At 48.3% G+C, this 144,179-nt stretch overlaps 1 protein-coding gene across 2 annotated transcripts; it reads right to left on the minus strand.

The window, feature by feature from the left end:
• Nucleotides 1-8,183: 8,183 nt before the first annotated feature.
• On the minus strand, nt 8,184-79,569 carry LOC119174753 (plexin-B). 2 transcript variants are annotated; one of them, XM_075895160.1, is made up of 31 exons: nt 79,339-79,569; nt 78,472-78,741; nt 77,121-77,966; nt 65,460-65,636; nt 59,011-59,139; nt 48,128-48,228; nt 43,789-43,933; nt 43,148-43,307; nt 42,482-42,578; nt 40,731-40,839; nt 39,242-39,370; nt 38,998-39,090; nt 38,158-38,242; nt 37,387-37,559; nt 23,583-23,728; nt 22,858-23,097; nt 22,562-22,738; nt 21,699-21,795; nt 21,102-21,461; nt 20,458-20,634; nt 19,015-19,258; nt 18,108-18,250; nt 16,762-16,955; nt 15,717-16,005; nt 15,373-15,526; nt 14,105-14,269; nt 13,060-13,196; nt 12,341-12,501; nt 10,549-10,837; nt 9,342-9,416; nt 8,184-8,375 (listed from the first exon to the last, which is right to left on the minus strand). In XM_075895160.1, the coding sequence occupies exons 1-31, from the start codon at nt 79,444-79,446 to the stop codon at nt 8,268-8,270; spliced, it is 5,778 nt and encodes a 1,925-aa protein (XP_075751275.1). In that variant the 5' UTR covers nt 79,447-79,569; the 3' UTR covers nt 8,184-8,267. The 2 variants fall into 2 exon arrangements, with proteins under 2 accessions (XP_075751275.1, XP_075751274.1); XM_075895159.1 differs by having other exon boundaries at nt 13,060-13,229.
• Between the last annotated feature and the right edge of the window lie 64,610 nt (nt 79,570-144,179).

The raw sequence follows: 144,179 nt of genomic DNA on the forward strand, positions 1-144,179 counted from the left end.
TTTGAGAAGCGATTGAGAGAAATGGGGGAAGAGCGTTGGGCTAGGAAGGTTTTCAGCTACTTGTACATGAAGAATGTCGATACAAAATGAAGGAAGCGAACAAGAAAGTTGACTGGTAAATACTTAGAAAACAGCAGGTGGCCAAACCAAAAAGAACTATCGGTTAAGAAGAAAGTGAAGGAAACGGAGACAGACATGTGGAGAATGGGCATGATTAAGAAGTCCGCACTAGAGATCTATCGAACTTTTAAGCAGGAAATTGCCAAGGAAAGAATCTATGATAATACTCGGGGTAGTTCTATACTGTTTGAGGCCAGGACGGGAGTACTGCGAACCAAGACATATCGGGCCAAATACGAAGGGGTAGACACAGTATGCAGTGCGTGTGGAGAGGAAGAAGAAACTGCCGAACACTTGATAATGTTCTGTAAAGGGCTTCACCCTATAGTTCAGGATGATGGCGCAGAGTTTTTCAAAGCACTGGGGTTTAGGGACCGGGAGGGCAAAATAAACATTAAGCGGGTAGACTTAACTAGAAGGAGGTTATCTGATTGGTGGCTAAAGTCAAGGCACGAGTGAAAATTAAACTCTTCACTGCAAACTACGAATCCTCAAACTCACTTTTTAAGGAAAAAAATAAACATAGTTTTTGGTTCATTAGGTATTACGGCTTGGTGGCGCTAGCCACCGCCCGATCTAAAGTGTACAGCCATATCCATCCGTCCATCCATCCATCCATCCATCCATGTCCTGTATATATGTAAGTGTCTTGAGTAATAAAACTGGCTTCGAGTCCATGTTTCAGACTGTTCGTGGTCGCTCTGCAGATACTAGAGGTCTTCTCCACCCCCTTCAAAAAACAAACAAACAAAAACCAACAAAACTGGCATGCGCCTCTGCCTGCCGACGCAAATGTTGCGTGATCGCATCCCGGCCGCGGTGGCCAGAATACTAAATGCCGGTGTGCTTAGGTTTACGCGCGATAAATAGGACCCTGCGGCACTTTTCCAGGTAACCATCGAATTTGCGGATTCACTAAAGGAGTAATTCATTGCCGCACGAACTGACCACCGCGCAAAAAATTTCAGAATCCGTCATAAGATTTGTCGCACGCGCGCTGTGATTACTTTCTCTCTACTCTCATAACGATGGATGCGCTGAAAGCTAAGCAGGGAGGGATGGCAGGTGGGGAAATGAGGTACGTCTCGAATGTCATGACCTTGAGCTCTTTTTTTTTCTTCGAACGTGGGGCTTACTTTCAGCTGTACTTTCAGAGTGTGATCGCAAGTGCGCTTGCGGACATATGTGGTAGCCGCAGTAACAACGTCACCCACGATGCCCAAATCATACAATAGACGTGATTATGGTTATATGCCACTTTCATCTGGGTATATATTATATGGCATCCCTTTCAGAGACTGGAGAAATCGATTTATAGCTGATGCAAAGAATTATTTCCGAGCCGTTTACCGCGCTCGCGTTTGGCTCGTGAGTTCTCAAGAGCCTGCAGCGTTTTCTCGCTATGCAGCAAAAAGTGTGGCAGGGCCCATTTAAAGAACCGTCTGGAGGTCGAACTTTTTGGAGCTCTCCACCACGGCGTTTCTCATAACAATATTGTGGTTTTGGGGCCTAAAACCCTAATTGTTACCGCGGGTACGTGGGTACGCCGTCAGCAGGAACCTGACCGCATCCCCACAATCTGATTGGACCTGAATACTCGGATGAGCAGACACCCTTACCTTAAAACCATATTAAGATATCATCTAGGCAACGCTCGTCACTTGGCCAGAAGTGGCCCCGCATGCAGGATTAGCGAACAACACAAGCATCTCGGTCTTTCACATTTGGTGTCAGGGGCCATTTAAAGAACACCAAATTGTCAAAATTTTCGGAGCCCTCCACTACGGCGTCTATGACAATCGTATTGCGGTTTTGGGACGTAAAATTTCATATATTCTATATATATTATATTTAATAAGGCCCGGGGAGAGCTGCGATGAAGCTTCGCCTCCCCCCCCCCCCTCAAGGGGAATGTTAAGCACGCCCATGCCCCCTGCATTCTAGTTCACTATCGGTCCGGCTGAGTAAAGGTTTAGAAAAACTTGGCGCTTCCCGTGGTCAGCCCCCCACGGGAAGCACCGTTGAAAACATCCCCAAGTGAGTTTGTGGGACTATTTAGTCGCGGATGCGATAGGCGTAACACTTCGGTGGGACTTCTGTGCACTTCCGGCCGGTCTGATGTCCAGACCGGCCGTGGCCAAGCACACACTTTTCCTTGCATTAAAGTTTTACGATGGTGAATGGCTTCAAACGTACGTGAATGCATGTGAAACTTGAAAGCGACAAGAGGTTCCGGCTATCGCACTATCTGTGATACCGAAGCAGCCTGCTTTTGAAGTGCCTAGAAACTTTTCATTGTTTCTTGCATCGCCAGTATAATTCTCAAAGCACGAGGGGGCAGAAGGGAGGGGGGTCGCCCCCATTATCACGTAAGAGGGGGGGACGTAAAGTCAGCCCCACACATTGACTTACTAAAGTATGGGGGGGGGGGCTGCGACCTGGGAAAGGGGGCGCAATGTCAGCCCCATATATTGCCCTTATGGAGAGGGGGACGAAGAAATTAACGTAAGCCTCTCTCCTCCCCCACCCCCCTTGAAGGCGAACCCTGCGCACGCCTATCCTCACACCTAACTAATTTTATCGTTGCACAATGAACGGCGTACTGACGCCTGGATCGGGGCGCGCGGTGGCAGTGGTTCAGAACAAACATATTGTGGTCACCACCCACTATCGCGACGGCTCCAGTGCTGCAGCAGTCGGATGGAGCAACTGTGGGAGTCCGCAACGTTTTCTTCTCAAAGGCGGACGGTACACAAACGGGCACGCACTCCAGACTGACGTCATGAGCCGGATGGCCACTCACCTTGCCCTAGGAAAACATTCTCGAGTGCGTGAGTGGGACTATTTCTTTAAGAGAAACCCTCATAAGCGCGAAAATGCACGCGACAGCGACGAGCGATGCTATGAGCGACGAAACAGGGCGTTCGCGCGACGTGTGGCGTGCTCGTTTTCGCGCGATCGCTCGGTTCTCCAGATTTGGAAACCGTCGCTCATCGCCCGGAAGTGCTGGGCTCAAGCAGCCAATAGCGAAAAACCGGAAAAGAGAAAGACTACATAGGTGCAAGTGACCCTGCCCGAGTCACGTATGCGCAACAAGAAATAACGCAATGTTTACGCATGTGCATATAAAAAAGTGCTGCAAGGCACTCATAAACACTTTCCGTTCCATTACACAACAATATATCTTATTTTTAAATTGCATACCGCTCACTACGCGGTTTCTTTGGTGCAAGCAGACGGCCTCATGCCAGCAACAGTGGAGTTCGCTCGCCGAAGCCGTCGCGTGAATGAGGTTTGCCTGCACTAGCGGCCGATCGCGCGAAGACGATGTACGTCGCATCGCTCGTCGCTGTCGCGTGCATTTTCACGCTTATAAGGTTTGGCCCTTAGTCGCGAACCCACTTCAGTCGTCTGGGCAAGAGTACCCAAAGGTAGCATATACAGTAACTCTAGTCTGGACGAGACCTCTGCGGACTTCCGGAGTTTACTGCACCCGACTATAGTTTCGTTTTCACTCGTGCACATGCGTTGACAGTGACTGCAGTGATGTTACGTGCAGGGAATTATTCCTTTTCCGGGAAATTTCTGCCTGTCATTTCGAACCAAAGAAGAAAGAAATCTTTGTTATATTGCAGGGAATTTCAGGTATGGACAAATTCTCCTACGACGAGCGATAATTATCGGTCACAGCCAGCGCCTCCTAGAACCTGTTCTAAGTGGCTTTGTCACAGTGCGCTTTCATCTGCTGTAATCGGTTCTGACGCATGCACCGCGTAAGCATGGCCTTTAAGATTTGTTTCTGATACTTACGCGGAGCGATTTCTAGTTCACTAGTGGTGCTAGACATAAGGCCCACAATGTGTAGTGTACATTATGTGAATTAATAAAGTCATGCTTTTGATGGCGGCAGTCAAGGGGCTAGCCATGATTTCAAAAGTTGCCAGTAAGTGATACAAGCGTAATTATAGTTTGCGTGTGCGTGGATGGGGGCGGTACTGCTGCGCAGGGAGTTTTGCCGGAAATTTCGTCAACGTTATCAGGCAAAAAATCCCCAAAATAGGGAATTTTCATGTCTCCGAAAGGGAATTCTTCGGCGTAGTACCAGAGAACACCATGGCGGCGGCTTCGTTGAGATTAACAAGTAGTAGGTGTTCTGTGAAGTAGTGTCGTTTTTTTGCACATGCTAAGGGAGCTGCGTAGTCGCCATCCACGACTGTGCATCTGCGATCGAGCTCTACATTTATTGTTGTTTTCGGCTATCTTCCTTCCACAGCGGCTGCGTACGGCAAACAGCAGCGACAACACGCGTGTGCACCTCTCTCGGTTCGGTGCGATACTATAATCCGTTCAAAGGTGCCTTCAACTGCCCATGATGATCGCGTAGTCAGAGTGAGTGGGTGAACAAATTTATTAAGATCAGCGGATTGAGGCCGCCCCCTGTCGTCTACGCCGCATTGGTGCGCGGTGTAGAGACTGGCCGCGGTTTCTTTCGCAGCTGGTGCCGCACTCCACCATGTGCAGTGCACACACAGAGTCGAGAACTAAACAACCGAGTGCGGCACCAGCCGCTGAAGAAACCGTTGTCGCTAACGACGCGGTCATCATGCGCAGCGTCCGCACAGTTTTGAAAGCAGGTACGCGCGCGGCAGTATCACTAACGGGAGCTGCTTAAGACGTAGAGTCCGCACACTAGCATAAAACTCGTCTGCTGCATCGCAATGGAAGAACTATCTGTTGCTGGCCATATTGCCGGTGGAAAAATTATACGTCCTCGTCGTGCTGTTGGTGGTCCATGATCGTTTTAAGACAAGCGGGTCTTGCGCCGCGCGGTCGCTGTGAAGCAAGTCGCGCTATGATGTGAACTGCAACTTTCGCATTGTTCTGCATAAGTGAACAACTGAATAGGTGTATTCATGAAGAAGATAAAAGTGAATTTATGCTGTATGCATTTATCATTTCCCTGATGCTCTAGCATTAATTCAACATTAGATATATGATTTGGATATTTTTTTATGGTTTTCATGAAAACCGAATCAACGTGGTTTTACTGTAGCACAAAAGACGCTATATGTTGATGGCGCGAGTACTACAGACTACAATCGTGAATTACGAGCGGCAGCAGTGTTTTTCCTTGGTTGCTGCATATGTAGAAACTATGCAGTAAATTTTGATGTAGATTAAATGTCTACACATGCAAGCTCAATCCCAAGCTTCACATGTAATTGTACCTTTTTGACTAGAAGGGCACTGTGCAATCAAGGTGCAGTGTATGTTCCTGCATGGCAGTATCACAGAGTGAAAAAAATGGAGAAAGAACAAGTTATGAACCTGCATTTTTTCTTTATTGGCAGAGCACAGAAACATGCTACACGACAAAGCGCTTCAGCTGCACAGCACTTTTGCATCGTGTCTCTCATTAGCTTCACGGCGAGGGGAGGGCCAGTATCAAAAATATGACCGTAGGTAGTTGGACCAGCTGTGGATTCCTCAATCAAATTGGCGAACAGTGCAGAAGCCTGTTTTGCTTGACAGCTATGACAGAAACAATGCCACGGCGGCTCCCAGTGCCATATGCTGTAACGGTTGAACACACATCTGTAAGATATAGCCTGCAGAGTTTCTTTCTTGTCTCACGCAAGTAACTACCTTCTCACCATTCAACCAAGTTGATCTTTCGACAATCTGCATTGAAACCTCGGCAAAGCACTCAAAAGCAAAAATGCGGATGTACAAAAACTGAAATTGCTATCGCAGAATAAGTCATGGGTGCATAGACCATAAACTGTGTGCCACAGGCAGCTCTTCTTAAATGTACTGCATGCTTGTAGACAGATTTCTGGGTGTTATGTCATGCTCACTCTAGCGCTATCTAAATACACGCAGTTGTATTGTGCTATCACCGAGCATACTCTAAAAAACTAATATGTAATGGTAATAACATGCAGCATTTTACATCCCAAAACAATGAGTGGAGTGCTCCGGAAATTTCTACCGTCTGGTGTTCCAATGTGTTCTGACACAATATGGCGCATGGACCTCTAGGGTATCGCTTCAATTGAAATCCGACCGCCTTGGTCGGAATCGAACGCTCAACTTCTGGGTCAGCCGCTGAGCACTGCAACCAGTGTAGCACCGTGGTAGACATTTCTGAAAACTTGTGCTGTTAAGTTACACGTATGCTGCGGGAAACTTGACCAGTGTTCTTCAACAAGAAGAACAGCTATAGAAAAAAAGCAGCCTGTGGCACTGTAATCATACAATCTAATGCTTTACTATACGACTCTCATATAATAATCTTATTTTGTCATTATTTCAATATATTTGACCAGCCGCCCCTGTTCTTATTGGTCATGCCAGAAAGTCCCAGTGTTACTGACTTCACAGAAAAATGGTACGTACTTATTTGTATGCCACGACTGTGAAACGAAATGTACATTAAAAGTATGCATTATAAGCTAAATCGGCCCTTTCTACATGAGCATCATAAATAATTAAGTCAAAGCAGCAGCAGTTTTTATTTTCAAGAGTTTAATGGAGATGAAACCAAAGAGAAGTCAAAACACGAGCAGATAAAAGCAATAGCATATTTAGGAAACCGACGAGGTTCCAATGCAGATTTTCTTTTTTGCTCCGGGTATGTTACGCGAGATCGGTGTATCACAGGCAAAACATGTACTCACACAAAACAACTATTCCACAAGTTGTCGCAGAATTCTTTTTTTTTCCACGAAAACGTAGGTGTTACTTTTTCACCGCAGTGATGCTTCACAAACAGCTTCAGCACCTTTCATATATTCAACCACTGCAGCACATTTATTTACACGGAGAACTCCCAGCAAAGAAAAAGTATAAAAAAAGCTAACTGTAGTGTTGATGCTACTGTAAATAACACTTAAGTAGGCAGCACATATCTCGTTTTACTATTTTCGATTCAATGAATGATTTCTGTACTGCAAGACCCAATCATAGGGGTAGTCTGCAGTCTGCTCACAGACATTAATTATGTAACGAAATGCTAATGAACGGAATTTCATAGTTACAAGAATGGCCTCTAATATGTAATGCCGTTAACAGGTACAGTGTATATATATTAAAACACATTTGCAACTGTTTCTTTTTTAAAGAAGTGCTATGTAAATATGAGTCTGCCAGTTGTGTGACACTTGGAAACGGAGCAGACTGTCCTCGATACATTAGCACGCCAACGACTGAGAGCATTGATGCAAAGTTATTAAAACACACATTTATACTTACAAAAAAAAAAAAGGCAGAAGGTAAGAAAAAAAAAAAAGCTGAAGTGTGACTTAGAATGGGCAATGCTGGCAGTCTCAAACAATGATCGAGCATGCTCTCCTCGTGGCTGGCGCTTGTCACCACGCGAACAAACTATTCAAAAAATGGCGCTACTATACAAAATGTACAAAAAACGGGTGTGATGAACAACAACTGCGGCAGCCCGCACCGCCCTCAATTGCGACGAGTACAATGGGGGAGGAGTATCGCACATTTAAAAATAGCTTAGACAAGTACGACGCGTGCAAGGCGTGCACCTCGCCTCGGTTATTTCACGCTCCCCGACATGGTCGTCGCTCCCCACACCGATTGGCCGGCTCCCATCGGTCAAACGACAACACGAGATGGCAGCACACGTTCAGTGGTCCGTAGTGTCTTTCTTCTCTTTACAGAGGCACAAGTAGTTATAAATAGAAGGGCGCTTGCAGACGACGTGGCGTGCTGCACAGCACCAAAGAACACCCTGCTTCCGAAAACTGAAATTTTTTTTGTGTGTGTACGTTTCTAAGTGTGATTTCTGTCCCTGTGCGTTTGGTCGGTCAGTCCACTCATCTTTCTTGTGACTCGAAAGATGATGACGAGGAGTGGTGGGAAGTCCTCTCGTGTGCTCTAGGAAAAATCAGTCTCTCTCTCTATCTTCTTCTTTCAGCTCATAAATAAATGTGAAGAAGTCTTGGGCACACACACACACACACGAAAACGACGACACGGATGCACATATCCACACACACACGTGCGCGCACTGCTGATGCGTCCCGATACACGCAAAGTTCTGTAGTCGTAGCTGGCTCCCTGTCAAGCTGCTTCGTGGTGTTCCACATGCGTTCGTTGCATAGAGCAGGCATCGGTCGCTATCAACACACTGAAGTCTGTTCACCTTCGAGAGTGCATGCCACATTTAGCAGCTTGTGCGACAGATGTAGTTTCCGGCAGTGTAAGTCGCCTTCAAGCCCCATGAGAACCTGTGCATGGTGAAGCAAAAGACAACGTGCTGAAGGGTCGAAATATGCAATTTTTGTGTATTATGTAACACTGCAAATGAAAATGAAAGGAAACGTTCCCTGCAGCTTATCCCAATATGAGAAGGCAAGTAAAGTATATCATAGTGCAGTAATCAGAACCTTGCGTGTTATGCTTTAAATCAGCGATGACTTAATGATCTTTATAGTATTTCGAAACATTCTGACAGCAGCGCAAAGTTGAACCACAATAGTTGAATGCTTTCAGTTATGGCCATTGCCCCTACAACATTGCGTGGCCCATCTTGCAATGGTTGAACAAGCATGGTATCTGTATAGAATACTCAATGTAAATTGTTCTTTGCATTGATCGCTCTTAGGAATGTGATTTTGACTCGCACATTTGTACGACTGATTTAGACTGTCAAAAATAAACTTGGAGTGATTGATTGATTGATATGTGGGGTTTAACGTCCCAAAACCACCTTATAAGTATGAGAGACGTCGTAGTGAAGGACTCCGGAAATTTCGACCACCTGGGGTTCTTTAACGTGCACCCAAATCTGAGCACACGGGCCTACAACAAAAAATAAACTTGGATGTAATGAATATGGATATAACATATTGTCAATTATGATTGAGTAACTTAATGTTATCCTTGCCATTAATGGTGCTGCAAGGATATCGTTGTGACTATTTCTTGTATTATAACATTTTAAGTTACACTAGGTACAACTTCTTTATAACAGGCTTTGACTATACAGAGTGCGTGCTGTTTTACAGTGTTAAATAATTGATTATCTTGTTAATGTTACATGTCAATTGCTGTTTGTGTTGAAGGTGGTAAGAGCTTTGTTGTATTTGATATTTCTTGCATTTTACATATGCGATGAAACAACTGTATTTGCAGACATGTTTTTTGTCTGATATTATAATAGCCTTCAGACTTTAGTTGAGAATATGGCTTACCTGCTCTCTGTACTTTGCAGCATACACGTAGAGCTCTTTGACAGCACCTGAAGGCTCAAATTCGGAGGAATGTGCCTGAAGAGAGAGAGAGAGAGAAAAAAGAAACAGATTATGAGACATTGCTAAAGTGACAATATGCACTTTATTTTCAATAAAGTTAATTAAGCACAACAATATTATTGTGCTTTCTTATCAGAAACAGAGCACCAACTAGCCCACCCATCCATCTTGGCTCACTTTATTGTAATATGGCTATGACAGTCTCCTTTAAAGGGGCCCTGCAACACTTCTTGAGCATGGTGAGAAAACGCTGCTGATCCGTAGTAGAGGCTCTCGACAACACGCGAGCCAAATATTATAGCTCAGCACGTGGCCTGGAATACACAATAAATTATCACAGTCAGCTAAAATTGCTCTCTCTTCTCTCGACAAATCACGTTATATGCCCAGAAATCACACGACAACTATCTATCAACACGTATCTATCAGCCATTGGCTGATTTGAACACGGCGCGCTCGATCGCAGAGATAATTTGAACACGGCAGAGATCGCTGCAGGAGGCGGCTAGTTGTCCACGGGTGCGCGCGCGATCACACTGAAAAAGTTGCACATTTGAAGAAGAAAAAAGAAAAAAAAAGTGCTCAAGGTAGCGAAGCACGCGTGACGTTTTTTGTGACTCTGCTTTCCCTCTCTGCTTAGCTTCCAGCGCTGGAAGTGTTTCAGGGCCCCTTTAACCCTGGTCGGCTCCTGCCCAACAACGCAACATGGCTGCAGTGGTCCACAGTTGGACAGTGCCGAACAATTTCTTTCGTGGTTGATTCGTGCATTCATTTTCTCATTACGTTATGTGCCATCTGTGCAAGGAAAACTAAACTTCTTTAACTTGAACTTCCAGTTTTTAGTTTCGGGCAAGAATGGATGGATGGCGGGTAAAGCTTTCAGACAGCAAAGGGTTAAAATATTTAGAAAATTCGATCCTGACCAGGCTTGGCCATCACTGAAAGTGTCGCATATAGAGCAAGATTCGTTCACTCAGTCAGATAGAAGAGCACATATCACTCAGAGCGGAGCAAAAAAGTAGTATGAATTGTGAAACATTACCTATGTTCATTCATATTGCCATAAGTTCATATACTGTCATCACCACTGCCAAAAAGTGCATGCTAGAGGGCCTTCCAGTTTAGCACAACCAAGATGTGAACTCACTAGGGAGAGTGCTTGCATGACGGCGCACATCTCTTGATCTGTGACCTTGGGCTGGAGAGCGACACCCTGGTAGAACTCCAGCACTTTGCGCCGGTACTTGGGGATGTCGCGTGCAAACAGCAACTTGTTGGACGGCGAGTCCTTGCCGAGACGATGCTCTGAGGTAGAGCAGGCGTCCATCAGTGTCTGGGCGATCACCGACAGGCAGGAGTCAACGATGGGACTCTTTTGGACGTCCAGGATGAAGTCGGGATTCTTGATGAAGTTGACCCAGAAACGCAGAGGCAAGCTGCGTGTTTCAGGAGAAGCGAGAAATCAGCACAAGAACTGAAGAAGGCAAGATCTCCAGAGCTGACTCTCGGACAGCAATGGAGTCCGAATATTTCACCTAACCTTTGTAATAAAATTTCACTCAGCCTAACCTTTGTCAGGCTGGCTGAATGGACAGCTTCAATCTGCTCATGTGTTGTAGCAAAGGTTTGAAATTTTAGGTACTGTTGGTTTCCTGCCGATCTTTTTTATATCGAGTTGAAGATGTGCCAACTTCACTAGTTGGTCACTGCTTGTCCAGCGTGTTCCATGGTTTGTTTCGTCTATTGTGTTGTTTTTCCTATTTACAAAGTTGAAATAAGCTGGCTTTACGGACTCCAAATGCTAAAGAACTCTGTTCCCCATATACTAAATAAGTTCAAGCTCACAGAACAGCAATCGCGTCTCCTTTCAAGTAATGATATATTGAACCTGTTTGTATAAGGAGCTATAAACCCAGAAAAATTGCACCCAGTACTTGTAAATGCATGAAATTTTAAGTGTACCCCTTTCTGTTATATCGTCTTATTTTGGTTGCCTTTTTTCCCAATAATTGTTTGTTTGTAAACACCCAAGTGTGCATCTATTCTGTACTTCATAAACAACCACTAGAATGTTTTTTTTTCTTTTCTTTTTTCTTTCAATCATACGTGAGCACCGTATGGAGTTTGGTGTGCCATTGTTTCTGTTGCCTTATACAAATGGAAGGTGGGGCTAGTCAAGCTGCTATAGCGCAGCTTTTTTCCTACTTTCCATGCCACAATTGTTTCTTATTTGTGTAAATCACGGTGTATCGTTGTGGTGAAATAAATTTCAACTTTCTTTCAACTCTTAAAACTAAAGTGCAACCCTAAATCAAATCATATTAATAAGCTCCTCACTAAAACAACCATTGTCTTTATTTTAACATCCATAAGCTTATCATTTAAGGAGAGACTAAGGGTCAAAGTTCCACTTTTTAATGTTACGCTAACACACTGAGCACCTGGATAATAATTTTAAACATCGTGGATTTCACTATTCTTTTTAATGTTTTAGCCACGATGGCTATGTGCTATTTCCTCGTATTTGCTGTGCTAAGTCACCCAGAACACAAAGCAATTCATTTTTACTGATAAAAAGATCATGAAAGCTTCAATAGACAGCACCAAAACTTATGTTATGCTAAATCGTTGCAAAACCTTGAGACTGCACACTTGCATGAATTTTCTTTTTGAAAACACTCCTCACTTATCAGTCTAGGCATTTTCAGGAAGAGTGCTATTTTTGATATTGTGAAAAGTTTATCTTCATGACCAAGAGCTTACATTTTTCGCTGTGGTGTCCTTTTCAATTTTCTTATTTCATGCAAACTATCCTAAGCAAATTTTGCATAAGTTCACGAATTGCATTGCATAAGAACAAGCTTGCATGTATTAAATGTATATTCTTGCCCCAAAATTGCTCTTGCTCATAAACCAAGAAGTCCAAATAGGCAACTGACCAATTGCTCTTCCAGGCATGGGGAACCTCTGGATCAACAATGCCGTGTCTGTGTGCGGCTTCATCGAGAAGGTCAAATAGCCATTTGATGGCTGGTGGCAAGGCTTCATTGACAGTCAGAATGGTCTTGAAGAAGTCTTCCACAAACTTCTCCACAGTGCCCTGTGGTAAAACATATCACACATTACGAACAATCTGCGATGTGGAAAGTTGTAATCAAAGAACGATTCCTCAGAAGACTGACATTTTTTTTGCACACGTTCTGGCTTTGCATAATAAAAAAAGAACACTATTCCAGATCTTATAGTTTCAACTTAAATGCTCTGTATATGGTTTAAAAATAAACCTGCACGTCTCCCAATTAGTATTAGGCAATTAAATTACATTCCGGACATGTGATGCATCAGAAGCCAAGTAAACTGAAACAAAACAATTGCTCTCTACAATAATGGTACTGCAATTTTATCTGTGAACTTTCATAACTATGCACAGCCAACTGCTTCAAACAAAATGGAACAAGAAGGTAAGTATACAAATTTGAGAACTCTGCAGCTTTATTTTGTAAGTATACAGCGTTATTGCCCCCATTTTCTTTCTGTTGCAATTGTTATCATCATTCATCAGTGATTCCTACACTTCAGCAGCACCATCAGTGCGGCCACCTGCCCATTAGCACGACAAATGGCAGAAGTTGCCTTAGTAGGGCTGCCAAGTCCTTACCTTAGTGGAAAGCAGCCTGGTGAGGAAGATCTCTGGAATGGCCTTGTGGTAGATGTCCTTTGGCTGGCCAATTGTCTCGTCCTCTGGCTTGACTAGATGCCAGTACTTGATGCCTTGTTCAAGCTCGCAGTGAGACACTATGGGAGACATGGAGTTCAGCGAGACATTGCCTGCAATGAGTGTTGACGTATGCTTGCTTAGGTGAGCAACTGATTACGACATTCATGTTCAAAGGGTATTTGCGTCGGCCATTAAAATATACGTTTTATATAGCTCAGTTCACTAGTGTCACATAACAATAATAGTAAGGATATGATTTGTCAGACATGGATAAGTAGTATGCCAACACTCAATGTCTTTTCGAGTATAAAATGGTACTGCAGTCAAGAACAAACAATGCTTGCTTTTCACAGAAAATTAGAGACAGTGAAAATAATGCATATATATAAAATAAAAACGACTTTAGGGCATATTGAGTGTGACACCAACTGTTTAAATCAAACAACCTGAGCACCTGAAATGTGCAATTCTTCACATTTCACATGATTTCTAGTTTAAACAGTTGTGGAAAAATTTGTCTACTGATGTCATGTGCAGCTAATCAATGCTTATTGAGAAAAATTTCCTGTATTAAGCGAAAAAGCAGATCAAGCAAGTGCACTTCAACAACCAGCATAAGTTCAGCCACCCAAACTTGCTATCTTATGAGCAATGCCTTCAAGTACAAGTGGTAAAATTCAAGTGTCAAAAATGTACATGTAGTTTGCAGATACGTAGCACAACCTTGGCAGCAATGCGAATCTTTGTCTGCATTACAGTAAAAACATTTGAGAAAGAACTGCCCTACTGCATATTGCTAGCTTCAGTAATACTGAGCTAGAATTATCTCGTCAACTTTATTACATGTAACTTTATCTTTGATCAACAGTCTGAGCACTAAGTACAGATATCAGACCAATCTTTGTTGGAGCATGTCAACAAAAATGTGTCACACCATCAAAAGAAAAAAAAAACTGCTTGCATACATTCTCTAAGGTACACTTACAGTTGGAGCTGAAGCTGTCATTCTGCTTGATGACTAGGCTCATGACAGCAGAATCTTTAACGTTGTAGTGCCGCAGAGTGTTGATCTGTCGCCATCCGTTGACAGTATTTGTAGTCATGTCCTCATCAGCCAAAATGAGATGGCCACTCCTGCCGTTTCGCCATTCTGTAAAAAAAATTCAGGGCCGCAATTGTATCATTTCTGCATTTAAATGAGTACAAGAGATGAAAAAAGAAACAGTGACTTGAGATTACTACACTGAACATGCGGTCAGCTACGCGAAAAAGGTAATGTGCACTTGCGCAGCGTCAGACCGCATTAGTGCAACAACAAAACAAGCCTATCAAATGCCTGAAAAAGGTCATTGTATTTTTCTCAGACATAGCTTTGAAAGTACTATAATGTTACAGGGAGAAAACACATAGTAAAATATCTAAATATTCTTGTATTTACAGCACACTCAGAGGCCTATAGAATGAAGGACGGTACAGGTGCAAGTCTGCTAACATATTTCACTTTCAAAATGCCATTCTTCAAGATAAGATTTGCACATTTGCAAGTGTGTTAGTTTAGACAGAAAGCATCAGCAGCAACTTGAAAGACTGAAACACATTGCCTGTTGTTTCTATGAAAGTTGATTTACAATTATTTTGTGGCTACAGTCAAAATAAATGACTGAAACATTTGAAAATAATGTATTGAATTAACACAAACTATAGTTACACACCTTTATAAAAAAACACTGGTATAAGAGACAAATGGGTATAAAAGACACCAATGTGCCCACAGTAAGATATAGGTTGAAAAGAAAACTCATATGAAGTACCCTGCTTATAAGAAACATCTTAAATAAAAGACAAGAATTGCTGCCCGTAGCGTGCCTCTAATAAAGGGGTTTCACTGTAGTTTGGGTTAATTCAATACATTGTTTTGAAATGTTATAGTCATTGATGTTTTTCATCTTTATGCTTCAAATGCTTTTAGCAACAAGCGAGTTTGCCTACGAGCTCTTATTATTATTATTGATGAATCATTAGCTGCAACAAGCTGTTTCAGGTGGAAACCGGGCAAGCACAGAGCTGGCAGTGCAATGCTTTGGTACATTTTTTATTATTTACATGAACAAAAGAAAGGGATAGGCCAAGTGCTTGTTTTTTTTTTGTTAGACACAATCAAATGAAAACATACAATGTTGGTTTAATTAGGGGTTCATCTTTTACATGCTACATATAATGAAAATTCACATATTTTTAATGCAAATGACTTACCAAGATCAACATCGTGGATGGACGGCCTCAGAGAGAAGGGAGTATTTTTGTACAGCGTGTCGAGTATTTTGCTTTTCACTTGACTAATACTGTCGCAGTCATTGACCTTGCAGTGAATCTTCTCATCCTGGTCCTCTTGTATCACCTGTATGGTCTGTGGAGAAAACAGAATGACACTTGTTAGAAATTTCGTTCAATGCACAATGCTCATCAGGTGACTACAGGAGTCATCACTTGATGGCACCCAAGAGGTCACCAACACAACATCGCCAGATACCCGGTTCATTTCTGAGATTATCAAAGCTGGCAGGAATGTCCATTCACTTTGCAATGCGATCACTCACCACAACTTCGTAGTCGATCTGCTCTCTCAGCAGCCGTGCTTCGAAGAGGGAATAACGTGCGTCGTACGTGATGGCGTCCACCGGGCCCTTCTCGACCTGATGCTTGATGGCACTGAAGAGGAGGAACAGCGAGCTGCCTGCATAGTCCCTCAGGTAGTCGTACATGCTCAGTGCCAGCCAGTTGGTCAGCATCTTCTCGACAACCGACTCGGTCCTCCGGAGCATCAGCTGCGGGTGCTTGCTGCTCACGGATCTCTCGATCAGCTGGAGTAGCAATGTCCTCAGCACACTGCAATGTAGGTGGCAGAAAAGAAAAAGCACATTAGTACAAGTAATGTGCAAGTAAAAAACAGAGTCATGGAAATGCGTTGTAGGGCTGACTTTACCCAGTCATGCAATAAAGGGGCTAGTTGGTTCATGTTGGCTTTGGTCGTGCGCTTACGGTGGGGACAGATTCTGTAAGCTCGGTCCTGTGTTCTTGGTAATCTGTCCCTACCGTTGCTGACCTAACCTAACCTAGCCATCACCTAATTCAATCGTGTCCTATCTGATTCAGTTTTTGAGAAGAATAGCCCCCACAATATCTATTTACCGCTTCATGGGTACTCTTTCACAATGCCAACCTTGTTGCCATAACACACCAAAGTAGAGTAACTTGAACACCCGTGAGCACAATTGAGGCATAACACATGCCAGCCTATGCACTTATCTAGGGTTACGCAGCTCAGGAAGCTAGATATAATGCCGGATTTATTGTGATCATTTGGATTTCCCAAAATGTTCCGTGCGTGCCGATTTTTCGAATGCTCAATTTGCATTTTTTAATGCAAATATTATCAGTATACTAGGATGCAATCATTATCAGTAGAGATGGCTTATTGAAATAAAATATGCATTTCAATAACTGTTCAATATCTGGTTTACTTACAGCACTGTTCGATTCTCAAAAATGACTATTTGCACAGTCTTAATGATTAGAGAAACTTAGCTGTGTGTATGTTGTAGCACCCTGTAGGACAAAACGAACAGCTGTCAATTTACTCACTCAGTTCCGTACTCCAGCCTCCCCATGAAGACAATCATCAGCAGAGAGGCCACGTTCACTCGGTCACGAATGGTGAACGACTTCTGGCTCTCCAAAGTGTTGATGAAGGTCACAAGAAAGCTCTTGTTCAGAATCAACTGCTCGAACTGGCACATTGCCACTTCATAGTTGCTGTAGATGCCATTGTTCTTGACCTGAAACAAGACGTGCCGAGGACAATGTGTATAAGTCACGGTCACGAAGAGTACAGTATTGTATGTGTTGAAGCGAGTACAGAAATCATCTAGAGAGCAACTCAGGTTATTGTTACACAGAGCAGGCTCTCATTGAACAGATCCTGAAAAAAAATCAGAAAAATTATGATCCGTTTGACAGAAGTTCCAATTATTGAGAGGTGAATCAAGGTGCAGAAGTTGTGTGAAACGAATCATGCTACAGGCATCTGTCCCAATTAAACAGTTCCATTTAATATATTCATTTTTACTGAGACTATCGCGCTGTCAATAAAATAAACTAAAATCTCAATATAATGAACATGAATATAACAAAATATTGACTATAATGAAGTTAATTTAGAATAGTCTTGCAATACATAGTTTTAGTAATAACATTTATAACGAATTTTCGGATATAACAAAGTTATTTTCCTGTCAGATGCAACTTTGTTATAATGAGGTTTGAGTATAGCGCAGGCTTACAGGCACTAATACACTGTGCTCCTGTCTTTATGTTTGTGCTAATCTATGTACACGAGTCTCACCAAAAGTTTAAAGGAGCCCTGAAACACTTTATCAGGTAACCATGGAATGAATTCACGAGAAGAGTTTATTGCCTCGCAAACTCAATGCCGCAAAAATTCTAAGAATTTGTTCAGTGCTAATAGAGTTGCAAAGATTTGTCGCATGCTGAAATTGCATTCTCTCTTCTCTCATCCCGACGAAAGCGCATAAAGCTAAGCAGGAAGGGATGGCAGGGGCAAAATAAAATGAGTCACCCGCTCCTCATAACCTTGAGCACTTTTTTTTTCGAATGCACAACTTTTTCAGTGTTATCGCGCGCGCACGCGTGGACAAGTTGAAGGAAGCATGTTAAAATCACCAGTCAATAAAACAAGGAACCACAGAAAGCCTTGATTCAGGAATACCCCCTTCTAATACACTATGAGGACCGAAGCACTTCCATACATAAAGCATTGCTAAACTGACTTCGATAAAATTTGCTATCCTAAGTAACGTGGCCATGTTTGATGATGTTTCCTGCAACACTACTTATATTGGCTCACACAATCCAATTATTCATACACCACAAACATACAACAGGTTGCAAGTGTGGCATCCAGCACAAACCTTGTTGTCTTGAAGTAGAGGGTGCTCGTAGACGCCTGGGAAGAACACCTTCATGATGTACGACCGATGATCTAAGGTAGGAATGCCAGCTGACTGAAGATCATTGGTTAGGTCAGTGACAACTGTCTGTAGCTCCGCAAAGGCTGAAATAAAAACAAATGAATTACATGATTATCTCCCACTCCTTCATGCTTAGCACTTAGCCTGGTGTAGATTGCAGAACAATCATGGCAAAGATGCCTTGTAGATGCGATTATTAATCAAAGAAAGCGAACTATTCGACGAGCTTGTTTCCTTCTTAGACACAACCAAGCGAATCAAACAGGCAACTAGGCCAATGAAAAGATAGGGAACACTATTCGTAGCTTTGAACTGTAGTGTAGTAATTATTACATATTTAAATGAGGTAAAGTGGATGAGAAAACAGCGTCAGTAGCACCCAAACACACAGCCTTTGAGCATACGAATTGCACAATATATGTGCAAACAAAGCACAGATAACACATAGACTAGACACCTGCATACAGGCATGTTTCTTGCATTTTGTGATGTTCTACGTGCCGATTCCCACACAAACACCATGATGACAGGGCAGCAAACCAGGTCAATTCTGGCTAACCTAACTGCCATTTCTTTTCTCTCTCTCTTATTATATCCAACTGAATAAGTGATGTTGACCACACCACTCAAAGCAGGATGGCATTGAAACCACCAATTTGAACTACTGCTCATTTAGCTGAACTTGCCACCCTAACTGGAAAAAGGGGCTGCTCGTGTGTCGGTCTATGACAGAGCAGCATTATGCTTTTCACCCTATAAACGGAGTCGTAATTAACAGCTAACAGTAGTAACAGCTCTGTGTAGCGCAGCGGGCTGTCACACTTCCTTCCAGTCAGTAGTATAGTACCTTGCTTGCACTCAATCCGGACGCTCTTTTCGAGGTCGTCCATTTGGAGTTGAATCCGCTTGTATTCCCGCTCCGCCTGGGAGCTCTTGTGTCGCAGCACGAGCAAAATCACAGCGCTCAGAAGGACCACGGCCAATGCTCCCGCGGCAAGGCCAGCGACGGCCTCCGGTGGGAAGCTGTAGGTCTTGGCCACTTCGTAGCGCATGAAGCCCACTTCGTAGCGAAGGTTGCTGCCAATACGAACCTACAATGCACAGACAGAAATGGAAGCATCTTTTTACGTAACAGTTTCGCAACCTCTCCGTATTTCACATTAGATTTATTGCATGTAAAGAAGATGAGGCACTTAAAAAATGTTTATTATCCTAGTTTAACAAAAATTGGCATGCACATGCACCATTAAATGAAAATTACAAATCCACAAATTGATTCCAAATATCGCATTTTGAAAGCAAGTTGTGGTGAAATTCCACATTGTAGTATGGGATTCAAAGGTTAGGGTTCAGAAAGTCATGATAAGGCACCCACACAACTATATTCATGAAGAAAACGACAGTCCTCAAAAGAGGAGTTTCTCAAGTTATAACTAACAATGCCATCAGTCGACATTTTTTATAATGATGGTAACACCTGAAACAAGGAATGCTGTAGCATGTTCTCCTTTAACTAATTAAATGTAACATACCCTACTGTTGATATTACGTCAGCTGGAATAAATCAGAGCATTGTCAATCTGACGAAGCAAGCTGGTACAGATAGCACTGCAAGGGTTGATGATTGATAGATATGTGGGGTTTAACGTCCCAAAACCACGATATGATTATAAGAGACGCCGTAGTGGAGGGCTCCGGAAATTTAGACCACCTGGGGTTCTTTAACGTGCACCCAAATCTGAGTACACGGGCCTACAACATTTCCGCCTCCATCGGAAATGCAGCCGCCGCAGCCGGGATTCGAACCCGCGCCCTGCGGGTCAGCAGCCGAGTACCTTAGCCACTAGACCACCGCGGCAAGGCGCATTGCAAGGGTCATTACAACACAAAAAACATGTTCGGTAATCGCAGGTTATATGGCATCATAGAGTTTCTGTGAGTGTTTATTAACTACAGTTGAACCTCTCTATAAGAGACACTGACCTAACAGAAATTGGTATAAGAGACACCATTGTGCCTATATTAAAATACGGGTTGGTAAGGAAATGCAGACACTTCATATCAAAGACAAGAACTGCTCCCCAGTGCATGTCTCTTATAAAGGGGTTCAACTGCATCCTGATAAAGTAAAAAGCGTTACTTTCTTCAGCTAGGAAATGTGGCGGGTAGGCAGGTTCAATGAATTGACAAAAAAAAAGCAGAGTGTACGTAGAAATTTTTTTCCCAATACTTTTTTTTTTAATCGCTGCAGTAGCTTGATATTGGTGATTAAATAAACACAAATACTAACCACAACCATTGGAAGTCCATTGTCGGTCCAACGGCCCAACTCATCTGTGCCGGAAGGCTGAACTTCAGGTGGCCAGCAGAGAAGTTGGTTCATAGTCAGTGAAGTGATGTTGCATGGTTGCGTCCCGATAGTAACGTTTACTTCCGACTCGGTACTAGCCAAGCGAAGGTTGCTGCCCTGGAAGGTGAGAGAAGATTTCAGAACTTCGGATATCATCGAAATCTTGTTTGCAATTTAGAAAAGTGAACTTCGATACAACAAATGTGGATACAACATATAACAGGTAATGTTAAAGTACACAAACAGTAGCCTTGCTATTAATTACATGAATGCATGTTCATGACAAATTTTTGTATTTAATGAAGACAAGAAAAATCTCAAGCCAATGTGTTGACAAGTGGTTTTGTCTCCTTAAAGGCAGCAACAAGACGAGTTGAATAATAGGCTCAAGCTACATCCCGTGTTCAGTTATTTTTCATATATTCAAGCTACCATTTTGCCTTGGACCTCTGCCTTGTATGCAACAAAACTACTATCGAATTCGATGAAACTTCCTTTAACGAGGTTCGAATCGAGTATTTCACGGTGAAAGCGCTCGACTTATGAATGGGAACATCACGTTTTTGTGGACATTGCTCCCTTACCTCAATGACAAGCAGTTCACCCTTGTAGAGCTTCACGCCGTCTCCTTCGAAGCGATGCAGCAGAGGATTTGGTACGTACACCAGGTCCGAGTGAAGCAGTGGGAAAGTGCGGGGCAGTTCGAGCACACTGCTAACGTCGTCCATGGCAAAGCCAATGCGGAAGCGCCACTCGTCCCGATGACTACCAGCATCTTGGTCATTGTTGTAGCTCGTGCCGAGACCAGTGTGACTGCCACCTGCAATGCGGTTGTCCTTGCCCAGGCTTTTCTGCCTGTCACTGCTGGGAAGCTGTCGGTATGCTTCCGCATTGATGGGTGGCGACGGACAGGACATCAGGGATGGTGACAGCACTTCGCACACCTGGGTGAATAAACAAGGGACGTTGAAGATAATTCGGCAACTAGAGGCTACGACCTAAAAAAAATCCTACCTTCTACTATTCTACAATACCTTCCATTTCATTACTCCGTATTGTTCAGCAAGCAGGCTCATTCTAGTGAACTGCATTCGTTTGTGTCCAGTTGTCTAAAAACTTGACTGTCCTAACACGCTCAGATTATGATAGATAAAAAAGGGGGGTTGGGGGGGGGGGCTTACCGTTTCATTAAGGATCTGGTTTTCATAAAAGACGGCCATTCGTGGCTGCTGGACAGCGTGAAGGTTGCTACCTGTGACCATCACATTCCGACCACCACTGGAAAAAAAAAATTGCACGTGAGTACAGCTGCAAAATAGAATGAATGTATTAACTTTTTTAATATCGTGACGGTAAACTTCTGACACAATTTTTCAAGCACCTTTAGAGTCTGTTAAAACAAACTTTTAGTGTATCACAGTTTTGCATGAGGCCGAGCAATTTATTATATTTTGACAAGCTATACGCTAGTTGCAATCATACAAGTTCATGCAAGCGTTGCTTTTCTTGGAACTAAGATCTGATAGCAGAGGGTAGAAGTGCAATGAATAAGCAGTGGTGCTGCTAAAGATATTATTTTGCCAGACATTGGTGAAGCTTACTTGTAATGTTAAAATCTGAATGTTATAATTCCTCTCAGTAAACATTCACTACATGAGTGTATAAATTTATTCCATTGTCTCTTTCAGGTTAGTGATTCGTAATTATATTGTGGTTCTGGCATGTAAAGTCCCAAATATTACGTAGATAAAGATAAGTTTTGTTGCGTGCACCACTGGTACACTAATACTAATACAATTAGAGCTCTGAGAATGTGAAAGCAGTATACTCTTATCAAACGAAACCCGAAAGGACCAAGAAAATGAGTTTAATGTAACAGGTGTTCCATTTACAGAGGGATGAACACAAGTGCAGAATTTGGATGTGAAACCAGTTATACTGAAGGCAGTTAATCCGTTTAAGATAATTTATTTTACCAAGAGTCTACTGCACCAATGATTGTGAATGTAAAACCAGTGATACAGTTGAGAGATAATGCACTAACCTGACAAAGCTTTTGAGCGGTGATATCTTGAGTATGGTTGGGTCTTCAGAATAACTGAAAGGGCTTGCTATACTCAGGGTGGCATTGTCAATCTTTAGGATCAGGTAAGAAACATTGTACTTTGGCATAGTGGCCTTGCTGGTTTTGCAGGATATCTGGCTGTTGCTGGCTAATGTTCTGCAACAGAAACAATGGCACGAAAAAACTTGTGAAGCACTGACTTATTTCCCTCCTCCTCGTTTTGAGGGTGTGCGTGAAAACAAAATACGGAAGATGCAGAAAGAAGGGCAACGCACTTGTCCACAGTGCAGGGAAGGTTGTCGAGGTACACAGTGAGGTTGCTGCCGACGTTGAGGTTCGATCCGCTGATGTAGAGACGAGTGCCCCCCGACTGGGGTCCAGTGCGAGGTTGAAGGTCGCGCACCGTGACCTGTCGGTACTGGAACTTCTCCTTCGCTTGTGTGATGCCAGCACGATTCCCAACGACCACGTCTGCCGTGAGTGGCGACCCACTTGCTCCGGTCCTGCAGACAACCCTGCGGACGCAAAGGCAGAGCTCGCTTAGCACAGAGTCGAAGAAAACATCAATAAAATACGTTGAACCCCTCAGTGCAGTGACAGTGGCATCATCCATATGTGCAACTTTTCTGACCAGCTTTCATTTAGAAGAATTCGAAACTAAATTTTGCTCATTATAGCTTAACTGATAGGAAATTGTATGAAAGTTTGCGGTAGTTCACTGCTGCTTTAGTTTTGTGTTACTGCCTCTCTCAAGGAGGGAGGAATACTACTAAATGCAATCAGAAGAATAGACAAAATATTAATGCCTGGAACATAAGCATGAAATATTAATAAAGGCAGCCGGCCATCAAGGCTGACCTAGGAAGCTATAATGAGGTGGTATTGCAGCACATGCATTCTTTCTGTTGAAGAACTTCGGGAAAAGCACCGATACGACATAAAAGTGCCGAGGTTAAATGAATTGTTTCTTACTTCGGAATGAAACAACATAAATGCTCACCTCACTGACACGTTGTATTCAGTGGGAATGCAAGGAATTCCACCAATCTTGATCTTATCGTAGATCTCCTCTCGACTCGTTCCCAGGTTGCTCCCTTCAATTGTAACCTGCGTTCCTCCTTCGATGGGCCCACTCAAAGGATGAATCTGCAATGAGCATAAAACACATGAATCTAACCAGCCTCCTTTTACAAATTCTATTCAATGCTAAAGCTCTTAGGCGGTTAACACTTAATGAGCACAACATGTAGTGCCTATAGATCCCTGCACATCAGGTGCTACTACAACCACTGATCCACCAATCACAAGGGAGGATGGATAGCACAGACAGATGCGCAACTCCTACTGCCTATTGCTCTTTTATTCTTAAAGCAAACCTTGCAAAACTTCGCAAGTCATTTCAATGGGGGTTTTAACATATGTTTTGTGATTTTAAGACAATACAAAGTCACTATAAAAATAATGAACTAATTATTCATATGTTGATATTTTTGAAAAAAAAAAACATTTGTGAAAAAGGTTTTTCATGTAAGATGGTAAAATCTCTTCTGGTTATTACATGTGCCCAGGGTATGCTTTTGAACCAATATAACATGTGTAGGCATGACCAATTTTCAGTTAAAAATATAAATACGATATGACTAGAATTTGAGGGCTGTTTTTTTGATGAAAAACTTCAGTAAAAAATACAATCCTGGTGGCAACAACATTCTTTTGCTTCAGAAAGGGTGCACGGATTTAAGAAACAGCAAAAGTTTCTATTTGGTAGCTTCAATGGTTAGAGAGAAATTTTCCTTTTTCTGATGAAAAGCAGTGTTCAGAGAAAACGCCATTTAAAGTTCTAGTTGCTGCAGTGCGAGCATGAGATCAGGGGGTGATTGGGGCTGTTTTTAAATGCTTTCCTCTGCACACAAAGACTCGCCACTTCGTGGAAGCACTTGTCAATTATGCATATTGTGCCTTGAAGATTGAAAAATCCTATATTAAGTTGTACTTTACCTCCATCCTCGCTCAATTTTTATATGGAGAGAGGTGACTTACAGGTTAAATCGGAGGCTGTGTTTAATTAGTCCATATCACTGTTGATACACGCTTGTCACTTGTAATCGCAATAATGATGGCTTCATCTTTTGCTGTGATGACTGCCACACAACTTTATTGGTATGTGGGGTTTAACGTCCCAAAACCACCACGTGATTATGAGAGACGCCGTAGTGGAGGGCTCCGGAAATTTTGACCACCTAAGGCGAGGACCACATATTACTGTGAACTATGTGACAACAGAACAATAGATGTTTGTTAATCTACACAATTCATTTTACAAGATATTTGTTATTATTTTATATAATTTTCCCCTTTTAGTGTTACTATAGCTGTTTTTCATTTGTATACTTTTCACCCACCTCTGCAACCCCGAGTGTACTACAAACAAACAAACAAACAAACGAATAAATGTGACCCGAAAAGGGATATGCCAGTGTGTGTGACTGCACACCAAGTGGGCAACAGAATATGTGGGGATCACTGATTTAACTAACCACATATAATGTACACAAACCGCCCAAGAAGCTTGCCTCGCATGGACACGGTAAGCCCGAAGAGTGCAAAACAGCACGGCCTCTGTCAGCGACGCGCCTTTCCGCACCGACGCGAGCTCACACTCGAATGCTGACACGCAGCGCGCGCGTCAAGAGATCCGCAAGTAAATAAGCAGGAAAATTTAACGCCGTCGCGCAGGACCGCAATTTGATTACGAGCGCACTTCGTAAGAAACAAGCGAAGGAGAACGACACCGCGTCGCCGCAGCGACAACGGCAAAACTTTCAAGCGGCGCGCTCTCCCCTGGCCTGATCGCGGGCGTGATTAGATTTACGGCGGCGCGGTTGATTGGGCGCCCGACGCGTTGCAACGGCGCGCACGAAGGCTCCCCAGCTTATACGCATGACTCAATTAGACGCACATCTCTCGCTCTTCTTCATCATGTTTCCTTACATCCGTTCGCGTTACAGTTAAGTCTAGACTCTCTTTTTATCCGAGACATATCCAGGGAGGTTAGTAGTTTAGTTGGATGGATGGATGGATGGATGGATATGGCTGTACCCTTTAGATCGGGCGGTGGCTAGCGCCACCAAGCCGTTACACCTGACGCCGCGAGCACGACTCTCTCAAAAAAAAAAAAAAAAAAAAAAACGCCTAACTATTTCAGAAGCACTCGGTTTGGCTAAGTTCAAAAGTGAAAGAGCAAGCAAGCGCTCTGTAAGCGGCCGTGGCTCTGTTTTACTTGCAGCAAGCGATGTCTAACAACTGCGCTCTCCTTCGTTTCGGTTTCGGCGGCCTATATGGTCAGGTTGGTATATTCCGTTAAAATAAACAGGGGCCGATTTTCTTACATCTCGAAGCGGCGACGGGCACTTCACCGAAACGGCTTGAATCCTATCATTTCACCCGACCACCTGAATCCACTAATTAAAAAGGTTCATTCATTTCATTAATTATATCTGTATTAGATGTGTCTATAGCCATCTCTCGATGTTAGCCGCTACGAAAAAAAAAGTAATGGATAAGGCAGCGGCCAAATATTCCATTCCCCCCTTATTTTTGAGGATTTTTTGCGCCAGCATGCGGAGGCGGCACGCACTCGAAGAAGCACTCAATTCCCCCCCCCCCCCCCCCACGCGCTTTCGCGGTGAAGTTCATACTGAGCGCGATCGGACCTGAGATCCTTGTACATAAACAGGCGTCTTTTCACTTCATCTCCGTCGAAATGCGGTTACCGTGGCGTTATCGAACTTCGGAGCACAACACCTGGAGCGTTACTGGACTTCTCACAAGCTGCAGGGCTGCATACATGTTTAGAATATCATTTCTTTATTCATGACATATATATTTGTTTCATTCGAAAAAGAAACAAACAAAATGTTGAGTCCATTCCACTGTGTGTAAAGCGGATCACCACTCCCGCCTGAGCCAGCACTCGTAAGCGTTTTGCATAAGCGCGCTGCTTTTCGGGCGTTCTCACGATGAGCCATCGACCCGTATTACTTGCCGCGCCTAAAAACAGCGCCAACGCAGCGCCTAGGCTCGACTGACGCGGCGAGACACGCACGAAAGCCATATCTCTCCACCAAGTCTCCTCCACAGCCTTCGGGATCGGCTCCCCCCCCCCCCCCCCCCCCACAAAGGTGTTAACATACTCAGGACCCTAACATACTCCTTGTCTGTCCGTCTGCTATCATACTCGTGCGTACGCTTTAAAGCACAGACGTATAGAGAAAACGACTGAGCAAAACCCCATCACTCCACGAAAAGAATTCATTTTAGAATGTAGCTAATAAATAATATCGGGCCGTGGTGCAGAGCTCCGGAAATTTCAGCCGTCTGGTACTGACATCGCAGGAAGACACGAGCAACGCGGGCCTCTGACATATCGCTTCAGAATGCAACGACGCCTTCTCGAGTGAGTAAACACTTAGCGGCATAAGCTAGTTGCTAACGCGCAGTTCATTGGTCTAACCGCACAAACGCGAAACAAGAGGTCAGTGAGATGCAGGACACAGTAGTACTGATAGGTGAGTATTGAATCGACGCAGCGAGTCGGTAAATGTCTCAGCACACCGTCCTGTGCCTTCCTAGTTTCATGTTACGTCTTTGCGGCTATACCTATGATTACTTCGAAGACAACCGACCGTACACTATCCTACCTTCATGTACAAACCTTTTATTGAGCCAATCAAGCCGCGAATTTCAAATGAAACACACCAAACTCTCGTGTGTTACGTTTCGTTTGTTAGTCATCGTCCGTTACGTTTCGAGTTCAAATGTCACGGCCCCCTTGTCGGTCTATATTATTTGTGTCAGCATGTGCTGTTTCATAATAATCGATTCGACACTGCATTAGCAAGGCGGGCAATTAACCAGGCGAACATCCAGGTAGTTAGCATAAAAAGAAATGCTATCAAACTATAAGCGCAGCGAGAATTTCAAATCGGGTCAGGGCCGAACGGGCGCATCATCAGGATAAACGTCCCCAAAAGTAGATAAGAATTCCCTAGATAAAAGGGTTTTTTCCATGAAATGAAAGGCAAGAGACGCAATCGACCTAGGGAGAATGACCGTTTCGCCTGCCGTCTCTAGGTGCCAGAACGTCAGTTGTCCGTGATCAAGCGAGCGGAACGGACGTGTTTTAGTTAGCTCCCCATTATTTATTTTTTTGCCGGACCCTAATTACCGTATTTAGCATGTCAGTTGTCATAAACGCGAACTGCGCTGTGTCATATTGAGGAGGCGCGCTCGCTGGTGTGGTCGAGGGAAGTTTCATAAGATAGTTTGTCGGGGTATCGTGAAGCAGTGTTTCCCGCCTTTTTTGATAGCCGTTGCAGTCGCGAGCGTTAATCTCCGTGCGCGTTAGCATCATCGTTCCCAACATGACGACACTGAGGGAACAGCTTCGTTGCGCTGCGACACAAGACCAAGGTGATCTAACTGAGTGTGTTTTTTGTCGTTCGCTTTCGTCCGTCGGCGAAGTCGTCTGTCGGCCCCCGGTCTTTCGTCTGCTCGGATTATGACGCCGCCATCTTTCCATCGGTGAGTGACGCTTCACACCTTATATTCTAATTTTATGCAACAACTTGTGAATACGTGATTCGAAACGCGCAGTCGTGTAACTTTTCTCAGTAATTTCTCGTCAATGCTTTCGTACTGCTTGCGCAATTTCGACGAGAACTTTTAGCCGTGAAAGGAAGAAGGGACCCATGCAAGCGGGACGGAGTGCCGCCGTGTCTTCCCGCCTTTTCTTCCCGCCCATTTGCAGCGCACTGTTCTCGCCCCCCCCCCCTCCCTTTTTTTTCTCGGGCAGCTATTCTCCGGAATTTGTTTTATACTTGACCAGCTCACTCGACCAAGCTATATTTATGCTGCGTCTCCGGAGCTTTGTTGTGAGGAAATGAGTTTGACTTATTGATGCCGATCCTTCCACACAGTGTCCGCTTTTTGAATCTATTTAAAGCCGCTTAGTAAATTTTCAGTTATCGATGTCGTTTTCTTTCTTTTCTATTTTTCACTTAGATTCTCGTGTAAATTCACGGAAAATTTGAGAAGTTGGATTTAGGTTGCCGCAGCCAATGATTATCTGTGAGGCAGCTTTGGATAGGTAAGCCGCTTTGATTTTGCACCATCAGCTGCAGATGACTATGAGCACGTAGCAGCATGCGTAAACCGGACTTCGTTTAATGTGGCATGTGCGGGAACACTAGTAGGGAAAAAAAGAGAGAGAAAGGGGGGCAACCGCGCCAGCATGACGATGCAGCCCCCGTCTTTTGCCGGATTCGCTCGCAGGATTTCAAGCTGGACGGTTGTGCCCTCGCGATCTCCGACGCCAGCGTAGCTCCCGCCGACTGGTTCGCCCTCCGCGGTCTTCTGACGCCGTGCAGCTCTCGCATTGTGGCGCCCCGCCCTTGGACTGCTTCGACCGGATCCCCACTTTCCTATCTCCTTTTTTCCGTCGCTTGCCTGTCTATTTCTTCATCTATTTTCCTTCTATTCTTTTTATCCCTCCTTCCCCCCACTCCTATAAGGCACTGCGCCGTGTCGCCTGAAGGCAGACAGAAATTAGGTGCCTTTTTCCTCTTCCTTCTAACCACTACCACCCTTGCCGCCTTTTTTTTGCGCGCCCATTTTTTCCCGCCAAATCGTCGCACACTTTTTCACGCCATCTCGTGTCTGCATTTTGATGCGCGAGAGCACAAGCGTTAAATAAAAGAGAAGTAGTAGTGTTAACCTACATGTTTACATCTATTGCAGCTAGAACGAAAAATCTTATAGCAAAAAAAAAAAATAGAAAGAGAGAAGGAGGGGGGGTGGGGGGCACCCGCGTTAGCGTGACAATGCGGCCCCCGTCCCTTGCCGCCTTTTTTTCCCGCCAATTTTCCCGCCAAGTCGTCGCGCACTTTTCCACGTCATCTCGCCTTAGCATTTCGAAATGCGAGAGCACAAGCGTTAAATAAAAGAAGAGAAGTAGTGTTAACCTGCATGTTTACATCAGTTGCAGCTAGAACGAGAAATATTATAGCAAAAAAAAATAAAAAGAGAGAAGGAGGGGGGCACCCGCGTTAGCGTGACGATGCGGCCCCCGTCCCTTGCCGCCTTTTTTTCGCGACAATTTTCCCGCCAAATTTCCGCGCACTCTTTTCGCGCCATCTCTTTTTCATGCAGGGCTTTGCCGGCATTTATTTAAATATATGTACTCATTTAGGACAATGCCACTCGATCAAGCTAGATTTCTGCAGCGCCATCGGATGATTTTGTGAGGAAGTTAACACACCTACTTTTTGTCGGCCGAATTGTGTGTTGGCGTTTTGGAACAGCCGTACAGCTGTCGTCGTACTGACGAATGACCCTACGTACTTAAACTCAAAAGCACTGAGTAAATAAATTGTTCGTGGTGCATGTCGCATTCTTTTTCTTTTCCTTTCCACTGAGAATCTCCAGATGGTTCTCTTTGTTAAAACATTTGTGAGATATTGGATTCATACTCGTTTGTTAAAGGTAATGATTATCTGCACGATAGTATAGGTCAGGTGGGCAACGTTGTTTTTGCAGCTGTTAAGTACGAGACCGCTTGAGGGCGCGTGAACAGGTGTGGGTATCAGGGTGGGGAGAGGGGGGGGGGGGGGGCTGATACACCTTTTGTGTGTGTGCTATGTACTGTTATGCCTGCGAGTCCACAGCGAACGTCCGTGCCTCTGAAAAAACTCCCAAGCATTTCCCCGAGGGTGAACATGGTCAAGTGCGAATACACGGGGTGATGCTATGAGGGGTATTTATTAATTCGCACCATTATATTTATTAATCACACTATGGTGCCTTTATGGTGTTGTGGTTCCTGGGAATCGCAATTTGATCACACGGGGGAGTTTACGTTAACTCACTGGCGAATGCCAACGGATTTTAACTTTACTCCCCCTCACGACCCGCTCTCAACCGGAGACTGAGAGAGAAGGCGGGCGCGCGAGAGAGAGGGGTGCGCGCGCAGCTGCAGCGAGCGAGGAGAGCGGAGGAGCGAGCGAAGGGGGATATCAGCGTCGCGTGCGGGGCTTATTCGGTAGAGCGTCGCGCTGCGGCCCGCCAAGTCCTCTTTCTTTTAAAGATAGAGAGAAGACTGCGGACGCCGGCGACGGCGGTGGATGGTTTGGGGTCGCTTATAAAGTGTATTCACACTTAAAAGGCAATCTGTGTCAAGGCCAGCAGCCCGCCTGACGCGAACAACTCAACGGCGTCATCACGCGGCGGCGGCGCCTGTCCATCCCGCAACGCACAGCGAGCCCGATCAGCCCACGAGCCCTTCGAAGCAATCGGCGCCTTCCTGTCTGACGCAATGCGTGGCGACGTCACTAGTCCTTGGGTGCAGCGGCTCCGGATTTGATGAGATTGACGCGGCCCAGCGGCGACCCCATAGGAGGATTCTGACCTCACGACCAGCGGCGCTTCTGGTTGGACATTTGGTTACTCAAAGAATCCACCCGGTGCAAATAAAAAAAGCCCTGAGGCGCGTCGCGAGTAGTAGACCTATGTGTCAGAGGAGAGAGCTCAGCTGTCCGAGTCTGTAAGCTGTCGGCCCCAGTGCCGAATTTGTAACGCCTCTGTATATATGCTGTACATAAACCTTGTTTAACTCACCGTCGTCTCGTCCGCTCGTCTATCAGCTCTGCGCAGAAGCAGTCGCGAGCTGAGAAACCTACGCTACCAAACGGCTGGTGACCGCGTCGGCGGAGATGGGGGAAGTGGCGCCTTCGGGACCGTGTTGGCGTCGCCGTCTTTCGTAACAGTACCTGAGCTTCAATGTACGAGTTCGAGTTCGAAGGTGTTACATTGGGGGTGGCGTTGGCGTAAATACTGCGTTCACCCCCGTTCCTTCATACACCCGGGGGGAGGGGGGGTGCAATCGATCTATTAGGAGTCGGTGACAGAGCTACAGGCTAAATTTTGTTCTAGTGTGTAGCGATATTACCGAGAGATAGCCTTACGTAGAACTGTTTGAAATATTGTTCAGAATCACGACATATCTTCTTGGAGTAATGTGCAGTTATTAATCTCCCCATCTACAGAGGTTACGGTTGTTGACCCATGTGTAATTGAATTGTTGCAGCATGAATTTTAAGATGTTTCTCAAAATGTTTTCTTTCTGTTTACTTTTTACTGTGCTTCCTATGGCATTTCTCGTTTTCGTGTCATTCTGCATCGTGATGTAAGGCTGGGTGAATAGTGATTTGGTCTGATAATTTCGAATCAAATCAATCAAATAGTATTTGTATCGCATATCATGAAAAATTAAGCATTTGTATAATTACCTGGTTAACTAGCAATATATATTTTTAAGCATTAAAACTGGGCTTGTGCATTCACAAATTATTCTCCCAAATTATTTCACATATTTTATTCCTTAAAATAAAAATTGTAATGATGAAACTTGCCATACATGAACTGTTATTTTCTTTCTATTGAGGTATAAAGCTGATTTCAACTGGACAACCGCATGGTGCAAATTGTGTCTTAATTAGGACAAGAATGACAATTTTGTGAAATTCATGATTTTTTTCTCGTAATGTTTATTTACCTGAGAGGTGTAAAATTTTTTTCGCACAAAATATACCTTCTATAAAATAAGTATGCACTGTTTAAATATTCATACAGAGTGCAGTATTGCCATAGAAAATATGCAATCATAAAATGTTTTGGCTAGACAAATATTTTTTATTGAGAACATTGTCCTGAGACTTGGTGCTCCCACGGTCATCATAACACACAAAAGAACTGCATTCATAGCTGAGCTTCTGCACATGATGCTTACACTCAGTGGCATAGTATATAGAAAGATGACAGCTTATCACCCACAAACGAATGGGCTCACTGAATGCTTCAACAAGACTACTGCAGACATGCTTTGTATGTTTGTCGACGTGGAGCACAAAAATTATGACGAAATTTCGCCTTACGTCACTTGCGCGTATAATACAGCCCACCAGGATACAAAGAGAAGTGACTACAATGATCGATGCTATGCTGCTCCATGATTTCAATGATTTATTGACAAATGCCACAGACTTCACTGAGCATGTCGAGGAAGCGAGGCAAGTTGCCCGGGTCAGAATAACGAGTCAACGCCCATCTGTACAATCTCCATAGATTTTTTGCTTACACACTAAGGGAAAGAGTCTAGGTTTGGTTACCTGTACAATGGCGAGGCCTGTTGGAGAACCTTCTACGCTAATAAATCGGACTGTATCGTCTCAGCTACGTCACCTATGAGGTCGTTGCTGATGGTTCATTATGCTCAAGACGCCTTCAGCGTCTGCCTGAGACTGTGCCTGTGGTGCGCATGAAGCCGCATCTTTTGAACTGATGTGGATATCGACCAGCTGATTGCACATCGACTGCTACTTGGTGAGCATCGAGACAATGCTCTCTCGGAGGGGAGGGTAATGGCGCGTGCCTATTTGTGCCCAGCTATGCGCTGGCGTCGGTGAAGACGACGACCGATCCGCACGAGAGGCACATCACAAAAAACAAAGAAGCAGTTTGTTTGGCCAAGTCCACCTTTGGTGCCTCTGAGAGAACAACGTCCTTCTGTTTGTTACAATAAAGCCCCTATATTTTGCGAACTACGACAATATAAAATACCATATGAAATCAAAACTATCAACTTTCGGACCCATGACGATCTTTTGTGGAATCACTCAGCTGTTCTTTCAGTTCACGTGCACAGGCAATGGCACAATGCCATTGACTGTCTGAAAATATTTATTGAAAGTATTTATTAAAAGATGGCCGTCTTAGCAATGTGCACCCCCCCTCAAAATTTTTCTGGATTTACGCCACTGCTTCATTGTAGGAAACTGGCAAATTGGACCACTTGGATTACGTTCATGTTTAAAAATTTGGTTGAAGCGCACCGAAAAGACACAGAGAAGCTGATAGCCTGTTCTTGTCAGTGGGGTCCTTGTCAGCCCCTTCTGTCAGTGTCTTTCCAGTGCGCTACAACCAAATTTTCAAACATGCTCTCTTGTTTTTAGTTTTAAGCACAGTCTCGACAGCCAATGGACATTTCTCTGAGGCATTTTTCTTAAAAGTAACTTGAACACCCAGGAAGGGTGTTTTTGCTGAAGCTTCTGGCGAGTATTGCTCCTTTTGTTTTCAGCTATCATTGTTTTGGGAAGCGCCTGTTTTGTTGTGGTTTGAACATGCTAGCAAGATGAAGCACGCATAACTAGCATTGTTTATCGTGCAACTGGAACATAATGAGATAACGTTCAGAAGTGCGTCCGCTGGGGATAGTTGCTGTGGCAGACAAGAGTAATGATGTGCTGTGGAGCTACGACAAAAGGCCAGGAATCCGTTCATTCAATCACCTGACAAGCACATGAAAACATGGTATACGTGGTTTTGTGCAAAGAAAAAAAAAACTGCCTGTCTCAGCTTAACTGGCCCCTTCACCCAAAAAAAAAGCTGAATTATAAACTTACAAAAAAATTGTATTTCAAAATTTTATTTGTATTTTTAAGGTATTTCGTTTAATGTGCATGTCTGCAGCACATGACTACCCCCAGAATGTTTGCTATGTTGTATGGCCATCACTATATTACTGGAACTCTCTGCAATAGTCAAATATTGCAGAAATTTAAAAGGGAGCCGCCATAAGTGCAAAATCAGTCTTGCACAGAAAACACCCTAGCTTACATGTGCCCTTTGTAACAAGGGCACATGTAAGCTAGGGCCCTTTGTACAAACATGTGCCCTTTGTAACAAACGATCCAATGGACCTTATGCAAAATTGCTGCCTCGGTGTTCGCAGAAAGGTGGTGAATAAGGAAGTGCATAGTGGAACGAAACGAGCATGCTAAATGATGAATTGATGATGCACATGAACTCGTTGTGCCAATCACACACACTTGCTCGCTAACAGCTTCGCTGTTTGTAGGCCTTTACAGTGTATACCTGAATGAATTATTTTTATTTCATACTGATGTCCTGCTGCAGCAGGACAGCACCTATCCTGTCTTGATGTTGCCCTTTGTATTCGTTAGCGCTTCCACTTTATATCAATAGAAACCCAAACGAACTTGCCGGCCTATTATTCTGTAGTGTTTTTTTTTTTAATATGTGTGTCATAGACATTGCTAGGGTGCTGCAATAGACAATTACGTGCTAAAATGTCTTGATTCTTGAAGCTGTATTCACACGACTGACGTGATCTCAAACAGATCAGTAACGTCACATGTGACATAATTCCAATCCCTCCACAGCCAGCATTCACACGAAAGGGGAGAATTCACGCTACAACCGAGGATTTCGGCATTGGTGCGCGACGATCCCAACAGCGATTTGGGCTTCCGTCGTTTCCGTAGACCAAAGCGGGGTATGGTGGTGCAGTAAGCAATCCTCAGGCTGGAATCACGATTTGGTCCGTCGTGCGAATACAGCTTTAGCGAGCTTGCCGCCGCCGAAACGGAATGAACAAAGCCTTCCCTGACGGTCAGTTCAATAAAGACGTGCATATGAGTCAGGGTTGTATGCAGAAATTTTTTTGGGGGGAGGAGGGGCACCTCGAGCTAAAGCGGGAGCCGAGTAGGCAAATGGTCATGTTGCACTATGTATTCATGGGTAAAAAAAAAATGAGAACTGGGCGGGGGGGGGGGGGGCACGGGCTTGGAGTGCCACCACCTGGCTTCGCCATTGGTGAGTTGAAACACTGCTCGCCTGTAATGACCCGACAAATTGACGAAGGTGACAGAGTCAGTGTCGATAACGTAACCTTGTTGGGCTCTTCCAGCACAAACTTGGGAATGGGGAGGAGTGGGGCGGGCAGCGAAGGGAACGACGCCGGACAGCTGACGCCGCCATCTCGAGCCCTCTTCCACAGTACTGAGGGGGAATGGAAGAGAAGGAGCTGAAATTAAGGCTCCGAGCGCCCACACAAATAGGAAGTGTGTGTGTGGGTACGGCTTGCCAATGAGGTTATAGGCCAGAAAAGAGGGGAAAAAAGGAGAGAGGGGGTCGAAATTGGACCATACTGTACAAAAAGTAAGTGATGAGAAGAAAGGCCGGGCATCAACAAATTGAGCAAGGCGAAATGAAATAAAATAAACGAGCGAGTGCACGTGTGTGCAAGGGATGGGGGGAAAAAATGACAGGCAAGTGCCCTCAGCGACAGGCGCAAACTGAAAAAAGAAAGAAAAAATGAAGGAGGGAAAAAAGGAAGAAAAAAAACATGCTCGAAGAAGCCACAAGCGCTACACTGATGTCGCGGAAGATGGGCAGATGGTCTGCAAGCGGGGAAAAGGCGAGGCTGGCCGGTCGTTGAGCGGAGGAGGAAGCGAGGGAACCCGCGATAAGGACGGAAAGCGAAGGGAATGAAGGAGGGCGCCTAATCTGGCGCCCTATAAAATTAGGGAAAAGAACATTAGGGGGTCCGTCGGGAAACTGCGTTAAACAAACGCCCGCTCGCTCCGTCGAGGAGGTTCGCCACTCGAGTGACGAGCACCGAGGCCTCCGTTCCCTTCTGGTGTTTTTTTTTTTTCTTTTTTTGTCCTCGAATTGATTTTCTGGCTCGCGCGGCGGCGGCCCGTTTTCCACGCGCTCTTTTCCCTCTACCACCTTTCTGCGGGCGGCGGTTAATTTTGCTCCGTCTCGCCCACGGCCGGCTCTTCACTCGTGCGCACGCTTCCATTAATCCCGCGAAACGACGGGGAATGCGGCTCCGAGGGCTCTGATCGCGGAAGACGCCGCGTTCTGTCGGCGCGGTCTGCGGGGAAAAAGAACGCGAGCAGAGCAAGAGGGTATGTACGGTCGCAATAAAGCGAGAGCCTCGGATGCCCCGTGAAACGCGCATCGGCGTCAACGCTAGCGATGCAGAAAGGATAACGTGAAGGGCGTCGTCGTGACCTAATAGGTCGCTGAAATTTGTGACGTCATTGTGAGGGCACATAACTTGAAGTCAGATGGGGATGACGTCATCACTAGTTCAGAGGTGGGTATTAAAGGGATACGATAGAATGATTGAAGGTGAAGCTAGTTGGTGACGTTACTTGAACATTTTTGACACAGCGCACAACGATGGCGCGAACGAAAAGCGCTGTGGTGTCCCTTCGCCCGCGTTGTCATTGCGCGGCGGGAGGTGCTCGAACAACCTTTGGCGCGGAACGGACATGAGTAAGCGAACTAGGCAACGTTTCAGGTTTTCTTTTTTCAAGCGTACGCATTGAAATAAATTTATGCAAGTTAATTACCACTATTTTTTTTCCTGTTTTTTTTTTGTCTGTTGCGTGTCCCGCCTCTGGCGTTTAATCTTTACGCTTATGTTGAAACCCTGCACTGTGTGTGTGGTGTGCAATGTGTAGCGCTCTCTCTCTCTCTTACACACCCCTATTACTTATCTATCTCCTTCTCTCTCTACACACCCTTCACTCTCATCAGCAAGGTCCTATTGTTAGCCGCAAATGCTTTTGTTTGCGGATTACACCGAATTGCGCAAGCGCTAGTTCATATATTTTCCTCAAACGCTCAAGTTTGCGGACAAAGTGAATTCATCCCGGTCGCGGTAGTCACATTTCGATGAAGACGAAGTCCCAGAGCCCCGTGTACTGAGCGAAGTCCGTGCACGTTCACGAACACCAGATGATCGAAATTTCCGGAGCCCGCGACTACGGCGTCCCTCGTAAATCATATCGTGGTTTTGGGACGTAAAAAACCCCGGATAATATTTTATTACATCTTTATCAGTCGGAGGGTGAGGGGATGAGGAAGGCACTCACCCAGTCGACGCGCGGCGGCGGGCAGGTGGTGGAGACGGGCTGGTCGCACGAGTCGGCCGTGGCGCACACGCCGCCGCACCACGAACACCGGTACTTCGGGTCACGTGTCAGGCACAGCGAGCAGTCGGCGCGCCCTCCGTGGCTGCCCAGGAGCTGGCACTTGTACAGCGTCACTGCAGGAAGAAAGCAGGAAGAAAAGGCTTCACGTCTCGCGTCGGGGTGCGCATCACGAGCGGGCTCGTAGAAAGCTTCAACTACGGAGGCATCGGAATTGCGCGCGCTATCCGCGAATAGGAGGCAAGGGCAAAACTGCGCTCTTTCAGTAAAAGAATCTCACATGCGCCCTCCAAGAAGGAAAAAAAAAAAAAAAAGAAGGGTCCTCAATTGCCACGTACATAACGATCTCTGAAAAAGATTCAGCATGTCTCTTTAAGAGAGTCATATACGGTGCAAGTCAGGAGTAAAAAAAATAGTCAATGACTTTTTTTCTCTTGTGCGTGTAGATCTCTCCATGCGTGGATAATGAAGATGTCGATCACAAAGAGCTTTTAAGATTACATAACATGAGGTCATGAGAGGAGCGTTAACGAAGTCGAACATTTCTTTTTTTTTTTTTTTTTTTTTTGAGAGAGACATTTCGGAAGCCAAAAAGACTAGCTCAGTAATGGTCACTCGTAAGCATTCGTAAGCGCATAGAGAAAGACAAGTCCTCTCTCTCTTTCTCTCTCTCTCGATATATATATATAACGTCCGCCAGGCTCATTCACTCACCATTCGTCTTGCCGATGAAGGTGTTACCGTTCCAGAGGACCGTCAGCGTTCCTTGCTGTTCGGGAATCTCGCTCTGGTACGTGTACTGCGAAGAAAAAAAAAAAGAAGCAAAAGTTTCCGTGTTTAAAGCCCCGATCTCAGGTTCAAACACCGGCTGAAATGTAACCACGTTCTGAAGGCATTCAATGCCCGCTCGGGCGAATCTATGGGTGCGACGTCACCTGTCAATAATGTGCCAGTTTGCAGAACAGGTTTCTTGTTAAAGCAGTGCGCAACATTCGCTCCGATTTGCTTGCGTAGACACTAGTCTCGAAATTTCTTTTGCCGACGGTTGTTAAAAAAAAAAAACAACTGCATGGCCCCTTATGCACCCGCCTAATATGACTCGAAGGCGAAATTTTCATTTGTTAAAGCAACTGCCGTGGTTTTTGCAGTGTCTGAGGATCGCTGGCATTGGAAGCGTTCTACACCTCACGCGTCTCCAGGATCGGTATGAACCGCGCAACGATATGACGTGATGATGACATCACTATGTGAAGTCATGACACTACAAGTTTCAGTGTCATGTGACGTCACGATTGCGCCATCGGTTGATGCCATCATATGGCAATCTTTTTCGATCACTCATGTTGACGTCGGTGAAGGCCATTTTTCGCGTTTGATGTTGCATCTAAGGCTTTCACTTTAACAAAGCTTTTCGCAACGTCAAAGTACAACGAGCCAGTCACTGGCACCCACTGCAATTGTTTTACCTTCGTGCCCTGGTACCCGGCCACACATTTGTTAACGTGTAACTGCAACTACTTTTCTGAACGCCATAAAACTGAATCCCGTACTTACCATAGCCTGCGAGCAGATGATCTTGTTGTTGAGAAACCTCGCCTGCACTCGTTCCCGCCTGCCTTCGATGTCCAGCACGCAGTGGAAGTTGTCCTGCGGAAGGGACAGCCAGAATTGAAGGCGTTACAACCTTTCACCACGGGCGTCACGCCTACTTCGCCGTGCCGCATATACACGTACAGAGGGGCCACATAGCGGCAGAGAGAGGTGCCACGCGGGGCTGTAGAGAGAAACGTGCACTCACCGCTGGGCTGGGGAGATTTCGCGCCTCGACGGCCACCTCGGTGCGCACCCCGTTGGCCAGCAGCAGGGACGAGTCGGCGCCGAAGCTCGGACAGTGCTGGCGTCCTTTCACCAGCGAGTTCTGCGGACTCTGTCGGGTAGGGACATGCGGACAGAGAGTTGGCGGAATCGTTTCGTTCCCCGGAATTGCGTATCGCACGAAAAGCAACGGTACATGACGAGACCCGACATTCCTGTGTCATATATGCGACAATGGGCAGCTTTAGTGAAGGCTCAGGTCTAAGAACTGGCTAACCTCCCTGTCCTTCCGCTTTTGTCTTCCTTCCTCCTGATTTAGTCGAGGTAACGAGGCCAGAGGCGGGTCACTTACGAGTTTACCAGGGAGGGAGTTTTGGGATATACACCCACCACAACCACCTCCTCACCATTGCACCAAGGGTTTACCTAGAGTAGTGATTTTTAAAAATTTTTTTTCTCGGGGGGGGGGGGGGGGAGGGGAGGAAACCAGAAACGGCGCGAACTACAGTACAGAGACGTACTCTAGCAATATATGTCCAGTTCGCGCTATATCTCGCTTTCTATGGACATATAAGAGAGAGAGAGTAGGGAGAGGTTTGAGCGCCTGTCCGTAAGAGGGCGAGGGGGGGAGTTGGATGCTGCTGAAGGGAGGGAGGGTGGTAAATTCCTGAAGTGCTGACCACCCCACTACCCTCGGGCCCCCATGTCTTAGCAGCGCCAGGGTTTGCTGCACTGCAAACGGATGAGCTTGCCGACCAGGATGCGCAAAATAAACAACAGGCTTCGGCACTTTTCTGGCATAGCGCTCGGGCGCCTTAATCTATACGTGCTATCGGACCGCCTGAGCCTCGCAAACGCGTTACCCTTTCGTCCCCTGTTGTGAGTGTAAATGAGCGCATGTCGAAAGGCAAGGGGCAAGTGGCTGTGCGTGGCCACGAAAGACGCAATTCAATAACGTTGACGAGAGGAGCTGCGTCACCCGTCTTTGTCAGTTGATCAGCGCCCACTGTCGGGCCTAACTGAAAGTGGCAGCAGCGACAGCTTCAATCAGTGCCGTACGCGGCAGATACAGCAAGGACGTATCGCATGCGATCCAAGGCTACACGTATAGTCGGCGGCGCAACTTTTATCATCAATACAGGGGCGCTATAAATATTGCGCAAGCAAGAAATCCATCCTCGTGTGGCTTTACAACGCAACCACGCGTGGTCGCGATGGTTAATTGAAGACCATACACAGCTCGGACAACCACGGTAATCCCTTTTTTTTTCTTTTTACCTAACCACCGGCAATCAATCTAGAGCAGCATCCATCGCCCGGAGCAACCAAGCGACCACCTCTGGCGCGGCGGAAGCGCATCCGGACTCCTCCGTGCGAGCTTGTCACGCAACAGAGCCACGAGCGAGAGAGTGCGCGTGCACCACCACGACGACAGCGTTGACGAATAAGGAGTGTTGTGTGCGTGCACTCACGTTCTCTCCGCTGATGACGTTCCTGGAGCACGAGGTGGCGTTGTGCGTGCAGGTGTTCTCGCTGAAGCACCAGTTGCAGGCGAAGGCGCTCGTCACGCACGCCGAGCATCTGCGGAGCAAAGAGAGAGACACGCACGCAGTCGTATTGAGTAGGCGGGCAGGCGCACTGAGGCGATCCATCAGCGTTTACGACGATTAAGCGGTCCCGCTAACGAGCGAGCGATTACTGGAGGAAAGAGTCGTGCAACTAACTGCGGGCACGACCGGGAGTGGGGGATTAGGACTGGCCTTTTATATACCTCCGCGGATTCGAGACAAGAAACGAATAGCCTGGCGGACGATGCGTGTATGTGTGTGGCTTATGAAAACACTCAATGCCACGACAACAATGCCCGTCTACTGTAACTGCCTGCATCGCGGCGATATATCTTGCAGCCTACTCGACTTATCATCCCCTGCCTCGGGTATGAGCCATCAGAGAAGGAACAGAAGAAGACTGGCGTCCCCCCCCCCCCCCCCCCCCCCACCATTCATGCGCCAGCTGCTTCTCTCCATCGTCTGCTGTTTACACTCTGATGCCTATCAGCTTGACAATGGAATTCCGCGGCTCGGTCATGAAGCTAATTGGTTCCGTTTTCCCATGAAGCACTAACCCTTTCGGTCAGAGTCTCCAAGACAATGTATGGGACTAGGAATTGAAATGAACGCTACTATATATGTTACTAGCAGCGCATTTTCTAGCGAAGCTGTCGAAGTCTACTCCGTGCCGTCGAAGTAGTAGTAGTAGTAGTAGTAGTAGTCGTGGTAGTCCTAACGCAGATCATGTGGTGACCAGAGGGCTGAGTGAATTAATAAATAAAACGAAATGATAATGGTGACGCTCGATTACATAACACGCGCGAGCGTACAGCTTGTACAGCTTCGATGTCCTATGGTTTTCCCTGCGTGAAACTGGCTGCATTTTTTTTTCCCATAGCCCCCTCCCCTTTCTTATTCGTAACAGTGTGGAGATAGAGAGAGAGATAAAGGAAAACCGGGAGGTTCACCAGATATTCACATCCGGTTTGCTACCCAGCACTCGGGGTGGGGAAATAGGGGCATGAAAGAGAGGGTAGATAAAGAGAAAAAAAAAACAAAAAAACGCACACAGGAAGGGCGTTCTGGCTACAACCGTTCAGAAAGGCCGGTCAATTGCAAAAGGTGCAGTAGCGCTTTCAGGGCCTTGCGTGAAGTTGCATCTTGTCGATATAGTAAAATTCTTTCCTCCAACAGAGGTTGATTATCTAATTTGCTGAGTTCCTTGCGAAGGCATAGTCGTTGTCTACTATACTCTAGGCAGTCACAAAGGATATGTCGTATGATTTCTTTGCCACAGTGGCCACAGGCTGCGGTGTCGGCCATGCCAATGCGGAAAGCATAGGCGTTGGTAACCGCAACGCTCAACCACAGCCTACATAAAAGGGTCTGGTCTGCTCGGCAAAGCCTCGACATGACTTAACGTAGGGTCAAGCGAGTACAGTCGGGTATGCTTGAAGTGTGGCTGATTTCACTGTGACGTGGTTTGCTGGCGAGCAAGCCAGCGGAGCTTTCGTGTAGAATCTGACCTAGAAAGTGGAAGTAGCAGTTCATGGTCTTCTGCGTGGGCTGAGCGGGCAGATTTATCGACCCGTTCATTACCGATCGCGCAGTGACTCCAATATACAACCTGGCTCGAGAACCCCCACACACATTAAAAAAAAAAAAAAACTTACGTTTTGTGGACGGAGCAGTCGTAGAAGGTGAACGGTCTGTGCAGGAAGTCTGTGTTCGTTTCGCTTGACCGGATGTACAGCGTCACGTCCACGTGATCTGTTGTGTACGAGGAACAATCCAGGCGGCGATCACTACACACGAGCGCAAATAACGAGCTTACAAATAGGACGAAATGCAATTCTGTAGCTCGTAGCCTTTGCGTGCCGTTCACTTGGCGAACGGGACGCGCCAGCCGTTTTAAAAACCTCGAATGCAGTTGGGTGCGAGTTCTAAACATTTGCAGGGTCGACCCCACCTATGGTGAACACCTGATTAGTATTCAAGCCAGGTAAAACTAGAGCGTTCGTTTCAATTCACGAGTAAGATGTTCGTTATATGATGTACAGTCGTAGTCTGCGTTAACAGAATAGAGTATTATTAAACATCACCTACTACGAGGCGTTGAATACTATGAGGTACACCCACTGTACACCCAACACAAATTTTGCGTCACACGAAATTGTCGCCGATTGCTAGCGTCTTGTCTTGCCCATACTAATATGGCGGCCGTGGCCGCCATTTTATGGGGCGGAGAGGGCGATGGGGCAAGTCTCTTGAAACACAACTTCCGGTCCAGCATTTCTTTTTAGACCTGCTCGGTCGAGCTCGCGCATTATAGTGCTTACCCGATCCGGCGGGTATGGGCGGCCTGTCGGGCACGGCAGGCGTGGAACAGGCGAGTCCGTGCTGGGTGGCCCTCGCCTGGATCGGGGCGCTGTGTCCGAACACGCACTCGTAGTGGGCGCCGCGGGGCAGCTGGGGCAACTGGTTGATGGCGATCTCCACCTGGGAAGAAGGCACAGTGTTTCTCATCCTGTGACACAAAGTCGGGCAGCAGCAGCAGAATGGGGAAGGTTTAGTATGAGTGGTAGACATACATCAACGCCCCCGTGTTCATTATTGAGCCCTCCAGATGAAACCATAGCCACTCATACTGAACTGTACTGATACGTTTGACTGATTGATTGATTGTCCAGTTTGCTATCCAAAACCTGTGGAAGAGAACGAGAGAGAGCGCGTGCATTTGATTTTGACACAGTGTCTGTACAGTCGGACCACTTGGATCACTCAGTCACCAGACCATATCCCATGTACCTTGTTCATAAATCATGATCGGCCTTTTACAGAAGAAAAAACATTTTAGCAGCCTGGCCTTTTGGCTCCCTCCCAGAAGTACGCCTGAGAGCACGTCGTTGGTAATGAGCTAAAGTGAGCTTTGGCTTCATACCGATTGACAAAGGATAAAAAAAGAAAGAAAAAGACGTACGGTGGTCGTGGCCGAGCGTGGCAGCTTCTCAGGCGCGATGGACTGGAAGTCGATGCACTGCTGCGTGTCCAGCGACAGCCACCGCGACGAGCTCCGCTGGTCGGCGCCAGCGGACGCGTTCAGACACTCCGACTGCACCGTGCACCTGCGAGGAGGGAGTTTTTTTTGCGAACACGCGCGAGGGGTTTGTTTGTCCATGCGGCTTAATGTGTACGTTACACCGCATACTGGCAAGGACTGGCTCCAAGAAAAATTCACAATTCGCAATGCGCATTGGCCCGATAAAGTTGTCATTCTGTCTTATTAAGATCTCGTATTTTATACATTAAGACCATAGCAAAGAAGTCGGTCTCAAATATGTCTTGGTTGCGACTGTGGGTGTGTGCGGTTAACGCTGGTATTTGTAGCCGCATATCACTTGTTTTCTCTTTCCTCCTTGCTTTCTCTGCTCCTTTGTGCCGCCGTGCTATATATATGTATAAAATTTCGGACTCTTTGCATATGGAAACTTTCGACCCGCATTTTCACAGAGCTTTCCTTTTTATATAACGCCCGAAAAAAAGGAAAGACAGGAAAAGAAAGTTGAGCTGGGAGTGGCCCGCCCAATGTTCTTTGTAGCACTTAGCGACCCTCCCGTCACTGTATGTCTACTCTCGGCAGGAAATAAGCCTGCACATAGTGATTCACCCCCGACTGCCCATTTGAAACCCCGGTCACCGAGCTCACCCGAGAGACAACAGGCGGTAACAAAAGAATAGACCTTCCCCCGCGTATGCAACAACACCGAAGTCTGGGTTCCCCTGTCGGCGCGAAACGGCGTCAAGCTTTGTACGGACCCCACACCCCAGCTGCCGCCCTTGGCGCGTGCATAATTGATGGGCACCGCGGTGGCACCGAGTGTAGCACGCGGTCCTGACCGCAGGTCCCCCGTCTATACCTAACTGCTACTACACCACGCCGCTAAAGCGAGCGCGGTCGTCCGTCGCAGCAGAGACACACACGCCGACGCCGCCAAAAACCGCGGCCCGGCCCATCTTCGTCCATTATGCAGCGGCCGATGCGGGCACCCGATAGACGTGGCGCAGCCGGCGGTGTGCGCTTTTACACCGAGCACTGCTGCTGCGAGTGTGTGAGAGGGGGGGCACGCTTTGTACCGTCCCCGGTGGACAAACAGAGAGGCACGCGAGTCTTCGCGGTGCTTCGCCGACCCGTTAAAGCAACAGGAGATTTACAGTGTGCGATAGACTGGGGGGGAAAGATTCAAAGAAAGCAAGAATAAAAGGAAGTTAATGCGGTCGAGCAATATAGACCCGGCGAGAAGATGGGTACCGTGCCCGGAAGATTGAGGAGGAGGAGGGTAGAGAGATGGCACATTAAGCTGGTCAGCGGCCCCGCGACTTCTAAAAATCCCGTCCCGCGTTCCGTTCCCACGGATGGACGATCTCGCATCCACATCGGCAGTGGCGAGCCGTGGTCTCCGAGCCACTTAGCTTGGCTAAAAAAGCCAGGGAGTCCGTCGGTGCGGTCCGTCTGTTACTTGCGTGTCAGCGTGGGTTGATCGAGGGGAAAGAACGGCTAGGTGAAACGTGTCGTCAGTGAATCATTGTTATTACCGTCTGTGCAATTCGACGTCATTTGTATATGTGTGTATATGTCGATGAAACGGAAAAACCTCTGGCGGCAAAAAAAAAAAAAAAAGATCGCCGTTTGTAATATCGGTAATACCATCGGGTGCGTCTGAGTGTCCCGTCGTCCGAACAGATGATCCACTCCTTTCTCCTATGTATACTTAGCGAGTCGATTGAAATTGGAATTCGCGAAAAATGTCAGTGATTAGGTGGCTACGTCTTCTCGCACAACCAGAAACAATGGCACTTAAGTGGTGCTGGACAAGCCATGATTAACCACTTACGCTCTGTAGCAATATGTCACTATACACGGCGATTTTAGGGGTCATGTTCACGGTTGTAAGCTGAAATTTGTTTCGGGAAGCGGCGGGCGGGGCACCTTTTTATTATAAAGTGTGGGCCATGCAGGAAAATGGTCATTTTGCGCTATGTATTCATGGCAAAAAAAAAAGTCGGGGGGGGGGGGGGGGGTAGGCCCAGAGATCCACACTCTTTGCTACGCTACTGGTCGGGTGTCGTCATCTTCCGGTGAGCTCTGCGACGCGACTCTAGCATATTACGAATGGAAGTGGTGCTATCTCACGTCGAACACGGCTGCAGCGACTGCTCAAGACAACAACCAAGACCCTACATGAAAGACAGTACGATCGCTAGACATAGCATAGCACCAGCAAATACACCGTGGGCTTTCAGCGTACTTCCACCAGGACCGGCAGATATGTATTGGTCTACAGCAGGAACGAAGGTCATGCGAAAGGAGTCCGGTCCACGCGACTGACTGCTGCAAAGGTCGTCCCGCTGCCGGTACAGGCCGACATGCATTGCCATCAAGCTTCTTCTGCCACCGTCTTTTTCAGCAAGCGGATCCCAGGCAGAAACACACGCCGAGCGAAGGCTCCCGCGGGTGTGTTTGCATGCGCGAGCTCCCGCAGCTGACAAGCGCAAGAAACGAGCCTCCGCGGAAAAAAGAAAGCAAAGGCGGAAAAAGGGAGTCAAAAGTGGGAGGAAGAAGCGAGGGGAAATCCCTCGTAAACTTTCGCCCACGCAGGCAGCGAACAGCAATGGCACGGTCCATAATACGAGACGCGCCACCACCGGGAGCCGCCGCCGCTGCTACCGCGACAGCGAGCCGGCAAAGTAAAGCGAAGCAAGCAGCAGCAGTGTCGGAGGACGAAAATGTTTCGGAGGAGAAACCCATAACCGCGCGCCTCTTTCTCTCCGGTCGTCGCGCTGCTGCGGTCCATAAATCCTGCAACGGCGGCAGCCCCTTCCCGCATCCACCCTCCTCTCCGCCTGTGTGACAGAGGACAATGACGGTGGCTGGATTTGTTGCGCCTTGCCCCCGCCTTCATCTCTGCATCCCACCGCCCTCTCTCCACTGCAACACACACAACACTCGCAGTCTTGCATCCACAGCTCCTATGTCACATATACCGCCCCACCGCGTCAGGGGGGGGGGGGGGTAAGGGGGAGGGGGGCGACTTCCGAGGAAGAGGAGAGTAGTCCCCGATCGTGGGGGCCCCACCGAGACCATCCCTCGTAATAACCGTTGCGCGCGCTCATAAAGGCCGGACGCGGCGTAATGCCGCCAGTGCGCGCTGCGTTCGAGCTCGCGATAGAATAAAGCATTCATATGGAAATGGATCGACGCCCCCGAAAGAGCGCGCGCCATGCGCTCTCACTCTCTGTGTATATGCTTCCCAAAGAGTGACTCCAGCCGTGCAGGCGTGCACACCGCCCCGCCCGAAACGCCATCACCCTACGCTCGGCGCGTCGCATTCGATGCGATAGCCTGTATACAGCTGCGGGCCTATAGCAGGGGACAAATCCCGGAGTCGTGATAACTATGCCGACACGCGAGCCAAGTCAAAGACGGGTCGCCTTCCCCGGGATTATCGTTAAAAGCCAGCTACAAAGCCAGTGCGCCCTCCGAATTGGCCAGAGGAGATAAAACGCGAATTTACGGCCGTTTTCTGCGGATGTCAGCTTCGCAGAGATGTCTTACTGTGCGAAACCGGCTGTTTATTTCGTCGCTGATCACTGACAGTAGAGCCATTGTCACGAGAAAAAAAAAAAAAAACCTATGAACTTCGCCCCACGTTTACCTCTTTTTCCTATTAGGGTCGTGCGCAGTGTGAAATGCTGTGTAATCGATAGCCATTCTGGAACGTGAACCCACTGCGTCGTCGACCACGAAGAAACTTGCAGTGTGTGTTGAGCATCATCGTACTGACTACGCCCACTACAGGGTAAAGGGCTCTCCTATATGTTTCGCCAATCAACCCCGTTCTGTAACTGCTGCGACCCGCTTTCCCGCAAACTTTCCAATCTCATCCGACTACCTAACCTTCCTGTGTCTTCCTCGCGCACTTGCCTTCTCTTGGAATTCAGCCTGTTACTATTAATGACCACTTGTTATCTCTTTTAATAAATTCTAATCGTGCGAACAAACGAGGACCAAGAAACACGCATAACACACAGCGGATGTGTGTCATGCGTGTTTTCTGGTTATCGTATGTTTGTACGCTTAGATGATTGATCTAGTAAAATATATACCAACACGCTCAAACCGCAACTACTTCGGTTATCTCGCCTTCACGCGACGTGCCCTGCCCATGTCCATTTCTTCTCGATTGTTCCCCGACCCACTCCGTTCTTTTCTTGTCCTTTCAGGTTACGCCGATAATCTATTTCCATCGAGATGGACTTACCTTTTTTCGAGCGAACACCACCCGCAGTAGGGATTCCTGGCCTGGAGGCATTGGTCGCACGTGTTGTACTGCTGGCAGCGGTCCACGCGGACTTTGCTGACCTGTAGGGGCCACGCATAAAGTCACCGTCGAAACAACATTCGGAACAGCTCGAGAAAGAAAGCAAAATAAGCTGCGGTAGTGTACGACACAATGAGAGTTCTATTATAATTTTACATGGGGCGAAGACAGAACGGGTGCTGAAAACCGGCAACGAACCAGGCAGGTGGATGGGCGAATGTCGCGTCTAATGTTTCGAGCAGAACTACATCGGATCGATAATGACTCGCACACGTGAGTGAAACATTTTGCAAAGCGTGTAGAGAGAAACGTACAGCCCTAGTGGGAAATTTTCGTATTGGTAGGTGAAGGCCTCTTCATCTGCAGTTAGAACCGCAGTTGGCTACGCTGTCGGGTTTACAGGGATCTTGCTTCTCGTCATTCAAGACAGGAAGTCACAGTGCGGTATTATGTTGCAGTATGTTTTGTACGTTTCCTGCCTTTTGATAACCGAGAAAAAATATAAGAAGGGAGGGGGCCGGCAGATATTCAATATATTTACATCCTAATTTTCGGGACTCATAAGATTAGCATGTGCGCAGCCACTGAGGCTAAACATACAACGTTGTACTGCGAATGCTTGTAATATCTCCAAATGAATAGAGCTCTCATATAGCATTGCCAACAGGGGCGCACTGTGCAAACAAGCGTTGTCACAGCATGTCAACGAATCGCGTGTCAGCCTTTCTTTTCTCCTTGACGTTGTGTGTGCGAGCGCGCCCGAACAAGAGGCGCGCATGCAACTAAAAGCGGCGGGGAAGGGGACCGGGGGGCCCTGCACTAGCTCGGTTGTTTTGGGCGGACACAAAGGATTTCTCGGCGCTGCCGTAAAAGCCAAGCGGTCTCCACGGGGTCTTTGGACAGGGAAAATAATAAAAGATGGCGTCCAGATCTGGATCAGCCGCGAGGCGGCTCGTACAAAGGGAGGCGGCCAGCGTGCAGCAGCTATAGGCGATATGACGCCGCGGCGGCGCTAGTGGTGGCGCCAAGGGACAGCGCGTGCAGTCGCGGCCAGCGGCGGAATGCGCGGCGTCCCGACGTCGGGGCGTTGCTCCCGCAACTGCCTTTGATTTCCAGCACTCGCCGTCGGGATGTCCGTGTACGCTCGAAAGGGCGCGTGTGGGCTGAAGCGAAGGTTGACAGGCGCGGACATAGTATGTAGGAGCGGTAACCCTCGATTGGCCTCGATCCCGAATACCAACAGCCGGGCATGTTTTTTTGTTTTGTTTTTTTTTAAGTTGGTGACACTTGCGATGCCAAGGGCGCGCGCGCGGTCATTTCGTGTTCGCATAATAATGCAACGAATGTGCTGTTTGTTGCAGTTTACCTGTTTACTTAGAGAAAGGCAAGTGCGCAATATACACGCGCAAAACAAAAAAAAAATAAATGTGAGGAACCGGATTATTATAGTATGTCCAATACGGAATTGAGTATATTTGTTTCATGGGAGGGAATAAACCATTTTAACTTTGGTTGTATCAGCACAAAAGTGTTCGCACTGCGGAAGGCAGGGCCAGTAGCCAGAGTGGAGTGCACTCCCTCCCGAATTTCGTATGGAGGGGGTATTTCATCGAGGACTAATAAAAAGAAAGGGTGTTTTTCAATCCCTTCAACAAGTGCCCCCTGTTATGCCAGCGAGTCCTCGTCATACGTCCGTGCCTCGGAAACAGGCAATCTGGGTCAAGGCCAGCCCGCAGTCAGCCTGACGCGAACATCTCAACGGCGTGAACACGCGCGGCGCATCTGTGGCCCACGTGCATTGAGTCAGCGGCGCACGTGACAGCGAGCCGGCGTCCTCGTGTCGGGTGGTCTGACGCATGGCGCGGCAACCCCATTGGAAGAATCTGCGCTGACGACCAGCGGCGCTTCTGATTGGACATTTTGGTTGGACCCGGTGTAAATAAAAGAAGCCCTGCGGCGCGTCGCGATCGGCAGTCCTAGAGGGAGGAGTCCCCATGTCGGAGAGCCGACATGTGTGTGAGTCAGCGGTCTTAGGCGAAAGACTGACCTATGTGTTAGAGAGAAGAGCTCGGCTCTTCGAGTCTCTGTCGGCCCCAGTGCCGAAATTGTAACGCCTCTGTAAATATGCTGTACATAAACCTTGTTTAACTCACCGTCGTCTCGCCCGCTCGTCTTATCAGCTCTGCGCAGAAGCAGTCGCGAGCTGATAAACATACGCTACCAAACGGCTGGTGACCTTCCCGGCGGAGTTGAAAGCAGTGGCGCCTCCGGGGCCGTGTTGGCGTCGCCGTCTTACGCAACAGTGGTGACTTCGGTGGGATCGGTCCGGCTTTCGCCACAGTGGAGGTCAGCGGCGGGATTTCGGAGGTGGCTTCGCAACACCCCCCACCCCCACCCCCCCCCCAGCCGAGAAAAACTCCTGGTCACGGGCATGGCAGGAGGCTATCTTGAGGTTGGCTCAGATGGCCTATCGCCAGTGGGATAGCACCCATACCACTCGTCTATCAGCCCCTTCCTCCTTATGACGGTATAAGATTCTCTCTCTCTCTCTCTCTCCACGCACACACGTACTCAAGGAGGGAGGCAGAGAGAGAGAGAAGATATATAGCGAGTGAGTAACTTATCCTCTCCCTTCCGTCGGAATCACCGCAAATCACTCGGGAGAAAATTGGCGAAAGGACTGCTGCGAATCGCTCGATTCCGTTCACGCAAACTGACGCGCGAGCAGCCTGTAAGGAGACGCGGACGGACAGTCGTGGGGCTCGGCTCCGTCCTTTCGCTGGGATTAAGACTTCTCCGAGGATTACCGGATCGCCCCGCCGATAAAGAACAGTTCTGTCGACAGGAACGCGGCCGTATCCGACGCTCCACGTCTCTCGTTGGCCGCCGAAACCGAATGCGGGAAGAAGAAGAAATAGACGCCGCGATCACGTGGGCTGCATCCGGCGCTGGGTAAAAAAAAAATGAAGTGGCGTCTTCGTACGTATCGCTGCGATCGACGAAAGGCTGTGCGTGCCATCTCTTTTTTTTTGTGCGCGATGAAAGTAGTAATAGGCTCTGCTTAGTTTACCCTTATATCTATAGTCTCATGCAGCGTAAGTTTGGCACATGTCTTGACCTTGCCGTGAAGCGTCCCGACGTTTTCGCATGAGTGCGGAATACGAAAACGTTAAATTTATGCCTCACTGATAGGCGTTCGACTCCTTAACAACCACACCCACTCGGGCTGATAATTGTTACGGTGCTCCTAAAGTAGCGATGTGTTTGTGATGGCAGTGTTGAGATGTGCCGTTTTCAATAAACGTAGAACTACGACAACTTAAATGGCATTACTTCGGCCACGTACCCCCCCCCCCCTCCCGCCACATCCAGATCAGGGTGTGAGGGTGTGTTGGTGTGGAAAATCATTTGACACCAGCACACCCTCATGTTCCTAACAGACATTCATGACCGACCACTCCGCCCCCTCCCCCGGTCTTGCGGGTCTCGTAAAATCCCCCAAGCTTACATTCTGCACAAACCCCCGATTTGTCCTCTTTTCAAGTCCGCTGCGCGCGAGGGAAAGTTCGGAGTTGTATCACTCGACTCTGTAATGGAGATGCACTATGACTCGGGTATTCATGAATCGTGCGACGTGCGTACGTAAAGTACCACTGCACCCCAAGCATCGACATCGGCGCGTTTCGAGCGGAATTCGAAAAGCGCCATTTCCAAGTCTCCCCGGCACCGGGAAAAGGTGGCTGGGAAGAAGCGCGATCGAACCAACACGGAAGAGTTTAGACATACGCCGCTCGTGCTGCGCGATACTCGAACTATCATGCCCACCGACGTTCAAAGCCTTACCACCGACCATCAAGAGCGCCAGGCGCAACTGTACAGGCACAGCAGCTAAGCTAATCGGCGACCAGTGCTTGATCACGAAGCCACAGAAGGCGACGGTAAGCGTTATCTAACGCGTCACTTCGCGCGGCTTGGCGTTTTCAACGCTGCACGCAACTAAAGTCAGGCGGGAAGAAGAAGAAGAGCGCAAGGCCGGGGAGCAGCAAAGTCGTGTGGCGGGGCCCTAACATGGATCAAGCGAAGACCGGACACGCGCAAGTTGATAACTCCAAAAAGTAAAACTGTACAAGAAGGGGGGGGGGGGGAGGGTGGCCAACATGCACGAATAAAAGAGAAACAGTTGTCTCAGCACACCGCCCAGCGACCCGCTAAGCCCCGAATGGATGACCGTCAGCGCACGCACGCCAAGGCCACGGTCGTATTTCGAGATGAGCCGACCGTATCTTTCCGGTCTCCTTTCCCTGGAGTCCGGCTTGAAGATCGCTGCTCATTATGCTCACTAGGCTGTCCGAATAAGAGGGCCGGGGGGGGGGGGGGGGGGGGGGAGTAGGTCCTTGTACGCACGGTCGACCCGAGGAGATGTTAGATGCACTCGGTGCGCCGTCTTCTCGGTGACGTCTTCTGCTCGCTCCAACGTAACTGGCGTCCGACGTGCGAGCGCGCGGTGGTTCACGGCGTATTACGTGGGCGCGCTCGAAATTACAGGCCTTGTCCCCCCGCAAGCCCGCGCTTGACGTTGACGGTCCTTTTGTTCGAACGCCGAGCGACGCTGCCGCTGCTGTGTACAGCCAGAATAATAACGGCCGTCAGACGTCGCCGTGGAGTTGTACGGCCACTGCCCGCCGCGCAGTCAGCGAGCGTATATACAGATGGTGTTTCCCCCCCACCCTGCACCCCCCAACTCTCGCGTTCGTTCTCCCGACTTCCTGTTTATTCTGTACACGGTTCGGGATCGGTAAGTATAGTGACACGCCTCTCGGCGAAAACACGGCGACTGCTTCTTTAGGAGGCGGCGAATTAAGCTCACGACAGCTAGACGCTTTAGTGGCGACTGCGCCGCGGACTACTGTGTACATACGTCGAGTATTGCAAATTTAAGGGGGGCGGTGTGGGACAGGCTAGTAGGTTCGGCGGCAAATTCAAGGGTTATGAACGAACGAGTCTGTGACGCTGAAACCGACAAGCGTTTTTTTTTTCTTTTTTTTCAAAGCTCATAAGTATTTGGCCTTCACTTATTGTTTGCATACAAAACAATGTCCTACGCGAAATGAGGTGTAAAAGCTCGCAGTATTGCTTAACCACTGATCATCCCTGCCAGGTCAATGCGAGCCTCACTTCCTTGTTCGCTGCAACAAATTTAGTACGCCACGGTTTCCTCTCACTCGAACGAGGCTCGTTAAAAAAGTAATGAAAATGTACTAATTAGCGTCTCTAACTACTTCGCACAAGTGAGTATATATGCACGCCGCCAGTGAGCTAATTGTGTAACGAATGAAGCTGAGTTAACGACAACGAAAACTCCAATATCGGAGAGTGAGTTCCGAGCGTCCAAAAGTGGTTTACGTACGAAAATTCTTGCATTCGTTTGTATTGTTCTTTGGTGCGGCAGGAAGTACAGAGGGACGTGGGAGTGTGCATATAGTGCACGCAAGCGGCTCGGAGCGCCCGGCACTAAAAATCCCTATTCGCGTTTTATCGAGCTCTATGTGATACAACGCACAGAACGTCTCCTTCTCATCCAGCTCTGTCCTCGTACTCCGATTGGATGCATATCGTTACAAAACCGCTACACTTGCTTGACGAGCCTGCCTTGAAAGACGAGCCGGGCGAGCACCGAGGAAAATCTTGTTTGCCCTTGCTGGAAAGGGTGATAAAGAAGATAAAAAAAGGGCGGGATGAAAGAAAGGAAGACGAGGCGGAAGTGAAAAACACTTGGAAACGGTCTCATCGAGTGTGTTTGCGAAGAGAAACGGGCGGGTATATACGGGAGACGAGGTGGACACCGGGGCCTCAGGTGCCAGCTCGCAGCTCCGGAAATGAGCGAAGCCGAGCAAGCAGCGGGGCATTCCGCGGGCGAATGCCGCCGCGGTGCCGTTGGTGTTCGGCCCACATTGGTGTTGCAGTGTGGGTTCGTTGGTGAATCACTTGAACAGCTTTGACGTATAACGATAGTTATAGCGCGAGACCAAAACGACGACACAGAGACAAGAAGGACACGAAATATACTGTCCTTCTTGTCTCTGTGTCGTCGTTCTGTTCTCGCGCTATAACTATCGTCATGCCATACCAACTAGCCCAAGCTGCCACACTTCTAAATATGACGTATAGCGCGCAAAGAAACACGGAAAGACACGCAAGGACATCGCACAGCGATACTAGTCTGATAAATCGACTGCCGCGCGACGGGTTTCTCGCACTCCACGTTCATGCGTGCGGTTGCAGAGCTCTGTTTCACAACACAGTCACTGATGCTTGAAATGAAGAATACACCCGTCTGACTGTTGGAAGCTGAACTAATCGATGCTCCGGGTGGTTTGCGTATTGGCAAGCCATCGATACCACTGTCGCCTAAGTAGTTGGTTTCCTTGCGTAACCGGCGACGTATTCGGTGTTTTTCTTTGTCAGGAGCTCGCTTTCGCAGTGGTGTCTTTTCGTGCTGTCTGAGCGCTTCGGCGTGCTCAATTGTCTGTCTGGCAATTATGTTTTATAGGCCTGGTCCTGAAAAAAAAAAAGGAAAGGAAGCTCACGGTGTTTCTAGCCGTCATTCAGAACTAATGGTAAATGCATATACACGCGATGTGCTATGTTTGATTCGCGCGTTCTCAAGAGCATACCGATGGGCAGCGTTAACCGACCACGCTGAAAAAAAAAAAAGTGTTGGGTACTTTAAATAAACACGTTGCCGAACAGCTCTGTGCTGTGTCCGCAGGCGCGTTCTCGTGTCCGTGCTTCGTTTCGCGCTCCGTCAAAATGCTGAAGACGGCAAGCAAACGAGTCGGGCTTGGTGGTGCTCGGAATCGAGACGAGCTGCGTAGCGGCGAGGCAACGCACGCCAAAACGGGGCCGCGCCGCGGCGGCATCGACCCAACCAGGCCGGGTTTACCAAGACGAGGCACGTCCGTCGTCCCTCGACCAGCGCCGGCGGCGAACGACGCGACACGCACACACGATTGTAAGCGCGAGGCGAGATGCGCCGCCGTGGTCCAATCTATCACGCACCACCTTCGACTAATTAACATTAGTTAGCTATAATCTATTGGCGTTGTTTGGCGTAAGTTACTACTTGTGTTGTGGAACGTAGTGTTGTAGAACCGGGTGTGTTGTTGCTTTGCATATTGAAGTTTATTGTAGTGTATAGAGCGAAGCGTGATGATGTTACATAACGAAGTGTATTGTAGCGTGTAAAACAAAGTGTGTTTTTCGTATGATGTACATCATTACGTCTGTGGTATGCGTGATGTGCCTTTCCTGCTTGGACCACTTAGTGTCCGCAGTATGTATTAAATAAATAAATAAATAAATAAATAAATAAATAAATAAATAAATAAATAAATAAATAAATAAATAAATAAATAATCTATAGTTAGCTATAAATTCAATTTACAGACGCGATAGCGTTTGGAGAGCTCGTTCCACCGTAATTCCGGTCTCGGCGTCGTTAACTGTGAGCGAAAAGATAAGCCGTTGTTCGTGTGCGAAGAAAACTCGAGGTGGTTGCAAATAAAGAAAAAAAAATTCTGCGGTTCGGGTGCCCCGCGGCGCGCGATCGCAACCGCGCATACGTTTATAGCACGTCAACGGTGAGCTATTTCGCGAAACATCAAGAGATGAAGAAACTAATAGAGCAAAGCGTGACAAAAGTCTCTCTCCGTCATGTTCGCAGCTCCTAGGCATGTATGAAAAATGGTTATACGAACTCTTACAACGAAAGCAAGGGTACGCCAAAATTACACAAAACAAGACAACAAAGTATTGAATTGGTTCTGACCGGTTAAGAATATTCATCAATTAAGTGCTTAAACAGAGGGAAACGTAAGAGCAATACACTCGCCACGGGGAAATGTAAACGAGAAAGGGGAGGCTGTAATACTTAGATAACCACCTGTGCGTTTGAACGTGCTCTCATCTCCGATTCCTGTTCAGTAATAGCACTATGCGTACTTCTCAAAACGGGTTTATGTTTTTGCACGGAAAATGCAGAATGGTTTCACGAGGAGATTCGTGAACATTTTCACGAACAACTGAAGAGGTTGCTGAAAAACGCAAAACCCCTCGGCGGTGCGCCTTTCTGGCCCATGGCAGTTGCACGCAGTGAAAAACGCGCGCGACCGTCTGAACCTTTCTGGTGACATATACGCGTGGCTTCTCGCTTTCGCGAGTAATTTATTTATATAGCCTAGACTAAGTATACTCTATACGGTTGTGGAGATTCCCGGAAGTCCGTGACGTAACATAGAGGGAGCCGTTGCTTTCGTTCAGACCGACAGTGCGCTGCGCAAGTCGAGATGGGGCACGACTGCCCTTACTGACTATAGCTATCAGCATCTAAACCTCCCGGGGACCGGGCCTCCCCTGTTTTCCTTCCTTGACGCTGTTCCATCTCTCCGATGCGACACCCTGGGCATGGATGCGACGACTGTTGCATCCAAACCAAAGTCAATCAAGGTCCCGAGGGAGGCACAAGGGTCCACTCCCCTGTGCCCTAAAGGGCGCTAACCCGTCATGAGTCCGAAAAAAAAAATCTCGAAAAAAAAAATCGCGCTTCGTGTCATTCCGGCGTCTTCTTGCACGCGAAAGTTGCAGCGTGTAACGAAATATCCAGCGCTGTTGTCGTCTGCTTCTCGGAAACAGACGATACGTTTTCCGGTCCCGTACAAGCGAGAGACAATGAGAGTCTCGTGTTCGCTCGACACTCGAGCGCGCGTGAGTCACTCGGCACACGCACGCGACAGCAGCGTGTGACACGCGACGCTATAGCCACTATATAGCGGCGGCAACAACCCCGCGTCGGCGGCCGCGACTTGAAACCGACCGAATGCCTATGTATTGCTCAGCCAAGCGCGAGCGCTGGAAAAGAAGGATACGGGGTGTCGGGACGCTCGGTCGATCGCAAACGGAAACGCTCGCGGTTCGCGCGTCCGCCGTGTTCTCTGGGACGGATCGGCGGTGTCAATGAGAGGAACACTAAGCTCTCGCCGGAGTCTATAGGAAAGTTCCATACAGCGCAGTGTATGAACCTCGTCCGCTGTTGGATGTTGAAAACCCCCTCGCGGGAACGACGAGGCCGAGTTGTTTGATCTTATAGGACCACGGCGTTATTCGTGCGACATTACGTCGGTGCGGTGCCTACACGTTATAGGAACATCCTGCAGCCAACGAAAGGTGATGCAAGCAAGAAGAGTTGGTGAAATTTGGGCGCACCAAAGGTGCGGCGCTTCTGAAGCTACGCTATGCAGTGAAGTTATAGTTCACTGTAGTCACGAAGGAGTTTCTCTTGGGCAACAAACGTGAGTTGCCGTTCACACACAAAGTACGATGATGTTTGCAGACATTGTGAAATTTCTTCCGGCCTCGGCTTCAAGCTCATGTCGGGTCAGAAACGTGACCATTAGTCCTCACTGTTGGTCACATTGCGCAAAAAAAAAAAAAAAAGTTTGACATGGGACATTTTTTTTTTTTTGCGCTACGTGATTAGTTATGCATTGCCAACATGCCCAACTTCATACTCTCCCCACTGTTGGCAGTTCGTCACAAGTGAGGCGAACACTACGTATACAGGCGACAGTGAGTGTGTGAGCGAGACAAACGTTACTGGCTCCAGCAAAACTCGATAAAACACGATAAAACTTGATAGACCCTGTGCATGCCCACTTGTGCAGTATCGCTTTCCAGGAGCTGCACCGGAGGACCTGACGTTCACAGTCTATTTCCGCCACTCCATTCTGCAAGTCTACGAGAGTCTATTTCTGTCAAGGAACGTGCCTCAGGTGCACGCAACTATCTGCTTCCAGGCGCTCGCAACCCCGGGGCCAAGAAAGCTCCTCCTGTCGGCGGCTTTTGTGCGTTCGTGTCGACGAGAGAGCGTGGCGGGAGGAGGAGAAGGAGGAGGAGGAGGGGGGCACTTTTCCCCGCATCGCTCAACTCACGCCAAACTCGAATCAGCGAGCGCGAACCCCGCGCGATGTCAAACGCAGGGCAACGGCGTCGAAGACGGAGAGGAAGGAACCGCCGAGATGTGGCGCGCCTGCAGTATGGCCCGCTCTTTTACGCGTTCTTCGCGGCTGTTCGTGAATTTTACTTCTCGGAACTCGACGTGCGATCACTGCCGTCAACTCGACGTCTTATACGTTCAGATTTGCTCCGGCGAATGCGACGCCGGCTCTCGCTAGCGGCGCAGATATACGCCCACTTATACCGACACGCGATTCATAAACAGGAAGGGAGAACAAATGGTGAAGCGAAAGCAGCGTATTCAAATAACTCGTCGCAATGGAGAGTTCACGGAAGTATAAGACCGCAAGCGTCACAAAATCAAGGATTTCATCGCAATGTAATAAATAAATAGGTAAAATAAAAAGAAATGTGCGGTTTTCAGTAGTATTGATTATCCTCATGGGTGTTCGCTTCCCAAAGGCGTACGCAGTCAATATATGAAGAATGCCATAGTGGAAGATTTCAGGCAAATTTTGGCAAGGTTTATTCAACGTGTACCGATGTCGAACGTTCGTTCATTATTCATTAACTCTGTTCTATTATACTCTGCATCGATATGAATTCAGTCACATAGCGGTAGCGTCACGCTCAGCAGCAGATAAGAAAAGGACAAATAAAAGAACAACTATGTAGCCGTTTTGTTAAACTTACGTGCTGAAAATCAGTCTGTGGAATTTTGCATTTATATGATAGCAAGCCTCATGTATACAGAACGTCGTTGCGACACTTTAAACCCCACAACTGTTGGGGGATGGCAGGTATCGGCTGACCTTGTAAGGCGAGGCCACGTAGAGGAAGTGTCCCGTCTTGTCGACTTCCATGTCGGGCAAGATGGGGTTTCCGTCGTCGATGGTCACCTCCTCGAACTGTTCGGCACGGCCCTGACTCGTCAGGAACATCTGGAAAGTCCGCAAAAAAAAAAAAAAAGCAACATCGTCTTCAGTAATTTGCGTACACCGCCACAGAGTTGTTAGTGCAGGTGGGGAAAAAGTCAAGTCACAGAACGTATACTGAGTAAATATACAGCGTTGAAGACAACCTTGGCAGGCTTACACGGTGTTCAACGCGAGAAGATCTGAGGGCGTTGCTGCGGTTCCTGCAAATTGTAACTGTTAGCCGACGATGTTGGTGCGGCGTAGTTGAACGGTGCTACAGTAATGACGTTTCAGCTGTCAGTGTCACCACTTAATTCTTTTTTTTTTAATTTGTTTATTCGGGCGTTGGTACGGTATGACTTCGGTTACTATTCTCTTAGATTATAACTTCTATCATGAAGTTGTCAATAATCATACAGAAATACAGTTTATATATGAAAATGGCTATTTACAATTATAACGTTCTCTCTTTTTTCATCATCTGACACCACCTTTCCCCTTTCCAAGTAAAGGGTATCATACCGAAAACTACACCAGGTTAAACCTTTTTGTCTTTCTGTTATCGCTGTCTGGCTGGAAAGCTGTAAGCGTGCAACGTTGACAAGCCATTGAACCCTGTACCATGGCAACAACCGCTCGTGCACAGCGCATTAAGCACAGTGAATTTATATAGTCTAATACGTCAGATATCATGGTGCATGCGTACTTTCTTGCATATAAATATACCACATACGTGTGCGTACTATATACGAGCGCACTGGGAGGACCCATGGTTGTTTAGATTCCGGCTGCGAGCTCTTGCAGGTTCTATTTCGTTCACTCTAACATTTCATTCATTGCTTATGACTCCCTATGTGCGCTGGGGAGAGTCTAAAAGCTGGCACATCACTTCCAAGCTTTCATATTTTGATGAGTAGCGTAGTTTATCTAAGTATCGTTCTGTTGCGTTCCCCAGTTGATGTCTAGTCGGCCTTCTCATATCTAGACATTCAGATCAAGCGTAGTGATTCCTCGACCGTGCATATACACACTATTTGCACACGTCTTTAAATGCCGACAAGCTTTATGAACGAGACTGTACTTTAACGCCTACGTGTCGTGCGCACTTGTTACGGTGTGTCTCGGAGCTAAGTGCGTGTATGCATACTCAAAGCTTTACTCAGTGCCACACGATTCAGCATTGTACACGTCGAAGGCACTGAATACTGGAGATATTGTGCTACAAAGTAGGACATCTCGTGTCAGTTCTTGGCAAACACAGACTACGGACCAACGAGTCGCCATCTCGGTTCTGCCGAACGTCCGAGCAGAGAACGTTTCAGCGCCGTCGCTGCGATCGCATGAAAGCTTAACGACATTCAGTCTGCCTCTCGATTTGGTTCTCATCTAAGGAGGGCGAGCGTTTTCTTTTCTCTAAATAAAGCCGAGATGCGAGACATTCGCGACCTCGCAGACGGCTCGCTTCGGGAGCTAAAAGGTTTGCACGACTGTGTGCGTAGAAGTCGTTCGTAGAACTGTGGCAGCTTGGGCTAGTTGGTATGGCCTGACGATAGTTATAGCGCGAGAACAAAGCGACGACACAGAGACAATTGAGTGTCTTTCGTGTCCTTCTTGTCTCTGTGATCGTCGTTTTGTTCTCGCGCTATAACTGTCGTCGTTCCTAGAGGCGAAAAACGGGGGAAACTTGGCCGGACGCGCCAGGAGGACGACACCCTGCAGGGGGCGCCTCGTAGCGGGTCGCGGTTCTAGAAGGAGCCGCCCGCTCGCTGACGATGACCAGAAACAGGAAAAAAAAAGGGGAGGAAACGCCCACTTAGACGCAATCTGGCCAGCCGCGTCACGCAGCTGTACCGCAAGGCCAAAGACAGGAACGTAAAAGGAGGAAGGGGGTGGGATGGGGGGGGGGGGGGGCTGCCTTACAGATCGGGAAGGAGCGCTTATCGGCACCCCTACGAGTGCGCCCCCAAATGGCCTGCTGCGTCTCGGGAGCTATGCTACGCGTATGAACATGTGGATTGATAGCCGCCGCCTGTGACATATACAGAGATGGGGGAGACACCATGCGTAGAGTGCAGTAGCGCGGGGCTGTTGGTGTTGCTATGTCAGCGAGAGGGCATTACGCATGAAGACCATTTCGAAGCGGTCGTCAGGCATTTGCAGCGTAAACGCGCGAAGTTTAGGAAATAAAGCGTCAAATTATTGAAGCATTCTTATAAATACTGCGTGGAATTGAATTTGATGAGAAAGAAAAAAAAATAATGATATAAAGCGGCGAGAGGTCACTCTGCAAGGCAAACCTGTCTCTATAATCAGCTGGTAGAGACAGAATTCAGGCGACTGAATTGTTTCTCCCATTGAAGATCGATATGTGGGGTTTAACGTTTCAAAACCACCATATGATTATGAGAGACGCCGTATAGTGGAGGGCTCCGGAAATTTCGACCACCTGGGGTTCTTTAACGCGCACCCGGGCCTACGCACACGGGCCTAAAACATTTCCGCCTCCAACAGAAATTCAGGCGCCGCAGCCGGGATTCGAGCCCGCGACTCCTGCGGGTCAGCAGCCGAGTACCTTAGCCACTAGACCACCGCGGTGGGGCAATTGCTTCTCCCAGCAGCCAGTGCAAAGTACTCGGTGCGCACACCGTGCGCCTTTCCCATTCGTGCGTGCCACGCGCTGCTTCCATCTTAATTCACATTAATTAGTTCTTCGATTTCGCACGTTCACTTGCGAACGTGTCCTGCAAAGGGTACACAACGCGCATGGATACGTTATATGCGTGTGCTTCACTCAAGAAGGCAAGCTGATTCACAAGCTTGCTACATGTACTCCTTCCAAAGAGGCAAAACAACCCGACAGAGTCTGAAGGAAATCACGTTGAAATCGGTCATCTTTGCGTTCGTGACCCCCCCCCCCCCCCGCCTTTTTGTCTTCCGTAACTGCGTACTTCCCTATATTTCCTCCGCATTCGGGAGGAGTCGATACCTCAAGTGGACGGAACACGTCCCTCCGTTCGCCGGTTAGTCCACATCGATCCTAATCGAACAGCTATCCACGTCGTTATCCCCGCGTCGTATATATATATATATATATATATATATATATATATATATATATATATATATATATATATATATATATATATATATATATATATATCCTGCTCACAGCTGGTAATTTTTTCATCCACTTTTCTTTCTTCTTTGTTCTTATTTACATTACATTGGTTCTAATAACTTCCCCTGTACATTCCTTGGCATTACTGTCTGTTATATCTCATTAATATCGTGTTAAAACACGGAAATACGAGCCCTTAGGTATACACTTCTCTCCCTTATATATATATATATATATATATATATATATATATATATATATATATATATATATATATATATATATATATATCGCGATGCCTCTTTCGTCCAGCGGTAGCAAATGGCCGCGAATGCGTTCTGTGCCACGCTCGTGTTGCACAAACTGCAAACGACGGGCGGAGAGAGTGTTACAGGCTTCGTTTAATCGTCGACATTCGGCCCCGCCGTCACGGGACAAATCGTTAAAGCGACCGCCTGGAAGTCCAACATGCTGCGGCCGTCTCTTTCTCTCTCCCTCCCCATATTCCTTCTAATCAACCCAAGCTACCCTTCCCCCGCATCGTCGTTCCCGTTTTCCCGTCGCGTGTTCCACGCTTCTTCCCCTCTCCCTCCCACGCCGCTTTGTTTCTCTCCTCGCCAGGCCATTTCGCGCCCATTCTCACCTCGGCCGAAAATCGCTATCGTCCTTCGGACAAGGAAAGGACGAAGCGGCGTGGTGGCACCGGCCGATTAAGGGAAGCGAGGGGACATCCGGAAACAAATAGAGACAGATAGCGCGGAAGGCGACGGACCGGGAACAAGTACGGCGAGGGAAAAGAAAGAAGGAGGAAGAAATGGGGGATCGAAACAGAGACAGGTCTACGACAAGACGACCTGTGCCGTTAGCGACGGGGCCCATTGCTAGGGAAGAAAAGAAAAAAAATGAGACAAAAAAGGTAAACGTGTCGGCCTTGCGTGAGCGATCAAAACAATGCGGCGCACTGGGCGATTGAAAAAGAGCGGCCGAGACAAAGCGCCGAGGGAGACGAGAGTGGGGAGGTGAGGAAAAAATGTTGTGCCACATTTGGCGGGAACTGGCTGAAACGTGTTTGGGAAAAGGAAAAAGAGGAGCGGGTCGTGCGTTTGGGGAGTGAAGGGAAGGTAGAGGCTGCGCGCGCCGGACGCAGCAGGGTAGAGAGGGACGAAGGAGGTTCGTCGCGAAAGAAAAGAAATGGCTCGTTTCTTTTGCCGTTGTTGTTCACCGACGCCAGGAGGAGGACCGATCCTCACGGGCCATTTCACGGAGGGCAACACGCGAGACGCCGCCTGGCCGGGACGCGTGGCCCGGGCCTGCCGCCGGCTGGGTCCAGTACACACATTCCGAGAGCGGCTATAGGGACATCGAACGCGCTTGTACGTACAGAAGACGCGGCAAGATGCAAAAAAAAAAGATGAACAAAATGACCAATACAAGGTGTTTCGGAAGGAAAGAAATAAAAAGTGTTGAAAAAAGGAATGAAGAAGGAAGAAAAAGAAAGAAAGGTTCGGCGAGGTGTACGAAAGCGCGTCTCTGGGAATGGGACGACATCCAATTTACCGCGCCAGGCGAGTGCGCTTATCGGGAAAGCGCGGGCAGAGAGGGCCCCAGCTGCCCAACCACGATCTGGACGCTTCCCGATCCGAATCAGCACGTGGGGACCCTCCCTCACTTACCTTCCCTCAAAGCCTTCTCCCATTCCATATTTCTTTCTTTTGAAGAGCCGAGCGCGAAATAGAACGAAGAGGAGGATGGCGACACTCTTCCTTCGCTGCCGCGGTACGGACGGTACGTGTGCGCAACGAATTGGCGGCCACAGGTGACGGATTACTACGGGCGAAGTCGACCTCTCCGTCTCTGTGCCTCCATACTAGCGCCGCCATATTGGATTCCGGGAAGAAATCGGTGGAGCGCGACGGGAAATTGGGAGGTCGTGAAGCGCACCTCCTCGCGCAGCGGATGAAGAGGTTCGGAATTTCGGTCGTCGCGGCGCTAACGACCGACGTTCATACGACGGCGTGCGAAATGATTCCCGCCGACGACGCTCAATTAGTCGATGTCGAAGAAGCGAGAAAGCGGGAGCGAGAAACGCTCGGGCGTACCAAATCGATGACTTATACGCTGGCTTCCCGTTTTCTAATTGCCGCTGGCATCATCGACCGACGAGCGAGTGCGTCGGCGCACATTGCCGTGAAATGTCAAAAAGATTCATCAGTGGGAGATGGAGAGATCGCAGTAAATGGGGCACATAAAGTTAAAAAGGCAGGCGAGTGGAATCGCATGTAGCTGTTGCTCTCGCAGTCCACGGATGTTTCGTTTCTGAAGAGCAGCGCTAATTACTGACACCGCGTCAAAGCTATGGAAACTGTGGCGCCAGGTGATGGTGCCGTCTTAGCCGAACACAAACTTGTGTTTTGCCGTTTTCTTCTCTTTCCTCAAATGCGAATGGTTTTTATTTTTACGAAACACCCACGAGTGTTTAGGTGAATAATTTTTTTCAGGTGAATTATGAAGGGTGTAAACTTGGCCACGTTGGTATGACATGTGTGTTAGAACAAAGCGACAGACAAGTACTGGGGAACAGGCACGATGCTTCTTCCGGAGGGCATCAGCTGGATCACTCAGCACAGTGTCAATTCTTGAGCTTTGCGTTATATCCACGCTAGTTTCGATAAGCTGAACATACTATACTGTCCTCGTCATGAATTTCAAACAACACATCTTCGGTCACGCAGTTCGAGATATTTGTAGAACATATAAAGGAGGGATTGACACACAAGCGAAAATATCCGTACTTCATTAATGGACTATTGAAGTTTAGACCAAGACCGGTGCTTAAACGTCAGCAGTTCATGAAGCGAGATTTCTTTGCATGATTCCAAGATCCGACGAAACGTTTCTTCCAAATGCATCCATAAATCAACAGTTCTCTTAGTGCGCCCTTACCGTTCATCTCTGGAACTATATACGAAGCGACATTCATGCAATACGGTGGTTTTTCAACTGCAGGAATTCATGCACGGGGAAAGGTATACTACATACACTCAAACCTCGATATAACGAACCCGTATATAACGAAATGCTGGTTATAACGAGGTAAATAGATAATAGTTTATAATACTGTTAAGAATGCCTTTATAACCAATTTTTGAATATAACGAACTTGTGTAAGATACAAGTTCGTTATAGTGAGGCTTGACTGTATGCATATTACAGATTGCGTTCTCACCTTCTTGAGGCGCCCTCTGTCGGAGCCGAGGAAAGCCACGCTGTGCTGCGGCGTGGCGGCAGCCGCGACCGACGTCAGCGTCAGGTTCTCGAACACGGCGCTGGCGGCACGCGAGATGGGAGAGCTGCCGTTCAGCTTGAGCGTCTCGTTGCAGAAGCTCAGCACGTTGCCGCTCTGCTGCAAGTGGCCGAGACAGGACAGAAACCCAGTCAGAAAACTATACACACACACACACACACACACACACACACACACACACACACACACACACACACACACACACACACACACACACTCCTCTTGTGATTGTGCGCTAAATTTATGTATACAAGTTCATTTGGTATATAAACCTTCAAAACTATTCAGACACCGCGTATTTTAATGTTTGACAGGGTGTGCTGTACCTAGGTCCGTTTACGAGCTTTTTACGCCCGTAAGAAGTGAAACACGACCAATTAATGGCTAGGCGGCGTCTATATGTACTTGATATGCCTCACTCTAAAGAGGAAAAAAAAAAACAACGTCAAATCCCCTTCAGAAATAATTTCCCATGTATAACGTATTGGAAAAGGGTTCCTCCAAATGGCTTCGTTAGGTGACATTTTGTTCCAACTCTCCCCATTACCCCCATCCGCGGCCAATATCTCTGCTGTCCGGGCACTGGCGGGACTACATTTTGCGATTGCGGCCCACTCTTTGAAGTTAGTTTTTGACACCTGCTCTATAGCTTGTGCACGAGTCGAGATATCTAGAAGTGTTCCCTTCCTTCTCTACATCAGGCCTGTAACAGGGGGGAGGGGACAACTAGGTCCTCCCACTCTTCCCCCGAAATTCGGATGGAGGTGGGGGGGGGGGAGTTACTAAGGAGAAAAAAATATGACAAATAGGTGTTTTTTCAAGGTCTCCAACAAGTCCCCCCACTCCACCCCTCCCCTGAGCCCTGGGGGCACACGCACACATATATATTAGCGATCGTCTCACTTCAATGGCGCTGTCATCTCGATGTGCGAACCTGCCTCATACCAGCTTCGCAGTTGCAGAAGGTATATAGCTACATAGGCGTTAATATTCGCTAGGTTGTGGCGTCGCATCGCTAAAGAAAAAGCGAAACAGCCGTTAAGGTAATGGTTACCGCATGCCACTAGTGAGCGGAGCCTGACTCGACAGCGCTTGCTTGCACGTGCGCGGTAAACAAAACAGTCGCATCGCCCGAGGAAAGACAGCCCGTAATTGTAGGCGTGTCCCGACCGCGCTCAGTAATACGCAGGTCCGTGAACGCGTTATTAAAATAGAATAACGCGACGAAATAGACACATTTCAGGCACGCACGCTTCAATAGCCGCGGCCCAGCACGACAGGTTATGGTTTCTCCCAGGAGGCGAGGCTAACTTATAATACATCCCGAAAACGTCGATTGAAAAAGAAAAAAAAAAAACCAAGTTAGAGATCGCGCCTAACTAGAACGCCGATTCCACACCCTTGTCGTCATTCGTTATACGCGATTATGACTCTCTTCGTGATTCACGAAGCGGCCGGCGTCCACAAAGGGCACGAGGGACTGCTAAAGATGACAAAGCACTTCGATAAAACTTTGGTGCTGCAGGAGTTCGTGTTGAATCCCAAATGTCGAAGGGAGTCAAAGTAATGACTACGAACTACACCGTCATAGCGCGATCGTATTACACTACAAATGACCAAGGTTAAAAAGCGGCACATTATGCGCCGACAGCGCGCAGACGTCGGTTTTGGAAGCGAAATAAATCTAGCCCGTGCCATTCGTATAGTTGCGCAACGAGTCAGCGGTGTATACTGCAGCAGGCTGCCAAAGAGGAGGGGGGGGGGGGGGAGGGGGGCATCATGAATGAAAATTGCCCGCGGTGCCTGTCGTCTTCGCGACCAGCAATTAATTCGCCACTGCTTCGGGACAAGAGAAGAAGAAAAAGAATATATGGCAAATGAAGGAGGAAGGAGAGGATTTCGATAAATCATCGAAGAGGCACGATACTTAGGAGGGCACGCAAAGGTGGTCGCAACCATCTTACTACCCTCCGCGTGTCTTGGAGAGGTCGTGGGGAAGGGGGATAGCGGGCTCAGAAGGGAAAGGGCAGTGCAAGGTAAGAAGAGACTTTCGAAAGGGGGCCGCGTGGCAGAGCTGGTGAGGTCGGCCTGAAGGGCATGTACTCTGTCACGAACTCGATGTCAGAAAAGAAAAGAGAAGGGAGCCGCGGGGCATGCAGGCGGGATATATGTGAAGGGCAATGAAGGTGTTACAGCTTTATGCTGTTCCCGATAAACGACACTAAGCGGGAAAACGGGGAGGTTTCTCCCCACAGAGGGACAATTCGTGTTCACACGAGTCTACTTATATAAATATACGCCTCTATCGTGACGGTGAGGCGGTGAAAATGCGAAGCGCAAATATGTTACGACGCAGCTACAATGAGCGCGTAACAGCGAGCGTCCTCTGCAACGAAGTAACATTTACATCGCAGTATCCGGAATACGTTATGAAAAATAACCATTTTCTGTTTACACGTATGATGGGATATTTTTCGCGCGATGTACCTGCGTTGCACTGTTCCTAACGGTTTAATTTTACCCCATTTCGTTGGCATGATGAATTTCCTGCATGTACACACGTCCGAACAAACAGAAATTCAAAATTTCGAATCTCGTTATAAAAGCGCTTGACTAAACAAAATGGGGACATGTGCGAATCAAAAGAAACGAATGATGCCGCCTTATTCGCAACACCCAAAACCCCAAAAAGCTTGTCTATACGAGGCGAACGTGCGTTTCTCTTTCGTTTCGTTTTCTCCTCGCGGTTTGTAAACAGTGCACGCAGAGCCGACACGCTTTTCCTGCCGTCAGCGAGTACTGAAACACGGTTTACAGAAGCAAACTTGCTGTGGTGCACAATTACCGGCCGCGTGGAAACGACGCAGTGTTGAAGTAAAGGAAAAGTGCGCTTCCTGGGGAGATTGATTGTGAGGTTAGGAATGCTCTCTATTCCCGCGACCCGTATGAGAGAACCGCGCAGCGTCATGGGGAAGATGAAACGATAAGGAGCATGATTGGGAATGAGGGCGTTAACGCAGATAAAGTGAGAATGCAATGTATGTCACGTGGCATTCGCAGAGCGCGATGGCGGCCGCGGCGTAAACAAAAGCCCTTACCCTATCTAGGGAGTTGTGTGGGTCTACATCACCAAAAACGACGCTGTGTTGCTGGGTTATATAGAGAGATGAGCGAGAAAGCATATGCGCATCTCGCTCGTCTATCCACGCACACATCGAGGGGTGGTTGCGTTTGTTGTTGCCGTTGTAATTGTTGCCAGAGGTGTAGCTCGCACGGTCGCCGCTCTTTAAGGCTGCGCCGCGCTAATCACACGTTAGCAAAACTGGCTCGCACGACAGCCCGCCACATCAAAACAAAACAAAGAAAGAAAGCTCCGAGTGAGAAGAGCTGGCGGCGGGAACATTAAAAACGCTTAGCTCCCTGAAGCCTAGGGTGTTTGTGTGTGTGTCTATATAGGCACGTATGGGCGCGCACGCTAGTGCGGCGAAGAGCCTCATTAATAAGCGCGGGAGCATCGTCATACTCGGCCGCGGAGCAAAAACAACGAACTGGTTATTAATTCCTGCAGTTCGCTGTTGTTACTTGCTACCTTTTTTTTTTCGGTATACCTATATTGCCAGAAACACCCACACGTGCTCTCTTTTGAGAGCATGCTCGCCCGAGTTCACGTTCGCGCACGTTTATCCTCAGCCGCGTCGCGGTCTGTAATGGTGGGGTTGTGTTGGCGATGGGCGCCACAGCGACCATCACTGAAATTTTTTCCCATTTTTTTCTTTCTTCTGTTAAAAAGAGCTAGCACGTACACCTCCTGATGAAGGCGCAAGCCTCGTTATTTCCGCAATGCGACGGATGCGGCATTGTATAGAGCGGACGTCAGAGGTCGCAACACGCATCACACGCGTGGCCGAGGAGCTAACCGGAAGGAAGATTGTTTTCGCGGGATCGGATATCGACGTGACCCTTAACGAAGTGAGGGCCCAAGATGCCCGGACTGACACCTTCTGTCTGAACATCTCTGTCTTGTTCTCGTTTGTCTTTTTTTTTTCGCAGGCTTGAAAGGCGCAGGCTTTGAGACAAGGCGCGGCGAGAGAGATATCGGGGATGCGGAAGGCGAATTAATCCTCAGTGTTCTTCGCGGCCACTGGCGAGGATGTTGACTGAAAAATGAGTAGTTCAAATTAAGCCCGCATGAATGCTGCGCACGCTCAACACAGCAGCCACACAGTTAGGTATAGCCTGCCGTTTCTTTCCAAGACCGGCATCTCTATAATTTCCATTGAAGCTTTTACCGATAGGAAGGGGCACTGCAGCTGTATGCCGATTGGACAGTCTGTTGTAAGTTTTGCATTGCTTAGGAATGGCGTACCAAGCAGAATTATGGGTCCTGCAGAAATGCTTTGTTTTATTATGCGCGTGCGCTGTGCCAAGGACTAACATTTCGCTAACTACAGTGCGCAGAGCTGTAAAGCTAGGAGAGCACAAATTTTCGAGGCAGTGTTCGTCACGTGACTGTGGCCGTGGCAGGATTCACGCCGGCATCACACGTACAACACAGTGTCAAGACGAAAGGCGCGTTCTAGCTCCTTACATCGCGTTTGCGTTTCACTTTGGCGTGACGTCAGAGAAGCATAACCAATCCAAATAAACAATCGAGCAAATCAGCCAGCAAAGCCAGCAGGCAACGGCGCTACACGGCCTGCTCTTCGATGTTCGCCAGTTCTGCAGCAAAGCCGAACGTTCGTTAAAATAAAAAGTCGACCCCCCCCCCCCCCTCCCTCCCACTCTTTAGTATGATTTTATTTAAACTTCCGAAACTGGCGAAGGTTTCTTGCAAAGTTTTTTTTTCTTTTTTGCGAGAAACCGAAAACCAGCGCTGCACGCCGACAGACGCCAACGACAAATGTGAAAGCGATGAAGGGGGAGTTGAGGGAAAGGAAAAGACAGTTCTCAGAAAGAACACGTCTTGTGTTTCCCATTACGGAGAGAACGGCGCGCCAGCCATCGCTGTGCGCAAGGAAGGCAAGCGCTCCGATTTCACTCCATCTACTAGTAAAAGGGGCCTGAGAGAGGGGGGGGGGGGTGCAGCAGAAGGAATTCTCAGCGTCTTAGCTCCATCCACGGAGATGGCTGAACAAGCTTTCCTTAGTTCCTGCGTGGATGACAAAAGGAGAGGGCCTGGGGGAAAAAAAAAGTCCCAAGTAGCTAAGTTGGTGGTGCGAGAAACAAAAAGGGAATAAACGCGACTGTTCCCAACGACTGAAACCGTGCTTTCAGAGTCTAGCGTTTTTCCCTCAGTGCTTACGTCTCGAAACAGCGTCAGAACCCGGGGTCGGGGTGGGGGAGCTTGAGGGAGGGCAGTCAAAAAGTCAGGGGCAGCTGGCGGCGAATTTCGCTCGAAGCGACCGGAGTTGGGTGGGGGTGGTATGCAATGAACTCTCTCGGCAGCGCGCTCTCCTCCCGCTGTCGAAAACAATAAGCGACAACACCTCCGGCAAAGGGAGAAAGAAAAAAAAGATCGCAAGAAAACGACGGAACTTGACTGCCACGGGGGTCTTTCGAAGGAAAACTGAAGAACGAATACGTTCGAAAATTTCTTCTCGAACGCCCGCGAAGGCTACGGCGCTCCTTTTCGTTTCTTCACAGAATGAGACAAGCGTGTCACTTTCATACCCGGCTGCTCTAAAACGTACTTCCGCCTCCTCTCAACGAAGCAAAAAAAAAAAAAAAAACCTGCGTGGGATTGCCTTGTGTGCGTGTGGGCATGACAAGTACGAAAGTCGGAACGTCTTTCGAATGAAAACTGAGTCCACTTTCGTTTAATTCGTGGGGACCTCGCGTTGATGGCTGGCGAACAAGGAGCCGTGCGCCGCAGCTGGGTTCATTCAATTTCATGCACTCTTTAAACGCGTGCCTAATTTTTTTTTTGTTCCCATCTTTCACTTAAATTCGACTTCGTCGGAGAGACGGAGGTAGCACGCTTCCCGAGCCCGCGTTGCTAATTTGGCGCGAGGCCTCCGCCAAGCACGCTTCGCCGCACAACTCCGCGATGCTGAGGAGAAGAGTGTCGTCCGAGCGCCTCCTACAGTATTGTACTACTATATACAGTAATGCATCCGAGACTTGTAATTACATATATATATATATATAGAGAAAGAAGATGTTACTTGCTCTGGTCTGTACTTCAAGCTTTGCCGTTCCTAAGACTATTACGCACGGTGGGTTTATGATTTGAATTTGATTAAAGAAACCTCGCCTGTGCCCGAAACTGTGGTATGCCCGCGGCGGTTACACTTAAACGCATATTTGGAAACTTTTGCTTTCTTTCACGTCTATGTGCTGGCACACGTGTACTTTGCTACACAGGACTCTAATGCAGCCCGTGTGCTTTTCTTTGTCGAGCTATTGCTATTTTAAACTGCACTGTATGCATTCAAGTAACTGGAATGATTTTCGTCACTTAAGAAAAGAATGTTTTCAAACATCGCAAACAGTTTGCCTGTACAAAATGCACAGAGGAAATAGTTTATCGCTCACTCTCAGGCAACTCGTAAGATATCGCAGGCCAAGGCTCCGACACGCGAAAAAAAATTAAAACCAATAAAAAAACAAGAAATTGCGTCTACAGTTTCTGAACAATGTGCCGCTGTTCTGCGATTTCAGATTTTTTTTTTTCCGATACGAAACTGCTACGTCGCTCACTCGACTGTCTTAATAAGCAAACCGCAAAGGCGGGTCAATATTAACGACTCCTTACATCGATCGAAGTGCGAAGCGTAGCCGAAAGCATGAAATCAAAACGTGTACACACATAAGTGTATGTGTATCTACATACAGTGCCCGGAACGCGGCTTCACACAGACCCGTTCTCGCATTACTTACAGAGTCATACGATCGAAGACGCGGTGATACGAAGAGAAAAAACCGAGACTCCGGCGGTTTTCGCGCACGCAGCACATATCCGACGCTCGTACGTGGAGAAAGCAATGCTGGCGCCCGCATATCTCGAAACGCGTAACGCGGAGCAAAACCCGCACAGAGCCGCATCCAAAGAAAGCCGCGGGGCAAGCCGCTGCGCAAACATTTCAATCTGCTCCGCGCGGCCAGAGGCAAGCATCACCGCCACCAGCAACGCTTCACGAGCAGCAGCAGCAGAGGCCGAAACGCTGAGGAGCTGCTAAGCGGATTAAAGGCGCTTGGCCTATACAAGACACAAACGCACCCCCGATACATGCAGCTTGCGAGGCTGTTGCACCAGTCAGCCTGAGCGGCGGCGGGTTTCAAACCCCCCCCCCCCCCCCCTCCAGCAGAGACGCTAGCTCTGGGACGCCAAACCCTCCTTTTTCGCCCCCACTCTCATTCTCCGTTTTCAACATTGGCCCATTGGCGGGAGTCGGGGGGGATTTCACAGTCGGCTCGCCCTGAAAAGCTCCTCTTCATAGTTTGCCTTTTCTTTCGCTTTAAAATTTCATCGCCGAATCGACGTTGAAGTACTCCTATCTTTCTTTCTCTTTTCGAGACGTAGATGCGCGCTCTGTTATGAAACAGAAAACATGCTGCTCTCCGTGCCGCGAAGCTCCGGAAAGAAGACTTTTCTCTCTCGCTGCATTGAGGGAGATCGCGCGCCAGTGGGCCTCGCTCAGAGAAAACTGTCACTTGCGGACACACGCGCCTCGCTTACGCGCCGCGCACTACAATGGCTCTATTTAGATATCTTTCTTTTTTTTTTACCTTCCGTCCTGTCATCCACGTCACATCTGTGACGTCGTGAGAGGAATCGACTTGCCTTCCGTCGATCGATACGCAAGGACGAGCTCTCCTCAATGGCTTCAGTGGGCAACGCACGCCCGTAAAAAGACTAGATACAAACAGGAAAGAAGTGACGATTGCGCGTGCGATGAGTGGTTTGTGTGAATATATATATATATATATATATATATATATATATATATATATATATATATATATATATATATATATATATATATATCTTCTTTTTTAGAGCTTTGTTTAGTTGATCAGAGCGTATACTTGAAATCGTAGTAATGGTTTGCTCTTGGAGGAAAACTAATTGATTGATTGATTGATTTGTGGGGTTTAACGTCCCAAAACCACGATATGATTATGAGAGACGCCGTAGTGGAGGGCTCCGGAAATTTTGACCACCTGGGGTTCTTTAACGTCCACCCAAATCTGAGCACACGGGCCTACAACATTTCCGCCTCCATCGGAAATGCAGCCGCCTCAGCCGGGATTCGAACCCGCACCCTGCGGGTCAGCAGCCGAGTACTGGAGGAAAACTAAGAGTCGTAATTTATGCTCCATTAATGTTTTGTTTTTGTTTTTTGTAGAGGAGCGGTTAGACTTTTCCTCCTCCAAAAGTTTTAGGGGCGAAGCTACTTAAGGCGTGCGTCGTGCGTCTCCCGTATGTAGTAGCTACCTCTCGTTTTATTCCTTGGAATTTCCGTTGGATGGCGATACTTGTATATGATGAATATATGATGAAAAGATGCGAGATGGCGGTACTTGGAGTGTTCACTTAGATGAACGGACGGACGCGGCCAGCGGAAGATTCACGGTTCACCGATAAAACCCTTCGAAGCTTTGCCCCACTCATAATCATTCACTCCGTGGATATGCTGTGATTTCTTTTTTAAATTTTGCATGTGTTTATACACATGCACAGATACAAACGCACGCACGAACATACATTACATGTAGTTGAACAACAGTTCGTACTGACGTACATATAAACGTATTCGAAAAAGCGGTAAACAACGTAATTAAGTGCTATGTATACAATTAGTGGGCATAACATTGACCATAAGAGATATGGACACAAAACAAACGATGAAACACACGCCCCGCAAACTTTCAACAACAAAATAGCTGGCATTGCTGAAAGTTCGCACCTTTGTTTGACGTCATACGGTCATTTCACACAACGGTATATCGTTGCGGGTTAGTGGGCATATGAGCCATTTTTTTCCCCCTAAAAGAGCCAAATGCAGAAACCCCAACTAGGATAAATTTCAGTGGAACGTTAATGACGCCTAAGCATATTCAATTTCTAGAACAGTTATAACAGAAACGGGTCAATTACTTATTGTAACATGACCTCGAAAAGGCAGTTTCTAATCAAAATTGAGCCAAGTCCTCCAACTGTTTCAAAGTGAGCCACGTACAGTAAACCAGCACTGCGCCAACAAACACGATCAAAATAACCAACATGGTACTACCCAAAATGTTTCATTTGTGTCTTAGTTGCTTGGTTATCATGTTCACGTTCCACAATTAGGTTTTCTAGCACGGGTTGGCACTTACTGAAGGACATGATGTTTAATGACAAAACTCGATTGTAAAGAGTAAGAGGCTGACTTGCCTACATCTTTTTGCTTCTGAGTGATTGTTTTCGACTTAAATGCAACAGTATCTTGTCCTCGGCTCACTCCAACAGTATATATATATATATATATATATATATATATATATATATATATATATATATATATATATATATATATATATATATATATATATATATATAAGATATTTTTGGCTTCTATCTATTCCCTAAGGAAGAAGAAGTGGTCGGAAATGGTATGGCATAAAACTAACTGAAAACTTTTCAAGGTCTTTCATTGATGCTAGGAACAAGAAAACACCAATGACAATCCAGAATGGTGCCCTTCTTGCAAGGAAAGACCACTCGCTGTTTAAGTCTCGTAATCGCCATTACGCCAGTGCGTCGAAGCACGGTATAGCGACGGAAGCAAAAGTATGATGTCAATTCTATCGCGAAATATTGCTATACCGTACATTACGGACCTCTTTACACTTATTTCATGGGCTAATTCGTGTCCAATAATATGTTTCAATCTATACGAGCCAAATAAAAACTTTACTCCACAATACTGACGATATTTGGCTATGTAGATTTTAGTCACAGCATAGATTTCTGGTAGGGGAGAGGAACATGCTGGGGAAAAGTTGTTTGAGCAGGCCCAACCATAATGTCGGTAGAAAAAAAAAGTGCGTTTTTCTCAGTTTCATTTAAAGTGCATTTGGCTCGGAAAAAAAAAAAAACGCCTCATATATAACCATTCGTTGTATGCTTGTACCAACAGACAAAAATGGCAACCTTATTAACGCACTAGGTCTGCACTCGATTTTCGGTTGGGAAGAAAGCGTTCGGTTGCGTGACCATGCGAAACTGTGTACCGGGCTTCGTTAGTATACAGCACGAATAGTTTGCTTATGACTGCGGAAGCGGAGTAGACAGCGTGTAGACGACAAACGCGACAGCATATGCGAAGCAGGGAAATTTAGCCTGCAGCGTGGCTGATTCCCTGCGAAGCAGGGAATCAGCCACGCTGCAGAATCGAAGGACCCGCACTATGCACGGCAGCCAGGGGGATAGAAATGCGCGCTCGGGGTCGCAAAGCACACTTGGTAGGTTGCTTATCTTTTCGGTCGCCGGCACTATCCATCAACCGAGGCCCCCCAAAATTTTCGACACCGCCGCCACGCCCACTCGGCGGTGACGCGCGCGAGCTTATCGGAGGAGCGCCCAGAGCTCGGAGCTATATGAACGACCGATAGCGGTGCGCCTCGCTGTTATTACTATATTCTTTTGTTTTCACTGTGCCAGAGTTTTCTCTATCTTGTTGTTTTTCCACCTTTCCCGCCTTGCTAGCTGATTGACTCTCTCCTGCTTCACCAGCCGAGCTTGTGGGCAACGGCTATTGGACCGAGGTTTTTACGAGCTGAAGCAGTCTTGTGCAGTCCGTGTGGGTATCGCTATAGCCGCGCTAATGCCGCTCACTCTGCTATACATATACACTGTCCTCAAACGATCTTCTCTTTTCAAGACTTGATAGTGACACTGTCCCGAGTACTTTCTGATAATGCGAGAGTGTCGCGCCTTTCCAAGTTCATCCCAACGTGTGGACGACGACGGCAGAGATTTACAATCCATCGCTCATTTTAGAAGCTCGAGGCGAAGAGCAAAAAAAAAAGACAAAAAAGGCTCTCTTCCTACGGGGGCGGGGGGGGGGGGTGGCGTATTTGTGTAGATGGCGCATAAAGAGTTTTTGTGTATATAGTTCTTAAGTTGTGACGCGGCCAGCAATAAGCGTGCGTGGGCCATGCCGGCACAATGCATTTATGCGAAGTCTCAATCGAATCAACTGCCTGTTATCCTACCTAAAGTCATATTATCTGTAAAGCTTGCATTACTGTAAAGCGTTTGAGGCCGAGAAGTGACATGCTTATCAGCTTTCCAACCGGGCTTCAAACCGTCTGCACGAACCTTGCAAATGAGTGTGCTCAGCCGGTATCAATCAATCATTGCAGCGATTCAGTTTGCAATATTCAAAGGTTTTACAAAGGTTGATACAGTTAGGCCGATGGAGGTTGCGGAAACGCCGCGACCATTTCTTCAATGGGCACACGGTGAGGGACCGAACTTTCCAGTTTCACTACGTGTCTCGCATAATGGATGCTGGCGTTGTTCTCGGGGACATCCGTGGGTGTATAAGAGCATTACGCGAACACGGGCAAAGATGCAAACGGGCTCGCACTTACCCCCGGCTCCGGGCAACTCTGGACGCTTCCGGCGATGTAATCCATATTGCGGGTCAGTACACTGCCGTTGTAGCACATGTGTATGTTCTCGGTGAAGCGGCGCTCCACGTCCCTCAGCGGGTAGAGGCACAGCGCCGAGCGACGGGCCGACCGGGCCGTGTGGTCCCGCGACTGCGCGAACACTGCCGCGAGCACGCGCCGCCTCTTCGCGCCCCCGCCCAGGGGCAGGCGCAACTCGCGACTCAGGTCGTCGCCGGCCTCGAAGACCGCGGCGTCCTGGAGCAGGTTGTAGTCGGTGCCGTCGCGACCGACGCACTGAAGCGTCACCTCGGTGTACGTGTTGTAGCCGGGGTCGGAGGTGCACACGCGCGCCAGCCGGCTGATGTAGCCGAGCTCCTCGGAGGCGCGCAGGTGACTCTTGCGCTGCACGGTGGCGAAGTACACGTACTCGTCCGTGTGGAAGCCGTACACGTAGCGCACCAGGTAGTAGTCCTTGATGTGGTGCGCCATGTCGATGCGCGCCGTCTCCGAGAAGCTCGGCTCGATGATGCGGAACCGTTCAGACTCCGGTTCCAGGCTGCGGGTGCAGATGGCCGGCACCATGTCCCGGTACGGGCCCTGGCGGCTGTTGGTCGTGGCCACGTACAGGGCGCGAGAATCGCGGCCGTAGTAGTGCGAGGGCGCGATGAGCGCGAACGTGGACGAGTTCTCGTCGTTCGCGGCCACGGGCGTCGGAACCAGCGGCTCCTTCTCGGCGACGTCCGAGAGGGAGTGCCGCTGGCAGGCGCCCTGGCGAGCGCTGCCGCACACGATCAGCTTCTGGGCCACCGGGTCGATCAGCAGCACCTGCGCCAAGAACAACAACAAAAAAGCGACGTGTTAAGTTCCGTATACACATTGACTTGAGCATACTACGTTTAATGGACTTCATCTTGCCTTAGAACAGAAATGGAAATGAAAAAAGAAAGGTAGGTACGGTAACCAGAACAGATACGATTTGCGACTTGGAGGAGGAGAGAAGGTAAGGAAACACAGCACAGCCTGACACATCTCAGTGATACAGTCGTTTATGCAGGCACATGGTTCGTTGCAGCCGCAATACCAGTAGCCCTTTGTTGCAACGACTTACTACGTCACTTTAAGTTCAGAGTTATAAAATCGCTTCTGGCAATAGTCCGTCGGCAACACACGAATTAACAGTCGCTAGCAGGTGAACACGAGCAATGTGACAGGGGACGAACACCAAACTAGCGTCTTCCCTCGAAGTTCAAACGACTGCTAGGCCCGAACTAAGAAGAATGGTAAACCAAGGAAAAACTCGAATAGACACACAAAGGGGCTGTATACTAACCTTGTTGACGTTGTTTGTGGGCACCGTTGGGTAGCCGTCGCAGCTTGCGGGCGAGCACTGCACGCTGTCCTGGACGGGTCCCGTCGCCAGGTCCACCTGCAGCTGCAGCCTGGCCGCGTCCAGCTGGTACAGGCGGTTGGTGGCGCCCAGGTAGAGGCGGCCGCCCGACCTGTCCAGCACCAGGTGCGTGAAGTTGACGCTCTCGTTGTAGCTCCGGTACGAGGCCACCACGCCGTCGTCAGCGGACGACACGAGTCGGGCCGCTTCGGCCTGCACAGCGCAGTCACGTGGGCAATGACGTCAGCCAAAGACAAGACGGCGAAGAGTCTCGGGCTATTTTTTGAGCATAACTTCATAGGAGCAGCGCAAACTCGTGAATTGCGCGAATCGGCGAATACATTTAGACATGCATCTGCAAGTATAGATATTAGTGCAACATTCAGAATAGCCGTCTGGCTTTCTTCTAATCGGAAAGAACCGGAGAACCAGGAGAGAGACATGGTGGTGTGTGTGCATAGTATTTCATAATTGACAGGGTAATGCACAGCCTATGGTCGCGCAGTCAGTTATTCAGTTTTTTTGGTGGGCGGAGGGGGGGAGGGGGCTATTATATACTTCATATGTTTGTGCGTGCGTTTCTATATGTGCGGGCACATATGAAAGGTTTGGGGGAAGAAGGTCTAACCTCCAACCCCTCCCCCAGACTAAGCCAGTTGCAGCCATAATGACGAGGACTGGTGAAAGAATACGATCAGCGCCCGTGTCGTGAACCTACTATGCCCCCTCCGTCGTTCAGTGCTATGGCCTGTCGCTCATGAACTTGATAACGTCTTACGAAATGGGGCATTCAATCAGCTGGCATCGTACCGCGTGCAGGAGCATGGCCAGTAGCAGCGGTGGCAGGCTGAGGAGGGCCATGGCGGCCGTGGCAGCTGCCGCGCCGTGCCGGCGGCGTCGTTGGCGCGGCCGGAGCATCGCCGCCGCGCACAAGTCGGGGGCGACGCCGTCCTCACCGTCGCCGCCGCTGGGTGAACGTCGGGACTGTCGTCGCGATCATGGGAGGGTCGGTCAGGGACGCCGCCGCGAAAGGCGCAGCAGCACGACAGTGGAACCTGCGTGAAAGACGGGAAAACATTATAGCGTCGTCTATTTCTATGCAGCATTGAGCATGCCGGTGCTACTATGTTCACGTGAGAACTATACAGACGTGCCGGTTCAATCGGCTAGTCGAATTGAAAACAAGTCGTCAGGTTCATATAACCGATGGACGCCACGGTGAAGTGAGCATGTACGGCTGCAAAATCTACCGTATATATAAAGCAAGACACAGAACGCTGCAGCCCATACAACGTAGAGGACACAGCTGCCTCGTAACTTCGATGATAATAAAATGCATTGAGAAAACAGAGGTTGCTAGGGAGACCAGCCTCTGGGGGGTCAGCCTCCCTGTAGTACTACACTCTAAAAAAGAGCGAGTACAAAGGGTCACGGTCTTTTTGTACCACAACAATAATCGTCATCTATATTGCGTTCCATCCTTGCGCTATCGCCCCACGCCCGGTACATTCCGGTCACGATGGACATGCCCATTATCAGGGTTACATTGCATTCTCGATAGGAAAGTGGCCAGCGCCGAGTTTTCAAGAAAGGAAGCGCACGCAAGCCTGATGACGATTATTGTTGTGGGACAAAAAGACACCCTTTTTTACTCGATATTTTTTTTAGAGTGTAGATGGAGTCCCTTGAACGCTCCAGTTTATTTTGACGAATCTCCATAAATAGCATACTCGCGTGAGTGCGCGTCTGCCGCGCGCTTATAAACTTGGGCGGAGAGAAGGACGCGCAAATTCGTGAGACGCGATCATCTCGAACTGATGCTGCAGCCAATGCGTATAAAGACGGTTCGCGGCGTATACCTATAATACACCGCAGGGCCTCTTCAGGGGGAAGAGAGCCGAGCTTTTTTTTTTTTTTTTTTGAGACTTCTACGAGAAAGCGGTCGCGGTGCTGCTCGAACACACAAACGCGCGCGCGCGTATATACCTGACACCGGAAATTAAAGGGACGGGCGAAGCGAGAGCGCCTCTGCGCGGTCGTGCGATTAAAAATAGCTACCTTTCTCTTCTATTCCCCCACACAGATGTTGCCGCGTGCACACACGTAAGACCTCGGTGAAGAAAAAAAAAAGAAGAATCGCCCTCTTCCTTGTCTTCCCTCCTCTTATATACGCCCATACCAGCGTTTCGGCGGCGTTTCATTCCGCGCATCCTCCATATACGAAGCACGCATCGTATACACACCAACTGCGCGCGGCCCTTCTCGAAATAGCGAATTTCTTTCCCTCACTATATACAGGGAGCTGTGCGCGCCCGTGCGTTATTATATATTCGGGGGTCTGCCGCGACGATCGTGTTCGGATATCTATAGAATCGCGGTCAGCGCGGGAACGCGCGTGTAGATGCGGTTTTTGTTGCTGCTTGCTCCCTCAATCGGGCGAAATAGTGTACACGTATTGGTTTTATAACTCGGCGATGAACGCCGTATACGCGTTTATTCAGAAAGAAAAAGGTATATCAGACCCACAGTGAGGGAGATTTTATTACAGTTGGAAGGCTGAGAGGCCCGACCTACATCAACGTTCTGACCTGTACTCAAAGTTCAGAAGAGAGGGGGAAAAGATTGTATACACGTGAAGAGTATATAAGGTCTTTATGCGAGTTAGTGTCAGTGCAGCAAGCAACGAAAAGAACAGGGGTGCTTGTGCATGGCTTCTTTAGTCAGATAAATTTTGTTTTCAGGTGGGCGTGGTATAAAGGTATATAATGCGAGCCCCGCACTTTCCTTCAGCTCTCTCTCGACTATTTCTGTCCGGTATCTATTTTAACCCGAACGCAAAGTGAAATGAGACGCGCAGACCCGTGCTGAAGGGTATAGCACACCTAAACCGGTTATAACACCGCCGTCGGATCAAGAAACAAAGCGAGCTTCGACATTCTCGATGGAGAGCAACTTGTTTTTGTGGGGCGCGCCACCGTTTTCTTTTTTTTTTTACGACTTAACGATACGTTTCTCGTGAAAGCGATGGCGAGCGCCGCGTGAATTGCTTTTGTATGCGGGGATACAGTGTATAGACGGCGATCGTAAGTGGTTCGTGTAGCTTTCTAACGAACGAGGACCCAAGGGGAAGAGAGAGAGAAACGCGACCATTGTAAAAAAAGTGCCGCCATATCCACGAAGTGAATGATGATGAGTGGGCGAAGCTCTGGAGGAAAACCTGGTAAACCATGAATCTTCCGTACATTTTGCCCACTCGATTTTATTACAATGCTCCCCCCTAGCGTACGTCGCTGCACTAAATCGAACGATTGCCTTCCACCAATGACACCTGCCATATGTGACATCATTCCTATTTTATAACATCTCGCATCTTTCATCATCAACTACAAGTGCCGCCGTCTAGTTTATAACATCTTGCATCTTTTCATCATCAAATACAAGTACCGCCATCTAGTGAACACTGCAAGAACTAAACGAGAGGTGGCTACATACATGGGACGCTACCGCCATCTAGTGAACACTGCAAGAACTAAACGAGAGGTGGCTACATACAGGGGACGCACAGCCCACGCCCTAAGGAGCTTCGCCCCTTAAAAAAAAAAAAAAAGCGACAGCGCTTTTGAAGCTGTATACAAGCCTCGTATCAGGCGAGATAACGACAATACTTTTGAGACACTTGCGTAAGGCTGACAACAAGAGAACACTGATCGGTTCGATTATACGTTGGTGCCGCGCTAATGCGATGACGCAATCTGCGTATATACGGTTCTTATGTGTCTTGTTCGACATTGCGCTGCATGGTCTGAATGTGGCATTGCTTTTGGTATAGTGTCGTGAATTTTCGACTATCCGTATGGGGGCTCGGAACTACAGGTATGTTTTTTTTTTTTGGTGTAACGGTGTCACACTATGCATAAACTTTATGTTAAGGACTTGGTTACGCTTTGTATTCGCAGTCATGCCAACTGTCTGTCCCGTCAAGATTTGCTGCAGGCCTTGAGCACAAACTGCCTGACCGTACAGGTATACCACGCCGACGTGATTATTTGTGGGGAAACGGTGACGTCACTCAAAACTATAGACGGGAACTTTGACGACACTGGCAGGAATTCGCAGTAGTCATTTCGCAAGCGTGAGTTCGTCGAGCCCTTTTTGGGCGCGTCATCTCTCAATCAATAAAAAAATAAATAGAAATAAAAATCTGGAGTTACACGACAAGCGTTTAACGGGGCTACCAACTCGTCTCGATATAATTAAGGTAATCGTCACTATATCTCTTCTCCTCAAACTTCATATCTATACCTCTTTGAATTTCAAGTGTGCCGCGCTGGCCATATACGTTTGGAAGATGGGAACAAGCCCTAACAAATCCCTCGCCTCTCTACTCTTTTAGGTAGTGTTAAAGTCTTTGGGACAACCTGAAGAAAGAAAAAAAAAAGTAACTATAAACCGCGACAACCGTTGTGAGAGACTGCGCAGCTCTGTTTGTCACGTAACGATTCTTCGATCGCGCCCTGATTAAACAGCGCCAGATGCGCGGTCGACCAGGTGGTTCTTAAAACGACAGAAGCATTTAGAGTTGGCGCAGGCTGTACGCGTAAAAGCCCCGTTTCCCTTTTTTCCCTCCTCCTCTCCACTTCAGTCACCACACTAAGTATACTGCTACTGCCTGTCATTCAAACGGTTTTGACGGTTACAGCGTTGGCAGCGTAGTCAGTCAGTCGCTCGTGGATGACGCGTCGTTGCCTGATCCACCCCCGATGGCGGACCGGCCGCTTTGAGTGAGAAAGGAATTGGAATAGGGAGAGAGAGGGGGAGGGAAGGAGATTACGGAGAGCAATGCGAAACAATGAAACACGGCGCATAAAAAGCTACAGTTAGAAGTGGGCAGCCAACCAAAACTGGAAGCCGGCCTTTCTTTTTCATTCGCATTAACGTTCATTCGAGCGTAACCCCGTCCGAAGGGCGGAGCCTTGGCATTGGGACGCGCCAATCAGATACGCCGGAGAGAGTAAGCACTACGGCGGAAGGCTAGCTCGACTGATAAGCGGGCCTTAATGCCCCGCAGGAAATAAAAGGCAGAAGAACGCCACGGAGCGACATAAAAAAGACGTAATAATCAGGAAAACAATAATAATAAAAAAAAGAAAATGCCGGGACCGGCAATCGCGACTGGTTTTTGCTGCCGAGTGCGAACGCCCTCGTCCAGTAAGTAAAAGCCCAGCGCGCAGTGGCCCTGGCGGAAAGACCTGGTACTTCGATATATATACGTTTTTTTTTTTCGGCTTTTTCTTCCATACCAATTCTTTTTGCGAAGCGAATCGGTCGCTCGCTTTTTCTCAAAGCCGTATACTCAGAAGATCGAAAGCAGAGTCGGTGAATGCACGTGAAACTGACTCATTTAGATAAGTATTTCTTTATCATCTCGAAACTTGCAATCCCAACTGTAGCGATCAAAGACGCTGCACATTTTTTTTTGTGAAATAAAGTAATAAATGAACAGAAAGGGTCGAAAGGTTATGAATTCACGTGATACGCATACACCAACAGTAAAACTAAGAAGTCGCATTTAAATAATCGGGAAATACGAGAAAACAGGTGCATGGCAAAGTTGATAGGAGGACATTTGACGGGCAAAGTTGACACTGAGTATGTGTGCACTAGAGCTAGCACACTATATACTGCGAGCTAAATTAGGACCGCCGGGTTTGGCGAAGCACATTCACTGTTCCGGTTTACCTGACAAGCATAGTACATGTGATACTGGCAAAGTCGTCGACCAGTGTATTCTGGCTGTCGCAGTACTGCGGGTTGCCTTCGGTCTTTCAGTGAAGCATACAATAGACCAATCTCCTCATTTTCAAGTGCGCTTCTCTGCGATGCGTCTTCGCCATGTTATGACAACAGCACCAGTCATGCTTCAAGTGGAGATGGGGTTCTAGCTGCACGTGTTGAGGCTTGTCTCTTATCCGTCTGGCCGAGAATACGTTTTCCACGTCATAGCGCAAGCAAAACTGTGCTCGATGATGATGATATGTGGGGTTTAACGTCCCAAAACCACCATGTGATTGTGAGAGACGCCGTAGTGGAGGGCTCCGGAAATTTAGACCACCTGTGGCTCTTTAACGTGCGCCCAAATCTGAGCACACGGGCCTATACACCATTTCTGCCTTCGTCGGAAATGCAGCCGCCACAGCCGGGATTCGATCCCGCGACCTGCGGGTAGGCAAACTGTGCTCGAGTACGTTGTTTTCAGTTAGTGGCAAGCTGTGGTTAAAAGGACAAACTGCTTAGCAGGAAAGCAAGCTTTACAATTAGGAAAGAGATCTGTTGATCCTGCACAAAGCAGTTTTTCTTTTATCGAGGAAAGCATGATTTAATGTTTTTCGTGGAGTTGGCCTCACTTGACATGACCTTTCTTGCTAACAAGTTCATGTTTAATTCTAATCAATTTTCTGTTGTGAGTGCAGTGCTGTGTGTGTTCCATCTCTTTTGTGTGTGTGTGTTTTTTTTTGTTGTTTTTTTTACAATATGCATAAAGAGTCATGAACAGTCAGAACATGATTAACGCCGACAAAATAACGTAAAAAGTGACAAGACAAGCATAATTCGTGCACTCCTGCCCAAGATTATAAGCTTAACCTGCTCGTGCAATTGATAGCGTACATATTCTGCGGTGTCACAAACAACAACATGACACCGCGTGCTTCTGGCGGCAGAATATCGAGCCCCGAGCAACGTGTCAACAGCAGAATGGAATCTAGACCCGCGCGCGCCGCCTTCAAATAACGGGGCGTCATTGCCCGCGTCCAGTCCCAGAGGAAATTCGAGAAGATGCGCTATAACGGTGACGACGCTTTTTTTTTTGCGGTGCTTTCGCAATATCTATCTAGACGGACAGAAAACAGACGTTTCCGTCGGAAGCCTACACTATACACACAGACGCCATCTGCACTTTCCAACCCCTATTGGAGTCCTCCTACTCCGACACGACAGCTCGCGCATCAAGGCCCGCTGCTATCCCGGCCGGGCCTAGGCCCGTCTTCGTTCGTCGCCGACAATTCCCTCGGCGCACGCAGGCGTCAGAGCTCCCCCCAACTCGTACCCTCACCGAGCGAAGTCGTTGACTTGGCGGCTGCTACAGAAAACGATTCCAGGAATCAGCGACCCGATCACATTTTCTTCACTCTTTTCGCCTGAAGTGGGGTGGATAACTTTCATTATCATCAAAATGTAGCCCCCTCCCTACCGGGGGGGGGGGGGGGGAGTGGCAGCTAACCTGTCACTTTTTATTCCCCCCCCCCCCACTTTCTTTCTGCTTCCTTCCATCTATAGGCGTATGCAGCGTTCCACTAAGGAGGGGAGGGGGGTGAAGGTCAGTCACAACGTCTCCCTCCCCTATTATGTCAATGATTGGGGCTGAATATGCGCCCCCACCCCTTCTAAGTGACTAGGGGGAGCGCCCCCCCCCCCCCCCCCCACTCCAAATCATTCGCACGCCTATGCTTCCATCATTCATCTCTAAGATGTGGTTTGGAATAGTATGTATAAACAAGACGTGCTCACACGTGCTTTATCGCGAACTGAATATAGAGATCTCTCTGTCAGTGTCCGCCGTAGGAAAAGAACAGGGCCTTCTTTTGTCCTGCGTTGCGTCCTTCCACCCATCCAGTTTTTCCAGTGTTCCCTACACAGCCTACACCTGAAGCCCCATTTCGCACGGCTCGCACTCCGCTGGAGTGCTTTGACCATGGAAGCCCTGTGCTGGCCCGTTGCATAGTGGCCGCTGAGAGCGCCGCATAGATGGCGCCACCAGTCCATTAAGTGAAAAAATTACCTGCACGGTGCTCTTGCTCCGGCGCACGGCAAAGTGATCTCGCTTTACCTACTAGCGGCGCGCACGTTGAATAATGTCGCGGCTCTCTGGTGAACCCCACTTTAGAAGGAATTTTTAAAGCACGCGAGGTTACAGACCGGAAGCAAAATTACGCGTCGTAGATGGCTTTGAAGCGCGCCCCCTTGCCTCGGATATCGGAGCCATCCGAACCGCCGACTGGAAATATACCGCGGCGTTGCTCGCTATGTATATCAGAATGGTGAACTGTGCAGGTCGTGATAAGATATGGGGGGAGAGTTAAGAGGGACCGTGAAGGGTGGGGAGGGGGGCGGCAAGCAAATTTCTGAGCCCCCGCCGTCGTGCACGCGCCCGCTCCAGCAAAGTGGACGAAAGTGTCGTCTTTGTTGCTTTTTTTTCGCCGACTTCGCGAGAGCGTGGCCTATGAAGGCGTCATTAGGACACATTACCGCGCGCCGAGTCTAAGTATCCCCTCTCCATCACCTCTTGGTTCCTCTCTTTTGCACACCACGGGCAAGCCAGTGAGAGATCGCTAGGAGAGATAGACGAGGCCTTTTTTCCGTGGAGGGCGTTGTACTGGGGATAGATCAGGGTAGGAACGGCGGCATGAGGGCGAAGGGTAGGCGTAGCTCGGTCTTCGCGTCCCTGCTGCTCCTTCTCAGAGACGCCAGAGTTTAGACCGACACAGCGGGCTTTCTCGAGGAAACCGGGGGGCAAGGGGGAATACGAACGAGGAAGGGGGGCAAAAGGCTATCGCTTATCGGCTTTTCTTCCTGCCGATGGGACGAGATAAGCCTCCGGCAATGTCCCGGCAGGGAGCTTTATGAGGGAATTGGCTCAGCTGCGACGCGACGGAGATCGTCCGCCGGAACGACGTCCTCACGAAGAGACGCCCGCTCCAAAGAGACCGACGGCGTGTAAACAAAAAACGCTCGTTCCATGCTACACAGAGTCCACGGCGATCGTAAGAAGCCAGTCTTTGTTTTCTAGCAAAGGCTTGCTCGGTGCGCGCCGCAATCTGCTCAACAGAGCGCGTGTCGGGAGCGCGGGCTTAACGGCGAAGCCTATAGTGGCCCCTCATCGCGATGTTGCGCTCGTGGGATTCGCATAGGTCTCAATAATTGTGTCGAGCCTGTTATCCGCGAATACGATAACGTCATAGTTTCTACATTAAAGCAGATTGCGTCATTCACCAGAATGGAGCACTTTGTAGCTCGGTAAACTGCGTCTACGAATGTTGACATACATTCCCAACACCCTTTTATGTCGTGGGCTTTTTTTAGCCGTGTCCCTCGTTAACTTTGTTCCGGCAAGTGCCTGTCTTATTTTGCTTGTTTGTGGAGTTTCGCCTAGACGTGGCGGCACAGCGCTCGGCCTGAGAACTGCAGGGTTCACATATATGCGCTTTAATGGACACAACTATTACTCACAAAATGTAGGTTCGTGTTTTTTTATGTATAGCTGCAACCAGGAACATGTTATACCGTGCTCCAAATTAATTTTTAAAGGCGTCTTATATGTACCAAAACAACGTGTGTGTTTTGTTATTATAACAGGTCTCGTCGTCTGAGAATCAAACACTTAGATCGCTGTTTTTTTTTTACAAAGACGAAAAAAAGCAGTTTCTTTAAAACACACAACCTGGGTTGACATCGAGAAATGGAGGAAAAAAAAACGAGTTTTTATTTATTATTCATGCAGTACGTTTACATACCCGACTTCCAAACGCGTGATTTGGTCAAACTTTGCACTGACCGCGAAGTCGTTGTACATCTCCGACTAAAAAGCAAACGGTGCATCAATCGCCTAGAACCAATTTAGAAGAAACCAAGACGAACGAAGAGTTGACAAAGGATCGGGTCGCACCAGCATTACAAAAAAGCGTCGGTGGCTGAGGCGCGAGAGGCAGGCGCAAGATTCATCTCCCGTATAAACACGAGAGCGAGACAAAGAGAGAGAGAGTGAGAACGACGCATCGTGATCCGTCAACGATCAGCTGTTATACCGCGATAAAAGTTAAAAAAAAAAAGCTTGTTCCTGCGGGACTGCAATGTTGTACATAGTGGCATATAAGAGTTAGTTGTGTGTGTGTGTGTGTGGGGGGGGGGGGGGGGTGTTATTTCGATAGGCGAGCGTGGCCCCCTGGTTTTGACTCTCCGCGTTTGAACGAGGAGAGAAGCCTGCTAGCTAGCGCCTTCTTGAGTGTCGTTCGAGGAGCCTCCTGGCTTTCAGAGGGAGTAATAGTGCTCGATGCCGACGATACTGAGAGAGTGAAAAAAGCCCTCTTCTCGTCGAAAACTAAGAATAATAACGCGTCTCTCTGATGCCGCTGTTCAAGAGCAGTGGCCGAGCGATGAAAAAAAAAAAAAAGAACGAGATAGGGGTAAAAAAAATGAACTCCCCGACTCGCATAACGATACAAAAGAAAGAGCGGCCTTCGCTAAAGAGATGGAGAGAAAAAAATTGAAGTACGAAAAGAACGAGCTGAGTGTATTTTAGGAACAAACGACGCGACGAGTTTACATCAAGGGGCGGCATCCCGTTCTTGCAGGCCCATCCCTGCGACCGGCTCGGTCGGTGCATGATCGTATACACGGCCGCTTTCTCTCTCTCTCTCTCTCTCTCTCTCTCTCTCTCTCTCTCTCTCTCTCTCTCTCTCTCTCTCTCTCTGCAGACCCGAGCTTTAGCTAGCCCTGGGTGCATGATAATAAACGGCCTATATGCGCCGCGATGCACGAACGGAGAAAATGAGGCGGATGTATAAAAGAGATGATCCAATGTGATCCTTGCGTTTCTTTAATCTTCTTTATACGCGTGGATTTCTTTTCTTATTTATTTCTACCTATGCATGCATATTTCGTCTTTACGTCAAACTTGATGAAAGCGAGCGTTGGCGAGCCCTTTAAACATATACGCGTCGTACTCGGGTAAAAAAAAAATATTAAGTCGAGAAAAGAGGGTTTCAACTTTGTTGCACTATAGACGAAGCTGACGTGCCTGTCGTCGCGACTTTGGACAGGCGCTCTACAGTCTTCTTTTTTTTTCTCTCTCTCTCTCTCTCTCTCTCTCCTTAAGTGCAAAAAGATTCAAATAGTGCTAGAGTTCCACGAATAGCATATATTACGCGTCCGTCGGCACTCTCTCTAATAATTATTCGGCGAAAGTAACTTCATACGCATAAGAGCTTACTTTTGTTTGCTGCTTTTACGCATTAGTCAGACATAATATATGTGCGTGCATGTCCAAATTTCACTATTTCTCGGTGTTATTTTTAAGTAAGCCGAAAGTTGTACAGAATTGAAATATGACTACACGAATTATCATTGTTGATTATTTGGACTTTTCTTTAACAGGTCAACATCCCTGTCTTTTTTTCTGTTATCTATTTTTTAATTCCTCTGTTGGACTAGCCCTCCTTCCACTCGCTATATGAACTTCGAAAGAACTTGAAGCAAACAATATACTCAAAAAGAAATCATTCACTAGCTGCAAGTGTCACTATAGGCGCTGTAACGACGCGCTGTCTCTGAGTGGTACTAACTGTCAAGAGAGAGAGAGAGTGAGAGAGAGAGATAAATAAAAGGAAGAGACAGGGAGGTTAACCTTGACTTTTGACTAACTGTCAAACGTGGAGCTGCAGCAGTGCGGCTGAAGATGGGTATTCATGCAAACTTGTTAACATCTGCAGACACCCTTGAAACCGCATTGAATATAACCAGAAATCAACTGGGGAGGGATTCTGCGCCGGACGAACCGAAGGTCCCATGGCCGCAGCGCCTGCAGCAATTAACGACAAGCCGATCAAATGTTCTAAGCAGCGACTACATTGTGTACGACTGCACGCTCAACCTTGTTTCCCAACAGGCTGCGACAAGCGTGTTGCGCCAACACGTTACAGACAATGTTAAGCAGGTGATTGCCAAGTCGACGCTAAGCCCGCGCGTCGTATCGTGCTCGCCACTACCATCGTCTACAACGTTACCCCCCCCCCCCCCTCTTCCCTTCTCCTTTTCTTTTTTTTTTTTTGCTGTAAAACGCGTTGCTCCCTTATACCCGCACAGCGTTAGAGCGCAGCCGAACAACGCTCAAAGTGGTAAACACTTAAACCGAACGATTAAATCTCGCGAGACAAAACGAGAAGCAGGGTTATTCGGTGCTCGCACTGCATGCTATATATCTGCTCCCAGCGGAATGACTTATAGAGGGTCTAAGCCAACGTGCACTGTGACGCCGAGCGAACAAGCGACAGTCGTGGTGCCGCCCCCTTGTATGCGCCACGAGGATCCTCGAAAAAAAGAAAAAAACCACGGAGAGAACAGAAAGAGTTGAATATTCGTGACGGTGCACGAGAGATGGAGAGGAAGGAAAGGAGTGTAACGTCGCGCGCTCCGGTTCACCGCCACCCACGGGGCTTTGGGTTCTCGACTCGACCCTCGGAGTCGGAGCTGTTTCTCTCTCTCTCTGCCTGCCCCTTTCGCAGGCGAAGTTGTACGATGCCGCGAACCCCCGTGCCGCGACCGCTCGGGAGCTGAAACCCGTTGCACGCTCCGTCAGACACGGGGAGCGCTTTCTTCTGTGCTGCTCTGGAGAATATAAAGTATGGGCCACAAGCGCACACGAGAACGCGCTCTTGAATGAGCGGTGACCCTGCACAAAGTAGGCGGCATTACCTTCACGAGAGGAACTTCGGTACTGCTATGGAAAAAGAAAACAAAAAAAAAAAGCCTGCCCAGCCGCTGCAGACGAAGGATTGCCCGGGAACCTTTGAATACTACGCGCACAGATGAGGATCCAAGAACTAGGAACACGAGTGAACACACAGGCTGAATAAAGCCTTACATAAATGCTGAAGCACTTTTGTACACGTCTATGTGAGCATGGGTATAATCAAGAGAGGGGGTTTCACGCCTCCCCCACCCAAAAAGTTTTTTCTTGCGCATATGTGCACGCACACACACATACAAACGTGCACAGGAACATATACATAAGGTATGAAGGACCTCGCCCCCACACACGCACAGAAAAGAATTTCTGGCTACGCCCTTGTCTATGAGCTGCCTACTTTTGTGTTCCCATGCGCCTTGTACGTATACATAGCCCTACAAGACTATTTCGGGATAATTCGCCAAGATACTCGCACCACAAGTGCCAACGGGGAGGCGCGGTTGCTTCACTTGCGAGGCCCTGTAGATGCCTCAACAAACGCGCGAAAAGTCACCGTCAGCCTCGACATAACGCTATAACAGGCCAACATTTGCTACGTCACCATTCCGTCACCTGTTGACGTCGTCACCTAACATCAGCGCTTGCTTGTAAAAAGACGGCCCCGCATCACGGAGGCGTTGCAAAACCGCGCAAGATACGGAAAGCTTGCAATGCCTCCGATCGCGGAGGCTATGCGCAACTACGTCGGGTGCGTGTGGTCAGGCCTTGCACGAAGGGCCGCGTGAGTTTGCATTCGCGCGTGTGCGCCTTAAAAGCCACTCGTCGCCGCGTCAAAACGAGCCTCCATTGAGTGAAGTTCCACAGCAAAAGAACGCATCGTCCAGAAGCCATGAGCGGTGAAGAGCACGTCCACGCGCGGGCAAAAAAAAGTGCACGGACTGCGTTCGCGCGTGAATTTGCCGCATAGGGATTCTTTTGTGTCTTCGGGCGACATGTCGGCACCGATAGGCCGCCAAGCCATGGACGCGGCTGTGAGAGAGAAAGAGAGAGAGAGAGCTATTCGAGCAAGCCAGTCGCTTCACGTCGCCGAGAAAGGCACTGAATAGTGGTGGAGCAGTCCCGCGTTGCAGCGGCCGGTCTGATCCGCGCAGAGGACCGACCCTCTCGGCGCCGTGACCGAAGCGGCGCCCAGGAGGCGGGCAGCGTCGGCCACGGCGAAAAGCTGCCGCCAGTGCGGTCCGACAGGCGTGAAATGCGATTTTATAATCCCGACCCCCGAATTCTCCGAACGCGCTGCTGCCCCGCCCGGGTCTGACGGCACGTCAGGCGACTGTCTTTTCTGTCTCACTTTCTCGAATTTATTTTTTTTTCTCCCTTTTATGCAAGTCCCTCTCTCGGTGGAGAGGAGTAGTCACTTTGATGCGATGGCCATGGCGAAAGAAAAGATCTCTCGAAGCCCGGTTAGGTTGCAGCCACGTCAGCAGGTCTACAGAAGAATAGCCGGGACCGACCTAGGGGGGTTCAATTCTCTTTTGTTCATTCCTAGCGCGCGGAGGAACATACAGCAAGGCACAGAAGTCAGGGAGGCAACTGTAACTGTTCAATCACTTGAAAGATATATGCATTAACAAAACACACAAAAAGGCTGGTGATAGTAAACAAAAATTCGACTTGCCGCAGCTGGTGTCGAACCCCGTACCTTCAGCAGAACACGTGCGCCGCTCTCTACAGCGGCCGTTCACACGTCAACTTTCATGCTTATGTGTGTTAGCTTCATGATTCTAATACGCGCTCAACCCCACTGACCCCACTCAAAAAGACGGTGGTGTCTTTTTCACGTCGGTCGCTGACATGTGACCGTTGTGTTGAACTGCTACTCTCTCCTTTCCCCAAAACACACACACACACACACACACACACACACACACACACACACACACACACACACACACACACACACACACACACACACACACACACACACACACACACACACACACACACACACACACACACACACACACACTGTTATGCGGTCTCTTTGGCTTATGTGCTTTACATCAATCTCCACTGAATATAAAATCTCTAGAAGTTACGCTAGCTGTTATCACTTGGTTATCCTTGTTATCGCTTGCTATTCATTTCACGACCTTCCAATGAAAGCCGCGCAAGCCCTACAGAGCTACTCGAAGGTGTCTGGACTTCGCGAGCATCTGTGAACATTGCCCCGCCGCGGTGGTCTAGTGGCTATGGTACTCGGCTGCTGACCCGCAGGTCGCGGGTTCAAATCCCGGCTGCGGCGGCTGCATTTCCGATGGAGGCGGAAATGTTGTAGGCCCGTGTGCTCAGATTTGGGTGCACGTTAAAGAACCCCAGGTGGTCTAAATTTCCGGAGCCCTCCACTACGACGTCTCTCATAATCATATAGTGGCTTTGGGACGTTAAACCCCACATATCAATCAATCAGCATCTGTGAACAACCGGCGCGAGTTCGTGTGTGTGTTCTAACTGTTGATTTTCTTGTATTTCTTTCTTCGCTATATCTATCATTACGCTTCCCTTACCCAATGCGTAGGGTAGGCTCGGTAGTCAACCGAGCCTTGCTTGGTTAACTTTCCTCCTGTTCCCCTTAGTTTCTTTCGCTCTGTCCAATGAAAACGATCTAAATTCGATTTAGTTCATTGTCCGGAACGACGGGGGGTGTTTACCACATTCACACTCTCATGTACGGTGTATAACACAATAAAGCTGGCAACAACAGTGCGCGTATTAAAATGCAGCTGTAACTTTCCAGCGCTCCCCCGGGTTTCTTATTATTAAAAGGCCAACAGCGGGTCGTTCTCCTCCGTTTCACTATTGAAGAAAGCATAAATTCGTTCCTACGTCTGGCTGCGCAGTTCACTCTTTATGTCTGCCAATAAGAACGAACGCAGCAAACGACACGGCGTGCACCAATCGAGAGAGGCTTAAGGGGGCAAAAAAGAAATAAATAACCAATGATAGAGTTCCCAAGAAAGACAATATCACCCCACCCCCCTCTTTTCCGGAAAAAAAAAAATGTGATATAACTAAAGTTTGAGCGCCGCTGCGCTGGGGTACTGCCCTCCCGACGAGGCGAAGCTGATCGTAACGAAATCCCAAGTCCGTGACGTAATTTCGTTCGAAAAGATTATCTTCCTTGGAGCTACAGGGCAGCGCTAGAAAAATGGCGAGAGACGGATTTAGATGAGGATTGGAAGAAGGGAGGGAGAGAGGGAGATGGGGAGTTTCGTTAAGCGTGTCGAGTAAGATAGAACAAAAAAAAAATATGACGAATGGCCGAGATTAATCTGCGGCTAATCCCGTTGTTCACGGTGCTGGCAAGCAGCAGGGAACACCACCATCTGTGCGTGCTCGCTTGGCGCGCACGCGGCAAAACATAGGCCAACAGTGACGGATCGCATGCACGCTGTGTGTGCACGTGACCGGTCTCAACACGTGACTGCATGCCGTTGCTGTGCGTGGGGTGCTAATAGGGAGCCTTCGTGTGTGTGCGCGCGTCTCCGGAGCGATCATGCGAGGCTCCCCAAGTATGTACGAGCGCACATTTACCGTATATCGGTACATCCACCACGTAGTTATAAACACGCATCATATTCCGTTTCATACGCAGGTGCGTGTCGATATTGTAATATATCTCCGCCAGCCGGCCACATATATGTTCGTATACCTGCCGTGTCTCCCCCGGCAATCGGTAATAAATCGTTGTTGCAAAACCTTCATTTTATTTCTTTTTTCTGGCGAGCGTATTTCCTGTAAGGCCTGTAAGAACAGTAACCTGCAGCCAACTTTCGACAACGACGAATGTTCGATACATGTATCAGCAAAGATATTACAGAAGCATATACTATGTAGGGCACAGGAAGCATCGATGCAGGAAAAATATGCAATAGACATCTTTACAGCGTCGTCGTAGTTGTTGTATGGCAGCAAGCGTCTCGCACTTCACATGATCATTGAAGTGGTGGAGGAGGAGGGGGGATGAAGAAATAAATTGAAACTATCAGATGGTTATGATGCTCGATGTGCGTGAACACGCGTATTTAAAATCTAGCGGTGAATCCACGACACCACGTGATCTCTCTAGTCAATCACGTACATTTCGCGTCCCGGCGGTTCTGTAATTTGCTATAGTTTCTGTTTCTTACAAGCCTAAATGATTAGCCGGTCAAGTCACCAACCAGCGAGTCGTCTCTCTCTAGTAACTTCTGAAAGCGAGGAATTAAGAAAGAAACAAAGGAACACTTCCGCTATCGCTCTACAGAGTTGAATTTGGTTAAGCGGTTAAGTCTGACTCCAGTCGGGGCTTCGCTCAGCCGGTGGCTCGGGATCGAAAAACTCAACGTTGGCGCCATCTCCAACACCACCACGACTCTCCTCTGTAATCCTATTGTCGGGGCCAGCCGCCGCCTACGACGAGGAGGAAGGGCGGCGCATGCCGGCAGACAGCGTTGGCGGCGAGCGCTTCACAGTATAGAGGCTAGAAACTTTTCTAGCCTCTATACTTCACAGCACGCGCTGCGCGAGCTCACCGAGCACATCGCTCCTTCACGCACGTGCGGAAACCGGCAAAGCGAAGATTATCCCCCCTATCCCCCCCCCCCTCCCCCCCCCCCCCCACACACACACCGCGGCTTCACCTATCTCTTGTCTATACGATGCTTTTTGTTAATCTCCCCGCGGCACTCCATGACTGACGAGACGGGAAAGTCACCACGGATGAGGAAAAAAAAAAAAAAGGTAAACCGCAGGCTTCTGAAACGAGCAGTGGGGAAGATGGATTTTTCGGACGAGACGCTAGTATTCGCAGCGAGCTGTCACGCGGGATAAGACGAGACAAGGCACGGATGTGCGTGTGTGTGTATGGATAGCAGTGGACAGGATCTGGTGAAGCGTGTTTTCCTTTCCTTGATCATGTCAGTGATTATAGACGCGTCCGAACGTTCGTTCAAGCACATGGTTTTGGGTGTATAAGGTCGGGAGATTATACTGTTGTACTTTAGTACACCAGTAGGCGTCGTTAGCATAATCTATACACGTTCCATAGAGAAGTCTCGTAGCTTCCCCTCCCCTCTTTTTTTTTCGCATACATCTTTTCTTCCAACCGGTTTACTTTTTTTCCCCCGAAAACAGTAAAGTTATCGCAAAAGAAAAAAAAATCGGGCAGGTAATGTAAGGTTTGGTAGTTGTGGACGAGTCCCCCTGACCGACGATGACGTTGGTGCTGCTTCGATAACGACTGACTTCTTGATTTACCGACTTATGCAGCATATAGACGCAATTACGCTCGTGAAAGGCTACTTCTAAAGCAGGTTCAGTAAACTTGCAGTTAGGCTTTGAAGAGCTGGCAGTGCTCTACGAGCAGTCACTTATACAGAAGCACGTCCACGATGCATATGTGTGGGGAGTTGCGCAAAAGAACGAGCGACGCAGTCCAACATATATGACACTATAGTCGTTTGTGTTAATGCTCTCTCTATATATGTATAGGACTATATATTTTTGTAAGTTTGAAAGCATATACATCATTCATACGATATATGAGATTGAGTAGTTAGTCCTCTTTTTTTCTTAATACTAGCACGGTGTCTAGAGATGCAAGGGACGCGACCGAAAAACCATCAACAACATGAGGAAGCATATAGATGAACACATATATAGAAGGAACCAACTCAATTTCAGACAAAGAAAGGTCGTTGAGGGAACGACGATGCAGACACATGAATGTTTCTTATGGTTCTAGGTGTTGTATCTGTCTAAAACAAACAAACGAAATGAAAGCAGCAAAAAAAAGAGAGAGCAGCGATCTTTCAACGTCACAGTTCTGGGACGCCTCGCCGTCTCGATCTTTTAGCCTGGCTCTTTATAGCGGCCAAGCACGCCGGCATTCATATAAACGCATACACGAATGAAGAGGGACTTCCGCAAACAAAGCGAGACGCCCGCTAGCTCGCGGCTTCTATAAGCAAAAATGGCGGGACTATATGGCGACCGTGTTTGCCGTTGTATGGTTGTCGACACCGCGACGAGATGCGGGCAGAGGATTCGTCGTCGCGTCTGCCACGTCACGACTTCGGACAGTCCGCACGCTCGACCCCTCTTTCTCTTTCTTCCCTACTATACACAAAACAAGCGAGAAAGTCGAAACAGAAACGAAACAATATGACAAGTAAGAAAGCAGCGCTAGCGGCTATACGCTCCCATTGCCTTATATAGGACGAAGATCATAAAACGAAACAAAAGGAGGTGGGGGGGAGAGAGTGAGGGGACTAGAAGAGCGCCAGAACGAGCCACACCATCGCCGTCGCAGAAATCCCCGAGAAGCAAGATTCTGCCGAGGCAAAATCCCTTCCGAAACGAGCCTGCAGCGCGCACAGAGTTCACGAAGAAGAAATGGTGGAAGCGCGCTGCCCGTGAAAGAACAGGAGCCGGTTGCTTCAGTGAGAGAAGCGGGGTGCACGGGTTTAGTGAGTATAGTGTACTCGTAACAGACGCCGCGGAAACAGAGCCGTTCTTTAGCTCATGCGACCTTTTCTAAGTTTGTACTCTTTCGAGCTCTGTAGAGAGTAACGCGCGTAGTAAGTGCAGTGAAAGAAGGGGAAGGAAGGAGATAAAGGAGTAGCACAACTCGAGAGAAACTCGTATACGCCACTATACACCGAGCTTGCTATGCTACTGTTAAAAGGATTTAGGAAACAAAGAAAGCCACCGCGCCGGGTCGAGAAGGAGGTTAACTCCAAGTCCTATGTACGCGTACTCGCATACCCTCGCAGCCATTGCGCACATTAATTCCGCTCTATGAGCCGAAATACAATTAGGGGGGGCGTCGCATTCTTAATGAGTCGTGATGCGCTGGAAATCGTTATTACGCGCATGGAAGAGATGGCCCGGCAGAGCGCTCTCTCTCTCTTTCTCTCTCACTTCTCGGGTTCTTTCTGTTAGTTTTGCTGCTGCGACGAGCTGTCGAGTAGGCTGTTTGTTATATACTTGTTACCGATTTCAATAACGAACGCTTAACCCCTGCTTCAAGGCTTATACGTGCATTTGTCGACGGAATGTGAATGGGTGGCAGAAAGAACACGCGCGGTTCTCGTATAGACTGTAAGCTTAGGCTTGTGTCGGACCCCAATTACTCATCATGCTCGATGTTTCTATATGACCTCGCGAAACCCGTGGAACGAGTTTCGTTAACTCGAGTCGACTTCGATTTCAAGCCGCTAAGAAAAAAAGGTGAACAGCACTTTCAATTTACACAACAACGGCGAAACCAGATCAATAGGCAGGCGGGCAGGACCAAACCAAGTTATACACCGCTTGCTTATGCATGTGAGAGCAAGTCGATTACACTATTGAATCTGGAACGTTATAAACAATATAACAAGAGTGTTCACTCACCGACTGTCTGACACAGCAACATTTTACTTTTTCCGTAGTGTACTGGCTTGCCAGATCTATATACCACGAACCAGGCCCGCAGCGAGGATTTTTTTCTCGCACGAAATGGGCCCGGAGGCGGGGAGGGGGGGGGGGACTTGGTTAAGACAGAAAACCACCAATTTTTTATCACTTTTTTTCTTAGGTAAAACAACCTCGCCCATACGAATTTCGGGGAGAGGGGCCAGGCTCCTATAGCTCCCACGGGCATGCCGCTACCTTTATGGGATCATTACATACACTTCAAGGCATTGTGGTAGGTGCGACTTTCCAAAAGGAGAGTTAACAGGTGTTCCTATATGACAAATCACCATATATGTGGCCAATAAATATCGGGACCCTCCAGACATGTAACTGGTGCGTTTTTTTTTTTCGTTTTTTTTCCTCTAGAGTAAACATCAAACTAGTCGTTCAACGGGTCTCGCGAATAATATAGTTGAACAAAGCAATGGCCATCCGTGGCTCCGCTCGCTGACCTCTCATAACGCTCTCTGTCTCTCATCCACCGACACGAGATGGAACGTATATTAGACGAACAAAGTAAAGAGGAAGAGGACGTGGTGCAGAAGTAAAGGGACAAGCCATCGCGTGCTCCCACGTGTTGCACCGCATCACGACGGGTCATCGTTGTGCTCGCTGCCGAAGGAATGATTCCCACCCCTTTCATTTTGCCGCGACCTCGGAAAACTGCGTGGCGTAGAGCGAGAAAGAACAAACACGCTGTCAGTCAGCCTCACAAAAGGCGCTCTCATTCCATACACGCGAACAGTACACACACGAAAACAAACAAAAAAGCAGGAGCACGAACAATTTTCTAAAGAAAGAAAGAGCGAATGAAGTAGGCGCGAATGTTCTAGCGAAGCTGACAGAACGCGCGCATACACACGTCGGCATGTCGTCGGCAAGGCCACTGCATGCCCAGGCGACGACAGCCTCCTGGCCGCTGCTGCTCAAGCACTCCTTATTCAAAAGACAAGCAGCCAGCGCGCCCCCTTTGGCCTCTTTTTGACAAGAGGCCATTACGTCTCGCCCCTTACAGTATGTGTATTCCCTGCGCGCGCGAACGCACACACGCACATGAAAACGGAGTGGTCGCGCAACGCGCGAGAGACAACCTGGAATCAAGGGCGCCCTGTCGAAGACATCCTCGGCTGATGAAGGAGCGGACGGGTACCGCATGTGCCTGGTTCTCTTATTTTCCTAATAGAGACCTTGACGCGAGTGATAGAGGATAGGCGAACGCAATACCGTTCGCGCGAAGCACGAAGCATGTCGTTTCATCGCATTGCCACGCCGGTAATATGCAGTGTTCTAGGTGCTTGTGGCAACGCAGCTACCGTTGCCACAAGCAGCCAAACGTACTTTTTTGTTGTTGTTGTTAAGATTGCGGGGCATCCAGGACTATCTTTCCTGGAGAACTTAAAAGGGCCCTGAAGCATTTTTTCCAAGCAACTATAGAATGAATTCACTGGAAGAGCTTATTGCCTTACTAATTCAACACCGCGAAAATGTCCAGAGCGAGTGTAGTTGCAGAGATTTGTCGCATGCTGCAATCGCATTCTCTCTTCTCTCGTTCCGACGAAAGCACTGGAAGCTAAACAGGAAGGAATGGCAAAAGCGAAAAAAACACGTCACTAGCACATCGTGACCTCGAGCACTTTTTCAATTTTTTTTTTTAATGCGCGGCTTTAAGAGTGTGATCACGCGCGCACGCGCGGACAGGTCGCGGCCTCCCGCGGCGATCTCTGTAAAGACCGAGCGCGCCATGTTCAAATCAGCCAATAGCTGATAGATGGGCTTTCTACGAATCAGATTTTTGAGCGTTCTGTCATTTCTCGAGAGAAGAGTAAACAATTTTCAGCTGACTTTGACAAATTATAGTGTAGGTCAGGCCGTGTGCTGCGCTATAATAATTGGCTCGCGTGTTTTCGGTAGCATCTACTACCGATCGGCAGCGTTTTCTGACCATGCTCAAAAAGTGTTGCAGGGCCCCTTTAAAGCGCTCGCGTCTGCATTTCTGCAAATGCTGTGTCGTTTTACCAATTGGGCTGCGCAATATATAAAGTGAATGGAAACTGCTTCGGCGAAAGCTTAAAATTCAGGTTGATCAGTGCTTAATAATAATTGTTGGCGTTTTATGGCCTAAAAACAATGCGATTACGAGGGGCGCCGTATTGTATATACCGAAACTTTTGACTGTCTCGTGTTCTTTATGCTCACTGGCACGCATCGCTCAGTACTCGGGCCCCTCGCCTTCCGCCTCCATCGATGGCTACTGCTTACTGCGATCCGCTTCGTCAGCTTGGGAAAAATGTGAAGGTAAATGAGTGCGTCTGTTTTAGGAAAAGGCAACGAAAAGGCGGCATAGTTCAACAGATAATTCTGCTAAAAACGAGCTTGTGAGTCGGTCCTCCGAACGCTCTGCTGCCGCAGGCAGAGCGACAGTGACAACTCTTTTTCCCGAACAACGGGGAGCGAAGAGGGTGGCAAATTAGCCAGCAAAGAATATACAACAAAAGTCAAAGCAGACGAACGAGCGGTTTAGCTAGACTAACAATGAAAAAAAGCGCTTCAGTTCTCCAGATGGGCAAAACAATGGTAGTTAGACGAAGGCCCAAAGACGGTGGGAATCCTCACAGGCGCTACGCGAGAAAGAATTCAGTTGAAAGGGAGGGGGATTACAAGAAAAGAATACTCAGATGCGACGATAAACACAATTAAAATCGCAACACAAGCGGTCTCGGTTTGGGACGACGACTTCACGCTATAGAGTTGACAAGGAGAGGAGGGTGTGGGAAGATGGAGGGGGGCAGCGGGGCTGTCCCTCTGGCGGGACGTCCCATGTGCGGATAGGCTCGTTAGCACGCACGGCGCCACTGGCTCCGACGCTGGAAGGAGGGAGGGGCAGACACGCACGCACAGCGGGGGCAGTTTTCTTTTATTATCCTTCTCGCGGCTATGACGTCACACACTCGCGTCGACAGCACTCATAAACGCACTGTTCTATGCACGTGTGCTGTCTGAAAAAAAAAAAGAAGCACGACCCTCTTTAGCGCAGCCCCCCTTCCGCCTTCACTCGCCGCTGGTTCCATTGTCTCCTTTCCGTCGCCGCGCGAGCGCTGACAGCGGCGTAATGAAAAATTGAAGGTGGCGCGCGCGCGCTACTGACTAGGAAAGTTAAGCCTCGTCTCTCGGTGCGAAAAACACTCTCGAAAAGTGCTACAAGGGACGCCAATGATGAACGGGCGCGGCGATACAAAAGCCCAGGCAGCGGCTTCGAGAGAAAATGAAAACAAAAATAAAATAAATAAAAATTAATCTGGCTGCGCGCACGCTGTGCGGCAATTTTTTCGTTCGCTTCGTGTTGCGCACACTTCACTCACGCAAAAACAGTGCCACAAAACCGCGCGCCTGTGTGTGTGCGTGTGTGTGTGTGTGTGTGTGTGTGTGTGTGAGAGAGAGAGAGAGAGAGAACACTTTCGGACTTTGCCCGTCGAGTAAACGACGTAGGAAAAAAAATCTTACCATCCGAAAATTTCTGTAGACGCTGATCCTAGCATCTGGCTGCATTTCTTAAGCATTTAAACGAGTATACCTAATAAAACAGCAAACGTGACAGCTTTTTGCAAGTGTGTACCATTATTGCACAGCGCAGGAAGCAATGCCGAGGACAGACACATACTGAAACGCAACTGCTCTATTTCTTCATCTAGGCTCGTTTCAACTTCTTCATCTAGCGTCGTGCCGATAAGAAAATCCAGTGAAGAAAAGCAATTTCAAAGAACGCGCCGTGTGCACCGCATCTTCCGTACGTCATAGGTTACATTCCGATTCCCTTGGATATACACTGCCATGCGCATGGGTGAGATTTCTCACTTCAACCACAGATAAGAGAGTTGCTTGTTGGACACGTTGGTACATGGTTACACTCGAAGAAAGCCCCTACAACGCGAATGCAGAAAGCAAAGGTAGGGACGCAGAGGAGGAGGAGGAAGAAACTTTATTCAGAAAAGAAGAAAAAAAAATATTGAAATGCAGGCAGTTTGGTCGGGCCCTCAGTCCAGGGCTCCGCTGGCACGAGCGGCTCGCTGGACCTGGTCAAGCAAAGCTATTTGGCTCTGCTTGTCCTTGTCCGCAAGCCATGCCTCCCACTGCCTGTGAAACATGTGTGGTTGCTTCGTGATGTGTGGGCTGTCGATGTGTGTGGGCCTCTGGGTGCACTCCCATGTTATGTGGCTGAGTGTTGGTACTTGCGAACACCACGGACAAGTGTCTTTATATCTTGCGCAGAAGTAGCTTCTGTTACAAATGCCATCTCCGGGTCAGTATCTCTGCTTTCTAAACAAGGTAGAAGTTCACGGGAAGATGGAATCTTGAAGCAGTGGAAATTCCTTGGAAGAAGCAGTGTCTCTGTATGCTGCTTCTCAGTCTTTCCCATTTCCACGTTTCAGTGGGTTTCTTAGAGTGCAAGAAACTCTTTACACCTTGTGCCCTCATTAGCCCCTGCGAGGCTGGCTCGTTCCCATCGCCTTGATGTCCTGCGAGAAAGCCTCACCGATCTTCAGCGCCGCAATGGGCTTCGATAGTTGGACCAAGGCAGAACGGCGACAGCTGGTTCGCTTCTCGCAAGTCGGCGCCACCAGCAGGCAGACATCAAACCGCCACCCCCCTTCCTCTCCACCCCTCCCGCGTCGGCCATTACTCTCTCTCTCTCTTCTTTTTTGCCGCGTCGCTCGGCCGGTGCTCATTTCTCCTGGCGAAGTGTATTTGCTGCGTTGCGAGATTTGTTAGCTGCGCCGCGCCATCCCCGCGGAGCCACTCGTCAGGTCGTTTTCGCTCCTCGCCGCCACCTGCACCACGCCGCGCTGGACGCGAGATTCGACGATGTCGCCGGCTGATAAGAGACGCTCTCCCGCAGAAGACCATAGATGGGACCGGGCTCCGCCGAGAAAGCACTCAATTAGCGCGGCTCGGTTGTTTCCATCGCTCTCGTCCTCTTTAAGCCGCTGCACCTTCCTTCGCGTCGTCTTTCGGGCGTGCGCTGCGAACTGAGGAGACATAGAAAGTGGTGCGAGCGCGCAAAAAGAAAGGGGGCGACACTTCAATAGTGGGAGCTCGCTGCACAACAGTGAGCGGGTTTCGTGAATTTTACGAACTTCTGACGACATAGGCGTAGCAAGGCCGCCAAGACAGCGGAAGGCCCAAGTTTAGCAAAGTAAATAAATACATGACACCCATGGTCTCTTACGCATTCGCCTGGGACGACTCGGAAGGCGAAAGTAATGTTGCTCTTCTCGGTCGATTGTAGCATGTCACAACGCGATGTCATGCTACTATTAAGTCGCGTGAGCTGACTTCGTGGGCTGATGACCTTTTGTATCGCTAGTGTTTTGTTGTCCACACCGACGGTCACACTTCGCGTATGATGATGCATCTAAGGCGTGCGCCAACAACAACAACAACAACAACGACAATAATAATAATAATAATAATAATAATAATAATAATAATAATAATAATAATAATATGTTGTTTTACGCTTTAAACCTACAATATGATTAAGAGAGACGCTACAGTGGAGGGCTTCAGAAATTTCGACTATTCGCTGATCTTCAACGTCCATTGACAACGCACAGTACACGGTCCCCTAGAATTTCGCCTTCATCGAAACGCGACTACCGCGAAGGAGCGAACGAACGAAGATGCGCACTCGTTTTCCCGCCGAGCAGCTCCATTAAGAGTTATTTGCAAGCCGACAGTGTGGGAGGTGAGAAAGGGCGGGAAATATAAAAGAAAGGACACCAGTTGAAAGTACAGTGAACAGGAACAGAAATGATGACGCGGCGCTGTTTCTAACGTGGTTGCCGGACGGGTCTCGTAAAATATGAAAAATCAAAAACGGCGGCAGCCTGGAAATCGTTACGAATCGAGTTTGCCGTTCCCGAAGTTTGCTTTGTTTGCCATCCACAGTGTGCTATACGATAAGCAATGGCTTCCAGTTTCTGCGCAGCACTCCCAGGTTCATTTACCGCAGCGATTATTCCGGACGAGGGCTGTCGCGGAGGATTTGAACAAAAACTCTGCGGTACACGCGTGCTGATCGAAACAAACTTTGAGAGACGCTCGCACTACCCAGTATACTATAGAACGTGGAAGCGTGAGGTAAAGGCTTCTTCTGTGTGTCCAAGTAACGGCGATTGTAATATTGTTATAAGCGGTTTAACGTCCCGAAACCACCACATGATTATGAGAGACGCCGTAGTGGAGGGCTCCGGAAATTTCCACCACCTGGGGTTCTTTAACGTGCACCCAAATCTGAGCACACGGGCCTACAACATTTCCGCCTCCATCGGAAATGCAGCCGCCGTAGCCGGGATTCGATCCCGCGACCTGCGGGTCAGCAGCCGAGTACCTTAGCCACTAGACCACCGCGGTGGGGCGACGGCGATTGTAGCTCAGCCAAAAATTATTATAACACCCATGCGTGCCAGATAACAAAGCCGATTCAGGCGGTATACCTAGGTCACGTGGAACGCCTCGAATTTGCTGTTGATGGGGATGCTGTAGGAAATTTAGAGGCAGTTGCCCCGGCTGGTTTGCTTTTTTTCAGATTATGTTGAACTAATGTCCTTTCTAAAGCCAAGCGTGGGCAGGCTACGAAGAAGTTTTTGCATTGCCGCAGTAACCATGGGCACTGCGCGAATATTCATCCGTTTTGTCTCGGCAAACCATACGTGATGAGCGTGATCACATCAGCGCCAAAACAAAGGTGAGGTGCACGGCGCTGCTAACCCATCACATATTTAAAGACAAAAAAAATTTAAAAAAAAAACGCCAGGCCTGCGCGTAGTATAGGCGCAGCACAGTTACAGCGAAAGCTAGAAGAGCGGCCTTTCAGAGCCTTCTGAAATACCCGTTGGGTAATTACTGCAAGTACACTTGCTTGGTACCCACTACGGCATCAATAATAAACTTTTGGGGTAGTAGACCTGCATTCGCTATGCTATTTTTCGCGATTCTTCTGAAAAGCGTAGTATCCGCTAAACACTTGCTAGGAATTTTGTGCCAATTGTCCATGCAGTGGCTGACGATGGTGAGGAAATATGGCTGAAGTGGGTATGCGCCACAGTTAATGGAGGAACGAGAACAAGCTTTCGTGACGGTTTGGAGCATTGGACGGCCCACTCGTTACGCTATTCGCATTGTACGACGACTGGTTGTTCTTTTGTCGTTTTAAAACGCTTTATAAGTCGTATTGACGTGATTGCTTTCCCGACATAAAGCCCGCCTAAGGCAAGTTTGACAACGAGTCACAAGCACCGGCGCAGCTCAGTGGTAGAATACTGGGCAGGCACCCAGCGGACCCGGATTCAAGCCCTACTGTGTCATTGGTGCAGGTTTTTTTTTTCTTCGCGCGATGTGGTTACGGAAACTGGTGGCGGTGGATGCCAAGGCGAAAGAGTAATGCGGGAGAGGGTGCATATACCTAGCGTGCCACCCCCTGGTTACGTCATTAATTGAGTATCAGAACGCGTATGGCACGACATGCATCTAACAACGATGAACGAATTGCACGTATTGTCACCTACGACGACATGCCGTCGATGACATTTTCACTAACGCGGTAAGCATAACAGTATATACAATGCCGCGCATGTCATTACGAGAACGGTGTTGAACGCGATTACTACTCGACATCCGGACGCGAGCATGTTCTTACTTTAGTTTAGATAAACGTCCGCTTCTGTCTCTGCAGTCTTGATCGGGACGAACAAAACAACCTTCAAGGCGCCAATACATTTACTGCATCCAGCAGACGCACGAAGAGACACGACTCGGAGCAAACATACCCCATAAAACGCATACACGTCCGTTATATACCTCGAGCCGGTTGCTGCTGCTGCGTGCGACGGTCTTGAATAATGACGTTTCGCGCTTCGAGTGACGTGTCGCAAGAGCTGCGGGGCACAAGCCGTAACGCATTAGCGTCGAATCGAGTCTGACGATCCGGGACTGTGCGTGTCGGCAGACTAGACCCGTCGCGATCGCGTTTTAAGAAAGAAGAAAGTGAGAGTCGTGAAAAACGACTCTGCGGCGAGGAGACCGTCCCGAGACTCTCGCCGTTTCTCGCCTCGCGACGAGATTTTTTTTTCCTGACGTTGCCAAGTTCGTCACAACCCCCACCCATCACGCTCGCTATCTCGGAAGTCGCTCACGTAGTGAAAACAAACGCTTTAAAGTAAAAAAAAAAACGCGTGTGGGTGACGCGTATATATATAAAGAGCGATCTAAGAAAATATCCCGTACATACTTTCTCCGGATCGCTGAATAAGCGGGCGTCTTTGATTCGACGTGTCGTTTTGCGATGTAAGGCGAGATGAAGGCTTCGCTGAAGGGGAAAAGAAAAGCATTACTATATATGGACACGTCACAAACACATGATCCACTCGCTATGTAGTTTGTGTTTATTGCGACGGGGAACCGTGTATATATGCACGCGTTCACCCTCTGTTTTCTCTTCTCTCGCAGCGTCAGCATTTCCTTTCTCCCTCCGTTATTATCGGTTTACGATGTTGTCGTTACTATAGGGGAAGAAACATATATGAACCCCTTCAAAAAGAGAGCGTACGATGCTGAGGAATATTTTATTCGTCTTGGTCTAATCTGTAATAAAGTCGTCCCTGCCTTTTGCATGCTTTTAAAATAACTGTGAGATAGATAGATAGATAGATAGATAGATAGATAGATAGATAGATAGATAGATAGATAAATAGATAAATAGATAGATAGATAGATAGATAGATAGATAGATAGATCTATCTATCTTTTCTGTGTCGCTAGGGTTAGGGATATAACCCCTAACCCTAGCGACACAGAAAAGAACTATATGGTTAAATGATGTCTCACCAACTAGCCCAGCTCTCAACCCTACTGAACAGCGAGCACGTTTGATCATTTCTCGTTGCGTTGTGACAAATAGGCATCTACGGAATAAGCGCACAGAAGCGAGACAGGAAAAGCATGAGATATATTTGTTCTGTGTGCGTAGCATGGCTTTCGATGTAGGTAAGTGACAGTAGATATACTGACGTCCTGGCAGTTCGTCATTGTTTATCGTAACACACTTGCAAAGTGATTAGATAGATAGATAGATAGATAGATAGATAGATAGATAGATAGATAGATAGATAGATAGATAGATAGATAGATAGATCTATTTATATCGAGGGGGAGCGCGCGCATCGAAACATCCTACAAACCCTTCTCAAGTCCTGACATTTGCTCTAACGGCGGTCGCCCGGGGCAATGTCAACACAGACAAGTCGTATTGTTCCTACTCGTAAATCGCTTTACGCGTTGTTGTCAAGCGCACTTTTTATATCGTCGAACGGAATGGCGATGCCGGCGTTTTGTGCGAGCGGCATATTCACTTACCGGTCGTTTAAACTACAGTCACGTGACGCAGATTGCTGCGGAAGGCTCGAGAGAGAGAAGGTGAAAAAAGGGAAAAGGGCCAAGGGCTTGAGAAATTGGACAGGTCTTGAGCAAGGCAGCCCGTGTGATGACTACGCTTGCCTGTTGCGTCTAAACGATTAAATATCAATGTAATACAAAGCGTGGGCGCTCGTACAAAAAAATATATATATTGGCAGACGTTTCGACCGGCGACCAGTCTTTTTTTTTAACTTGATGTCCAATTAGTTTTTTTTTTGCGTACGTTGGCATTTAATATTCCTTACGAATCGTCGGATCCAAGTAAAGTGAAGTTGTGCGAACATGAAAAAGAGCGAGAAAGATGATTTAACAAGAGATGGCGGCTGATGTCGTTTGAAGAGGCAGTGCAGGTATAACGTACAGTGTTTGAATGAACCGACACAAACGGTGGTGGTGATTAAAGCTGCCAGACCGGTCGACCGGCTTTGCGTAAGGAATCCTAGCTCGATTACGGCTACATACGAGCCCATAGATTTGCTGCATTGCGACAAAACCACGGTGAAGAAGAAGAAGAAGAAAAATACAACGGAATGCAACTGTATAACGACGCTGACCGGCAGGCCGAGAAATTTTCGTTACTAAACGCCGCAACTCGGGCTGCATTACGCGTCAACAGAGGAATTCCACCTCTACCGTACTTTACGTAATATTTACGTACATTCCATTCCGTCCGATTGTATCACCTTTCCCTTTCCTCTTCGTTTGTGACCCTCTTCGCGCCACCAAGGAGATATTATTATATTTATAAAGACAGCATGTCCAGTACTAACCGTTTGTTATAAAGGTACACAAGCTACGGTGAAAAAAAAAAGCGATGGAGAGCATACAACGTACAGTCACGCTCAATACGAGTTTCAACACGCTGCCTGTTCTTAACATGGCGCCAACACTGCAAATAAGGGCTTGCACAGAACAAAAAAAAAAAATGGTGGATTAAACCATCATAGCGGTACTTTCTGATCCAATTTAACCCTTTATCGGTGTCATTGTTCAGACTTTGTGTCACTTTAACCACAGACAGCGTGTTGCAACTGATATCGAGCGCGACTGTAAATTGTCCAACAGCAGTTTTTGTTTGTACACGAGGTTCAATTTTCTTTCGTTACCACGTCCCTACTGAAACGTTCCGTATGCGATGCCCAATAATTCCGTATGTTTCCGTAAGAATCTTACGGAAATATATGGAAAATATATAGGAATTATATGTATTCTTTATGGAAACATATGGAATTATTGGACTCGCATACGGAACGTTTCAGTAGGGATATATAGTTTATTTCATCATTTCCGATACTGAGTCTTCAAGTTTTATATTATAGTCTCATCCATGGGGGGGTCCGATGTGACGACTAGCACGTATCAGCTTCCTTCGTCTCTCTTTAGTATAAGTTAAACCTTCGTTCAAAATCAAACAGTGATATACACGCCAATTCACTCTATTTATTCACAATTCGAAGCCCAAACTTAATTCCTCTATATTGGAGAAGAAGCTAGGACGCTGCACAACAAAACATCTCCCGATCAGCCATGCCCGCCTCCTCTACACATTCGGAGCCATATTGGCAATACAACCCTACTGTCCCTAATACACATCCACCGCGCAGCTGTATCTGGGACTCGGGACCCGGTTTCCTCGCGGCCGTCCCAGGGACGCTTTTTTTTATCCGTCCCGGCACAGACACATTCGCATGGCGACGTCCGGCCGATCGTGCATGCACCGCGAGATGCTGCAAGCCTCGGCAAAGAGGAGCGAGACGTCCGCGCAACTTTTCTTCTTCTTCCCGTTTCCCTCCACTTCCTTCCGGTGGCCCCGCGGACGCGAGCGAACCAAAACAGCGCTTATCGACCGTTCTCGGCTCGTCGCTCCGAACCCCTTCTCTGCCCTCGCACGTTAAAGCTCTTTGCGTGCCCATTTCTTGCCGCTCGTTTCTTTCCCTCGTGCACCTATTCCCGCCTTTTTGTTCGTTTCCCGCCATTTCATTTTTTTTTTCCACCACGGCGCGATCGGCTGTAGAAAGAAGGGGCGCCAGTACAGCCCTAATAAGAAGCAGCGTCGGATCTCGTTGCCAAGGCGACTGCGCAGCTCCGCAGCATCCCCCCGGTAATGAAAGCAACCGCGCGATATTGTTTACACTGAAAACAAGCGGGACGGCTCGCGTATAAACACGCAGGTCCCGTTCATCCGTCCGTCCGTTCGGGAGACTTAGAACGCGGGCACGACTTTGGCTTCGGCTCGGTTTGGCTTTCGGGCTATAGCGCCGCGGTGGGCAACCGAGCAAGAGTCATCATCCCGTTCGTTGCCCTTTCGCGCCATGGGCGGGGACTGGTGATGCGTCAATGATGTAAAATAGACGTTAAAATTAGACACCATTATTATTATTATTATTATTATTATTATTATTATTATTATTATTATTATTATTATTATTATTATTATTAATTCACTGCGAGAGTGCTGGTTTTCTGACCCAGTATCATGTGGAAGATAATACGTGTAAAGCGAGAAAATAATGTCATTATTATACGGCACATGTAACTTCGTTTCACGAACGCTCGTTCTCATACATTAACCCCCCTCCTCCTCCTCCCAAACCGAAATAAATAACGAAAACATAATGTGAGGATAAGAATCGTTAAGAGCAAGACAGGCTAAAAAGGAACTTAATCATGGCTATTCTACTAAAACTTCTCATTGCAATGACCTTTATTAGAAGTATTTACGAAGAATATAACCCAATGTAACGCCGATTCGTTCGCGAGCATTTAAAAAGAAAGAAGTCGAGCGTTTAAGTAGTTTTTAGGGGTGGCAACTGGGCATGCTGGTAGGGCATTAGAGTTAAGAGAACGGCGCAACATACGAGGTTCGATGAAGAACACACAGACAGCGGTATGTGTGTTCTTTCAACGCCTCCTAGAAAAACTATGCCTGGGACGCCGCTCTCTCTTCAATTGGGAGCTTCCTGCTAGCTCAAAATCTCGGAGGCCATGCCTTCTGCAGCGCGTTGCGACCGTCCGCCGTGGGAAACCGCTCGCCTCCGTACCGCTCAGTCACGTGACATTACGGTACTGCTTTGTCACGTGACATCACAGCTGCTCGGAGGCAACTGTGAAAGCATTGGTGATGGTAGTAGTGGTTAGAAGAGGAGAAAGGCACCCAATTTCTGCAGCCCGGTCGGAAGCACGGCGCATTTCCTTGAGAACATTGCTGTGTTCGCAGGGCGTGACCGCCAAAGGCGTTCGCCTTCGTGCCGGAGGGGGAGGGTAAAATCTGAGGGTAGGGCGGCACGTTTGTGGCTCCCGTTTCAGGCATAATTTCTCTAGGAGGCATTGGTTCTTTACTGTTATTAAAATGACAGTTTAATGTGCCAGAGTGGTGCGCCCATACGTATTGTTGGTATACCGGCTACGCGATGGTTCCACACGATGGTTCAAAACAACGCGAAATGTTATTACGACTCACTTTGTTCTCGACAGCGTATTTCTTTGTGCGTCGCTAAAATCGAATCTATATCGCGCCGCAGTTTGAGCGTCTCCGTCAGTGGCCGCCGCGCGCTTGTAAGATTAACCGCACACCGCGCGAAATCCTCAAATAATGCGCTAGCCCTCTATTCACAAACTCACACATCACGCGCTATCACGCGCTCCACAATGAAAAACGGAGGTCATATTCAAGCGCGCCATACACAAGCGAGATCGGATCACCGAGGAGGAGGTCAAGGCCTATTCCACAAACGCGCACGCGCGCCACGAGCTATTCATATCGGCACATTTGCGGCCACGCTTAGCGAGTGATTACGAGCCAAAGCCTGGAATTCAATGCGCCGCCCCCACGTGAGCGCGGAGCGTCGTCGTCCTTTATGCTATGCACCGAGCAGTGAATGGCCGCGCCGAAGACGTTGCGTCGGCGGCCACGCCATTGTAATCCTCACGTCGTTGACGTCACCGTCGTTCCATTGTGTTGCCCGCGTGCGCGCGCTAGCACCCCCTGCCCCGTCTTATCCCTACAGCTCGCTCCCAGCACGCGTCTCCCAATCGCTTTCGTATAGCGTACAACCAGAATTAGGCCGCACCGCGCGTAGTCCGTGGCAGGGTTATGTGTGACGTCGAATCAAGCCCGCACGCCTCTGCGTGGGCTTTGAATTTGTGTCCAGGAATCCATCCTCCCCCCGCCCCCTCCCAAGCAACACGCAGGGCAGAAGGTTAGGGGAGGAGGAGGCGAGCGTCATGACAATGCGATAGAAGACTCGCCATGCGATTCCGAAAGGTCAGCCGGGAGCCAGACGACTGGGTGCAATGAACAGTGTCACGGCGGCCTTTTCGAGGCACGGCATTCTTCTTCGCCTTGGCCACGTTCACGGCTGCGTCTATTTTTACTGCGAACGAAGCGCGTGGGCAAACTGATCGTAGGGCTCCGTTACGCGACCATCTTGAACTGCCGTCCCATTCTTGTATGAAAACAAAAGAGAAGCAATGCTAATTGTTGTCCGCTTTCTGTTTCATTCGTATAGCTTGCTTCTTCCGTGGCCGTCAGCACAAGTCGTGTGTCTGTTTCACCAAGATTGTGCGTACGAAGAGGGAAAACGTGATTTCAATGCTGCATGGGTATTTCGTTTTAAAAAAAGACACCACAAGAAAGTGTCAATCCAGTTTTCTTGCAAAATGATCTGCAGCAGACATCTCTTAATTGGAAAAATTGTGTATACAAAAAAAGCTTAATGGTCTTAAATTTTGCAAACGAAATCCGTAAATAGTGACGTCTCATCAGCAGCATGTCAATATAACATTTTTTTTCTTTACTATTTACAGTTAGTTTATTTGGGGGGATGTAAGGAGGGGATGCAGTGTAGTGAGTGACCGCTTACAGGTCCACAGCGTTTGCTTAAATCTGAATAATGTGGGATAAGTGAATCACCTATCATTATTAATATAGATGAGCGTACACCCGGCAAACACTTACAAAATCAGTCATAAATCAAAATCGAAACGCGACACTTCATAATGACTTTGTCACGCGTCTTGAGCTTTCTGTCTCTCTCTCTCTTACCCTGCTTCCTATCTCAGTCATAATGTTTACATTTCAGACGAGACCAACTTAACCGCTGTAAAAAGTGAGAAGGTGGAACCGCCAACTCCGTGTATTTGGAAGTAGCTGTTCAGCATTTCTCACAAAAGCAAAGCACGGTGTGTACGTATGTCGTTCGTGCCCGCTTTCGCAATCGTTCGTGCCCGGCTTTCGCAAGAACATCGCGATGGTGCGGACCGGCGGTTACCTAACCAGACCTGACCATATGCGCAAGACACGGCCTAATATAAATTAGTGTTTCATTAAGGTCCTCTCATGCACAACCGCTTCTTCTAAGAGCCCCTCTGGCTGTGGGAAGGAAACATCATTAATGCTGCCTGGCGTGACACGAAAAAGGCGGGACATCGCTCAAGGCAAAGGTATACACGAACAAGCAGAAACTTGCGGCAAAAGACGTGCGTCTAGCATGATTAACAAGATAATGCAAAACGGAAAAAAAAAGAATGTGTCCGCTGCGTCGTTGCTCAGGCGGACAATGCAAAGGCAATGCCATGTCTGAAAAGCCCAGCGACTTTGGTCGCTAATGGAACTAGGCCCTCACCATATATATCTCGGTGAACGCTGGGGATTTTTCATCTTTATATATACATGCCAAAAGGTGTTTAGAAGAAGGCCTCTCTCACTTACGTTCAGTGAGAAGGAATTGCATGCGCTTTCTTACGAAATCGCCCTGGTCTGGTAACTGTCAGTACGAAACGAGATTGTAAAACTCATGATATGATTCTGAGAGACGCTGTAGTGGAGGGCTCAGAAATTCCGGGCCACCCGTGGTTCTTAAACATGCACCCAAATCTGAGCACACGGACCGGCAGCATTTTCGCCTCCATCGAAAATGCAGCCGCCGCAGCCGAGATTCGATCCCAAGACCTGCGGGTCAGCAGCCGAGTACCTTAACCAGAAGACCAATGCGGTAGGGGTACACTATGGGGGGGACTCTGGCGCTAGTTAGTGCCTGTTGCTACGCATGTCACTTCAGCCAGCATCGGAATGATGGGTAATACACAAATTTGTCTAATCTTCGTACTTTCGACTCCGTTTGGCTTTGAGAGGCTAAGAGCCGCTTTGTCAAAAAGACGACAATGATGAAATATTCAGCAGCTGCACTTCGCCACCTTAACCTTTTTAAGCTCAACAATCCAAATATGGTCACAGAGGTCACAACGGCCCTTCCTTATATTTGAAACCAAACCAGAACACAGCCATTAACAAAACCTCAAGTGCGAGCGACGACTAGGCAGATTTGTGTACTGTCATGGTCGCTGAACGATCGCGGCGCCACGGCCCCTCTAGTTAAATTTAGGAGACTCTCTGGAGGCGAGGAGCCACTATGGCGACTCGGTGAGCAGAACCGGAAATAGTAGTTCTACACGTTGATTTGTCCGCCGACATGATCCGCCAAAGTTTAGGATTTTGCATCAACGCTGTCGGAAATTTTGCGGATTCTCCATACCATGGGAATCGATGTATATAGCGAAGCATGCGGATCAATGTGATTGTAGTGTAATCATGCTTGAGTAAATCGTTAAAAAAATGATGCTAAACATCTGTACAAATGTTATGCGAACAGACATGCTCGTCGCACATTCGCATACCTTTCATACAATCAGTTGTTTACAGTTGCGTAACGATGTCAAGACCAACGTTGGTATTCATCATGTTTTAACCAGAACGCACTATCAATTTTGGTATCGGCTTATTCCATTTTCAGGACTGTGAAGTGCACTTCGGGAAGTACAGGATTACCGGCCCTGTGACGGCTATACAAGGGACCTTATTTCACTATGGAGACTAAGACGAATCCCAGACCTATTTCGGCTTTTCCCCGAGCAGTTCACCTCGTTGGGTCCCAGATAGCCTCTCTATCGATCACTACGACGACGAACTCTCGCTTTCAAGACGCTCATATGACCTGGCCAAGACTTCCTTGAAGTAAGTTTTCGGTATTGAAGAACAGCGGCAAGCCATATCCGAATACGACCGGCACGATGGCACGCAAAAACCCTCGGCTTCAAGCAACCTTTCGACATAGGAGCAGAGTCATCTCGGCGTACCACTGAAATACCAACCAACGAGCAGCCCGTCTGGAACTTCACAAGTGTTGGATTACGTCACGACGTCTAGAGGTATACGGCATCTACAAGTGTGCAGCGCAGTGTATGTGTGTGGTGCTCTGTTGTGCGCGCGTAATCGCGATTGTGTGGTGCGATCCTTCAACGGCGTCGAGCTTTTAAAATATCCGACAAGAAGCAGCTACAGCAGGCAAGCGTCTTTTTCCCGGTGTGCCCATGGGAGTAACCAACATGGCCTCCGCCACCTGAGTTGGATAACGTCACGAAGACGTCCAGAGCTACGGCATCTACAAGTGTGCAGTGCAGTGTGTGTGTGTGTGTGTGTGTGTGTGTGTGTGTGTGTGTGGTTCAGTGTTGTGCGCGAGTGTTAGTGATAGTGTGGTGCGTTGTCCACGGCGGCGAGCATTCGGATTATCCTGCCAGCAGCAGCATTGGCAAGCCAGCGCCTCTAACGGGCGCGGTCAAGAAATAAGCAACATGACTTTCACCGCAAAGGTAGGATATTAAGGTCATGATGGGAGCTGGTTGATGCATGTCCATTCTTGTTATGACTAACGTCTTTCTTTCTTACCCTGCAGGGCATTAAAGTAGCATAGCGCCTTTTCCCGGCGCGCCCAAAGGAGCAACCAACATGACCTTCACCACCTGGCTTGGATAACGTCACGAGCACATCCAGAGCTACGGCATCTACAAGTGTGCAGTGCAGTGTGTGTGTGTGGTTCAGTCTTGTGCGCGAGTGATAGTGTGGTGCGTTGTCCACGGAGGTGAGCATTCGGATTATCCTGCCAGCAGCAGCATTGGCAAGCCAGCGCCTCTAACGGGCGCGGTCATGAAATAAGCAACATGACTTTCACCGCAAAGGTAGGATATTAAGGTCATGATGGGAGCTGTTTGATGCATGTCCATTCTTGTTATGACTAACGTCTTTCTTACCCTGCAGGGCATTAAAGTAGCATAGCGCCTTATCCCGGCGCGCCCAAAGGAGCAACCAACATGACCTTCACCACCTGGCTTGGATAACGTCACGAGCACGTCCAGAGCTACGGCATCTACAAGTGTGCAGTGCAGTGTGTGTGTGTGGTTCAGTCTTGTGCGTGAGTGATAGTGTGGTGCGTTGTCCACGGAGGTGAGCATTCGGATTATCCTGCCAGCAGCAGCATTGGCAAGCCAGCGCCTCTAACGGGCGCGGCCATGAAATAAGCAACATGACTTTCACCGCAAAGGTAGGATATTAAGGTCATGATGGGAGCTGGTTGATGCATGTCCATCCTTGTTATGACTAACGTCTTTCTTTCTTACCCTGCAGGGCATTAAAGTAGCATAGCGCCTTATCCCGGCGCGCCCAAAGGAGCAACCAACATGACCTTCACCACCTGGCTTGGATAATGTCACGAGCACGTCCAGAGCTACGGCTACAAGTGTGCAGTGCAGTGTGTGTGTGTGGTTCAGTCTTGTGCGCGAGTGATAGTGTGGTGCGTTGTCCACGGAGGTGAGCATTCGGATTATCCTGCCAGCAGCAGCATTGGCAAGCCAGCGCCTCTAACGGGCGCGGTCATGAAATAAGCAACATGACTTTCACCGCAAAGGTAGGATATTAAGGTCATGATGGGAGCTGGTTGGTGCATGTCCATTCTTGTTATGACTAACGTCTTTTTTCTTACCCTGCAGGGCACCAAGGTAGCATAGCGCCTTTTTCCGGCGCGCCCAAAGGAGCAACCAACATGACCTTCACCACCTGGCATGGATAACGTCACGAGCACGTCCAGAGCTACGGCATCTACAAGTGTGCAGTGCAGTGTGTGTGTGTGGTTCAGTCTTGTGTGCGAGTGATAGTGTGGTGCGTTGTCCACGGAGGTGAGCATTCGGATTATCCTGCCAGCAGCAGCATTGGCAAGCCAGCGCCTCTAACGGGCGCGGTCATGGAATAAGCAACATGACTTTCACCGCAAAGGTAGGATATTAAGGTCATAATGGGAGCTGGTTGGTGCATGTCCATTCTTGTTATGACTAACGTCTTTGTTTCTTACCCTGCAGGGCACCAAGGTAGCATAGCGCCTTTTTCCGGCGCGCCCAAAAGAGCAACCAACATGACCTTCACCACCTGGCTTGGATAACGTCACGAGCACGTCCAGAGCTACGGCATCTACAAGTGTGCAGTGCAGTGTGTGTGTGTGGTTCAGTCTTGTGCGCGAGTGATAGTGTGGTGCGTTGTCCACGGAGGTGAGCATTCGGATTATCCTGCCAGCAGCAGCATTGGCAAGCCAGCGCCTCTAACGGGCGCGGTCATGAAATAAGCAACATGACTTTCACCGCAAAGGTAGGATATTAAGGTCATGATGGGAGCTGGTTGATGCATGTCCATTCTTGTTATGACTAACGTCTTTTTTCTTACCCTGCAGGGCACCAAGGTAGCATAGCGCCTTTTTCCGGCGCGCCCAAAGGAGCAACCAACATGACCTTCACCACCTGGCTTGGATAACGTCACGAGCACGTCCAGAGCTACGACATCTACAAGTGTGCAGTGCAGTGTGTGTGTGTGGTTCAGTCTTGTGCGCGAGTGATAGTGTGGTGCGTTGTCCACGGAGGTGAGCATTCGGATTATCCTGCCAGCAGCAGCATTGGCAAGCCAGCGCCTCTAACGGGCGCGGTCATGAAATAAGCAACATGACTTTCACCGCAAAGGTAGGATATTAAGGTCATGATGGGAGCTGGTTGGTGCATGTCCATTCTTGTTATGACTAACGTCTTTGTTTCTTACCCTGCAGGGCACCAAGGTAGCATAGCGCCTTTTCCCGGCGCGCCCAAAGGAGCAACCAACATGACCTTCACCACCTGGCTTGGATAACGTCACGAGCACGTCCAGAGCTACGGCATCTACAAGTGTGCAGTGCAGTGTGTGTGTGTGGTTCAGTCTTGTGCGCGAGTAATAGTGTGGTGCGTTGTCCACGGAGGTGAGCATTCGGATTATCCTGCCAGCAGCAGCATTGGCAAGCCAGCGCCTCTAACGGGCGCGGTCATGGAATAAGCAACATGACTTTCACCGCAAAGGTAGGATATTAAGGTCATGATGGGAGCTGGTTGGTGCATGTCCATTCTTGTTATGACTAACGTCTTTGTTTCTTACCCTGCAGGGCATTAAGGTAAGCATAGCGCCTTTTCCCGGCGCGCCCAAAGGAGCAACCAACATGACCTTCACCACCTGGCTTGGATAACGTCACGAGCACGTCCAGAGCTACGGTATCTACAAGTGTGCAGTGCAGTGCAGTGTGTGTGTGTGTGTGTGTGTGTGTGTGTGTGTGTGTGTGTGTGTGTGTGTGTGTGTGTGGTTCAGTCTTGTGCGCGAGTGTTAGTGATAGTGTGGTGCGTTGTGCACGGCGGAGAGCATTCGGATTATCCTGCCAGCAGCAGCATTGGCAAGCCAGCGCCTCTCATGGGCGCGCCCATGGAATAAGCAACATGGCTTTCACCACAAAGGTATTATATTAAGGTGATGATGTGGGCTGGTTGGTGCGTGTCCATTCCTGTTATGACTAACGTCTTTTTTTTCTTAAACTGCAGGGCATTAGGGTACACTCTAAGCCGAAAAAGACTAAAGTGGGGTATGCCATTGGTCCTTTAGGGGTCTAAATGCGCTGCCACAGATTTTGAACCAATTTTGGACTAACTGCGGGAGTAACTGCAAGGGCTCAACTGTTACCCCAAGCACTTACTCCACTTGGTTTAAATGTTGGCCCCAGTAGAATAATCCAGCGGGACTAACAGTTGAACCGTCTGGACCAATGGCGAAAAAAAATGGCGACACTGCGTTTGTGCAGTATATTTTATGTTTATTCCAATTTATTGAGCACTGAAGATCATAGTATGTTATTCATGCAACACACACACACACACACACACACACACATACATACGCACTATTGTTTCAAAGTAAAACACCGCAAACACTGACTGCCCGCGCTGTACTACAAAGAACAGACTCTCGGGTATATATAGCACAGTATTTTGACCTCCCATCTAGTGCCAGTGGGCGACTTTTACTCGGCTTAAAAAAACAATAAACATTGATACCGTAACGCGAAAATTTACATCGGCTAATTCGTAGCACCGATGCGCACCGATCTTTTAATATGGATCCATCTAATATTCAACATGTTTCCAGCCCGAGACTACGAATTATCAGCTGGTATTCGATCATGTCGGCCGAACAAGCGTTCGCAGTGCTGGCGCACGAGTCCGCAAACACAAACATAGCAGCGGCGCTTGTGCGGGAAAGCCGGCGAAGCAGCCGCAGGCGCCCCGCCGATGCCATATTGTGTCGGCTTGCCGACGGCGTCGCTAGGCTTACGACGAGTACGGCTGAACGACCGCCGGCGATCGCAACATGCGGCTCGCGTGAAATTTTCGTCGTCGTTATTTTATAGTCACAAATGAACAATAGGTAAGTGCCCCATGTTCGCTGTGTCTTACGGAGTGATGTAGATATCTGTATACTTACAGCGACGAGACCGTTCGCAGGCACGGTTCTTTCATCGTGCTGGTAAGGCACAACCTGTGTACCGCTGGCCGCACGATTAGTCGTATCCGCGATCGCCTACACGTTGGATTTTTGATAACGACTGTCGCATGGATAAAAAGACATAAGTTTGCCTGAGCTACTATTTTTGTGAACTTGTACGCGACGTTTCCTTCGCTTGTGCCGGCAATGCACTCACACCGGCAGCCCGCTTGATACCGATGACGTACGAAGCCTACTTTTCCTATATATCGCTTTGAACTTGTGGTCACTGTGTGGGTACACGACCGCTGATGAACAGCTTACCTTTATTAGCATTGTCAGTGTTCACCGTAGTTCCAACTTATTCAGCACATTAAAGCGAGTTCTCGGCATTGCCCGCGTTTGCGGAGACTTTCACTTGGCTTCGGCTCGCCCGTGCCGGCATGGTGGAAACGCGAGGGCACTTGCTGTGTGCCCTGACAGCGTGTTGTACTACTTTCCTCTAATAACATCTTCTATTCGTTTCATAGTGCTTCACTTTCACAGTGGCGTATAGCCTATTTAACTTGTTTTCATGATCGCTGACCACGCCGAGCATTGCAGTGCAGCATCGACAGGAGGTGATCGCGGTGCAGTTGCCCTCCCCGTTGGTCCCTTCATTGCCGGGCGTTTGCGCAAGACACGCATTGTCACACATTTAGTTCCTGTTGGACGAACCGTTCGTCCATTGGTTTAACGACTGCAGTTAGTCCAACTTTGCCGAATTTCGGCTTAGAGTGTAGCATACAGCCTTTTCGGGGCGCGCCCACGGGAGTAACCAAAATGGCCTTCGCAGGCTGGGTTGGATAGCATCACGAAGACGTCCAGATCTACGGCATCTACAAGTGTGCAGTGCAGTGTGTGTGTGGTGCTGTGTTGTGTTGTACGCGAGTGTTCGCGGTTGTGTGGTCCGATTCTTCCCTGCGGCGATGACCATTTGGAATAACCAATCAGAAGTAGCGACGAAAGGCAAATGGGTTCTGGTTCTGGCAGCAACTGAAGACTCGAGCAGCTTCTTTCCAACACACCATTGAAAATCCCTCACCAATTGTCACAGATGAGCAATGTTCCTCGGTGATCGAACACAACCGCAGCCGCCATACCTGCGTGCTCAGCGCTGTCTGACAGCGGTCTCACTCAACAGCCATAAATTAGGCTGGGCCCTTCTGTTCATCAACCGCTCGTTCTGTCGTAGCTCCTGTGACCGGAATGCACCTAGTAAATGGCGAGACACGGAAACAAACAGAACGTTGCCTCTCTTCAACAGCTTGAGATGGCTATGATCGAGTTTCTTTTTACAACAGAACGAATAAAAGCTGTCACATTGTTTCGCGATACTGTTTTGGAATGAAGTGTGTTCAGCACTGATATCGCAACCTCTGTCTTTTCCACTGCGATCTTTGGAACCACGGCTAGGGGTAAGATAAAAGCCGCAATGACGTAGTCTGAGGTGCCCTTTGTCCGTGTGTTCATTCTGGCAGTGAATCACGGGAAACATGCCGACATGAAAAGATTTGCGGAACATTAATTAGGCATTGTCAGAGTTTCGAACAAATAGCCCGACCATGAAATATTAGAATGTTAAGTAGAAACAATGCACGTTGCACACCATTGTATATAATAACATATACGTAGTTATTATATTAAATTACGAACACTCTGAATTGCTTAACCTAAGGTGCTAAGGTCGCTTAGCGATTCCAACTGGAACCGTAAGTTGCCTAGGGCAGCGGGCAACCACGTGAAAATAAAATAAAATGTTCTTTCACAGCTACAACTCGTGGTTCGCATAACGCCCTACCTATTGTGGTAATCAAACTGCAAATATGTAAGCCACGTGGGAAGCAAGAAATCGAATTGCGTGCTCAGTTCCCGCCAATCGCTTTGCTGGCTCCATCGACAATGCAGAGGTAAGGCATTTATATTATTTTTGTATATGGAACATTTGAAATTTGACTATCGAGCATTATGCTAAGCTTTCGAAATATTATTATGAAGTTGACGTGACTCCTTCACACGCGTATAATTAGTAAGCCATGGGTACGAAAGGAAAGTAAGGGTGATGCGAGAGAAGAGTAGAAAGCGACAATGCGAAAGAACAGCGTGCCAGTGATCTCCTAAGCCTGCATTGAAACCACTTGATAGCCTAACCACATGTACGCGAAAAGGGGACATCGTTTATTTGAGAAGGGCCACGCGCTGATGCACTGTAACACATATACGTAGTTATGACTATGTGTTCCTTAGACACGAATCAAATGATATTTTCGGCAAACCACCTACACGCAGCTTCTTCAAGCAGAGTAGTATTTAGCTCCTTCGTCATCATTCACTTCGTGGATATGGCGTCATTCTTATTGGTCACGCTTCGCATTCTCGTCTTTAAGTAGCGTTATTCGCGATTGCCGCCCCACGTTGTCAATGCGCAAAATGCTTTGGAGGTTTGAAGGGGCGAACGAAAAAAAAAAATAGACAAGGACAAAACGAAACGTCCGGGATTAGCACCGGAGCCGAAACGCTATAGTATGAAGCGAGTCTGAAACTGAGAAAAACAACGCCGCTCACAGATACAGAGGTCTCAGTTTTGACGGGGCCTCGGAGACCACCGCACGCTGTCACGCTTCGCGGCAGTTATCGCGTTGTAAGCGTCACCGGCACAAAGCGGCTCTGCTCTCGACCGAACGAAGAAGAAGCCAGAGAGAGAAAAGAGCAGTAAGGAATGTTGCGACGGCAAATCAAATTGGACAGACGGAGCAAGAAAAAAAAAAGTAAGGGTTGCTGAAAAGCAACGTCTGACCTCTGCCGCGGCCCGGAAGCGATTCAAGGCGCTGTCCAACTCGGCGGCCGGCGCGGCGCCAGCAGCAGCAGTATATGGGCGGCGGCGGCAAAGCGCCGGCTTCATATCACCACCGCCGAGGTCTTTTATTTCGCGCCGGCACCGAGAAGGCTTCGTCCGCCCCGGCCGCCTAACTTCTCCAGTTGAGCGCACGCTCGCTGGACCGAGACAAACCCCGGCTCTTCGTCTCCGCTTATTCCACGGGCCGAGCTACCGCAGTGCCCCCTTTCGGCGGCGGCAGTCCGGCAAACAAGGCCACGCAAGGACGGTGTAGTAGGCGATTCGGGGGAAGAGAGCATCGGACGTCCTATAGCCTGGCATTTTTTTTTTTTCGCTGCGCCGATTGATCCTTACTTGAGAATAGCCCCGCGACTCTGAAAGAATACTGATGTTTAACAGACGCTCTTGTGGTCCGTGGCATACCACATCAAATGCACGTGACTCCATCTCTATACAGAAAGAGGCATGGTGCTCCTAGTTTTCTCCTTAAGCCTGAACGTAGGGTAGCGAATCGGGTGCTGTGCCGTGATCAGCCTCCTTACACCTTTCTTTCATAGATACGTCTAGACGGTAGATCCAGCTCTTTGGAAAAGAGAGACGCGTGGGGGCACCACAGTAAGTGAAACGGTTTACAGTTAGACCTAGTGATGGGAAAGAATACAGGGGAAAGGGGGAGGCAAGCTTTACCACAGCGTTCTACTTGTGTAGCCGTATCCACGTTTGAGGTCAAGTGTCGGCCAACGACAGCCAACACGGGCCTCTAGACACCACGTGTATCATCTTCCCTCGACGACATGGCGCCAATGGGCAACTTGCATAGACGATGGTGTCGGATTTCTCTAGGTATCAATATATGAGAAACTGTGCGGTTGCCACAGTTGCCTCACAACTAACATCATCACTCTTTTATTTACGCATGATTGTAACTCTAGTAGTGGGCAGAGACCGTGCGTCGCAGACTCCCCCCTTCGCACTCCTTCCGCCACCGCTCTAACCGCATCGAGCATACCCGGCGCATCCCTGGATTCACTTTATACGCGGCCGACCTAATTGAGTGCTGCGGGGCGCACAATACAGCGCGATCGCCTTTTGCGCAGTGGGTTTCGCGAGAGAGAGCCGTGTAATATTATAACGCAACGGCCCGCTACCCCATATAATCCCGTAATTTTGTGCGACCCACGCGGGGACGTACGCGTGCAATCGAGTAAAGTATGACGCGCCGAGCAAGAAGAAGAAACAGCCGCGCATGCATCTCTTCGTTCTGAAGGGATGCGTATACCTCTTCTCTGTCGAACGTGGCAACAGCGGAGCGAGCGCGCGGCCTAATGGCGGCGGCTAGCCATCGGTTCCGCTTGACCCGAATACGGACGCCTCAACACTACTCGGCGCTCGTGGGAAGAAGGCGGTGGTCGGACGCACGTGCTGGCGGCGGACTGGGAAGAAGCCTCATCACGCTGCGGCGAGCGCGCATCGACTGCAGAGCACGAGCCAACCGAAGCCGCGCCGATTTGCCGGGCGAAGCCGGACACGCACAGCCGGTTTCCTGTAACGAGCAGTCACGCCGGCGCATACCGATACGCTCACGACCGGGACGATGCTGGTTGCTGCTGCGCCAGCAGCAGCACCACCAACAGAAGCAGCAGAAGCACCAGCAGCAGAAGAAGCAGCAGCAGAAGCACCAGCAGCAGCAGACGATTTACGAATACGTGCGAGGGTCCGTGTTCCTGCGCCGCAGTCAGGTCCGGAGCCTCCGAAGACTGCAGTGGCTCTGGGACAACGGAGTGGAGTGAAGCGGTAAATACATACAGTAGGCGTCTACGCACTAGCCATCATGACAGTCTGTGTGTTGGTGTTCGTCGTCCTAGTCTTTTTGTGCTTACCGGTTTCAATATGTGACTTAACAACTAACTCGCCAGGGCTCAAGGGCTTCTGGCTGACACCTAGGCATGGGATGCGAACGCCCGAGGCCACCGGATTTTCAAAATAGTTTTGTTCCTCCTCCTCCCCCTCCTCCTCCTCCTATAGGATCCAGAAATCCTACGACCAAAAGCAGCATGAAGTACATCTTCGCTTCATCTTCATTCTTTCAAGTCTTCTGGACTCGACCAACGGCAGTAAGGGAGGTAGTGTACGCGGCACTAAATATTTGCTCCCCCCCCTCACCTCCCCCAACTGAGGAACCCTGCGCACGCATATATGAGTAACGCGGCGCTGCGCGTGACCAGCACTCCTAAATCATCGTCAGCTCATAACATGCGCAGCCGGCGACACGTGTTGCGTAAGAGCACGCGCACGACGCCGCAAGTATGTAGAACGATCAGCGCGCGGCATCGATCGATAAAGAAAGAAACAGGCCCCGAAATTCGGTCAAGGGCCGAGGATGCTCACGCTTGTGCCTGGATATGTCGACGAGGAAGCGAAACGGCCAACAGCGATTGCGGTACAAATTCGGGTTTCTGCTGTAAGCCGGGCGGTCGGGATGTAGTACGCGGTCGGTAAAGCCAAAGCTAATCACCGTAAAGATGCGATTTGGCTCCTTGTAAGGCACTCTTGTCATATGTGATCGATCGCTATAAGCATTAATCTATATATTGAAGTCGGCCCCGATTGATTGATTTGTAGGGTTTAACGTCCCAAAACCACCATATGATTATGAGAGACGCCGTAGTGGAGGACTCCGGAAATTTCGACCACCTGGGGTTGTTTAACGTGCAACCATGATTCGATTGATTTGTGGGGTTTAACGTCCCAAAACCACCATATGATTATGAGAGACGCCGTAGTGGAGGGCTCCGGAAATTTCGACCACCTGGGGTTCTTTAACGTGCACCCAAATCTGAGCACACGGGCCTACAACATTTCCGCCTCCATCGGAAATGCAGCCGCCGCAGCCGGGATTTGAACCCGCGACCTGCGGGTCAGCAGCCGAGTACCTTGGCCACTAGACCACCGCGGCTGGGCGTTTAACGTGCACCCAAATCTGAGCACACGGGCCTACAATTGAAGTCGGCCCCGAGTTCATTCTTATCGTATATACACGCCATCTGCGTAACAATTAGGTGCCTAATTTAGATGCGAGGAATGCATCACCGTCTTTATAAATCAAATTTGCGTCGCTAGGCGGCAGTTCTGAAACGCGTTCACTTGTTGCCGACAAAACGAAATGGTTTAGTACTGCTCATTATCAAAATTAAGATCTGGAAGTTTCTAGAGTTGTTGAGCGAGTGAAAAGTCGATCTGAAGGGGCATTCGCGCTTCACTTCTACAGACGTGAAAGGGGAAAAAATCGCTAGAAGTCCACTCGTTTAGCCGTCTAAATGCCTTTCCACATGACGCTAAAGGTTATTGAAATTCTCCGGCAGCGGCGAGCGACTAAACATGTCAGAAAATCCGCCTTTTCCATTTTCCGTGCTGCTTCTCTGGCGTTTCGGTAGGCGCCGGGAGGACTGACATTGCTGGAACAAAAGCCTCAGAGACCAGGAGTCGTTTCGCGACTTCTCCGCTAGGGAAGGGCGCATGCGCCGCTGCATCGCCGAAAAAGGTGGATTATTACGGCGATCGGAGGGATTTTTTGTCGGGACCCGTCGAATCATCTAGGGACCTTAGTCGAAATAGCGCCCGAACCGGCCATGCCGTCGTAATTGCACAGGTGTCTGTTTTTGTAATGGCCGCTGCTGCGCACTTGAATATGAATTTAGATTGGAAAAGTGTTTGTTAAACGACAAAACACACGCACTCTTCGCAACCGTTTTCACATTACGTTAGAAAAGTTATTCAGTGTGCGTTAAAGAACGGCAGGAAGTAATCTTGCACGACAAGTCGCGAAACCAGATTCACAGCAAGATCGCGGTGCAGCCCAGAAGAAACGAAACCGCCATTACCGGCGCTTATACGAAGCTACAGTTGGTGTGCCATCCGAAACGCCAGCTCGAAAAGGTAAGAACTATTTCTTTTTCCGCATTCTGCATGCCAATTAAAGCAAATTAAAACTTGGGAGGCAGGCGAAGATGCATGTGTTCTCCTCTACAGTAAACAAATAGTCGGTGGAAGTGTTGGAACTTACGGCACGGCATGCAACAACGGCAGAACAAACGTGAACACCATATTGTAAGAATTTAGTGCAACCTTGCCTCTTGTAAACACTCACATGCTCATGCGAGTGTTTGCGAGAGTCAAGGTTGCGCTAAATTCTTACAATATGAAGATTATCCAACTAGCCCAACAACAAGTTTTATCGAGAAACGTGAACGAATTCGACGCGCGCGAACTCAGTTTAGCGCCCGCTCTGGCGTCCTCGCCATTTTCTCGCTTCTCAAGTGGGAATGTGCCTTGAGAGAGAAATACTGTAGGCTGGGGAAGAATTGCGATTCGCCTACACAGTACACGTGAGAACCTGGTGGAGAACTGGTGTGTGTGTGTGTGCGTGTGTGTGTGTCAGACAGACAGACATAGATAGATAGATAGATAGATAGATAGATAGATAGATAGATAGATAGATAGATAGATAGATAGATAGATAGATAGATAGATAGTGCCCTTTTCATGACTTCTGGGCGTCATCAAATGAACGAGTTGGGCTCATGGAGACACGACGGAGAGTTCCGGAACTTGCCTAGCGACGCCGTTCGGACACGCTTAAAACCAGGCGAGCGAAGCGACATCGCGTCGGGTCGACTGGCGAAACGGCTGGCATTCCTCCTATACGCTTTCCCGCAGTGCAGCACACCGTGCGCGCGTGTGTGTGTGTGCGTGCACGTGCATGTGTCCGGCTTCTCCCGCCCCGCCGTAGCAGGCGACGCAGTCGATTTCAATTACACGTCGAGTGAAGAGCGCGAACGCGGGCCACATGGGTCATCGCGCACACTCGCCGCCGGCAAAGAACGGCACGGATGTCGGCCGGGGTGGTGGAGCGACTGTCGCGACGCACCGCGGCCGAAAGGGCGGGCGTTTAATTCCGGGCCGGCAATTAGTCACGCCGTGATTACGCCGCCGTCCCCGAACACCCGAGTCGGGTCGAGGGCTGAACGAAGGAGAGAAAGGGCGGAAGACAGACAGCTCGTCGTTCGCTCGCGGTGGGGCACAGCGGCGCGCATGCCGCGATTCATCGCGCTGAGCCGCGCGCCGACGTTAACGTTTGTACAACCGTTTCACGGGTTGGCGCTAGCGCGAAGGCGACCACCGTGGCTCGTCTTTACGCAGTCTGATGCCGTACACGATTCGGATATACTTCCTTACGGCGAAAGAAAAAGAAAAGGTTCACATGGTATTTAAAAGCTCGTGGAAGGCTCCGACTGAAATGAAAGCCCATGCATTGGGCATATACCTTAAAATCAATATATAGATATCGGGTGTCGATTTATTGATATGTGGGGTTTAACGTCCCAAAACCGCAATATGATTATGAGAGACGCCGTAGTGGAGGCCTCCGGAAATTTCGACCACCTGGGGTTCTTTAGCGTGCACCCAAATCTGAGCACACGGGCCTACAGCATTTTCGCCTGCATCGAAAATGCGGCCGCCGCAGCCGGGATCCAATCCCGCGACCCGAGATATCGGGCGTCATATCGAAAACTTGCCTAAATGAACTCATTTATAAAGTGCATCTATGGTTGATTGAAATGGAAGCTCTTATTCCTGCAGGGCGTTTTTCAAGGGCCTCAATATAGACACACACATCAAGCTAGGGATGCACTGGTCATTCGGTGACAAAGGTGAAACCGGTGACAGAGAATGGAAGTGGTGACTTACTCAGCAAACGTAACAATGCTTGACGAATAAGGAAAAAGTTTTTACAACAGGGTTGATATGTAAGGTGTCGTTAATAACCGCCGGAGGCAAACCTCTTCGCAATATTAAGAGGTTGCTTTTCGATAGATGGCTGACTTCACTCCTCGCGCTACCATGGCGAGAAAAAAGGTATGGACAAGGATATATTGTGGCAGCAGCTCCCGAGTTCCTGCTTTTTTTATACCCGCAAGGGCTTAAGAGTTGACGTCATCCATTTTTGTGCAATGGTCGCACTATAGATGCGCGGAGAAACGTACTTTCGGAACTGCGTAAATTATGTACCAGAACCGTACGACAACTAATTCCATTCGTGGTACACCTCACTTGAAGTGATCATTACAGCAGAATTCGGCATACACGCATACACCCGCAGTAGTTTTCAAACGGCTCACAGGCGCTCACTGCGGTGCCAGTGTTTTGAATGACTGCGACTATGCACGCATGCGAATGAGCGGAATTACGCATTAATTACGCCGGTGAGATGAACTATACCAAATATAGCCCATCCGCCAGTTCTTGCAAGAGCTCCCGACATGCAGCTTCCCCGCCGTAGTCCGAGCTTTGAGAGGCTCCGATGGCCTGCAGCAGCGCTTCCGAATTCCGAGGAGGCGCTGGGGCCCCGGTTGTCAGTTCGGGGAAGTGCCCATATGTCTCGGGCTCTGCCATCCATAGCAGCAGAGGCATGGCTAGACCCTCTGCGATCCTCCTAGTGTATCTTTTCCTTTGACTTCTTCGAGCAGACATGCGCGCCGCGGCCTCGGAGTGGATAATGCCAGCACCACAGCCCCGAAAAGGATAATAAGACTGGTGTATAGCCCACGGCCTCCTGGTTTATATGAGGATGCAAACACTGACTGGTCTCGAAGTCTTCTTCTGAATTCGACTTTTGTAGCCATAAGCATGTTTATCGCGAACCAACACAGTAGCAATGCCATAATCTAGGCAAAGCAAGCACATTTGACATATAGGAAAGAATAGTCTGTCTCGACGTTCACGGTTACTAAGGGATGAGTTATCTTTCTCTCTCACCCAGTGAATAAATTTTCCTCCAAGTCTATGATTTGCGATAGTGTTTGTCTCGACTCTGCAACTTTCAAGAGCTGTCAGGTTTTTTTCTTCACCGAAACAAATCTATATCATTTGCTTTGCTGTATTTTTTTTCTGTTACGAAGTTAGGAAGCACATGCGTCGACGAAACGAGTGTTTAGCTGCGAACCAGCCCTGATAGAAAGGTTTTTTTTTGTTTTCTCTAAGAAAACAGCTAACCAGAATCAGCTAACGTCTCAAGACACCGATGATGTCGATGTCGCACTAGACGTACTTCGACATCGACACAAAACGCACTTCTTAGTGCTCCTTACAACTTCATTACGTAACCCCAGCCGCTACTAGCGCGTCCGTTTTATCCTTGCAATGTAGTACTCCACTCGTTCCATCTTTTCCGAATTGATCAGACAAAACAGATTAGTACCCGGTGATTAAGCCAGCGGGCGGCTTACGATTACGACAAAGGGTGATTAACGGTGTTATTTCGGGCACACAATTACGGCGCACGCTATACCGCGCTGTTTACATGCGGGACATCGCAGAGCTAAACGGTGGCTTGCCTCTCTTTATTTCGTGTCAAGCGCCCCGAATGGCGGCGAAAATGAGAACAAATGGTTTTTTTTTTTTCTCCAAGTACGGAAAGGATGTCGCGGCGCAGATGGATGATGAAGCGATTCTTTATTGGAGACAGCGGCACAAACAGTATGGACGCCACTTCCTGGTGTTGCCCGTGTACTATACGGAGCATCAATCCCCCCCCCCTCTCCCTTCAGACGCGTCAATCCCTTAACGATAGTCGTTAATATTCCGTACGATTATGCCATTACGAGTGACAACCAACGCTTAACTGCGTGAGAACACATCTCTCGAACACTCACGCGATTACCGTTATTACCGGCACACTCGCTTCCTTATCTAAGCCAAGCCGATTAGATAAGCGTCTGGCCATGTATTATCGATGTGCGGAGCACTGTTACACAAAGGCCGCTTGGCAGCAGTGAGAGATAGCTAAGCGGTTTTGCAGCCGTCCTGTTCAAATCGCCAAGAATAGAGTCAGCGGCATATGGAGTGCGTCTTTAGTTGGTGCAACTCTAGTCAGGTCATAGTTTGATTGTAGTTTAACGAACCCTTGGTTAGGTATCCTCCGTAGAGTGCGATGCGGATATGCAAATCGCGGTGGCCTCCGAAGTTGCACCGCGCACCTTTTGTGAACACCGGGGGTCATGCTCGGGCACAATGCGGCGCATATAAGGCGCGCCCGTATTTAAACTATACGGGTGTATGAATACACTCAAACGTTGACGCCTCGCCGGCGCCTCTGCCCTCGCCACTGCACGGCGCGCTATACCGGTACTGGATTGAGCAGCGGCGGCTCTGTTATTTATCCGGCGCTCTCTAATAATGCACGTAGAGTGGGCGGAAAGCGCAAGAGAAGAACAATAGCGGCAGCCGCCCAAGCGTCAAAGTGAGCGTGAACTGCTTGAACGCCTTAGCCGGAACGAACGTGTCTCTGCGTCCAGCGTTTCCGGCTTCGCTGGAAGATAACCTATGACGACATATTTTTTCTTCAATCGACTAAGGTTAAAAGTTTGAGACCCCTCATCAAACGCGGAAATTGAACAGCGCCGTCAATGCGGGTGACGCGAAAAAAATCATTATCACCAGATGGCGTCCGCGATCGGTATAATTTGTGACGCAATCACGACGTGACGTCGCCATCGTCCCTTCGGTCAAAGATAGACCGATCACGGAAACAGCGCAAAACCAGCTTGGCACAAGAAGGCTTTGAGAGGGGGCGGGCATAGAGTTTCCTACGAATGGGAGCTGCAACGCACGGAGGCGCTACACCGCGCATGGGAACGATGCGTAGTACATCGATTCACCTATAGTCCTCGTACTTTACAGTGGCTTGAGGCTGCTTTGTCACGAAACAACAATCAGCAATAGTTACGCTCCACCACCTTCATAATTTAGGCTCACCACTTCCAATCGGGAAACAAAGTTCAAACAGAGTTTTTTTTTTTTAATTCGAAACAAAACCTAAAAAAAAAAACGAAGCCACAAGTGGGATTCGAGGCCCGCAAGTACGAAGACTATAGGCAAATCCATGTACCATGCACAATAATTCCCATGGTCGCTTAACGATCGCAGTGCCAGAGTCCCCTTTAATAAATTTTAGGAAACTATACGGGGGCGGGGAGAGTATCAACACAACGACAGAGAATAAATTAAAGATAGATTTCTCCTTCGAGTGGCCTTGGGCGAATGCTTAAGGTAACCCGCGAATCTTTCCTTTACGATCGCAGCGCTGTCGGTGAGACAAAAGAACAGCCGTACAGGAGGCGGCGAACTCAAAAGAATAATACGGAAGATAAAGCGGGCGTGTATACTCTATACCAACACGACCGAGAAGGGCCCCGGGGCTAATTTGAAGTCTGCGCCGCCGCCGCGCCTAGGAGTGTCGAGAAACGCCTGTTGCTGCTCTTCCGAGTCCTCGCCGCTGCCGGCGGCGTGGCGACCATGTATACATAGAAGAATATTTCGAGGTGCCACGACGGAACTGCGCGTTTCGGAAAACGCGCCGGCCGGCTTGCCCGCTCTTTTTGGCAAATACCGCGACGCTCTGCCAGCTGTCGTCGGCCTTTTATTTTCCGCGAGCCCACTGACATCTCATTTCGCCATGTTCGCCAAAGTCAATTATGTAACGCAGGCCATGTGAAATCGTACGAAGACGGGCCGCGTCCGAGCGGAGGCCAAGATTGTAGAACCTGTTTCTATAGTGTGAGGCTGTCGAAGCCTGTAGTGGAGGCAAACAAGGAAGTAAAGGAAATGGCGATCACGTGATTACAGCTATCGTTATTTAGAATACGGAGGACGGGCGAGAACGTTGGAGCAGTTTGCTGGCATGCAGGTTTTTACACCTGAATCTCTGTCCCTAAGTGTATGTGTGTGTGTGGGGGGGGGGGGATTTCCCCCCCTTAACGCCATATGTTCAGCGGGCTTTGGCAATCCTGTACATGGGTGTCACGCATTGATTTTAAGAGACTCAACGCATTGTTTAAGAGACTTAACGCATAGACTTAAACTAACCAGCAGCTACCTTCCGTGGAAAAACAACACACACACACACGTGCACGTGTATTCTCTGATCACCTTGCCTATACTAATAAAACGGTTATCTCTCCTTCAAAAAAAAAAAACCTTCAAAAGCAGCACAGAAAACAAGCACGGATGATTACACATGCCCGGTGATTTGCATATGCAGTGGAGTTAGACGAAGTGCAGCCGCGGTCAAATGGGGAGTACGGAGAAGAATAGCGCCAGAGTGAAGGAAAAAGTTCACAACTACCGATGTTCGGCAATAATCAGCCGGCGCTAGAAGCATCGAAGAGCTGCAGCGTTGCGGCAACAGACTACCGCCTACTCTAAAGGCGCATTAATCTACGAAACCATTGGCGAAACCAGCAGCGAGCCACCCAACCCAGTGTAATCATGAGACCACGGTATACGAGAGGGAACGAGGGGGTCGCTTTTATTATATCGACGCGCGGGCCGAACCAACCAGTCCCACCACCACCTTCGCGATCTGAAACGAAATTCATTAGGCGCAGACAAAGAAAGCTCGGAACGTTTTTTGTTCTCCCCGGATATTATAGGGCAAACCGAAAGACGCCCGGGCCGCGAACTTTCGAAAAACAAACGTACAGCAGGAAGTCTTTTTAACCGAGTCTATACCATAACTGTCTTCTACATGTAGAACAAGGTCATTGTATACCCATTCGCGAAAGTTTCATTCGAGCTTCTTTTGTTCTTTCATCCGTTCCTCCTCTCTCTCCTCTCCTTGAACTCCTTCCAACGTTCCCCAGCAATCCCTCTACTTCTTTCTCCCCTCCTCTCCTTCTCTATAGCTGCTTCTGCCTCTCCCCTGCTATCTCTTTGGTCTTTAGTCTCTCCTTCCACATCTCCCCTCATCTCTCTCCTCTCCTTCATCCCCTCCTACTTCTCCATCTTGCCCTCTACCTCTTCCGTCCCTTTCTTCTTTCATTCTCCCCTCCCCTTTCTCCTGCTTTCCTCCTGCTTCTTAATTCCTCTTTTTCTCCTTTCACCCTCTCTAATTCTACTTTTTTTCTCTTCCACATCTCTCCTGCTATCCTTCTACTTTTCTCTCCCCTACCACTACCCCCTTTCACATTTCTCTCCTTCCTCTTCTACTTTTCTGTCTCGCCCTCCACCTCGTCCTTTCCTTCCCCTTCTCCTTCCACCTCACCGTCCCAATCTCTCTCTTTCATCCGCTTTTCATTTCCTCTCTCTCTCTCTTTCATTTGCAAGCAAACGCCTCTCCTTTTTTCGTTTCTGATTCGCAATTGCTCGAAAAAAATTTAATACGAAGTCCAAACGCAGCGCTTATTATGCCTGACGGGATTACCGGTTGAAAGAAAACGAATAAAAACACTGGGGCCTCAATGAAATATTCGCAACTTCAACATGTCCTGAATGTTTTAAGGCGGCTTATGTAGTATATATGTGGCGTGCTTTTGTACTCCGGTTAAATCTTTTTTTTTTTCCTTGCATGTGCACATTTATATCTCTCAGGCATTCCTTTTCTATTCCCACGACTAGTGCCCTTACACATCCGCTCAGAGCACAATGCGAAGCGCGCGGATTAAAGCCCGATTCGCGCCACTTGCGCGCCGGCCTCTCAGTTCCGCTCTCCGACAAAATGAAGAAAAAAAGAAAGAAACGCGCCAGACTCGACGTTATAACAATAACTCTCTCTCAAAATAAAACTCCCTAGCTGTCTGAATGTCTGAGATAGAGGACGGTCCTCTGCGAAATTGTGGTTCTGTATTGTCAGTTATTCATTCCCGTCTTTCGTAAGGTAGAGAAGAAGTAATTAATTCGCTTTTCGCGTTTTACTGTTTACGTTCACAAGTTATTTTTGTGCATCGCGTTTTCAATCGCCAAATAGTGTTACGAACCCCCCCCCCCCCCCCCTATCCAATGCGCCATCCAGGATTACGAAAACGCCCCATTTGTAGATAAGCTCAGCTCGTCTTGAAATATTCATTCGTATTGTCTCTGTCATTTGTTTGCTTTCATTCTTTAAGTATATAAGCTTAAGCCAACACTCATTCGTTTATCAGAGAATGAAGGACATACTGAAACCCTTGGTATTTTCACACATACAAAAAAAAGAGCTGCAACCTAGGGATGAAATAGAGGGAAAATAAAAAAAAAGTGAGAAGAACGAATTACTGATTCAACGCTTCGACAAAAAAAAGAAGGGGGGGGGCGCAAGTTGGGTAAAATATTTCGAGAAAAATAGATAAGCTGGGAATTTGGCGCTCGCGCATGCCTCTTATCTGTCCTGCGTTGTTCTCCGGCCTATGAATGCGGACAATCTTTCGCGTCTAACAGAATCAAGGCGCGGCCGTCCGAACGAGCCCCCCTCTAAGGAAACGGGCTTTGTCAGGGACGCTTAGCGTCTTAGAAGCGCGTTCACGTGCGTCCCGTTTGAAGTCACCCGACTTCCTGGAGACGAACGGGTACGAGGGCTTCCTATAGTGCACGACACTTCGTTGCGTCATCATAGTGGTTTTATTTCTACAGCTTGCCTATTACATAACGACAGACGCTCTAAAGCCTCGAGGCGCTTCCAGTTTTCACCCAGACGTGCAGACGGCATTATAGTACAGCACGTTAGAGACACGCTGATGGTGAGGTTGATAAAACGTGCGGTGATTCTGGTGTCTAAGTGCAAGGATGTGCGTTCGACTCCCCGACGCTGCGCCAAGGTTTCTGCGGGGTCGAACTGGGAAAGAAAAACGGTAGGAAATGAAGCAGCGCTTCTACATTTACAAGTTAAGACAGGCGCTACCATTTCACTGTTTACGAACAGACGGCTTTGACGACGTCCGGTTCCGTCCACCGATGTGCCTTAATAGCATCGGTGGGCAAGAAGAGCTTTACAAAATAGCCTGCTGATATGCTACACTTTTCTTCCCTCATTACATTTTCTTCCCTCAAAATATATTCAAATAGATGTTCTTTTGAGCTACATAAAATTATAAAAGATTCCCTTGAACTCAACGCACGTTAATTTATGTGAAAAACTAATGATAGACTCTTCTTTCCCTCGAAGGAGAAAAACAACAACAACTTCAAAACGTACTTTCAGTTTCTACGTTATTAGCTGGTAAATGAGGAGGCCGGGAGTTACTCAGGGTACTACGCTTGTGACCTTGAAACCATCTATACCCATTTCCCAAAACCATAATATCAGAACAAAACTGAACCCTACTTGCAACTCACAAGACGGGGTTTTTAGGCATAAAGCTTGAAGAGACCTGGGGGCCTACAGAAAAAAAAAAAAACAGGCAGTGGATTTCACACAATTATAACAACGGTCAAAATAGTAAATACAGAAAGAGATATGAACGTTCTCGTGAACAGACACAACATTCTTAATAAAGACTATCCGAGGAACGCTATATGACATCTTGAAGCCCTTGCGTTGGTGTGTCCTACCTGGACGGGGCTATCGTGCCGAAATTGTGAGATCGTCGCAGACTCGTCTACATTTTTTTACACCACATTTGCACATCCCTAGCATAGGGTAGCTAACCCGAGATTTTCTTCGGTTAACGTTAATTCACGTCACGTCACAAATTTAACGTCCGTGCTACTTCGATGCAACGAGGTTAATAAAGTTTTTTTGCTGATGAACGACTACATATATATAAGCCACAGGCACGCCCAATGTTTTGGCGTGATACGATGTCTTTTCAATGGCAATCGATGTTATAGCGCAAACAAAATACCGGGAACAATTAAGCAAAAAAAAAAAACAACAACATCCGTTTCTTTCACGCGCTGCTTAATCTTCCCTTTTTGAGTTCACTTTGATCTTGCAGTTTTCGATACGCCCCTCTCTCCCCACCTCCCTCTCTCTTTCTCCTTCATTACGTTCCATCTGCAAACCCCCTCAATGCTTTCCGAAGCACATGTTGAACTGCTTTTACGCTTACAGAAAGCACGGCAAAGAAAAGAAAAGGAATAAAGAGAAAAAAAGATACTGAGCCCGCATATATAAGCACGCGACAGCAGTTGAATTACTTATTCAGGCGGCAGAGGCAAAGACTACAGAAATAACGTCAAGGCTGTTGGTTTTTTTCTTCTTATAACTTCTTTCCTTTTCTTGTAAAACTCTATCGATTCGTCAAAATGTGCGTGCAATTCAGCTTCACAGTGCGGGCAACTTGTCGATACAGGTTGTCCCGCTGAACGGAGAGTTGTGTTACGTCTTTCGATTGCAATTTTTTTTAGCTCCGTTCTTTCTTTTTCTTCTACAATTATATTCAGCCCAAAGTATCGGAAAAAACTGAAACACTTGAAAGTGAGATCGAAGAAACACGCTGAACTCAAGAATTTAAAAATACGAAAAAAAAGTATGAGTACAGAAACACGTCAGGGGCTAGTTTCGCTTCAAGTTTTCGTTCGTTCTTATACGTGAAGTGCGTAATAATCCTGACAGTCGGTGCGCTAAAGAGGACCGAGTCTTTCTGTTACAGCTGGATTACCGTTTAATTTTGGGTGGGAGATTTCGAACCCCCGACCGGATCAAGGGTCGCGCAGGGGGGGGGGGGGGGGTCTTTTTGTAAAAATACAAAGGAACCGACTTGTACCGTACATTCGCGTACGGTGGCCAACAGTGGAGTGGAGCTCTAATATGCTTCCGTGCGTACACCTGGCACAGAGGAACAGTACAGTACTGCGAACTGTAGAGGCACTATAACGTACTACACGCGGCGAGTAAACGGTTTCGTGCGGTCGCTAATATTTGAATGAAAACAGCTACTTGAACGAAGCTACCGATCGTTTAGTTTGAACGAGGCGTAGACAGACGACTTATACATTTCTCTGTCCTCTTCTCACAAGCACATTCGTCGGCACATGCAGGTAATTATCATCCACGTAGGCCTGAGTCACGGCGTCTTTCTTACAGCAGCAACGTTGATTGGGGAGATTTAAGGGCGGTGAATGTATGAGTTAAATATTTTAAAAACACACTCTCACGGACGCATGCATCTAGCGCCGTAATTTAATGACAACAAGTTGCATCTAGAAAAAAAAATGCCCACAATGTTGACAGAATAATATCCGGTGTGCCACGATCCGAAACCATGATCTGAATATGAGGCACTCCATAGAGCGGAGGGTTCCGGAAATTTCGTCCAGCTGTTGTTCATTGACGTGCACCAACATCGCGCAACTATACGGGCCCGATTCTCGCCTCGATCGAAAGGCGACAGCCGCGGCCGGGGTCGAACTCGCGACCTTCGATCTGCAGCAGCCAAGCGCCGCATGCCCAGTGCAAACACCTATATAGTTGTACAAATCGGTCGCATGCAAAACAATGCAGCGAAGAAAAGTAACCCTGTTGCCTGACACGAGGCACTGACTTTACGAGATTGACTCGCAACACACATATATCTAGCGCATCCGCAACCTCTGTACGGCTCACACCTATGCACGGCATCGAGTGCGGGGAATATAATATACATACACGGCATTATCGCGGATCGAAGAAATGCTTCCGGCGGCGCTGTGCACTGACCCCGCGGTTTTTGCTGCGTTGCATCCGCAGGCCAATCGCGTCTATACGCTTTCATATCGCGATGGCGGGGGAACCTGTTTATCGCCTATACGTTCTCTGCTGAGATTCCCCCTTGGCGCCCGCAGTTGCACCGGCGCCAATGATGCGTGAAGCAATGTTATAGGGTTTGTGACTCCGGGTCACTTCGTTAATTGCGCGCAGCGAAGAGAAAGGCGCGCCCAGCGCTTCGCACGACTGCGGGCCCGAATTTCGCGCACCCGGTGTACAGCCTCGCTACGAGGTACACACTGCATTTCAGCTGCCGTTCTTACCACGGGGCACTTCTTGTGAAGTAAACGTGAGGTTTCACAAGCAGCTTTTTAAGACGGCATAATAGAGAACCTTGCTCTATACCACTTCCGTCATGATACCCTCGCCTGCGCAGCTTCATCCACGATCTCCCCCCCCCCCCCCCTGAATGCGCAGTGCAGCGCTGACTCACTCACTCACTGCGAGCAGGCGCCAACTTTTGCAACTTTCACATATATTTATTTCATAACACTGTCACAGCCCTCTCTTGAGGTCTCTTACATACTCTATTTTAAGCTGTAACCTTTCACCACTACACTCCCAGTTAGAAAGGGTGGAGCGAGGCGACACAACAGCGCTGAATAGAATTAGCGTATTTCACCGTCCGTCGATTCACCCCAAGACAGTCGGCAAGGGAGGGGGGAAGGGGGAGGCGTTGAGCGAGAACACGGCTAAAGTATATATATGCCATTATTGCACAAACGCCGGACTGCACAAACGCCGGACGGTAGCGCTGTTTAGTGTCCGCGTTATCGGTTCACTTCCGCACCGGTACACTCTAAGCCGAAAAAGACTAAAGTGGGGTATGCCATTGGTCCTTTAGGGGTCTAAATGCGCTGCCACAGATTTTGAACCAATTTTGGACTAACTGCGGGAGTAACTGCAAGGGCTCAACTGTTACCCCAAGCACTTAATCCACTTGGTTTAAATGTTCGCCCAGTAGAATGCTCCAGTGGGACTAACAGTTGAACCGTCTGGACCAATGGCAAAAAAATGGCGACACTGCGTTTGTGCAGTATATTGTATGTTTATTCCAATTTAATCAGCACTGAAGATCATAGTATGTTATTCATGCAACACACACACACACACACACACATACATACATACATACGCACTAATTTTTCAAAGTAAAACACCGCAAACACTGACGGCCTGCGCTGTACTACAGAGAACAGACTCTCGGGTATATATAGCACAGTATTTTGACCACCCATCTAGTGCCAGTGGGCGACTTTTACTCGGCTTAAGAAAACAATAAATATTGACACCGTAACGCGAAAATTTACATGGGCTTATTCGTAGCACCGATGCGCATCGATCTTTTAATATGGATCCATCTAATCTTCACCATGCCTCCAGCTCGAGAATACGAATTATCAGCTGGTATTCGATCATGTCGGCCGAACCAGCGTTCGCAGTGCTGGCGCACGAGTCGGCAAACACAAACATAGCAGCGGCGCTTGTGCGGGAAAGCCGGCGAAGCAGCCGCAGGCTCCCCGCCGATGCCATACCGTGTCGGCTTGCCGACGGCATCGCTAGGCTTACGACGAGTACGGCTCAACGACCGCCGGCGATCGCAACATGCGGCTCGCGTGAAATTTTCGTGGTCGTTATTTTATAGTCACAAATGAACAATAGGTAAGTGCCCCATGTTCGCTGTGTCTTACGGAGTGATGTAGATATCTGTATACTTACAGCGACGAGGCCGTTAGCAGGCACGGTTCTTTCATCGTGCTGGTAAGGCACAACCTGTGTACCGCTGGCCACACGATTAGTCGTATCCGCGATCGCCTACACGTTGGATTTTGATAACGATTGTCGCATGGATAAAAAGACATAAGTTTACCTGAGCTACTATTTTTGTGAACTTGTACGCGACGTTTCCTTCGCTTGTGCCGGCAACGCACTCACACCGGCAGCCCGCTTGATACCGATGACGTACGAAGCCTACTTTTCCTATATATCGCTTTGAACTTGTGGTCACTGTCTGGGTAGACGACCACTGATGAACAGCTTACCTTTATTAGCATTGTCAGTGTTCACCGTAGTTCGAACTTATTCAGCACATTAAAGCGAGTTCTCGGCATTGCCCGTGTTTGCGGAGACTTTCACTTGGCTTCGGCTCGGCCGTGCCGGCATGGTGGAAACGCGAGGGCACTTGCTGTGTGCACTGACAGCGTGTTGTACTACTTTCCTCTCATAACATCTTCTATTCGTTTCAAAGTGCTTCACTTTCACAGTGGCGTATAGCCTATTTAACTTGTTTTCATGATCGCCGACCACGCCGAGCATTGCAGTGCAGCATCGACAGGAGGCGATCGCGGCGCAGTTGCCCTCCCCGTTGGTCCCTTCATTGCCGGGCGTTTACGCAAGACACGCATTGTCACACATTTAGTCCCTGTTGGACGAACCGTTCGTCTATTGGTTTAACGACTGCAGTTAGTCCAACGTTGCCGAATTTCGGCTTAGAGTGTACGCGCCGCTTTCCGGCAGTTGCGTTCGGGCCAGGAAAACCAGACGAAAGGCTTTAAAAAAAAATGCCTAATGCAAAAGAAAAAAAATTCGCGCGCAATCGACAAATGAACTTGCGCAAGAGTGCACACGCACAGACGTACACACACACACGCAAAGAGAGAAAGATTTCCGCGCTTGAACCAAGAACGAAGTTTCACTGTCTCCGCAGTCGTCGCTGGCGGTGTTGCTTTCAGTATACGGAACGCGCACGTAAACAAAGCCGCCATCTCGGAAGGCCGAATCGCTATCTCGGTTCGAGCAGACGACTACACGCGCCGATCTAAAGATAGCCGCCCCTCGAAAGAGCCGCGCCTTTTATGATTATTATTTATCTTATTTATTTCACCGACGGACGGCGTTACTCTAAAGCCTCGGGTCGTTAGCGGCGGCAAAGGGCCCATTTCTGATTTTATGGCCGATATTTATGTTCTGTCGAACGGCGCCTCGAGGTATTTACCTCTGTATGCGCGAAATAAGTGGTGATGGGAACCAAGAACGTTCGAACGAAGCGGATCTGAATGCGTGAGAACACGAGAAGAAGAAGGACAAATAATTTGAAAGTGGGGATTTATGAACCCTGTGTGTCTATGCTTAGAGGGAGCTTCCCGTGAAATATAACGCCGCTAAAGGATGCTACTTTGATAAACGGCAAGAAGTTTGCTTTACGATAGAGTTTATAGATCCGCTCGGTGTCCAGTGAGACAGAAAGGGGGGGGAGCGCGCTATCAGATTTTGAAACTTTATACGATGAACGACGCCGCTGGTATCAGACGAACAAGGAAACAAAAAAAAAACGCACGGGCGGGGTTTATAAAACAAGCAGCGATAAGCGATAAACTGTCGCGAATGACACTGACCCATCACGGTGTCGAAGTGTTTGAACAAAAAAAAAAAAAAAGCCCGGGAGAGCAATATCTTCCGTAATGAGTTATTGAAACATTTTCGTTTGCTGTGCTCTTATATCAGCTCCTTGCTCATGTTGTATACCCTCTTCTCGGTGTTTTTCGTTATTTCTCGCATTTCCTCCATATCTGCCGCATTTGATTCTTAAATTTTACCGTTTAGCCAAGCTGCGCGGTAAGGCAGATTTTTCCCGCCGCCCCTTTTCTCTTCGGTAAAATAAAATAAGGTTTGATTTGATGACACCTTGAAAGCTACGTGCCGGGATGCTGGACCTGGCAAAGTCTCTAGAAGGCCTGTATTCTTAATCGCTCTGTAATGAGTTTCTTAGTTGTTACATTCACCACCTGTTGCGCATGCACTGTGTTACTGCACTGCCTTAGTTTTACTTCCTCTAGGCATGCGATGTAATAGTAAAAAAAAATCACGCAAAGTTGCAACCGCCCATTTCCTACTCGTTAGGCGCACAACGGTACCGCCGACGCCACTCGGGAAAGAAAGTCGGCTTCTCTACATCAGTTCCCGAAGGTCGCCGGGACCCCTGCCTTGATTGATTGATTGATATGTAGGGTTTAACGTCCCAAAACCACTATATGATTATGAGAGACGCCGTAGTGGAGGGCTCCGGAAATTGAGACCACCTGGGGTTCTTTAACGTACACCCAAATCTGAGCACACGGGCCTAAAACATTTCCGCCTCCATCGGAAACGCAGCCGCCGCAGCCGGGATTAGAGCCCGCGCCCTGCGGGTCAGCAGCCGAGTACCTTAGCCACTAGACCACCGCGGCGGGGCGGGACCCCTGCCTTGACAGTCGCATTTCATTGAAGGTGAAAGGTTAAAAGCTCGTGTACTGCGCAATCTAAGTGCTCGTTAAAAAACACCAAATAGTAAAAAAATTTCCGGAGCCGTCCACTATGTATATAGGGCGTCCCTCGTAATCATGTCGTGGTTTTTGGGACGTAAAACCCCACATATTATTAAGAAAGAAAAAAAAATAAACGAAAGAGAAGACTGCTTTGAGAGTGTGACATAGTGACTGGAATGATCACCTTCTCGAACCATCGAAGGTCTGTCTGAAGTCAACGTCGCGCCTATATACGAATCGCAAGCTTCTATATATACACTGCGCACGCTCGTATATATAAGCGGCTCGCTCGACCACATGGGATATGTGACATTTTTGACCGTGCTCGTGAATCGCGAAAAGCCAGCTGCAAGGACGAGAGTTATACGCGCCGCAGAGGGCGCTGTGTATAACACCAACTTTCTAAAATACTATACAAGACCCCGTGTATCACACATCAACGTTGTCTCGCGACCGGTGCTCGCGCAATAGATCTTTCGGGAAACCTATATATAAAGTCTGTACATGACATAAGACGGCTGCTATAACGTCGAGAAACCTATATATAAAGTCTGTACATGACATAAGACGGCTGCTATAACGTCGCACCAGCGGGAAAAACAAAAACAAAACAGAAGTAGTTGAACAAGAAGGCGATTTGAGCGGGGTGCTAAAGGCGGCTTCCACCGCGGCAACTGCGCCGCGCGAACTTGAGTCCCTTTTCAGTTTTAATGATTTTTTTTTTGTACCCATCACGGAAAGTATATACAGCCGCTGCAGCAATACATAATGTCGCCAGAGTCTCCGCAAAGGTAAAAAGACACACCCGTAAAAGAACATAAAGACGTATAGAAATACCGAAAAAAAAAAAGCGGGAGACGTGCGGGATGAGAGAACGACGCACCGGCGGCAATCACCGCTGCTATATACGCAGTCGAGACAACGTTCTGGTTTTGTTTTGTTTTTATGTATGTTTTTATGTATTGTTTTGTTTTTTAGCATTGCTCCTCGCAAGAGGAGCAATGCTCAGCAGCGAAGACAGATTCCGGCTATATGGGACGACGCGAAGCGGAGAGAGAGAGAGAGAGAGAGAGAGAGAGAGAGAGATAGACTTTATTGGGCTGTCCTGCGTGGGGAGGGTGAGAGCGGAGAGAGTTTTTGAAAGCGACGCGCCTGCAAGGTTGGACGAGGGAAAAAGGCGCTCAAAGCCGAGGGGCAAAGAAAGAAATCCGTTCTAGCACTTTAACGGGTGCCGCCGCAGCCGTGCTCAGATTTCCACTTCGGGTAGAGCCGGCATGCGGTGAAAGTTTTTGTTTCCTTCACTAAACTTCACGCTCACCGAAAGTTTACTACGAGAATGAAAAAAAAAAAGTAAGGTGTTACAACAAACTAAGAAAGCGACGCCGACGGAGAAAGTCGTCAAGATGCGAAGGAAGGCGGTATGTATAAGAAAAAAAAAACGACCACTATACGGATCCTCGCTCTTATTTCCGTCCGTTATTTCTTTATTTCGCTCCCACCTTGCGCGCTTAAACGCGTTAGAAAACTGGCCCTCGCAAACCATATAGCAAGCACAGCCGCGCTGCATGCACCGCTGCTTGCTGCTGGAACGAGGTCACGCACGCCGTCCGTATACATCCGTTGCCTGCCCGGGCCGTTTACAACCTTTTCCTGCTTATAGCCGTCTTTTTTCTTATTCCTGCAAAACTGCGAGGATATAACACCACGGTGGATAGGTGGTGCATGCGAACGGTCTAGTAGAAACTGCAATCACTCTCGCTCCCCCCCCCCACCCCTCTTAAAAATGAGGGGTATGTCGATATTTCGGGGAAACCTTTTTTGTTGCTTCTGTACTTTCG

Source organism: Rhipicephalus microplus, chromosome 5, assembly GCF_043290135.1.
Source record: "Rhipicephalus microplus isolate Deutch F79 chromosome 5, USDA_Rmic, whole genome shotgun sequence".
In the NCBI taxonomy this organism is placed as follows: Eukaryota; Metazoa; Arthropoda; class Arachnida; order Ixodida; family Ixodidae; genus Rhipicephalus; species Rhipicephalus microplus.

Excerpts from the sequence above, each read along its gene's own strand:
- LOC119174753 (XM_075895159.1), bottom strand. The coding sequence starts at position 79,446 with ATGCTCCGGCCGCGCCAACGACGCCGCCGGCACGGCGCGGCAGCTGCC. Across the intron at positions 78,742-79,338 it reads TGGCCATGCTCCTGCACGCG|GCCGAAGCGGCCCGACTCGT; the intron begins GTACGATGCCAG and ends TGCGCTGTGCAG. Across the intron at positions 19,259-20,457 it reads ATGGACTTCCAATGGTTGTG|GTTCGTATTGGCAGCAACCT; the intron begins GTTAGTATTTGT and ends TGTGCATTGTAG.